The 138,718-nt window shown below is 50.3% G+C and overlaps 7 protein-coding genes and 2 long non-coding RNA genes across 16 annotated transcripts; 3 read left to right on the top strand and 6 right to left on the bottom strand.

Moving 5' to 3' along the window:
• Window positions 1-8,497: 8,497 nt before the first annotated feature.
• On the bottom strand, window positions 8,498-23,845 carry LOC128106754 (uncharacterized). Its single transcript, XR_008216816.1, has 3 exons — window positions 23,736-23,845; window positions 11,305-11,446; window positions 8,498-10,434 (listed from the first exon to the last, which is right to left on the bottom strand). It is a non-coding gene; the product is annotated as an uncharacterized LOC128106754 (long non-coding RNA).
• Window positions 23,846-23,902: 57 nt separating this feature from the next.
• On the top strand, window positions 23,903-36,625 carry Bcan (brevican). The gene is given in 15 exon segments (XM_052732316.1): window positions 23,903-24,008; window positions 26,307-26,405; window positions 26,797-27,168; window positions 27,427-27,601; window positions 27,796-27,923; window positions 28,307-28,600; window positions 29,802-30,023; window positions 30,515-31,102; window positions 33,338-33,423; window positions 33,425-33,446; window positions 33,800-33,958; window positions 34,919-35,001; window positions 35,303-35,447; window positions 35,671-35,861; window positions 36,170-36,625. Coding segments are annotated over 14 exon segments (2,652 nt in total). The 5' UTR covers window positions 23,903-24,008; window positions 26,307-26,314; the 3' UTR covers window positions 36,266-36,625.
• A 6,819-nt stretch (window positions 36,626-43,444) lies between these two features.
• Window positions 43,445-53,975, bottom strand: Nes (nestin). The gene is given in 5 exon segments (XM_052731339.1): window positions 43,445-44,976; window positions 44,979-48,250; window positions 48,477-48,550; window positions 50,349-50,473; window positions 51,457-53,975. Coding segments are annotated over 5 exon segments (5,346 nt in total). The 5' UTR covers window positions 52,243-53,975; the 3' UTR covers window positions 43,445-43,887.
• Window positions 53,976-67,812: 13,837 nt separating this feature from the next.
• On the bottom strand, window positions 67,813-72,507 carry Crabp2 (cellular retinoic acid binding protein 2). The gene is made up of 4 exons (XM_052730031.1): window positions 72,311-72,507; window positions 68,895-69,073; window positions 68,588-68,704; window positions 67,813-68,215 (listed from the first exon to the last, which is right to left on the bottom strand). Exons 1-4 carry the CDS (start codon window positions 72,378-72,380, stop codon window positions 68,165-68,167), a joined length of 417 nt encoding a protein of 138 aa, XP_052585991.1. The 5' UTR covers window positions 72,381-72,507; the 3' UTR covers window positions 67,813-68,164.
• Window positions 72,508-84,420: 11,913 nt separating this feature from the next.
• Isg20l2 (interferon stimulated exonuclease gene 20 like 2) lies at window positions 84,421-94,853 on the bottom strand. Its single transcript, XM_052730028.1, has 4 exons — window positions 94,701-94,853; window positions 92,946-93,929; window positions 86,677-86,877; window positions 84,421-86,015 (listed from the first exon to the last, which is right to left on the bottom strand). Exons 2-4 carry the CDS (start codon window positions 93,810-93,812, stop codon window positions 85,902-85,904), a joined length of 1,182 nt encoding a protein of 393 aa, XP_052585988.1. The 5' UTR covers window positions 93,813-93,929; window positions 94,701-94,853; the 3' UTR covers window positions 84,421-85,901.
• A 143-nt stretch (window positions 94,854-94,996) lies between these two features.
• Window positions 94,997-105,284, top strand: Mettl25b (methyltransferase like 25B). 7 transcript variants are annotated; one of them, XM_052730024.1, is made up of 8 exons: window positions 94,997-95,163; window positions 99,962-100,086; window positions 100,256-100,448; window positions 100,796-100,954; window positions 101,147-101,290; window positions 102,044-102,528; window positions 103,720-103,904; window positions 104,997-105,284. In XM_052730024.1, exons 2-8 carry the CDS (start codon window positions 100,061-100,063, stop codon window positions 105,116-105,118), a joined length of 1,314 nt encoding a protein of 437 aa, XP_052585984.1. In that variant the 5' UTR covers window positions 94,997-95,163; window positions 99,962-100,060; the 3' UTR covers window positions 105,119-105,284. The 7 variants fall into 7 exon arrangements, with proteins under 7 accessions (XP_052585984.1, XP_052585983.1, XP_052585980.1 ...); XM_052730023.1 differs by having other exon boundaries at window positions 100,236-100,448; XM_052730020.1 differs by having other exon boundaries at window positions 95,000-95,449.
• Window positions 105,285-105,659: 375 nt separating this feature from the next.
• On the bottom strand, window positions 105,660-113,222 carry Mrpl24 (mitochondrial ribosomal protein L24). Of its 2 annotated transcripts, none has more exons than XM_052730030.1 (6): window positions 113,108-113,222; window positions 107,034-107,262; window positions 106,861-106,956; window positions 106,605-106,708; window positions 106,074-106,204; window positions 105,660-105,885 (listed from the first exon to the last, which is right to left on the bottom strand). In XM_052730030.1, exons 2-6 carry the CDS (start codon window positions 107,211-107,213, stop codon window positions 105,749-105,751), a joined length of 648 nt encoding a protein of 215 aa, XP_052585990.1. In that variant the 5' UTR covers window positions 107,214-107,262; window positions 113,108-113,222; the 3' UTR covers window positions 105,660-105,748. The 2 variants fall into 2 exon arrangements, with proteins under 2 accessions (XP_052585990.1, XP_052585989.1); XM_052730029.1 differs by lacking the exon at window positions 113,108-113,222 and adding an exon at window positions 112,972-113,101.
• Window positions 113,223-113,248: 26 nt separating this feature from the next.
• On the top strand, window positions 113,249-117,031 carry LOC128105136 (uncharacterized). The gene is made up of 3 exons (XR_008216271.1): window positions 113,249-113,359; window positions 114,184-114,257; window positions 114,361-117,031. It is a non-coding gene; the product is annotated as an uncharacterized LOC128105136 (long non-coding RNA).
• Window positions 117,032-117,957: 926 nt separating this feature from the next.
• Hdgf (heparin binding growth factor) lies at window positions 117,958-126,849 on the bottom strand. Its single transcript, XM_052731293.1, has 6 exons — window positions 126,523-126,849; window positions 120,805-120,881; window positions 120,531-120,669; window positions 119,773-119,958; window positions 119,321-119,559; window positions 117,958-119,152 (listed from the first exon to the last, which is right to left on the bottom strand). Exons 1-6 carry the CDS (start codon window positions 126,607-126,609, stop codon window positions 119,146-119,148), a joined length of 735 nt encoding a protein of 244 aa, XP_052587253.1. The 5' UTR covers window positions 126,610-126,849; the 3' UTR covers window positions 117,958-119,145.
• Between the last annotated feature and the right edge of the window lie 11,869 nt (window positions 126,850-138,718).

The raw sequence follows: 138,718 nt of genomic DNA, 5'->3' as shown, positions 1-138,718 counted from the left end.
GATGACACCTATAACTCAATGCTTAGATGAGTGTCCACAGTTGACCTGCTGTGCTGACTGGCCCTGTGGCAGAGCCTCTGTCTTAGTATTACATTATTTGAAACTCTCTGGGGACTTCTAACAGAATCAAGGAGTTTCCTGTCAGCTAAGAGGACAATTGAAAGCCAGGGTAGGAGGCATGGCCAATCCAACTAGCATGCAGGTCCCATCCCAGTCAGGTAGGAGGTTTAGGTACAAGCTTCCTCTGTCCACAGTACCTCACATACCAGTTTGGGAGACATTGAGAGCAGAGTAATTGCTGTTTGTCTCTCTGTTGCTGGAGACCTTTAGGATGTGAATGCAGACTCTGAGAACCTCTGCTGGGTGAGTGAACCCATCCTCCTGTCATGTGAGGCATGAAGAGTAGTTCATTTTCCCTACAGATAAGGAGGAAGGTTTCCAGGTCTGGCCTATTCAGCCAGAGACGAGAGCAGCAGACTTCCAGTGAGTATCACACTTCTCCTCTAATGGGGCTAGCATGCAATTTACTCTGCTGGGGTCTGTGTCCCATCCAAGGAAAAGGGTATTACTTGAGTCTAGGGATGTTCTGCTGTGCAAGCATATTTGGATTTTAACCCATTTTAATCAAGCATTCATTTTCATAACCAATTTTTAAAATATACATGATTTTGAGTATTAGTTTATATTAAAGAAACTTTGCATTTACTTTAAACTTGTTTTGAGTTACATGTTTTAGGCTTAACTGACCACATACACAGAAGACTATATATATAATGGAAGATATAAATTCTCCTTCCACACTTGTCTCTGTGAGTGAATTACCTTTGTGCTTAGCTGGACTACAAACACAAATCGGGACACACTAAAGATATTTGGTCATTTATAATATCATTATCTTTTGGGAGGGTTTCTCTGTGTAGCCCTGGCTGTCCTGGAACTCTCTTGGTAGACCAGGCTGGTCTTTAACTCATATCCACCTGCCTCTGCCTCCCGAGTGCTGGGAGTAAAGGCTTGTGACACCATGCATGTCTTTTATGTCTTAAGTACCTTTAGCAATTTACAATAAATTAGTTATTCTTATAGGATAAGGATTTTATAACTTTATCCTCAAGATTTTTGAGCCTTAAACATTACAATTTTGAATTAAAGCTCACTCAGCAACAAAATACACTTTAAAACTCTGTGCAGAAACTGGGAACTTCATTTTCATAATCCTTGTATAGTGTACTTTTATAAAACATCACAGTTCTTTTATATGACTCAATTTCTTCAAAAAAACTAAAGCTAAATGAAGCTAGCAAAGACATGGTGATTAGACATACAGGCTGGCCTCAAACTCACAGAGATCTATTGTAGAATAATCTTCTTGTACACTGTGAAGATGTGTTGCTCTCCTTGGTTTAATAAAAAGCTAGATGGCCAATAGCTAGGCAGGAAGAGGTGAGGCAGGACTTGTGGATAGGGAGAGATCTCTAGAAGGAAGAAGGGCAGAGTCGCCATATGAGGGGAGAAGCAAGATGAACATGCCATGCTGAGGAAAGGTACTGAGCCATGTGGTAGGACATAGATAAGAAATATGGATTAATTTAAGTTGTAAGAGCTAGTTAGTAACAAGCCTAAGCTATTGGCCGAGCATTTATAGTTAATAATAAGTCTCTGTGTGGTTATTAGGGAGCTCATAGGCAGGACAGAAAATTTCACCTACAGAAATCTGCCTACCTCTGCCTCCTGAGTGCTGGGACTAAAGTTATGTGCCACCACTGCTCTGGGGGCTGGAGAGATGGCTCATCGGTTAAGAGCACTGGCTGTTCTTCCAGAAGTCCTGGGTTCAATCCCCAGCAACCATGTGGTGATTCACAGCTCTCTATAATGAGATCTGGTGCCCTCTTCTGGCATGCAGACATACATGCAGACAGAACACTGTATATGTAATAAATAAATAAATCAATAAATAAATCTTAAAAAAAGATTTATTTATTATGTATATATACAGTGTTCTGTCTGCATGTACCCCTGCCCTCCAGAAGAGAGCACCAGATCTTATTACAGATGGTTGAGAGCCAACATGTGGTTGCCAGGAATTGAACTCAGGACCTCTGGAAGAACAGACCTCTTAACCTCTGAGCCATCTCTGCAGTCTGAGTTTATGAATCTTTTTTTTTTTTTTTTTTTTTTTTTTTGGTTTTTCGAGACAGGGTTTCTCTGTGTAGCTTTGCGCCTCTCCTGGAACTCACTTGGTAGCCCAGGCTGGCCTCGAACTCACAGAGATCCGCCTGGCTCTGCCTCCCGAGTGCTGGGATTAAAGGCGTGAGCCACCACCGCCCGGCCCTGAGTTTATGAATCTTAATCACCAAACATATCTAAATTAAGTCTTACCCTCGATAAACCTTGTATAATTTACTCAGACCCTTTGTGATTTGACTTTAAGCATTCATGGTTTTGTACTCATCTATTATTTTTTATTCTTAGGGTAAAATTTCATTTCATCATACAAAATCTATTTTTATCCAAAATATTTAAACCTTTTTATAAAAAAAAAAAAAAACTGTCAAGCTCAGCATGGAGGCGCATGCATTTAATTCCAGCATTGGAGAGGCAGAGGTAGTTGTATCTCTAAGTTTGAGATCAGCTTTGTCTACAGAGTGAGTTCCAGGACAGCTAGGGCTACACAGAGAAATCCTGCCTCAAAAAAGAAATACACACGCCGGGCGGTGGTGGTGCACTCCTTTAATCCCAGCACTCGGGAGGCAGAGCCAGGCAGATCTCTGTGAGTTCGAGGCCAGCCTAGGCTACAGAGTGAGTTCCAGGACAGGCTTCAAAGCTACACAGAGAAACCTTGTCTCGGAAAAAAAAGAAAATTCACTAAGGTAAGTCTTAGGCAATGTCTATTTTTATTAGGACCTTTACCCAGTATATATAATAGCTTTCCCATTGCTGCATTCGTGGACTCTCTGCCTGTTCTTGGTTTTTACCCTATGTCCTCTAACTTATCCAAAAAAACCCTTAAGGCCTCATTCAATTAAGGCCTAGCTGGGAGGAGAGCTGGACACTCAGGTGAAGGTTCGATGACATTGCCTACCTCCTCCTTTCTTCCAAGAATATTAACTTTTAACCAGTCTAGCCCAGTTGTAATTATTTCAAGCTGGCTCAGCTGGAATTCTTATTGAAATTTTAGACAAGGATTTGTTTTGTTTTGTTTTTCTATAACCAGTTTGTATCAGCAAATGGGGAAAACAACATGAAAAGCTTAATAAGTATTCTGCATCTTTTTTTTTGTTTTTTCGAGACAGGGTTTCTCTGTGTAGCTTTGTGCCTTTCCTGGAACTCACTTGGTAGCCCAGGCTGGCCTCGAACTCACAGAGATCCGCCTGGCTCTGCCTCCCGAGTGCTGGGATTAAAGGCGTGCGCCACCACCGCCCGGCAATATTCTGCATCTTATAAAGACACCAAGTTGCAGAATAGCATAAAAACCAGACATCTAAGAGAACTCAGAAAATGTTGGCTTTGGGTTGTTCTTTGCTTAATTTATCCATGTCTATAACTGAAAAGAAATAAGTAGAAATGAAAGCAATGTTAATCCCAAAGATGAACGGAGGAAGACCATTGGCCACAAATGATGCCCAGACCAAATCAAGGTTCATTATGTACACAGCAGAGCCAGCCAGCAGCTGTCCCCCCCTAAGGCGGGCCTCAAGAGATCAGCCCTGAGCCAGTTTCTCAAGTTTACTTTTTCTAAAAAGATTTATTTATTTTATGTGCCTTGGTGTCCTACATGCTTGTATGTCTGTGTGAGGGTGTTGTATCCTCTGCAACCAGGGTTACAGACAGTTGTGAGCTGCCATGTGGGTGCTGGGAATTGAACCTGGGTCCTGTGGAAGAGCAGCCACTTCTGCCAACTGTTGTGCCATCTCTCCAGCCCTCTCAAGTTCCTTTTATAGGGCAGAACCATAGGATGGGGGGTTCTGCAAGCAAGTGTGGTTACAGAAGCAGGACCAGGCAGTTAGGATTTTACAAAGCAGCTAAGGAAATCTTCCTGGAGCTTTTGTTACAGAATGTTTCATGGTTATGGGATGGGGCATAGCACATTTCTGAGAAACAGAGACTTAAGTTTTACAGTAAGGAGACTTAATTTAGCTACAGACTCCAAATGGCTCCTGATTACAAAATGGAGTCCAGCTGGTTTCTTATTCCCCCTTGTCTTGGGCGTCCCTGTCAAATCCTTGAGGGGAAACTTCCATTTCTAGTTGTTGCAAGGGCCGATAATGCCAACACAGGGCGGGTATTCTATTATTTTCTGTCCGGCAGGACCAGTCATGAGGAACACTCTCAGGAGGATTAGGGAACCTGCGGTGGCTGAGACAGGAGTTGCTACCCAAGGGGACCAGCTGCACAGTGACTAGTACCAATGGTTTCCCTTCTGTTCATCTAAGCATTTGGCTTTAAGATTGTTTCTTACCATGGCTAGGATTTCCCTGATTATACCTGATTGGTTAGCATAGAAACAAATTTCTCATAGGGACATATATAATTTTTCTTTATCTGCATAGAGCAGGTTGAGTGCCCTAGCATATTGTCGAACTACTTTAGCTAACAAATCTACCTATTGATAGATCTTGGTCTACTTGGTTTTAACAGGTACCTTTTTTATAACGAGGGAGCCTGGAGGCCAGTATATGTCCAGCTATGCCAATGGGCATTATGCATAACCATTTCATGCCCTTTGCCAGAGTTTCCTTTGAATCTAATAGTCCAGCCCTTTGTTGAGGGTAAGGGATGACACTCTTCTGCTTCTCAGCTGAAATTAAGATGCAATGGTCAGGGCCCAGGAAGGCTAGCATGTTAGTCAAAGGCCAGGAGGAGATTAGGGCAAGGGGGTATTCATTAGAAGCATCTGGTTCGCTGACGCAGCTAAAGAGACAAAGAGCAATCACATTGACTGGGCTGGTTTATACCAGCTTTCAACAATTCCAGGGCTCTCTGGCTTTGCAGGACTACCTGGGGCTGGTGTGGTGTAGATGAACTTGGGAACAGGTTGTAGTCTGAAGCTGATTCCTTGATGGTGTTTGTCAGCCAAGTGGGACAGATGTGCTGGGGCAGATGTAGACTAGGGACAGAAGTTAAGGTTAAGGAACTTAAAGAACCTGAAGCTTACCTAAATTATTTTAAGTTATAAAAGAATTCGGTAAGTTGTTGAAGTAGATTCATATCTTTGAGTCATAGTCAAAGCTTGGGGACCCAAAAATGATTTTGAGTTAAAAAATATTAACATTCTTTTCTTTGTCCAGAGGACTGGATGGATGGATAAATAGATAGATGGATGGACGATATATGGATGGATGGATGGATGGATGGATGGATGGATGGATGGATGGATAAATAGGTAGATAGATAGAGATAAGATAAATGATAGATTGGACAGAGATATTTTCAGCATGATGAAAAGTATTTTCAAGTATCAGAACCCCATTGAATCATGTTAAAATTCTGAATTTTTACCAGCACTCAGGAGGCAGAGGCAGGCTGATCTCTGTGAGTTCAAGGCCAGCCTAGTCTACAGAGCAAGTTCTAGGACAGCCAGGTTAGTTATACAAAAAAACCTGTTCTCAAAAAAAATCTGAATTTTTGAAGTCTTGACATCATGTATTATCTTTTTTATCATGTATTATCTTTAAGTTTATTGTTATATCCTAAGTTATTTCTCAGACCCATACAAATTGCATTATTTTTTAGATTTTTATAATTTATTTAAGCTTCCATATCTTCAGACCTCCCTCTTTCTTCTTCTTTTTTTTTCTTTTTTCTTTTTTGTTTTGTTTTTCAAGACATGGTTTCTCTGTGTAACAGTCCTGGCTGTCCTGAAATTTACTTTTAGACCAGGCTGGTCTTGAACTCACAGAGATCCGCCTGCCTCTGCCTCCCAAGTGCTGGGATTAAAGGTGTGTGCCACCACCACCTGGCCACCAATGCCCGGCTGCTTCTTCTTCTTCTTCTTCTTCTTCTTCTTCTTCTTCTTCTTCTTCTTCTTCTTCTTCTTCTTCTTCTTCTTTATCCCATCATTTATCATGAAACATAAGCAGGTGATTACTGAGAGCCATCATTGCAAAGCAAGGTCCTCTAAATAAAAGAATAGTAAAAAAAAAAAAAAAAAATCCCACTGAAACCCGTTGCTGCGATTTTTTTTTTCTTTCTCATCAGGAGACCTAATAGCTAAAAAAAAAAAAAAAAAAAAAAAAAAAAAAAAAAAAGACCTGGTTTTCAGATATGAAATGCATTGACCAGGCGGCTCTTGTTAAACTGATAAAGCTAGAGTTAGCCATCAACATCAGAGATCTGAGAAGGATAAATTATAGCAGGAATTATAAACCAAATCACCTCTGTACCAAGCAGACACAAAATGGAATCAGGTCAGGGTGTCCTTACCTTAGTCACTTTACATACATACATGCAGGCAAAATACTCATTCACATAAAATAAAACAAACAACTCCCCCCCAAAAAATACAGTAAAGTCTGTTGCTATGGTAGCTCACTCCTGTTTCTGTGATCTCAGCACTTGGGGACAGTCTTCCTAAGGAAGGACTATTTCACGGTCAGGCTAGCCTGTTCTACATTGCAAAGTTCAGGGCCAGCTCCAGCTATATAGGAAGACCTTGCCAAAAAACAAACAATGCAAAACCTCAGATCTGACAGGTAATTAATCCTGTGGAAAGAGGAAAACACCACTGAGGAGTGACTGAACTATAACATTCTAAGTGTATAGCTATCCAGGCATGGTGGTACATGCCTTTAATCCCAGCACTCTGGAGGCAGAGGCAGGAAGATCTATCAGTTCAAGACTAGCCTGGTCTCCAGCCTGGGCTACATAGAGACCATATCTCATAACAAAACAGGACTAGGGCTACAGGAAATATACTAGTGGCCCAAAAGACAAGACTGCAGTGGTATTACTTATTCATAGATATTTGTAGATTTTATACACACAGTGAGTTGCTGAACAGGGCCAATATGCTTGAGAAATGTCTCAGGTGATTTTCTTTCTTCATGAACATGGCAGGATATATTTCCACAGCCCAGCTGATACAGTCTCTCACACAGAGCTACATGGGATAGCCTGGTGCTCCTAGGCTGTGAGCCGGACAGCACTATACTCACTACTACAGGCTCTGGGGACACTATGACATTTGTCTCTAAATGCTACAGTGCAAACCTGGCCCATCTGTTCAGGACTCTCACTATGGATGGAACATCCAGGGACGGGAACTGTTCAGGACTCTCGCTATGAACAGAACATCCAGGGACGGGAATTGTCCTTAGTGAACCAGTGGGTGAGCAAGGAAGGGCTGGGAAGGCCCAGGACTCACTCTAGGACTCTACCCAGGCTACACTAAGTTGATAAAAATGGTGCCTTTGGCAGCTGAGATGGCCCTTCAGGTAAAGGCCCTTGCTGAGGACCCGAGTGTGATCTCTGGGACCTACATGGAAGGAGAGTGCCTCATCCCCTAAGTTTTCCTCTGACCTCCACACGAGTGCTATTCATGGTACATCAACCCACACATGAATAAATATAACGAGAAAATTTTGTTTTGTTTTTGCTTTTCAGGTTTTCTGAGACAGGGTTTCACTGTGTAGCCTTGACTGTCCTGGAACTCACGCTGTAGACCAGGCTGGTCTTGAACCCATAGATCTACTAACCTCTGCTTCCCGAGTGCTGGGATTGAGGCATATGACACTACCGCCTGGCGAAAGAAAATTTTAAATATTTTCTTTCAATAATAAATGAACCTTAGCTTACTACCCCCCTCTTTTCTTTTCTTTTTCTTTATCTTTTTTTTTTTTTTTTTTTTCCGATAGACTCTCACCGAGTAGCCCTGGCTGGACTGGAACTCACTATTGAGATCAGGCTGGCCTAAAGGTATGCATCACAATGCCTTTTTACACCTTCATAACGCTTGGGTTACAACACAAATGCATGATATAGCTGTACAAGAATATTTTATATCCTGTTCTATTTTATTTATTTGTATTTAATATATATTACTATATAAATATTTACTTCCTTTTGATGTTGTTATTCTTTAAACTTTTTGTTTAAGAGTAAGACATAATTACGTATTAGCCAGGGCCCACCTGGGGTCAAGTTCATCTCCATCCTTGCCTACATTTGTCCCTGGGAAGGTCCTAGGGGGCGATCGGGCAGCGTGCATCTCCTGTGGTCACAGCGCCCTCTTCTGGAGGCCCTGAGGATTAACTGAGGTTTATTTATTTTAATTAGCTTTTTGCTTTGCTTTGTTTTTTGTTCTTGGTTTTTGTTTTTTGGGTTTTTTTGTTTTGTTTGTTTGTTTGGTTTTGAGACAGAGTCTCACTGTGTAGCCTTGGCTGGCCTGGGGCTCCCTATGTAGACTAGGCTGGCCTCAAACTCAGAGGTTCATCTGCCTCTGCCTCCCGAGTGACTGAGGCTCTTCTTAAGGAGAGCAGCTGTTTTTTTTTTTTTTTTTTTTTTTTTTTTGGTTTTTCAAGACAGGGTTTCTCTGTGTAGCTTTGCGCCTTTCCTGGAACTCACTTGGTAGCCCAGGCTGGCCTCGAACTCACACCTCCCGAGTGCTGGGATTAAAGGCGCGCGCCACCACCGCCCGGCGAGAGCAGCTGTTTTCAGAAATGCTCTCATGATCTTTTTTTGGCCCCCATTTCTCTTTCTCATCATAAATTTGGCTGTGGCCAGGTACAATGCCTAGGCCTGTAATCCCAGAATTTGAAAGACTGAGGCAGGATGCGGAGGCCAGCCTACTAGTGAGACCTTGGTGTGAGACTTCCTGCAGATAATTGAACAAACCCTTCTTCATCCCAGATGGTCACCAAGAACAGACCAGTACCAACCTTCCACTAAGGCCTCCTGGGCAAGCCAATGAACAGGTTGTGGTTACTTACAGGAGTAGGGCCAGCCAACGGCGGGTGCATCATCGAAAAGCCCGTCCCAGGATGTGTGGCAAGTCACAGAGGCTGCATCCCTGGAGCCCTCTGCCCCAGCCTGCAGCAGCTCTGTCCGTGAGCCTCCTCCTCCTCTTCCCAGGCTTCTTCACCGTTACTGTAACCTGGGGAGGGGCCTTGTGAAGGGTTTATGAGCTGTGTTTACTGCCTGTGTCTCAGGAACCTCAGAATATCTTAGTTCAGACTTCTCAAAACAAAACTAAACAAATGAACAGACAATGCACCAGTCACATTTCTCCCTGTTAGGGCCCAGGCTTGGTGGTGCATGCCTTTAATCTCCTTTAATCTCCGCAGAAGCAGGTCAGTCAGGGCTACATAGTGAGACCCTGTCTCAAACAAAACAAAACCCAACAAAAATCAAAACCCTTTTCTATTAGGGAGACCCTTCTGTGTTAGAAAAAATATTTTCAATATTTTTTAGACAAGTTGTTTGCTTGTTTTGTTTTCTTTTTTGTTTGTTTTTTTTGTTTTGTTTTGCTTTTTTGTCGGCCAGGCTGTCCTCAAACTGACTGTATAGCTGAAGCCGGCCTTGAACTCCTGTCTCACCTCCTGAGTGCTGGGTTGCAAATGTGTGTTGCTGTACCTGTGCCTAATCAGTGTTTTTAGCTTCTGTGCATTGTTTGTCGAAATGTACCATGATGTGGTAGTGATGGAAACAGCAAGGCAGTCCCTTTAGAAATGAAAAAGAGATAGGTTTGGAGGTGTAGCTCAATTGGTAGAATGTTTCCCTAACATGCATGAAACCCTGGGTTGGAGACCCAGCACCATAGAAATCAGGCAGTGTGGTACTCAACTGTAGTTCCAAATGGTGGAAATGTAGACGGGGGACCGGAAGTTGGAGGCCATCCTTGACTATGTAGCTGGTGTGAAGCCAGCATGGGTTACCCGAGGCCCTAGTTCCAGTTTGACTGATGTGTTGGTGTTATATTTGTGCTTGGCCAGTTTCTTCTCCTCTGCACTTATATTCTACCAAAAAGTTTTCTGTTGCACCGAATCCTGCCATTTCTGAGCTCTGAGAGCCGAGTGAAGGAGCTTGCTGAGGTCTGCAAACTTCTGCTGAGTGCTTCTTGGATTTTCTTTTTCTTCTGTAGATTCTGATTCTCTTCAGCTCCAGCAGAATCTTATGAGACTATTGCATTTACGGTATGCATGGCCTGTCACTGATGAAAACGTTGCTCTGTGGTCCAAGAATGCACTTGCTGTTCAAGCAGTGACGCTCCACCACAGGCACCTGGCTGGAGAAAGGTACTGGGTAAGGCAAGTGAGGGGAGGTCTCTAAAGGTGCTTGAGATGTCTTGTAAAATTGCTGTGTGGATGAAGAGATGGCTTGGAGGTTAGGAGCGCTTGCTGTCTTTGCAAAGGACCTGAGTTTGGCTCCCAACATCCACAATGGCAGCTTCCAACTGTCCTTGACTCCAGTTTCAGGGGATCTGGTGCCCTCTTCTGGCCCCTGAGGACACCAGACACACACAAAGTACACATATATACATATGGGCAAAACATGCATACACATAAAATACAAATGATAAATAAATCATTTAAAATTGCTTTTCAAGGCTATAACTGCTAAATCATTTTGCTATAATTACTAAAAAGAATTCATCCTGCAGGTAGTGGTGGCACAAGCCTTTAATCCCAGCACTTGGGAGGCAGAAGCAGACAAATCTCTGTGAGTTTGAGGCCAGCCTGGTCTACAAAGCAAGTTCCAGGACAGCCAGGGCTACACAGAGAAACTCTGTCTAGAAAAAAAAAAAATCGGGGCTTGAGAGATGGCTCAGCAGTTAAGAACACTGACTGTTCTTCCAGAGAGGTCCTGAATTCAATTCCCAGCAACCACTTGGTGGTTCACAACCATCTGTAATGAGATCTGGCGCCCTCTTCTGGCCTGCAGGCAGAACACTGTATACATAATAAATAAATCTTTAAAAAAAAATTCATCCCATGGGACATCGTGTAGGGACAGGGAGTGAGCAGATAGACAGTACCTCCAATAGTCGTCATACAGCAAATTGGACACTTGGGCTCAATGGCCAGGCTTTGGTCTCCTGGACATGTGGGTCTCGAGACATTGCACGCCCTGGGTAGTAAGGGCCTGGTGCACATAATCGCCTGTAGCAATTAATGACTACTGACAATAGCACACCAACAATCCTCCTCATCATCATTTTTCAGGTTCTGAGCCATGCCCATCAGCATCAGCTAGACCACCCAGGACTTAAATCCCAAAGGTAATCCTCCAACCCAGGCTTTCAGCTTCCTCATGAGTGATGCATCTCACTTTAGCCATTCAGGGCCTCAGGCTGTTATGGAAGTTACTTACCATCTCAAATGTAATTGATGGTGTTTTGGCTCAGCCTAGAATCCCAACATTCTGGAGTCTGAAGAGGAAGATTTCCTGGAGTCGGAGTCCAGCCTAAGCTGCATAATTAGTTCTGGGCTAGCCTGGGCTACAATGTCAGGTGCTGTCTCAGGGGGTAAAAAAGATAATCAAATGTCATCAGTCATCCAGGCAGAAGAAAGGAAAGGGCACTGGGGGGTGTGGGGGTGTTCTTCCACCCATGTCTCCCTGAGGTTCTCCTGGCCACTAGGGGGCAGGAGAGAACAACCTTACTTTGGCTGGAGATCCCTCCCAAACACTTTGATAAACAGCACCAGCGCCCAGGCCAGCATTCAGCACCAGGGAGGGTAGTCTGGATTCTGGGACACACTAAAAGCCTCCCCTTTACGTAACCTGAGCTTCCAAAATTCTGGTCTATGGTGAAGTTTTACCCCAGAAAGCCAAGATCCTGGACTCTAGCATTGAACCACTTTCCTTCAGGGCAACAGCATCAGTACGGGTCAAGAGATCTCATCAAGCACTGGGTGTGGTGGCAAAGACAGATACAGGCAGATCTCTGTCCCAGGCCAGCCAGCACCTCTTCTTCGTTTTTGCTTTTTTCAAAAATTTATTTTATGTACATTGATGTTTTGTCTGCATATATATCTGTGTGAAGTTACAGACAGTTGTTAATTGCCATGTAGGTGCTGGGAATTGAACCCGGGTCCTCTGGAAGAGCAGTCAGTGCTTTTAACCACTGAGCCATCTCTCCAGCCCCAGCCAGTGCTTCTTAATGAGACCCTATATTTCTGTTTTGTTTTGGTTTGATTTTTGTTTTTTTTGGGGACAGGGTTTCTTTGCTAGCCTTGGCTGTCCTAGAACTCACTCTGTAGACCAGGCTGACCTCAAACTCAAGTTTTGAGGCCTCCCAAGTACTGGGATTAAAGGTGTGTGGCACCACTACCTGACCCTATATTAAAATTTTAATTTAATTTTCTAAAAAGGAGGAGGAGAAAAGAAAAGTTGAATGTGGTGCACCCTTGTAATCCAGCACTTGGGAGAAAAGGCAGGATCAGAACCCAAGGTCACCCTTGGACACAGAGCAAGTTCAAAGCCAGGATGGACTATAGACAACCCTATAAAGAGGCAGCAGGAATTGGTGGAGATGGCTCAGAGGACCCAAGTCTTGATCTCTAACACCCACATGAAAGCTGAGTGTGCTGTGTGGGATGTCGTTTTGTATGTTGTGCACATGTGTTGTTCTGACTGTGTGGTATTGTATTCCCCCAAATATTGTGCATGCTAATAAACTTATCTGGGGTCAGAGACAGAGCAGCCACAATATTAAACATGAGGGTAGGCAGTGGTAGCACACGCCTTCAATCCTAGCATTCCAGAGGCAGAAATCCATGTGTTCAAGGATACAGCCAGGCATGGTGACTCACGCCTTTAATCCCAGGGAGTGAGTCTTTAATCCCAGGGAGTGATGGCAGAAGACAGAAAGATATATAAGGCGTGAGGACCAGAAACTAGAAGCATTTGGCTGGTTAAGATTTCAGGCTTTGGAGCAACACAGTTCAGCTGAGATTCATTCTGGATGAGGACTCAGAGGCTTCCAGTCTGAGAAACAAAACCAGCTGAGGAATTGGCAAGGTGAGATAGATGTGGCTTGTTCTGTCTCTCTGATCTACCAGCATTGACCCCAATAACTGGCCCCGGGTTTGATTTTATTAATAAGAATTTTTAAGATTCATGCTACATGACTGGTTGATAAATAAAACTGCAGCAGACTTGAGCTACTGTATGGCGTTCTGATCCACAGCGTATGGGCTTGAGTGCAGCCTGGCGGATTCCTGCCACTGTACACAGTGGCATCTGCAAGCTACATAGCATGGTGCGTGGTGGATATAGCTTTGGCTAGTACAGACAAAAACAGAAATAAGAAAAGAAAAGAAGAGAGAGAAAGGTTTGGGGCTATATGCTGCTAGATGGAAGCATAGACCCACTGCTTCCCAGAGTCTGTGGTGAGCATGGTTCCCAGAGCTGGAGGTAAACACAGTTCCACCATGTTGGAAAGCTGAGGTGGGTGGAGCCAGCAGCCAAAGCTGCCGTTTCAGTCCTAGTCATTCTGCAGTTTAAAACAATAGATTCACAAAAAGACAGATTAAGATTAAATAAACCCCTAAATGGTTTACATTATATGTAAAAATGCACATAGGCTTGGAAGAGAGAGGAAAAGATAGACAGTTATATAAAGAAATAGAAAGTTTTAAAAAATAAAGTCTTTAAAGAAACAGTAAAAGTAATATAAAAATAAGCCACATAAAGATGGATATTACACAGAGAATCTGGGTTGTATTGTCTTTGGGATTTTTAGCTGCAGAAAGATATTTGATTGTAAAGGCTGCTGAGTTAAATATATATATATATATTTATATTTATATTTATATATATATTTTTTAAATGTATCTTGACTTCAAAACTTGGATCTAAGGATATGTTGCTTTGGAAAGGAGGCTCTGCTTTTGTTTCCACAGGAAGCAAGAGACTATGGATTTGTTCCAGGTTAAGATGGATCAGATTTGATCAAGCCAGATCTCCTGAACTTTAACAGATGGTACCTATCAACAAAGGTTATAGTCAATCTTCCCAGGACTTGACCATTATCTAAAATTTTCTCAGGATCCCTATAAGACTACCAGCATCCACAATGAGCAGGAAGTAGCCTAAAACACTACACCCACATTCCCAAAAAATGGATTATAGATATTTGTCTTTGTTAGAGATTGGTACAAATTGTTATTGGTCATAGTCAATATCTTTCTAAAAGAAAAAAGGAGGACATGATATAGATATAATAGAATGAAAGGGTAAATTATTGAATCGACTTTTAAAGAGCAACTTGTTTTAAATTGCTATAGATTTTAGTTTATTGATACAAATTTAAAGTTAATTTTGTTATACTGTATGTATATTTCTACTCTTGTTTAAGGTATTATGTTTGTGCAGCTCAGTTGAAATTGTAATAGATAATTAAGAAATACAGATTAACAATTAGTCTTCTATGATATTCAAACTTATAGTCATGTTAAGCTTTCGAGGTACACACAGATATAATTCAATTAGGTAGGTAATCTTCAAACACTTCAAAGACCTACAGAATATGGCATTTAAAATGTTTTTTTAATTTTATAATTAATTTAATTTTACATATCAGCCACGGATTCCTTAAAATGTTTTAAAAACTTAGACTTTTCTGGACAATGAGACATGTCTGCTCCTGGCAGCACCAATTACTTCAAGGAAGATGATGGGCACCAAAGACACTACATATGGAGTTTATCTTCATGGCAAAAGTTAGCCATTTGGGCAAGAAACTGTTCTTGCCTGGACTGCTTGACAAAAATGTTGTATAAACTGGACATACAAGACCCATAGGAAGGTGACCACTGAACTTTGCAAGGTGAGATGGTCCTTCAGTTCCCTGCTTCGCAGAAGAAACTACCAGACATTCTGCAGAACACAGAGAGAGGCTGGCCTATAGGCTGAAGATGGATGCCCCAACGTTGCAGAAGAACTTTGGAAGACTGTCCAGGCAGACAACGGTCTCTGTCATTCTAGATTTTTGGAAGTTGCTTACAATGCCCTGTTTACTTAGGTAATATTATATCTTTCTGAGGTCTTTGATGTAGTTGAAGACTAAAGAGTCATAATTTTCCTTGGTTATGATAAAAGATAAATTAGATATGAAACTTTAGACTCACAAAAATATAGGATAGATGATAGAATATTTTCTTTAATTTTACAAAATACAAATAGACTAATTGTATTGGCCATGCTGATTGGTCAGTAGCCAGGCAGGAAATACAGGTGGGGTGAGCAGAAGAGGAAAATTCTAAAAAGAGGAAGGCTGAGTCAGGAGTCACCAGCCAGACACAGAGGAAGCAAGATGACAAGGCAGAACTGAGAAAAGGTACCAAGCCACGTGGCTAAACATAGATAAGAATTATGGGTTAATTTAAGTGTAAGAGCTAGTCAGTAATAAGCCTGAGCAAATGGCCAAGCAGTTATTATTAATATAAGCTTCTGAGTGATTATTCTATAAGCGGGCCACAGGACTGCAGGGGCTTGGTGGGACTGGAGAAACCTCCCTAGTATATGAATGTGATGGTACAAATCTGTGGGAGTGGGGACATGATGGTCCCTGGGGCTCCCCGCGGCCAGTCAGGCCAAACTGGTGGCTCCAGTTTAATGAGAGGCCCTGTCTCAAAGAAATAAGGTGGGGAGCAATAGAGGAAGATGCCCCACATGGAACTCTGGCCCCTACATGCATTCATGAGTGCATACACACATGTGTACACACAAGTACACAGCACACCAGAGATGAAAGGGAAGAAAAAAAAAACAGAACAAAACTGGGCCATTTCCCCCTCAAGTTTCCACCTTCTAGATTTAGCCGAGTGTCCTTACACTGTCATGTAACTATATTTAGACGTTTGATTAAATCCCATTCTCTTTTTTCCCCAGGAATAATCTATAAATGACACTGTGAACTTCTCTTTTGCCGCACTGGGAGGCATACTATGGTAGCTGTTCTCTGTGATTCTGTGACCGACCAGTAACGCTGGGGATGGTGTCTGACCTATTCTTTATGAAGTGCCCCATTGAAAGTCTCTTATGGCTTCTCAAATGACCACAGACTTGGCTTAGAACCACAGAAGTCAGACTCCAAATGAGCAGAGGTACCTCTCTGGGGCAGCGTCGCCTCCTCCTCTGTGGTCACCATGCCTCCTCCTCTGTGTGTGGTAGCTGCCTCTTCCTTCTCTGTCCCTCAAAAGGATACCCTGAGATTTTTCCCACTTTGCTATCCCAAGACCCTTAGCTGAAATGAAACATGTTTTGTGGGGCTAGAAAGAGAGTGTGCTCAGAGAGAGTGTTTCTCAACCTGTGGGTCATGACCCTTTCGTGGGGTCACATATCAGATATCCTGAATATCAGATATTTACATTACAATTCATAACAGGAGCAAAATTACAGTTATGAAGTAGCAATGAAATAATTTTAGGGTTGGGGTCACCACAACATGAGGAACTGTATTAAAGGGTCGCAGCACTAGGAAGGCTGGGAACCACTGCCTTAGATTTTTAAGAATGATAGCTGCTCTTTCAGAGGACATGGGTTTTAGTCCAAGCACCCACAAGGTGACTCAAAACCATATGTACCTCCAGTTGCAGGGGTTCTGCCGCCCTCTTCTGGCCTTGGAAGTTACTACACATGGTGCATGAAGGCAAAGCACCCGTACACATTAAAATATATGTATATATATTTGTGCAAGAAATGACATTAAGTGCCAGGCGTGGTGGGACACATCTTTAATCCCAGTACTCAGGAGGCAGAGGCAGAGGCAGGTGGATCTTTGTGAGTTTGAGTTGAGGCCAGCCTGGTTGTTACCCAGAGAAACCCTGTACCAAAAAACGGGGGCAGGGGTGGGGGAGAGAAAAGAAAGAAATGACCACCAAAAAGACCTCTCCTCTAAGTCAGTCACAGGTTCCAGGAATTAGGAAAGGCCACCATGAAAAGCCAGCACCCACGCTTTCCCTGTGACAACACAGCTTATGCCGCTCTCCTGCCGCCTCACTCACAACACACCTCCCTCCCTGAAGTGTCGCTGTCCTGAATACAAGCATTCAGATCAGTGCTTGCCCTCTGCCCGTGTCCTGGGTAGGGCTCCGCTGAAGCAGGTCTTGAGTTGGCAACAAGTGAGTAGCCCACTGGGGAAGAGAAGCAATGAAAGCCAGCTGGAGCGTGTGTGCCGCAGAGCAGAAAGGCATGGGGTTCGCTGGAGAACTCAGGGAGACTGGATAATTCCACTGAAATTCCTTTCTCCACAGCAAAGGAAGTCAGCTATGACCTGGCAGCCCCCCCCCCCCCCCCCCCCCCCCCCCCCCCCGTGGATGGCAGCCACCTTCCTGGAGTGTTAATCTAGCAGTTCTGCCTTGCCCTTGACCCAGACAGGTACGCAGACCAGAGCAAAGCCTCCCAGATGGCATCAAGGGACTTCTCATGAGAGTAAGTGCTGAAGGACATGGGTCATAGCCCTGCTGGATCCTTCATGCCTCATGCTGACTCCATCTGTCTTGGCCCTGATGCTTCAAGGTGGTGGCCTGATGCAATTTCTTATTTATTCATTTTTGAGACAGAGTCTCTCTACGCAGCCCAAGCTGGTCTGGGACTGTCTGTGCAAACCAGGCCCACCCCAAACTCATAGGGATCCATCTGGGTGGGTTACACGGCGAGGAACTCCTGCCTCAAAAGGGAAAAGCAGGAAAGGAAGGAGAAAGGCCTGGAGAGATGGAAGGGAGGGAGGGTTGGTGTGGGGAGGTGACTCGGTCAGTAAAGTGGTCACACACAAGCATGGGGACGTGAGTTCGAATCTTCAGCACCTATATAAAAGCCAGGCGTTAGCCGGGCGGTGGTGGCGTACGCCTTTAATCCCAGCACTCGGGAGGCAGAGCCAGGCGGATCTCTGTGAGTTCGAGGCCAGCCTGGGCTACCAAGTGAGTCCCAGGAAAGGCGCAAAGCTACACAGAGAAACCCTGTTTCGAAAAAAACCAAAAAAAAATAAATAAATAAAAAATAAAAAAATAAAATAAAAGCCAGGCGTAGCCGTGAGCTTCTGCGATCCTGTCAACGAGGAGATGACAGGGAAAGTCCTTGGGGCTCACGGGCAGCCGGCCTAGCTCTGGGTTAAGTGACAAAGCCTAAGTCACTCTCTTTTGTTTGTTCGTTTTGTTTTGTTTCTGAGACAGGCGCTCTCCGTTATGTATAGCTCTGACTGTCCTGGAACTCCCAGGCTGGCCTCCAATTCACAGAGACATACTTGCCTCTGCCCACCCCTGCCCCCAAGTGCTGGAATTAAAGGCGTGTGCCACCCTGACTGGCCCAACAAAGCCTATCTGAAAAATAAGGTGGCGGGAAGTAGAGGAAGACACTCAACCCTGACCTCTCACTTCCACGCATGCACACATATGCACCCATATACGTAAACATGCATGCACACTGCTGCATATGACTGTCCTCTGAGCCAAACAACATCTTCAGGGGGTCAGCTGTGCCCACTTGCAAAAGATCACCCCAGCTGGGCTTGTTGACTCTTTACATCCCCATGTAAGTGGGGGAGTGTGAGGGTTGGAAGACCCTCACCTGACTACCAGCCACTCCACACCACCTATTGTATGCCATTTTGTCTTAACTGTGTTGCAAGTGGCCTGGAAGGGGCCAGAGGGGATGAGGCTCACCGATCCCTGCAGCTACAGGAAAGCCACCACCCCTGCTGATTAACGACTTTCTAGCCTGCTCTTTGGTAGGGAGGAAGCACCCATACTCCCATAAGTTGCCCCTCAATTGTATTCTATAAGTAAACCCAATGAACTCATTGGCTCCCCAAGAATGAATTTCGATAGAATTGAACCTCGGGTTGTCATTGGGCCCTTATGAGGAGGGCTAGGTATTGTATATGTCTCCCCTGGGAAAGAACTTTAGCAACACACACATGAACATGTACACACATGAAAGAGAGGGCAGAGGGAGGGAGGGAGGGAGAGAGAGAAAGAGAAAGAAAAAGACTACAGGTGTGCTGGGCTGGCAGCTCCGGGTGCTAGAAGGGCCAGTGGCCCTGTGGGCATCTCCTTCACTGTAAAGTTAATTCCCTTGTGTTGCTGGAGAGCTTCTCTCCAGGTCCCACCAAGCCCTGCAGTCCCACAACCCACGTATAAAATAATCACTCAGACGCTTATATTACTTATAAACTGTGTGGCCGTGGCAGGCTTCTTGATAACTGTTCTTATATTTTAAATTAACCCATTTCTTTTTTTTATTTTTTATTTTTTTTCTTTTTTAGGGGAGAGCGCGAACGCAGTCCCCCATTTCTATAAATCTATACCTTGCCACGTGGCTCCTGGCTGACTGGCATCTTTACATGCTGCTTGTCCTGGTGGTGGCTGGCAGTTTCTCTCCCTCCTTTTTCCTGTTCCCTCAATTTTCCTCTGTTAGTCCCGCCTATACTTCCTGCCTGGCCACTGGCCAATCAGTGTTTATTTATACAGAGCGATATCCACAGCACCCTTGCTCAGAGGCCACGATCTAACGGAGCTGGCAGGGGCACATCGTTTCCTCTGTGCCCTGGACACACCGGTACTGGCCAAGGTACTTGGTCAGGACAGGCAAAGGTAGCTCAAGATATGCACTGGTGAGTGCACACTGTTCCCTTCCGGGTCAAGAAGCCCATATTAATCAGCGTGCCCCAAAGCAGCTGGTAGGTCTCAAGGACTGGCATTCTGGAGGGCCAAACTTTGAACATGGAGCACAGAAGCAGCCTGTGGGGGCACAGTACTGCTGAGGAGTTCCATCAGGGTCTCCAGAACCAGAACCGCCACCATTGGTGACTCTGTTCATGGGTCCAAACTGCAGGCCCTGACGTGGGCACAAAGGTTGGCTGTTTCTTCCCTCCTACTCAGTGAGTGTTCTGAAATGGGACTGATGTGACCGTCACATAAGAATGTGACATCCTGTCTGCAGTCAAGTGTAGGGCTATGTAGCATGAATCTTAAAAGGTTTTATTAGTAAAAACAAACCCGGAGCCAGGTATTGGGGTGAACGCTGAAAGATCAGAGAAGCAGAACAAGCCACATCCAACCTCACCTTGCTAATTCCTCAGCTGATCTTGTTTCTTCAAACTGGAAGCCTCTGAGTCCTCATCCGAATGGATCTCAGCTGAACTGCTGCTAAAAGCTAAAAGCTTAAAAAGGCTCCAATTCCTGGTTTTCATGCCTTATATACCTTTCTGCTTCCTGCCATCACTTCCTGAGATTAAAGGTGTGATCCACCATGCCTGGCTGTTTCCAGTGTGGCTTTGAAATCACATGGATCCAAATGGATCTCTGGTCCAGAATGCTAGGATTAAAGGTGTGTGTGCCACCATTTTCTGGCCTCTATGTCTATCTAGTGGCTGTTCTATTCTCTGACCCCAGATAAGTTTATTAGGGTGCACAATATATTGAGGGACACAATATTACCACACGTGCATGCTCCAATGTTGCAGAGTAGAATATTGTTTAACTTTGTAAAGATATGTTGCATTTTTTATGCTGTGTTTAACTATGTAAAAATGTGTTGCATCTGTTTATGCTGCATTTGTTTATGTAAAGATGGGTTACATTTGTTTATGCTGCATTTGTTTAATTATATAAAGATGTGCTGTATTTGTTTTACATTGCCTACCTAATGCACCTGATTGGGCTAATAAAAAGCTGAATGGCCAATAGCTAGGCAGTAGAGGAATAGGCAGGGCTGTCGGGCAGAAAGCATAAGTAGGAGGAGAGAGAATGAGAGAAAGAGAGAGAGAGAGAGAGAGACCGAGAGACCAAGAGACCGAGAGACCGAGAGACCGAGAGACCAGGGGCCAGCCAGCTAGGCAGCCACGGAGAAAGCAGGAAAGTAGGACACACAGAATGAAAGGTTAAAAAATAAATAAATAAACCCAAGGCAAAGCATAGGTGAAGAGAAACAGTTAAATTAAGTTATAAGAGCTGGTGGGACAAACACAAGGCTGAGCATTTAACTAGTAATGAGTCTTCTCCATGATTTGGGGACTGGCAGTCCAAGAAAGCTTGCTACACTCCAACATCAAGACCACTCGACAAGGTGTGGGCACCATCTCACATGTGGAGAAGGTGCATGCCCCAGCATCACTCGGGAGTGGCGCAGCAGGGAAAGTGTCTCCGGTGGTTATATCTGAGCCTGCCCCTGGTGCTAGATGCTCGGCTGCAGATCCAACCCCCGGCTCCAGCTCCCCCACAGCTGCAGCATCTCTCAGAGTCATTCCCTGGCGTTTCTAAGCTGGTCCTGTACTTCCTGACCCCCTTCTGAGGCTATCAAAGCCCCCATTCTCTGTGCACAGCTGTGCCAGTACTCAGCCCCTCCCAGCCAAGAAGCCAGGTGTCTGGGCCCTGGGGGGGGGGGCTGCCTGAATGCAAGAGAGGAGACAAGTCTCTACAGCCCTCCCAGTGGCCACTTCAGATGGGCACCCAGTAAGAGCCAGCACTGAAGAGGGTGCTTGGAAGGCAGGAGCTTTGGGGGCAGCTTGGGTTCGCACCTCGGGCCACAGCTTTGGCCTCTATGGGGGCTGTTGGAGTGTGGAAGTGGAAGGAGATCACAGGTTCTTCAAGAGAGCCTGGAAAATCTCCAGGGCAGGCTGGGAGACAGCCAGCTGCACCATGTGGGGACAGAGAGGCCTGGTCGTCTCTTAGCTTGCCTCTCCTCCTCCCTCTTTGCCCGAGCCTTTGGTGAAGTAAGTAGTCCAGGGCCAGAAGCTTCTGGTTCAAGCAGCCAACCCCTGTGACATTGCATGTAACCATTTCTCATCCAGAAGACCCTTGAGGCTGTGTGAACCATCGCACCCTGTTGCTAGGACACAAGTTTGTGCAGGAACGCTGGCTCTGCTGGGTTCCAGTGCCAGGATCCATGTCTAAGATCTAAAGGGCCTGCACAGAGCAGGCATGAGTCCAGTTGCCCCTCGGATGGAGGATAGAAATGGACACCGTCCTTTGGCTATGAGTCAAGATACCAGACTTCAAAATTGGAGGGAAGGTACTTATGGGCAGTGGTTAGAGTCGAGTCTGCATAGACCTCAGTGTAAATATCCCCAGCTGGCAACAAAGGCCTTCAGAATGCCCGCTTTCTGGAAAGGGCTCCCTCACAAAGGCCCAGGCCACAGTGGGCTTCTGAGCCCCTAGTCAGAACGGTTGGGACAGACCTGCGTCAGGGTGTGGGTGATGTAGAAAAGATCCCACATGTGTGCTGGAGCCCTGCTGGGTGTGGGTGGGCTTGCAGCCCAGAAGCAGAAGAGCGAGGTCAGAGGCCAGGGTGTCCCTAACAGTTGGCTCTCTGCTCCCCTGGCTTCCCCAGGCCCCAGGAATCTGCCTACAGCAGTCTCCCCAGGCACCAAGATGTGTGCACTGGTAACTGTGAACGTTGAGGGGTGGCTCTTTCTCTGTCTCCCCTGGTCACAGTCAGGATTTCCCAGGCGAAGACTGTGTTATATCTGAGACACCAACTGGACTGAACTGCAGTCCCTTGGTTTCCTAGCCTCGCCCCCCTCCACCCACCCCATCGCACCCCCTCACCCCCACCCCCACCCCCGTGGACCTGCAGCCCTATGTAGCCATTGTGTTGATGAGTCACGCAGATGTCACCCTGGCCCCCAAAGCCTCGGAGTCCTTCCGGACTGGTGACTCCACCCGTCTTAGAACCCCAAACAGGGCCAGGTCCATAGCTGGCTTTGGAATGAATAAACGAAGACCTCCTGCCCAGCTTCTTCAGGACCCCCACTCTGTCGCCTTCCTTTTGGGTGCCACTGCTTGGCATTTGTCTCCCTGCGTGATTCTGCTCTGGTTCCAAGGTCCTTCTGTCCTGTCCCTACAGTGGGCGGCATGAGCTGGAATCCTCTCTTTAAACTTTTAAGGGTTTGGAGAGGACTTTGTTTTTTTAGAGGTTCTGAAGGCGTTTTGGACCTAAGTCCACAGCATGGGGGTGGGGCATGGTTGGGAAACTGTCCCGACGTTCCCTGGGTTAGGGGGTTAAGGTGTCGCAGGTGCACAGGGTGCATTTGGGGATCTGGAGATGATGAGGCCAAGGCCCCCACCCTGGCCTTGCTGGCGTCCAGAGGACTGAGGGGCAGGGATCTGGCTGAGTCGCCTCAAGTTGGTGCCAAGGCTTTGCCTGGAGTCCCAGGCGGGAGAGGAGAAAGTGGCGAGCCTGGGAAAGCAGGGAGAAGCAGCGGGCAAAGTGGGGGCGGGCGGGCAGCTGGCAGTCCTCAAGGCCCACCCCCCGGGCACCAGGCTACACACTGGGCAGCCCAACCGGGGCTAGCAGGCTCTCCCCTGCACATGGGTTTTTGCAGCCTATGATGCCTGCTCCATCAGGAGCGTCCACTCACTGTGCCACTGACGCCCCAGACTTCCTTGACTTACGCTGGCTAACCCGTCGTTCTGCTGTCCCACCTCCGCCCAGCCAACGACTGCAAAGCCAGCTCCTCCTCTGTGCTGGGAGAGGGAGCACGGAGGGAGCCCAGTCCAACCAAAGCTTCCTCAAGGGGGGAGGCTGTGGTGGTCAGCACCTTCTCTGGCCTCAGCAAACGGCTTGCCAGGTTCACCCGGCGGGGCCCTCTTTCCCGAGTCAAAGCTCCCATCAGCCCTCCATCCTCTGCGCTACGAAGTTTGAGTCGGTCCTCCTCCTCCCTTGGCCCCCTGGTTAGTCCCTCCGGCGTTCTCACTCGCCTCCTGGCGTCGCCACCGTGCCCTCCGTCGCTCCCTCCCCGCCCCTTCTGCCCTCCCCGCCGCAAGTCCTGGGCTCCCGTCCGCGGAACCTTGTCCTACTTCGCTTGTCCTCGCTCTGGCCGCGGCCGCCCGGAACCGGCGCAGAGAAGGCGGCGGGTCCCGTGACCGCGCAGAGCCCCCCGCGGGGGCGGCTGGAGTCGGGGACGGCGCGGAAGGCGGGGCGCGTGGGAAGAAAGGGGGTTTTGTGCGGCGCCCGGCGGGCTGGCGCCCCCTTCTGCGTCCCGCGCGCCCGGCCCTGCTCGCGCCCGCGCACTGCGCCGCAGTCTCGGCGGCGGCTGCGGGACGCGCGGTGTGCCGAGGGGACCTCGCAAGGTGAGTGCGGAGGCCCGGCCCCCGCCGGCCGCTTACTTGCTGTGTGACCTTGGGCAAGTTTCTTGACCTCTCTGAGCCTGAGGATCCGGGCGTGGGCGAGGGCGGGCCGCGGGCCTGACTGCTGTGGGCGACGGGGAGGGTCGCCCGTCTCAGCTTCCTGGGGTCCCCCCCCGCGCACCCGAGGGCGCGGTCGGGGGCGCCTCTCCTAGGGCAGGCGTACAGGGCGATGTACCGGCTTCGGTGCCCCAAGCCACGCGGCCCCTCGTTCCCTGCCTCCGCCGCGCAGCCTGCAGGAGCCAGTGGGCGAGCTGCGCAGCAGCCCAGGATGCCCCGGCCGGAGGCAGGGGGCTGCTGAGCTAGCGTAGCGTCTCTGTCGTCTTCCTCCGGGAAGGGTCAGAGCGCTCGAGCTCCGAACAGGAGCCGCTCTTGGCCACTCGGGTCGGAAACCCATGTCCCAAGGCAGTCGGATCCTCTGACCTCGGGCTTCCTCTCTCGTCCCCTGCTGTCCCAACACAGGTAAAAGGGGTGGCCACGGGGCCGGGCGTGTGAGCAGCTCCTGCTCCCACCGAAGAGTGGACCGGCCCGGCCTCTCCAGCAACCCCCCTCCTCTGAACGCCCCGGCACCTGGCTCCCTTCTTGCTTCCCAGCGATAACCCTAGTTACAGCTCGTACAGCCCAACCAAGAGTGAGGACCACAGCGGTGGTTAGCAGGGGAGTCTGGCCTGGGAAGACCTGGGAGGACCTGAGGGGAGGAAATTTCCCATCACTTAGGCAGAGCGAGGGAGGGCTAGGAGAGAGGCAGCCAGTGCAGATAAGTATAATCCGTAGGACATCTTGCCTGACCTCTTAACTTGGATCCCTGCTGTATCATCAGCCATGCAGACCTGGGTCCTCGTGTTCTCCCAACTCTGGCTCTTAAAGACCGTGTTCCTGTCCTTCCTGAGGGCACAGTGGCTCCAGCTTTGACTCTGCTGGTGGCCCAGAGTTAGCCCTAGCCCTCTCTGGGCATCCACCTCCCTTTTTCCCTGAGAGTGTAAGTGCACTGAGATCCTCAGAAAGAGAAGCTGCTTCCAGAGCTGGTGGCCAGGGCGGCGGGGGGGGGGGGGGGGGGGGGGGGGGGGGGGGGGGGGTTGGCCTCTCCCTGTACCCTTCTCCAGTACACTCCAAGTTGTAGGCTTTCACAAAAGATGGGTGGGGGAAGGAGCCACTGGAGAGAGGCCAGACTGGCAGGGACAGGGTCTTTGTCCCAGCTGGCTTCTGAGCCAGGAGATCCGGTGGGAAAGTCCGTGCCAGGCAGAGGGGAATGACTGGGAGCAGAGCAGGAGGGATGGAGGGGGCAGAGGATGTTGGGCACCAGGGAAGCTTCCTTACAAGTCCTTGTGGGGAGGAAGCAGGAGAGGCTGCAGTGTCTGGGTTCAGTCTAGGAGGCCCTCCTGGAGGAGGAATGGCGGGGCAGGGGAGTCTGGGCTTTACCGTTGGGGAAGGAGGCTTAGGGTCGGCTCCTGAGGGCAGGGGAAAGTGGGACCACAGCTGTGCTCCCAACCCCACCCCATGGATCTGTGGGTTTGACTCGCCAGCCCCCAGGGGCTGCCTGAACCTGCAGGTATTCTATGCATTCACATAGAATGCCATCTTTGCACCCCACCTACGCACGCCTTTCACACACAGGAACCCGTCTCTAGGTGGCTTATAATTTCTAAGTGTATATATGCTGTTTAGGGAACAGTGACAAAGAATCTGTATGTGTTCAGGACAGACTCTTTTTTTCTGAATGTTTGACGGGTGGCTGGTTGGATGCACAGGTCTGGAACACAAGTGTACGGAGAGTCAGTTGCACAGTGCCACTCAACATTGTGTTATTAGCGTTCACTGGGCATCTACTCTGTGTCTGGTGCTGGCATGTGCACAGGGTGCTTGCTGCTGTAGATTATAGTTGGGTAAGTAGATAATAGATAACGATAACTATGTATAAATGGCAGCTAGATAGGCAGATAGAAAGACAGGCAGACAGATCACTCAAAGCACATGGCCACATCAAAATGCATAAGGTAGTAATGATGGTGCTTTTTTCCCCCTTTATAATTAAGAAAACAGAGGCTCAGCAATGTAAGGACCTTGGCTTAGGTCACACAATGAGTTGACTGGGGACACCTCTGGGTACTGAGGAGATGGGATCAGAAACAGAGTTAGTGGTGATTCTGGTATACGCTGCCCATATGGGGTGACAGAGAGCCAGAGGAAGTCCATCCCGAAGTCTAACCGCACCTTTCCTTTTTCCTCCTCAACTTCTTCCATCAGTTTGCAGCATGATCCCACTGCTTCTGTCCCTGCTGGCAGCCCTGGTACTGACCCAGGCCCCTGCAGCCCTAGCTGAGGATCTGAAAGAGGACAGCTCAGGTAAGCAACCCTCCAGAGGACCTTTGTCTCTCTGCAGCATCTCCCCTAGGACAGAAAGCCGTCTCAGTTCAACCCCAGCCACCTGCTTCCAGCCCGGGTACCGGGAAGGAGACAGACCTGGAAGCTCTGTGGGCAAGGGTTGGCGCCAACAGGGATAATGAGGTGGGGACCCTAGAAGGTGGGGGAGTCTTGGAGTCAGGGCTGCAAAGGGCCGGAAGGCAAGAGGCTAAGGGTGGAGGATCCGATTCAGGACCCTGGGCAGGGCTCAGCATCCTGAGCTGGGCGAAGACACCCTGAGCGGGTTGGTCCTGGGGGGCGGGGCTTGGAGCCACGCGCACAGGCGCACTGCGTCCTGCGTCTGGCTGCAGCGGGCTTTGACCCCTGTCCACAGAGGACCGAGCCTTCCGCGTGCGCATTGGCACCGCGCAGCTGCGGGGCGTGCTGGGCGGCGCCCTGACCATCCCATGCCACGTCCACCACCTGCGGCCGCTGACCAGCCGCCGGGCCGCGCCGGGCTTTCCCCGGGTCAAGTGGACCTTTCTGTCTGGGGACCGGGAGGCGGAGGTGCTGGTGGCGCGCGGTCTGCGGGTTAAGGTAAACGAAGCCTACAGGTTCAGAGTGGCGCTGCCCGCCTACCCCGCATCGCTCACTGATGTGTCTCTGGTGCTGAGCGAGCTGCGGCCCAATGACTCCGGGGTCTATCGCTGCGAGGTCCAGCACGGTATCGACGACAGCAGTGACGCTGTGGAGGTCAAGGTCAAAGGTGAGAAGACAGAGTGGAGTGAGGACCCTACAGAGAGGGAGGAAAGGACTCTGGCCCCCGCAGGGAGCAGAGTGTGAGAAGGCTTAGCAAACCTTGCCCGTGAGAGGCAGAAGCTGAATTGGAAAAGGAGGGCGGGAAACAGTCCCGCAAGCCCTAGAGTGAGCACAATGGGACTTTGTCTTGTGTGGGCAGGGAGTGACGGGGAGGGAGGTCAGTGTGCTGGTGATGTCAGGCTCAGGAGTCCTCTCTACTCCTCAGGGGTCGTCTTCCTCTACCGAGAGGGCTCTGCCCGTTATGCCTTCTCCTTCGCGGGAGCCCAGGAAGCCTGTGCCCGCATAGGTGCCCAGATCGCCACCCCTGAGCAGCTCTATGCTGCCTACCTCGGCGGCTATGAGCAGTGTGATGCCGGCTGGCTGTCCGACCAGACTGTGAGGTGGGCTGGGGGTGTGGACCGGGGGCCCTTGGTCATATCCGGGTGCGGCCCGAGGAAAGTGGATGAAGCCCTGCCTGGGGCGTACTTCCCTGCATCCTGACATCCCCCTCCCCACTTGTCACACAGCAGTAGAGTTGATATGGAACAGCCTCCTGGGGGAAGACACCAGTCCTTAGGCTCTTCCTCTCTCTTAGGTACCCCATCCAGAACCCACGGGAGGCCTGCTATGGAGACATGGACGGCTACCCTGGAGTCCGGAACTACGGAGTGGTGGGTCCTGAGGACCTCTACGATGTCTACTGTTATGCTGAAGACCTAAATGGTGATTGAGAGTGAGAAGCCCTTCTGCAACAAGGCCCCTGGTTTCTTCTGGGGCCTCCAGTAGACTTCGTGTGTCTAAGGGCAGAATAGGCGGGCAGTTGATGTACTCCTCCAAACACTGTCTCAGAAGCAAGCCATGAGCCAACCCGACAGGTAGCTGCCAACTGGGGGTGAGTGGCAGCGGTGCCAAACCCTAGATAGAGTGAGGAGTTGGGGTCAGGCTCCTCTACACACTCGTTTTCATCTTGGGTTTCATGCAGACCTTAATACTGTCAGGTGGGCAAGGTGACCCCCATGTCAGGAATGAGCTTGCTTGGGGACCTGTAAGAGTCCAGGGTGAAGGACTGCCGACTGCCTGATGACCCAGCTCCTCTTCTCACTCAGGAGAACTGTTTCTGGGCGCCCCTCCCGGCAAGCTGACATGGGAGGAGGCTCGGGACTACTGTCTGGAACGGGGCGCACAGATTGCCAGCACAGGCCAGCTGTATGCAGCCTGGAATGGTGGCCTGGACCGATGCAGCCCCGGCTGGCTGGCTGATGGCAGCGTGCGCTACCCCATCGTCACTCCCAGCCAACGCTGTGGTGGGGGTCTGCCGGGAGTCAAGACCCTCTTCCTCTTCCCCAACCAGACCGGCTTCCCCAGCAAGCAGAACCGCTTCAATGTCTACTGCTTCCGAGGTGAGTGGCCTGGAAGTCTAGCCTCGCCTTCACCATCTTCTTGGTCATTTGCCCACAGGGGTCTTAATGGTGCTCAGCTTGTCATCTAGGGTCTGGGCATCTTCCCTGTGTCCTCTGCGTCATTTCACCTGCCTCCCCCTCAGTGGCCTGTACCCGTTGCCACCAGTTCCAAAGTTGCCTCAGTCCCCACATCTCTGTCAGCATATTGGCCAGCACAGGTGGCTGACACTCTTTCCCACCCACAAACCAACTGTCCCAGTTCTTCAGTGAGCCACAAGCCCCCAGGAGCTCCTGAGTGTGCCCCAGACCCTACAGCTTACAGGTGTCAGGTCTTTCAACATCGAATGCTGATGAGTGGACAGAGGGTGGTACCTGGAAGTCAGCTGGGTGTAGGTTCTGAGCTAAGCACTCTGTCCTGAAAGAGACAGTAAGAGACATTAGTGGGGAGAGGTGGGGAGAGAAGATGGAGGTCGGGCAGAGGAGATGCAGGTTTGCTGGTCTGGAGTGGGATGGAGCAAGACTCACTGGAACAGGTCAGGGGGCCAGGGACATACAGTTCTGTCTGTCCTGGCCGGAGACAGCCCTCTGGGGTCCTCTTAGCCCAATTCTACTTTGGAGACATTGGCTCTGTCCTGTGTTCCTTCCCCAGGGGACAAGGCAGTTCATCCCAAGCCACTGAGCAGAGCACGCAGAAGGTGCTCCCTCCCTTTTTCTCTGTTGCCTTAGTGAGCTCCAACTTCCCCAGTCAGTGATGTGCCTGGGGGATGGAGTCTGTACCCTTCTCAACCCAGACTCAGAGACTGCTCCATCCACCCACTCTGTGTTCCCTCACTTCAGGGAGCAGCTCGTTCAGATGTTCCAGACCCCTCTGAAGGAAAATGAGCCCCCACTTTGTCTTATAACTTCTCAAGTGTTCCTTTCATTGTGTATTTAATGTGTTTATTGCCTATGTCTGTTTTCTCAGGATGCTTTCCCCAGCATTCTCTATACCATACCCAGAAAATGCTTGGCTGAAAACTAGTGGGCACCCCATTAGTACTTGAGGGAGGAGTGATGACTTCCAGGATGCCCTTGGGCTCCCTGTGAGAAGCTGCGGAAGGATGAAGCACATTCCAGGGCCTGTTGTCTCAAATGCAGGCCATGCCCTAGAAGGACTCAGCTGCCTACTTAGCTCTCCATTGGCCTTTTCCTCTTGCCACAGACTCTGCCCAGCCCTCTGCCTTCTCTGAGGCCTCCAGCCCAGCCTCTGATGGACTAGAGGCCATTGTCACAGTGACAGAGAAACTGGAGGAACTGCAGTTACCTCGGGAAGCTATGGAGAGCGAGTCTCGTGGGGCCATCTACTCCATTCCCATCATGGAGGATGGGGGAGGAGGCAGCTCCTCCCCAGAAGACCCATCAGAGGCCCCTAGGATTCTTCTAGGTAACTTTAAGCCCATACCTTGGATTCTAACACCTGAGAGGAGTTGGGGCAGAAGGGCAAGCCCAGGTGGATGCCGGGGTCACAGCTGCCATAATTCTGGCCTGACCAGCAGCTCCACCACACAAGGCATCTTTCCTGTCCCTCTCACAAACGTGGTATTCAAGTAAATTCCACCTCCAGTTCTCTGCAGCTAGAGAAGCATGTGTTTAGAGGGTGCTCTCTGGGAAGGAAATCCATTCTTTACCTACCCCCAGATAGATAAGACTGGGAAATGCAACATCCTTGTCTGCCCGAGCTAGAGGCAGCTTGCAGAACCCTCCAGAGTGTTGCCTCACAATGTAGCCCGGGGTCAGAGTTCTTCCCGACAGACAGTGCACCAAGGACACCCCTCTCCCAGGTCTCCCAGGTGCCCTCCCTCCCCCAGACCCCACCCTTCCCCAGCTTGCTCTGGGGGTGCTGTCCCTGGTGCTGAACTGTTTTGCTGTGGTCAGAATCGGAAACCCAATCCAGTGCACCACCTACCGCGTCCTCAGAAGAGGAAGCCGCAGCCCTGGAGGAAGAAGAAAGACACAAAGACACCGAGGCTCTGGAGAAAGAGAAGGAGCAGGAGGACCTGTGGGTGTGGCCCAGGGAGCTCAGCAGCCCTCTCCCCACTGGCTTGGAAACAGAGCAGTCACTCTCCCAGGTGTCCCCACCAGCCGGGGACGTTCTGCAGCTGGGTGCATCACCTTCTCCCAGGCCTCCCAGGGTCCATGGACCACCTGCAGAGACTTTACTCCCCCCAAGAGAGGGAAGTCTCACATCCACTCCAGATGGGGCAAGAGAAGTAGTGGGGGAAACTGGGAGCCCCGAGCTCTCCGGGGTCCCTCGAGAGAGTGAGGAGGCAGGGAGCTCCAGCTCGGAGGATGGCCCTTCCCTGCTTCCAGCCACGTGGGCCCCTGAGGGTGCCAGGGAGCTGGAGACCCCCTCAGGAGAGAAGTCTGGAAGAACTGTTTTGGCAGGGACCTCAGTGCAGGCCCAGCCAGTACTGCCCACCGACAGTGCCAGCCGAGGTGGAGTGGCTGTGGCTCCCTCATCAGGTAATTCTGCTGAAGGGTCAATGCCCGCATTCTTCCTTTTTCTCCTTCTCCAGCTCTGGGCCACCTGACATGTCGGCCTTTAATCCGCCTTCTCCCCGGACCCTCTGGTCCTTTGCTCTCATCCCCTTCCCTATCGTTCCTTGTGGCTCTCCAGTCTTGGGTGTCCCATCTTGCACTTCCACCCCGTTCTCTGTTCCTCTCTGCTACCCAAGCCCCACTACTGACCCTTGGGCCCTCTGCGGTAGCTCACATCTCACTGGCCACACAGAATGTCCTCATGCCTCTTCCTGGTGCCCTCACCACCCATCACACCCTCTGAAGCCAGGCCTGTCATCTGCTGCACCCCCTTCCCCCCCCCCCCGCCCCGTACCCTTTGCTCTATCCCTTTAATCACCTCTCAGCGATTCCGGGGAAGCCTGAGAGACCATACCTGCCCCTCACCTCTGGGGACCAGAATATTCAGCCCAAAGAGCCTTAAGCCACTACTTCTGTGAAGTATTTTTTTGACTGTTTCGTGGAAAACAAGCCTTGGAAATAAATCTCTATTAAAGTGCTTTGTACCCACTGTTGACACCCTGTCCATTTCCAGCTGTCTTCTCTGCTCATAACTGAGTCTGAATCGGGAATCTCTCGTCCCATGTGCCCTCTCCATCCCTCTGTGTCTCTCCACGTGTCTCTTTGCCACTCTTCTTCAGCCAACATCCTCGCTCTTCCAACAGGGCAGCGGCCCCTTGCTGTTCCCCTCTGTCTCTCCTCGGGCATCTACACTTCCCCTCATACTACTGAGACCCCAGACTTGACTGTACACATCACCCAAGGGAGTCCTCTGTCACCTACAGAAGAAACCCACACAGCCAGGGTGTGGGGTGTTACCTACCCAGGCAGGTCCTGCATGGGGCCAGTTCTCTGGCTTCCCAAGGTTTACGCACACCATCTTCCTTCGTGTGTCCACTAAGAGACAGTACTACTGCCCCCTGTGCCCAGTGTCGCCCTCCTGCACTAACCCTGCACTAATGACCACCCCCAACCCCAGGAGAAGTGGATTTATGCTCTTCAACACCAAGGATCTGTCTCACGTGGAGCAGGGGTGGGGGGATGGGAGGAAAGGAGCTGGCTTCCACGATCTGAGAGGAGCCTTCTGGCCCAGAAGCCGACGGTTCCCTCAGCCAAGGCTGAGTCCTCCCCGCTTCTCACCGCTCCTCCATGGCCCAAGTGGAGGAGCACCCCCATGTCATCAGCTCACCCATTTCAGCTGCTACCTTTTCTGCCCCCTGGCCTTGGAGGGGGTGTAGTGAGAAGGGGCTTACTACAGTATCAGCCCACCCATAGAGGGAGCCAGAGGCCCCACGCCCACTATGTTGGAGGTGGGAAAGAAATACTTTCTGGCTCAGTGGGGTGCAAAAGGAGGAAGGAGACCCCAAAAGGAGTCCCTTCACCCCACACTGCCCAGCCAAGGTCCAGGCCCTGTAGCCCACAGCCAGGTTTGGGACTTATGCCTTAGTGAGCAGGGGGACCGAGGACCGAGCTTAGGAGTGTATCTCCCAAGGTTAGAGGGCTGCCCAGGAAGTGGAGGAGACTGGGGAAACAGAGACTCTCACCTTCATCACCTGACACCAGGCTTCACCTCACTGGGGAGACTGTTGGTGGAGAGAGAAGTGAGGAAGGGATGCTGATCGGTCCAGCCTATCCTACAGCTAGGTCATCCAGCAAATTAACTCAGCTTCTCCTTCCCCCACCCCTGCCCGTGCCGGCATGAAGCATCCCGGGCCTTTGGCTGCTGGTGGGAATAGTTCGGAGGGAGCTGGTCTACACTGCTGGTTAAAGAAGCCACTTTCTCTGGTCTTCTCGACCAGAATGGAGTAGATGCGGGCAGCTCCTCCAGCACCTCGGCAGGGCCCAGAGAGAAGGCTGGGGAAGGCGGGTAGCCCGGCCTGAGACTGGCAGGAATCCAGGCCTCATAACTGACAGCCCAGGGCTTCTCCCCTTTCTTCTTCCCGTCAGCTGATCAGGGCTCACACTGGTGGGAGCATGATGGCCTTCTGCAAGGATGAGCCAGTTATAGTGAGGAGAGAAGCCCAGAACTAGGGGGTGGGCTCCAGCAAGGGCCCGCTCTAGGCAGGACTGTTACCTCCCTGGTCTGGAAGGTGTCTGGGCTGGGGGACCCTGAACCCCCCTCTGCAGACCCCTGCACAGCATCCCCCTCATGCTCCTGCACTTCACTTCTCTCCCCGTCAGGTGACTGTATCCCCAGCCCCTGCCACAATGGTGGGACATGCTTGGAGGAGAAGGAGGGTTTCCGCTGCCTATGTTTGCCAGGCTATGGGGGGGGACCTGTGCGATGTTGGTGAGTGTGTTCGAGGGGCAAGGAGGCAGGTCGAAAGACTGGACCCTACCCCAATATACTAGTTCCCAAGGGGGAGGGAGGTCACTGGTTTGGGCCTTGTTACGTAGCTGGTCCTAACTTCACTCTCACTGTCCTGCCTCCGGGGCAGGGAGAGGGTAGACTCTTCTCCAGCATGGAGGGCTGCACAGGCCAGGGCTGATGAGCCAGCTGACCGAGCCACTGCCCAAGCGCCGCCGAGGGCTCCTGGGACGCACTGGAGTGGCTCTAAGCCCTCCCTCCTGCTGCTAGCCGGCCAGTTGAAGAAGCCAATCTGAGACCTGGCAGCCTAAAACGTTCCCTCTCCTGTGCTCCAGGCCTCCACTTCTGCAGCCCTGGCTGGGAAGCCTTCCAGGGTGCCTGCTACAAGCACTTTTCCACACGGAGGAGCTGGGAGGAGGCAGAAAGTCAGTGCCGAGCACTAGGTGCGCATCTGACCAGCATCTGCACCCCAGAGGAGCAGGACTTCGTCAACGGTGGGTGGAGCCTGGCTTCCTGCGCATGCTCTGCACCAAGCCCACTCCTCACTCCTTCCTCCCTCCACTCCTTTCTTACTCTGTACTCACTCCTCTCTCTCTCTCTCTCTCTCTCTCTCTCTCTCTCTCTCTCTCTCTCTCTCTCTCTTCTCTCTCTTTTTCTCTCTCTCTCTTTTTCTCTCTCTCTTCCTCTCTCTCTCTCTCTCTCTCTCTCTCTCTCTCTCTCTCTCTCTCTCTCTCTCTCTCTCTCTCTCTCTCTTCTCCCTCCCTTCCCTCACTCCTTCTGCCTCTCACTCATTGGGAGGCGTGCTGTGGGATGATTGGGCAACATGTCCTACATTTGCAGGGCTACCTAGGCTGCCGGGCTCCCTGTTTCCCAGTGCGTCTGCTTCCCTAACTCTGTGGTAACAAGGTTTGCTCTTCCTCTTTCCCTCCCCAAGTGCTATTCTCCACCTGCATGCCCTGGCCTCCATGGGGTGTGGAGGTTACTTAAGAAAACAGGGAGACAGGCTAGAGAGGTTAAGAGCCCTGGCTGCTTTCCTGAAGGATCCAGGGTTCGATTCCCAGCACTCACAGGACAGCTCACAACCATCTAGTTCCTGGGAATCTGAAGCCCTCTGGCCTCTGAAGACACTGTACACAAGTGATACACAGACATTTATGCAGATGAAATACCCATATACATAAAATAAAAAATTAAAAACTTTCAAAAGAAAAGAATTTAGGGAGTCTTTATGGCATTCAATATAATTATCTTACCTGGGGAAAAAGAGAGAAAAGAGGGATGGAGACAGTCCATTGGTGGTGCTGCTCTCCTGGTAGAGGAGCCTGTTCCTGAGCCAGCAGCCACAAGCCAGCGAGACTTAGGGAGCAGGTTTTTGGATGGACTCCCTACAAGGTCAGTCACTGCCCAGGCACACAGGGCTTACTGCCCACTGCACCTCTGGTTCTTCTCCCCAGATCGCTACCGGGAGTACCAGTGGATTGGGCTCAATGACCGGACCATCGAGGGTGACTTCTTGTGGTCCGATGGTGCCCCTCTGGTGAGGACTCTTACTGCAATGTCGGCTAGGTCACTTCCAGGATGCCCTTCTGCCCTCAGTAACTGTCACGGTCTCTCCCTCCCTTCCTGCCCTCCTCTGCTCCCGTCTTTCCCCTGGACCCCTTCTTTCCTTGTCTCCGTCTCCTCTTTCCTGCAAAGCCCCTGTCCCAGTCACCAGACCCCTGCCCTTCCACATCCCCGGGTACCCCCAAGCCCTCCCTCTAGTTCTCGGAGGCCATCCATTCCTCCTGGTACTTAGGGGGTTTAAGCTTCTCACCACCTCCTCCACTTCCCCTTCCCAGCTCTATGAAAACTGGAACCCTGGGCAGCCTGACAGCTACTTCCTGTCTGGGGAGAACTGTGTGGTCATGGTGTGGCATGACCAGGGACAGTGGAGTGACGTGCCTTGCAACTACCACCTATCCTACACCTGCAAGACGGGGCTTGGTGAGGGCCGACAAGGGGAGGGGTGGCTGGGACTGCCACTTACAAAAGGAGAGCAAAGCTACCCAGAAGAGCCCAGACTGCGGGGGGGCGACACATTACATTGGCCCGCTCAGAACCCCTACTTTTTCTCGTCAGTTGTGTCCACTCCTTTCCTCCCCATCAGGTTTCTGGGAACCATCATCCACAAGCCAGGCTCTCACTTCTAACTGTGTGCCCCTTGCAGTGTCCTGTGGGCCTCCACCACAGCTGCCCCTGGCTCAAATATTTGGTCGTCCTCTGCTGCGCTATGCGGTGGACACCGTACTACGATACCGGTGCCGAGAGGGGCTGGCCCAGCGCAACCTGCCTTTGATCCGCTGCCAGGAGAACGGACTCTGGGAGGCCCCTCAGATTTCCTGTGTGCCCCGAAGGCCTGTGAGTGACAAGAGGGAGCAGGTGGGGGCCACCAGCTACTTGCAAGCCCTGGGCTCAAGACCCGTTCTGCCTGTCGTTCACCGACTGTGAGCTTGGAGTGACCACTGCCTCTCTCTGAGGCCAATAGGAGGAAGTGGGCTGGAGCTCTGGAGACCCCTTGGGTGCAGATGGCTGAGAACATGCAACCACTCTTGGGCCCCTAAGGGCAGGGCAAGTATTTTGATTAGGTCAGGAGTTAAATCAAGGACTCAGGGTACTGAGGAGACTAAGGGAGAACCCAGTGTGGAGGGTATGTGTGTCTTCCCCAGGCCCGTGCTCTGCGCTCAGCGGACACCCCAGAAGGACCACAAGGACGTCTCCCAAGGCACAGGAAGTCACTGTTGTCACCTCCATCCAGTCTTTAGGGAGCTGGCCTGGAATATTGCTGCCCCCAGCACTGCCCTATCTCTTCAGCTGCCTGTGCACTTCCTATAACAGGGAGTGGCATGAGAGGGGTGGGGCTGGAGTGCCAGAAGGGGTTTCTGGGAAACACTTGGATGGCTCCACCCAGCCTAGGCCCTCTCTCTTACACCTGGCCCTCAGGTTTTACCCTCAGGACAATGGGTAAGTCCCTAAGTGCCTCAACTTCTCTCTTATGTCAGCTGCCTCCTTGTCCCTCAGTTTCTCTAGGGGACACTGTGCTACTCATTCTTAATTTTCAAAGGGTTTGCAGGGTGGAGTGCCAGCAAAACCATATGGAAATAAAGTTGTTTGAACCCAAACAAGTTTGATGCTTCTGTGTGAGTGTGGACAGACAGTGCTGGGCAGAACCTCCAAGGGTAGGTGTGAGTAGGGCCGCGGCAATTACTAGCTTGCAAAAGGGTCAGAGAAGTCACCAAGAAGTTGGTGGATAGAGCAGTGCCTGGTGCAAAAGAGTTGCCCAGTCGGTTGAGGATTCATCACTGCCTGTATGGGGACATCAGCAGAATGAAGAGTCCGGTTTGGGGAGAGGGGGGCTCCTGGTGGCTTCATTCTGAGCTTCAGAGAGTGCCTCCAGGAACTGCAGTGATGAAGGGAAGGCTGGGTGATGGACGGAGAAGCAGGAGGATGCAAATTTAAAAAAACAAGGCAAGAAGGACCAGTGTCCTCCGCCACGCCAAGGGTCTCACAGGCTGTGACCAGTAGAGGGCGCAGCTGATACAGGTATGTGATTCTAGACGACGTGATGGACCGAGACCAGAGAGGCCAAAAGGCCACCAGGCGGCGGCGTGGCCTCTCTGTCTTGCGGGGACTGTTAGAAGTGAGGAGCAGTTAAGTGGGGGGAGAGCAGGACTTCCGGCCGGCCAGACTGGGCTGGCCCGGGCTGAGTCAGCGGAGGCTGAAGTGATGAGGTCACTGCAGGCTAGGAAGTAGATGACCGGTGGTGTCTGAACCAGCCAGAGCTCCGGGGACTCCTCAGTGTGCAGCCTTGCCTTGGCTGGAGTGCCCGTCCTGATGAAGACAAGTTATGGCTGCAGATCCTCACACCTGGCTCACTCAGCATTGAGTGTCATGTGGACACAATCCTTATGCCCATTAATCTACCTGGCGACTCTTGGTTCTTTCCTAAGGGGCTTGGGAAGGTAGTGCTGAGGACCTGGGGCTCTCCTGGCCCTTCTTTGAGAAAGCACTGATTTCTCAGAGCTTATCACCTTCCTTTCTCCTGGCCTGGTCTTATCTGCCTACCCACACAGCCAGCCCAGAATGCCCAAGAGTACAAAATGGTTCTTAAGGCCCTATAAGGGAGAGAATGAGGCTGGGGTTGGAGTGGACCCTGCTCTATCCTGTATTGGCCTGTGGTTGCACATGCAATGTCTGATGGAGGCTGGCGAGGCATTTAGCTGGAACTGTGAATGGATGACCTCGGTGACCTTGGAGGATGGATCCTGAAAAGGAGCAGGCTGGAGAGGAGGCAGTGTCTGTCTGTCCTTCGGGTTCAGAACTCACTGAGGCAAAGTCTAGTACTACGGTGGATTTGTGGCACCCTGGGCTTCCCAACTCTCTCCCCAAGGTGCTTCTCAAGTCTCCCATGGCACGGGTCCACCATCTTCTCTGCTCTGTGGACGAGGAGAGTTCCAGAAGTAGATAGCGGACTAGAACAAGAATTCTCCACCACCTGCCGGGCTTCTCTGGCAGAGCAGCAAACAGGAAGCTCGGGCCTCGCTAAGCTGTGCTTCCTGGGGAAGGGGGAGAAAGGGGGGGTGTCCTGGGATGACTCAGCAGTGCCCTGCACAGAAGGTAGCTAGCCTGAGCCTCAGAAAGAGGCCCCATATGGAGCACCCGCGTACCTCTTTGGAGAGATGGAGTAGGGCCACACCCTATCAGGACCCTGACTGCGTGGTCCAGCACTCAGCCTCCTTCACATGAGTAGAGTGGGGTTCCCAACAGGGTGTCCTGTCCCGGGGTTTAGGAGGCATTGGAAAAGAGAGACCCACCCTGGATAACAGGTAGGGGCTTGAGCATTGCCCAGGGCCTTGGAGCCTGTGATTTGGCTTTCTGCCAGGTTCCTGCTGCCCCTGGAGGCTCCGACACACTCTGACCCTATTGCTCACCATACCCTTGCCTCCTACAGGACTGTCTCAGCCTCACTGGGGGCCTTTGTCTGTGGGCCTGACTCCTGCATGGGGAGAGAAAGGGTCCCATTGTCCTGGTGTCCACAGTGACTTAGCAGTTCCAGAAGACTTCTAAAAATGCCCAGCCTGTCAGAGATCTTTTTCAGGCACTGTAGTCAGATCCTGACCCACAGTGCCTGCCTGCCAGGTGCCCCCTCTCTCAGGGCATGATGCAAGCAGCTCTCCCTTCCCCAGATGGAGGTCTTTTCTGAGGTCTGATTTCTATTTGGCTTGCTGCAAAATAGCTAGCTTCCTCCTGGGCAGAGCCTGAGGAAAGGCGGGAAAGAGAAGCTGGTAGGATATGGGGACACCGACCCACTAAGCCAATGGCTCAGGTGACAGGCTAAGTGGGTGAACCCCTGAGCCTCTGGGTACCCAGTTGGTTCTGTCTTGGTGTTTAAGTTGATTGTTAATAGAGAGAAGACTGTTGGCCACTTAAGACTGGAATTAAATTCTACTCATATTTAATACTCAATGTGAGGCAGCCCAAAGCTCCCTGGCCCAAGTTCTGCTGACCCCAAGTGGCATCTGGAGACACTACATCATTGACAAGATGTATCACTCTATACCTCAGTTTCCCCATTACAGCTGAAGTTCCCTAAGGTGCCTGGAACTCAGAGCAATCCTGGAGAGACAGAGCGACTCTGGAGGGCTGAGGAAGAGGGGGAAGGTTGAAGGGACCCCTGAGTGGTGAGGGAGGCGTTCATTAATGAGGACAAAGGGCCCAGAGAACCCAGGAGGAGCCCAGGGCTAGCCCAGATCTCCTGAGGAGGCACCCTTCCTGGGGCCCAGGGCCAACGGATTATGAGCAGCTGAGCCCACAGCTGAAGGGAGGGGGTTCCTCGACAGAGGCCTCCTGGCACCTGCCTTAGTTTATTTCTGGAGCCACAGCTGAGTCCTAAGGGTCGGGAGGGAGGATGGAGCTGGGGGAGGGGAGTTCATCAGGACTGAAGGAGGAGACTCTAAGAGGGAAGAAGAGGGTGCCAGGACCTGGGGTTCAGACACCTGGGGCCTATCCTTTTGGGGCAGGGCATGCAGAAAGGCAGTTAAGCTACAAGAGGCACACTGACATTGGAGCACCTGGGCACCAGGCCTGGAGAGGGCTGGGACAAGAGGCAGGTCTGCCACCCCTGAGATGCAGCCAGGGGCTGGATTGTGGAGTCAGAAGGTGGGGTGAGGGGGTGAGGGGTGAAGGAAGCAGGGACCCTAGAAGAAGAAACACCTTTCCCTCTTCCTGACAATGCAGACGGCTGAGGTCCTCGGCCCCTGAGCCAGGCTGTGTCCATGGTTGTACAGCAGCGTGCTCTAGTGTGGTCCTAAGGTGGCCTGTGGGCTCGGGGACCTGTACTAGGAGAGAAATCACTCTTCCTCCTCCTCCCAGGAGGACTCAAGTCTAACTTCCAATCATCCTGTGGCAGTACCCATCCTAGAATTTAGGTGAGAGGTGGGATGGGGTACAACAGGAACTCACTAGGGAGCCTGCCTGTCCCTGAGCCAGAGTCTAATCGGGTTTTCTGGGCTGGGTGGGCTTGCCTTCCCGGGGAAGTACAGACAGCACATTCCAGACAAAATGAAATCACATTCCTTCATCCCCCACCAGAGAGGATGGCATGATTGACAGCAGCTGCCGGAGCACAGGTCGGGGCAGCAGCTGGTGGCCCAGGGCGAGGCTGGGGTGTGGGCTGTGGGCAGCACAGGAATGAAGAGGGGGATTTCTTTCAGACAATGAATGAATGCCGATTCTTTGACCCGGAGGCTGAGCACTGGAGGTCGAGGGTGATGTCATTCATGTCAGAACGATCTGGATGGAGCCTCAAGGAAGGATTCGGTTCACCCAGTACCTTCCAGGTGAAAAGCCCAGACTCTGAGGGTCCAGGGGCTCAAGATCACCTTCCGAGAGCCCCACCCAGGATGGGTGCTCACAGTGGGCAGGCGGAGGGAGCGCTTCAAGAGGCCCACACTCAGAGCGCCTTTGGCTGGAACACAAAGCCTGGACTTTGATTTCCTTTGAGACTCCCGCAGCTCCAGGGACAGCATCAGGCTGGGCTGGAGGGAGCCTCTGCCCCTGACCTCACCCTTGGAGGCACCTCAGCCTGCACAGCCTTATAAGGAAGTGCCCCAAACAAACTGAGGAAGCCACCTCCGCCCGACACCCCCCCCCCAAGCCTGTCTCCGGCTAGCTCAGAGGCTATATTTACCAGAGGAGGCCCCAGAATAACCTCCCCCTGTCTCATGCTGTGTGTGTGTTGGGGAATGTTTCATCTCTTGCCCCACTCCTCATTCCCTTCTGTGGGGACTCCACCCTTAGAAGTGTGTCCTGCTGCCACTCATTCACTCTGTCCTCAAGGACTTCCGGCACCAACCAGTCCTTGCCCCCTGAAGCACTATAAGGTTGTTTTCGTCCTCTTGGGCTACTTGGTCGGCCTTCTGCAGGGTCCCCCTCTCCTCTGGGAGTTCCCAGGGTCTCTGTGGGCCTCTCCTCACTCTATACAAGCTCTGCTGAGATTCCAACTCTGGTCCCTACTTGGTCCTCTCTCCTGAGTCCTGGGTCCCAAGCATACCCTCTGCCCTGTCCCAAGCTTCTCTGTCTTGGAGAGTGGCAGCACACGTCCAGTGCTTGCCCACAGCCCTGGGTCATGCTGTCCTGTGCTCCTAGTCTCCCCCACAGCTCCTGAGACTTCACTCTGCCCCCCCCCATCTCTCCCTTGGCCCCTCCTGCACCTTGGCCTGCACCTGCACCAGGGCAGACTCCCTCCTGTTCCTGCTCAGCCTGTTCTCAGGAAACAGAAGTCCTGGCGGTGGTTCCTGTGCACAAACCTTCAGAAGCATCCATTTCTCTGAGGAAGAGTCCATGCCTCCTGGCTTCTTGGTGAGGACTTTGCCCACAGCCAGGGCTACCTGCAGTCCCCCCAAGCCTTCTCCCCAGCCTCTTCCCTGCCCACCACTCCGCCTGCTTTCTGTCTCCCAGTGCCCCAGATCTCTTCTGTCCTAGGTACTACCGCACACCCCAGTGTTCTCTCCAGCACTCAGGGTAGCCTGCCCTGCCCTGCTCTGTGCCCTACCCAGCACGCATCTGTCTCCAGAGACAGTTTCAACCTGGCAGCCTTTGCTCAGGAGCTGCTAAAGCTTCCTCTGCCTGGAGCTGTGCTGTATGTTGTTGGTATTTTCAGAGTCTGCACTTCGTAGAAGGTCAGTAAAATGACAACCACGCTGATGATCACAACCAGGGCGTCCCTGTCACTGTCCAGCTCTTGCCCTTCCTGTTGCTTGGACACAGGACCATTTCCACACAGCCCACGCCTCCTGCTGTAGAGATACCTGCTTAGGGAAGTCCTCGCTTCTCACTTACATCCTGACCCCTGTGTCGAGTTACCAGCATCAGTGGGAAGCTGGGATAACTGCAGAGGACCACACGCTGGTGAGGGTACGGGATGGGGATCTGGTACAGGGCAGGGCTAGTTGGCTCAGCTCTGTCCTTGGGGTTAACCCAAGCCGTGGTACCCAAGGGCCTGGAGAGAAAGCACAGGATGTCTTGTCCCATTAGAGGGGCAGGCTCTGCCTGCCCTGATGCCAACACGCTGGCCTCTGCCTGTCAGCTGGCAGACCAGACAGGAGAACCTTGTTATGAGTGTACAGGAAAGAGAGAGCGGAGGCTTGGGCTGCCAGGAGGGTGGGGTAGGAGAATCGGGATCCTGGACCCCTGGGGGGCAAGGGTGTGGATGAAACGGCCCCGGAACCAGAACATAGATTTGAAGGAAGGGTGTGCACAGAGGAGGCCACAGTGCCAGCTGGCTAGGACAGCCTTTGTCTACCCTCCTTGGGAACTCTCCATCCCAAGGAGAGGAGCCTGCTCTGGGCTTGTGATGGCGTTCGTGTGGGGCAGCCAGTGCCATCCCTGTCATGGTATCTAGACCTGGGCACCGGTCTTCCTCCCCACCGGTGGAGCATCACCCACCGGCAGATACTTTCTTTTTTTTTTTTTTTTTTTAAAGATTTATTTATTTATTATATATACAGAAGAGGGCGCCAGATCTCATTACAGATGGTTGTGAGCCACCATGTGGTTGCTGGGACTTGAACTCAGGACCTCTGGAGGAGCAGTCAGTGCTCTTAACCTCTGAGCCATCTCTCCAGCCCGGCAGATACTTTCTATCTGGGTATCCCAACTTGGAGGCCTGTGGGTGCCTCCCTGCCCTGCACAGATGTTGAGAGAGAAGCCTACAGGCAGAACCTGCCACTCCTGGTATCACATAGTGCGTTACACACTCCACGCTCTCACCTGGATAGTGCGTTACACACTCCACGCTCTCACCTGGATAGTGCGTTACACACTCCACGCTCTCACCTGGATAGTGCGTTACACACTCCACGCTCTCACCTGGATAGTGCGTTACACACTCCACGCTCTCACCTGGATAGTGCGTTACACACTCCACGCTCTCACCTGGAGAGCTCCCTCACATTCCCCTGACCCTGCTCCTTTCTTCCCCGTCTCCTGCTTCATCAGGTGAGGAAAACGCCACGAGAGACCTCCGCTGAGGACTGCGGAGGCTTCCCCTGGTCTCTCTCCTCTTCCCCCAGCCCCGGGAGGCCACCCAGGGCATAGGGCAATCCAGCTTCCCCTCATGGGTGGATGGGTCTGAACTTCGGAGAAACTGTTGACCTGAGGCTGCACAGCCCGATTAAAGTGGCCAGGCCTCTCTCCTCCCTCCCCAACTCCAACCCAGCCAGTCATCACAGGCGAGACAACTGTTTAGATTTGGGGACCAGGGGGCTAATTATGCTGGAGACACTGAGGGGCTAGTTAGGAGGACATCCAGTGGGGAGGGCCCTGTAATCAGTGCTGTGGGTGGAGATGACAACCTGGCCTTCCCCACAGGCAGCCCCTCCGCTCCATTGCTTCTCAACCAGGAGGACTCCCGGAAAGCTAGAAGGAAGCAGCCAGACTTTGTAGGGAGGGATACAACTTTATTCAAACAAGGAGGAGCAGAACAAGATCTCAGCAGGCTGAGATGAGGGGAGGGGTGAGCCATAACTGCTGCCCTCACCTTCTCTGGGCATAGGCCAGACCTAGGGATGGTACTGCTGCAGACAGGCAGGACTAGCAAGACCTGGCCAGAGCAGCCCCACGGGAAAGCTCTGAACCCAGGCTTCTTCCAGCCGGTGAGACGCAGAAGAAAGGGGACCTAGAACTACAGGGGCTCAACTGACTTGAGCCTTCAGGACAGTCCAAGCGGATGGCCCCGACAGGACCTCATCTCCCTCAGCCAGCCACACCTCTCCAGGACAGACACCACAGATCGAGCTATCAAAGCTGAGGATGCTGGCCCAGATCAAGAAGGGACCCCCCCCACACACACACACACCACTAGTCCTCAGTGCCACAGGAACGCCCTCTAGTCTTCCCCTGAGGACCAGGAATCTCCATCTACTCCACTCCGAGGGAACTCCAGGGACTGGCTTGGGTCTAGGTGCACAGGGGACCCCACCAAAGGAGCCTTTAGAGTACGCGCTTCCTGTTCCTGTAAAAGGTGTTCTTGATCCTGACCCCCATCCACGTCTCCCTGCTCCTCAGACTGCTCTAACCCATTCTCCATCCTCCCATTCACATGCTCTGACTCCAAGCTGGGGCCCTGGCCACCAATGCCAAAGGTATCTCCTGCCCCTGGGACCATGCTAGTCACCTCTTGGGGTGCATCCAAATGGCCAGGGACTTGATCCTCCCCCTCTGAGGAAACAGACTCAGACCCCTCTGACCCAGAAGGCTCAGCACTGTCCTGAGACTCAGTTTCCAGGGCAGCCACAGAGATATTAGCTGTAGCACCTCTCAGGCCATCGTCCCAGGGACCACTGACACCCACAGACTCATGTTCCAGGAGGTCCCCTCTTTGGGTGGCATCCTGGACCTTGAAGCCTCCACCAGAGGGCCCTGGCCCCCACCACTGAGCACCTGACTCAGCCCCTCCCTCATGCTCTCCTTCCTCTCCCTCCTCCCCACTCTCTTCCTCATCGGCAAACCCATCAGACTCCCCCCCCTGACCCCAGCATTCAGGGTCCAGTACTGGGGGCACCTGGCCCAGATGATCGGCCGCCTCCTGGGGAACCCCTGGGAGAAGAGAGGCCTCGGTCCCCAGGTCCTCAAACTCCTCAGACGACAGGTCAGAGTCTCGGCCTTGCTCCTCTTCCCCTGGTGGGCTGCTGAGGCCCTGGGAAGCCAGGACGGCAGGACCCCAGCCTTCCTTCCTGGCCTCCCCTTGAGGGGAGAGCCTCTGCTCTCCATCCAGGTCCCACTCTGGGGAGGTAGGGGACCTCAGGTAGAGGCCCAGGGGAGTAGAGTCAGGGAGAGTTTCCCCTAACACATCAGCCTCGCTTTCCTCTCTGCTGTCCTCCCAATCCTGGAGGCCCTCAGGGGTCTCCCCAAGACCAAACTCTTGCTCATCTTCTACCTTTCCCAGTACTTCTGACACACCTTCCAGCTGCCACCCCCCGCTTCCTGGATCCCCTCAGCCTGGGGCTGCAGCTCACAGGCATCTTCCAGAGCTGGAAGCGAGGAACAGGGTTCCACGAGCTTGGGACCAGGGGGTGCCAGTGTTGCCTGTGTACCCTCATCTTCCTCTGTCTCTGAGGGCCTGGGCTGAGGGGCGTCACTGCCCTCGTGGTCTGAGGTCCCCACCGAGGCCTCCTCTACTCCCCAGCCCACCACAGGCTCTGACTCCTGGCAGCCCTTGGATTCCAGAGCGTCACTGGTCTTGGGCAATTCAAAGATCTCTGACTCCACAGCACCCGCCTCCTTTGGTTCTTTTTCAGGCCCTTCCAAGTCCTGAGCTACCTTTGCCTCCACACTTTCCTCCCCCAGGGATGGGTGAATGGCCTCCCCGCTGGCCAGATGCCTTGGCTCCTCTAACCCTACCACATCCTGCTCTAGCCCCAGTGCCGCTCCGGTAGCCACCTCTGAGCCCAGGGTAGCCTCCACGGAGTCTTGTCCACCTGCTTGGGCTCCATCCTCTTCTTGCAGCAGGGGCTCTGTCGCCTCTGGCATTCCCTGAGCTACCGGGACCTCTAGGGCCCCTATCTGCTCTGGCTGTCTCTCCAGGTCCTGGAGGGCCTCAGCACTCCCTTTTCTGCTACCTTCCTCACTAGGGACCCTCTGCTCTGTGGGCGCAGAGCTCCCCAGGCTCCAGGCCTCGCCCGTGACATCTAACTGCCGCTCCCTCTCCTCATCAGCATCTTCTTTCCCACCTTCTGTCCGGGGCAGCTCTGCCTCATCCTCACTTCCCACTCCTGTCCTCCCTAAGGGTGGGTCCTGCTCGACTGCTCCGTTCTCCACCACCACCACCGTATCCTCCCACCTCTGTGGATTTCCAGACCCAGGCAGCTCCTGCCCCACCTCTTCCAGAGACCTCAGTGACTCTTGGTGCTCCTCCATCTCTAGGCACGCTTCCACTTCCAGCTGTTGCCTACCCTCCGCCATCCCTTCTGGAGATTCCACAGCCTCTAGGTCCCACTTGCCCGGAGAGCTCAGTTCTTGAGTCTCCCCTTCAAGGGGTCTCAGGGTCTTTTGGTTCCCATCCACATACTCGAGTGGTTCTTGAATTTCATTTTCTAGAGGTTTCGTTGTCTCTCTAGTCACTTCTGCAGACCACAATGACTCTTGAGTGTCTATAGAGCTCATTGTTTCCAGGTCCCCTGTTGCGTTCTTCAGTGGGTCTATGTTCTCTGTTTCTGAAGACGTCACTGCCTCCACACTTCTTTCTTCCAGTGACACCAGGGACTCTTGGTTCTGGTTTTCAAGAGCTCTAACTACTTCCTGGTCAAACTCTGGACCCACCTTTTCTGGTGGTCTCGCTGCCATCTGGTCATCCCCTACAGACCTCAGTGCCTGTTGAGTCTCTTGTTGGAGAGATCTCTGTATCTCTTGGTCTTGTTCTTCAAGAGGTTGCAGGGTCTCTGGATTCTCTTTTTTCAGGGCTCTGAAAGTCTCGTGGTTCTCATCTTCAAGAGACTTCCCTGAGTCCTGACTTCCTTGGTCTAGCAGGCTCTCAGTCATCCAGTCCTTTTTTTCTACACAACTCAGTGGTTCATGGTTCTCTCTTCCTAGAGATCTCTTGACCACCTGCTCTTCTTCTTCTAGAGACCCCAGGAACTCCTGGTTGTCTTTTTCTAGATGATTCATAATCCTCTGGTCCTCCTCTTCTAGAGACCTCTGTGGATCCTGGGTCTCCTGGTTTCTATCTTCAGGAAACCACAAGGACTCCTGAGTCTCTTCTTTTAACAGGCCCTCAGTCATCTGGTCATTGTCTTCTAGAGACCTCAGGAGCTCTACATTCTCTTTTTCTAGAGACCCCATGGAGCCCTGGCTCACTTTTTCTAGAGGTTTCACAATTCTCTGCTCCTCTTCTGCTTCTAGAGATTTCAGTAACTTCTGGTTCTCGCTTTCTAGTGGTACAATGGTCTCCTGGTTTTCATCAAAGGACCTCAGAGATTCCTGATTCTCTCTTTCTAGAGGTTTTACAGTCCTCTGGTCCTCCTCATCTAGAGACCTCAGGGACTCCAGACACTCCTTTTCTATCAGCCTCTCAACCCTCTGGTCCTCTTCTTCTACAGACTTGAGCGGCTCCTGATTCTCTTTCTCCAGAGGTTTATATGTCTCCTGGTCCTCCTCATCTAGAGACCTCAGGGACTCCAGACACTCCTTTTCTACCAGCCTCTCAACCCTCTGGTCCTCTTCTTCTGGACATCCCAGTGGATGCTGGCTCTCCTTTTCCAAAGCTGTCAATGACTCTAAGTTCTCCTCGTCTGAGGACCTCACCGCTTCGTAATTTTCCTTTCCTGTAAATGAAACTGTCTCTAGTGTACCTTCAGGAGACATTAACTCTTGCTCCTCGACTCTTGGGTCTTCTTTTCCTAAAGGCTTAGGCAGTTCAGGAACCTCCTTTTCTAGAGTTTTCTCTGCCTCTACATCCTTTTCCTCTAAAGACTTCAGTAATGTTTGTTTTTCTTTTTCTGGGTTTTTTAGTGTTCCGAGGTTCGCGTCTATAGACCTCAGAGAACTGCTATTCTCCTTCCCTGGTGTCTCATGGCTCTGGATTTTCAGAGATATCAGTGTCTCCTCTCCTAGAGCCTCCAGGGTTTCCTTTTGCAAAGGACCCTGGGAATCCTGGATTTCTTCCATGTCCAGACCATCTTCTTGTGTTTCCTGCTCCAAGCTGCTCTCTAATTTTACTTCTATGGCAGCTTCTTTCTCTACTAGCTCCCAGATTTGCCCTTCATCTTCCTGGAATATGCTAGATACTCTAGACTCACTGGATTCTCCATCTTTAGCCTCTAAAACAGGGTGATGAGGATTGAGAGATGGGGCTGAGGAGGTTGGATCCTCGGGGAAGCGGCCAGGCTGCTTGCCCCCAGGTTCCTCTAGTTCTGGGAGGACACCAGTGGAAACAGACCCTGTGGCTTCAGCCCAGAGAGGCTCTGGACCCTGTTGCCTCCCACCCTGTGTCTGGAGCAGGGAAAGAGGGGCATCCTGGGCTCTGACCTCTGCTTTTGTAGGACAGGGAGCCTCAGCCATGGCTGGGATGGGGGTGCTGGCCAAGGTGGGGGTTCGGGCTTGAAGGAATTCCTGGGTCTTCAGAAAGGTTGTCACGGGCGTCTCAAGGGTACTGGGCAAGGGGGAAGGCAGGGGTGTTGGGCTGAGGACAGGGAGCACAGATCCCAGGTGCTGGTCCTCTGGTATCCCAAGGAAATGCAGCTTCAGCTTGGCGTCTGGAAAAGCAGAGTAAGAAACACTGTAAGTATGTCCTGACCTCACCATAGAGCAGCCCTCGCACTGGCCAGAGTACACCAGCCATTTTGTCTGACCCCACTGGCTAGACTGAGCACATCAGTTCAGTTGGAGCCATGCAGCGAAGACTTAGATTGGTGCTGCTTAGGAAACATCTTCCAAGAGTAAAGGGTGGAGCTTCCAGGAGCAGCTGGCTCCTCCTCTTACCATGAAAGCCAAGGGAAGCCTGAGAACTTCGGCCAGGTGTCTGCAACCGGGAATTCTCAGCCTCCAGCAGAGTCCTGGTGGGGAGGGGGAGAAAGGGGGTCAGCCCCAGATGAGGTGGCACGTCCTGACCCTGCAGGCTCATTCTCTTCTGTGACCATTGTCATACAAAAGCCTCACAGCCATATACCCACAGATATTATATACTTGGTCACACCCATATTTGAGACACGGGGAGACCCCACATGCAGATTCCCACAGTCAGACACTGGGCCAAGTGAATTGCTAAGGCTTAGATCGGCCTCCTCAGATCAGTCCCCGCCTCCCCACCCAAGGCCAAGGCCGATGACCTCATCCTCTGGGAGGGAGGCTGATTCTCATGCTAATTATTGCCTTTTGTCCACACCACCATCTGGAGGGCTTGAGAAGGGGGGCTCCTAAGGGGAAGTGGGAATTCTCAGGCTGTTCCCATGGGATGGCTCCCTCCTCTGTCCCCAGAGCGGGTGACAGACAAAAGCAAATGAATTCTGCTCCCCCTCTGCAAACCCTTTTCAGACCCCCAACACTAGTGGTTACATTCCTGAGCTGCCCGGAACCCTTCTCCTCAGAAGGCTGACTGGGGCTAAGACCCTCGTCTTAGGATCTCAGACTCCTCAGGGCAGAGGTCTTTAGAGTCATGCCCCTGCCTCGGTGGCCTGTGGAGCTGACTGGAGGAGAAATCAATTCCCAAGAGATCCCGAGCTAGTGTCCATGACGTCAGAGCAGCCTCTCCTGTCCTGCAGCATCCTGCCTTGTGCCTCCAGCCCTTCTTACTCACTGGCTTTCCATTGCTGGGTCCTACCTCCACCACCTCTCCTAGACCTGTCTCACCCCTGCCACTCTGCCAATGGGTTCTGGAGAAGGGAGACGTCCTGCCCTGGCCCCGTAGTCTGGAGTGATAGCCCCAGCCCTCAGCAGCGGGGCTCCCAGATGGGGTCTTTTCCCACAAGAGACACATACAGAGGCTATACTGACAGCGCTGTTGCCCTCAGCCTTCCCAAGGCAATCTAAAAAGGGGGGGGGGGCAGGAAGTGGGGTGGGGCCAGGGACTCTTTCAAGCCAGGGGCTTGAAAGGAAGCCAAAGGCTAGGAGCCCAGCTCTTACCCTAGATGCAGCTGAGGCTAGGCCAGATGACAGGTCGGCATGATCAGGCACACCTGCCAGGTCTCTTTCCTGAGACTGCCCAGGTATCCCCAGCACAGAAACTGTAGCTATTGCTTGTCTTGGAGAGAGGGCGGATGCAGATGCCTGTGCCCTCCAGTTTCCTCCCTGAAGACTGAGCTGTCTCTTTAAACATCGCTACCTCTTCTGGTCCTGAGCTCCAGGGGCAGCAGGTGGGCTCAGGTGGAAGTCTAGGTGTGACGGTGACAGCTGAGGTGGCTGGTGAGATGGCTCAGTGGGCAAGGTACCCATCATCAAGCCTGGCAACAGCCTGTTTGATCCCTGGGACTCATAAGCCTCCATTACAGATAGATAGATAGATAGATAGATAGATAGATAGATAGATAGATGTAATTTAAAAAGTTCAAGTGAATCTGAGGGCTGGACAGATGGTTCAGCAGTAAGAGTGCTTGACTGTCTTACAAAGAACAGGAGGTTGGTTCACAGCATCAGTGTGGAGCTGCTCACAACCACCTGTAACTCCAGCTCCAGGGGACCCAATGCCTGCCCACTTCTGGCCTCTTAGGACACCTGCGCACATGTTGCATATACACAAACACACATACATAAATATTTTTATAAAGCAATAGCTGAGGGTCACAGAGAAAGAACAAAGCCAAGTTCCCGAACCCTTCATTCAGGCAAGGACTCAGCCCTGGGTGTGCATCTGTGTACCTGTATGTAGCCACCTCCAGACTAAGGGACATCTTGAGGTGTGCCAGTTGCTGCCCACCTTCCAGGATCTGAGCGATCTGGCTCTGTAGGCCCCGCTTCTCCTGCTCCAGGGCTTCCACAGCCAGCTGCAAAGCAAGCCAGAGGCGTGAGTAGAGGGGCCTCCCCTCTGGGCCCTGACCCCCCTTTCTGCAATGAGGACTTCTCTGTAGGGCAGATTCCTGTTCCTCTACCTACATCCTCCCGGCCCAGAGCACTGGACTGGATCCCCAGAGAAGCACAGGGACGGACGCTCTAGCCTCTCCTAGACCAGGCTTCTCCTGAGGATGGTGACCAAATGGTAGCACATGTTGTTGACAATCCGGCTCCCGTGGGAGGAGATGGGGTAAAGTCGAGGAGATGGGTTACAGAGAGGAGGAGAGGGGTAAAGCGGAAACAAGGAAAAAAACAATTTTTCAAGAGTCGGCTTGGAAGGAAAGCAGCTGGGTCCTCCCTGTCCCCCCGCTCCTCATAGCAAGCCTGGTTCCTCCACTTCCCACGTGTTCTGGAATCTCTCTCCTCCAAGAGGAGTGGGAAGGTGGCCATGTTGGGACTTCTGTCTGGGCCAGGCAAGAGGCTGTTTTCTCAGCTGTTGGTCACATCTGTGCAGTATGAGGGGGAGGGTGGCCTCGGGCCTCTGGAATGTGTTCCAGGGAGCTGAGAAGTCACGACACCGAGAGAGGCTGGTGGTCAGTGGTGGCTCACCCCGCCTTCTTTCACCTTGGTTGCTAGGGACCTTCTGGCGCTTGAGGGAGCATGTGCTTGGAACCCTCTGATTGACAATAGCATAGGGAAGGACGCAGGGAGCCATCCTAAAGGGAAGTTGCCATTCAAAGAGTGATGAGCTGCTACAGTGGGTCTTGGCCTGCCAGCCTTACAAGTGAGCTGTGTGCCATGAGGTCTCAGAATTCCATCCTCCCTGCCTGGACGGGAAAGTCTAGGGCTGCGTGTTCTGGGCAGGGGCTCCAGAATACAGCTGCCCTTGCCCTTGTCCCACTCCCTTCCCGAAGGTCTCTTGGCATCCTAAGCACTTTCTAGAGTCTGGTCTCACTCGGGTCGGTGGCCACCTCACCTGGAACTTTTCAGTGGCCTGCAGCCGGTCCTGCCAGCGGCCCTCCAGCCTCTGTTCCAGCGCCTCTCTGCGCTCCTGGAGGCCGTCGCGTTCAGCCTGCAGCTGCTGCAGCTCTAGGCGACCCTCCCGAGCGCCCCGCACGGCTCGGCCCAGCCGCTCGCGGGCCTGGCCCAGCGAGCTCTCCATGTGAGCCACGCGCTCCTGGTAGTCGCGCACCGCCCCGCGCCACGCTTCGCCGAGCCGTCGGGCCAGCTCCTCCACCTCGGGGGCCCGCGCCGGGGGTCCACGGGGAGGCGCGGGGAGCCGGCGTGGCGCACAGGCCGCCTGCGCGTTCAGATGCGCTCGCTCCTCCTCGTGCGCCGCCCGCAGAGCCTCTAACTCGCGCTCCAGCTCGGCCGCCCGGCTGCTCAGCCAGCCCTGCGCACTCTGCTCCGCCTCGAGCGCGCGCCGGCTGCAGGCCGCCTCCTCGCTGGTCCGCTCCCGGGCGAGCCGCAGCTGCTGGCACCGGCCCGCCACGCCCTCCAGCTCTTCAGCAAGGTTGTCGCGCTGCACCTCGGCCTCGTGCTTCTCCCGCCAGCGCTGGTCGACGAGGACACGCAGGGCTGCCAGCTCGTCGTCGGCTCGGGCCCGCCAGGAGGCATCCCCGGACTGCGCCCGGAGTCCCCCAAGCTCGGCGCTGAGCAGCTGGTTCTGCTCCTCCAGCGTCTTGACCCGGGTCAGGTAAGCCTCCAGGCGTCGATTGAGCTCCCACAGCTGGAAAGATTCCTCCCCGACGCAACCCTCCATGTCGCTGGTCTGGCCCACCGAGGGCGGGAGGACGTGCAGCACGGGAGAAGGGAGCGGCCTTCGGAGCTTTAAAGGGAGAGGAAAAGTAGCGGCGGCGACAGTGACCCAGCGGAAGCGGACGACTCCAGCAGGGAGCTGGGGCGAGGGTATTCATACTCCCGCCAGCCGGGCGGGAAAAGGGGCGGCACCCAGGCCTTAACCCTTTAGGGATCAGTGCAACATGCAGCCCGAGTCCCTGATTCATTGGGGTGCAGGAGAGTGGAACCAAAGAGGCAGTCCGACCCGGAGAGATCCTGTCCGACGCCAGTGATTTTCTGAGGAGGCTTGAGGAACAGCCAGACCCCCCCCCCCTTGAACACCCTAAGATGCACAGAACTGGGCTTGCGGACCTCCTTTCTCTACACACCCATTGCTCAAGTCCTCTGAGACGCAGCTTCTCATCTACAAAAAGACTTAGTGTTGGAAACCTCGTGAACTGTTGAAAAATAAACAGACAATGCAGTGTTTTGTGTAAAACAGTGAATACTCACCCCCGAGGGAAGCCGCATTGCAGAGAGACACACCCCAGAGCAGGAAGAACCCCCTGGTTCTAGAAGCCTCCCAGTGCTCCGGGGGGCTAGAGGAGGATTGAGGCCAGCCCGGGCCACAAACACACACACCCCATTTCTTTTTTTCTTAAGATGATCGGTCTATGTGGATGAGGCTGGTCTGGAAATCGTGGAGATCCTCCTGCCTTAGCCTCCCCAGCTGCCTGCGCCAGCACCCACTGCCCAGCCAGCCCCGCTGATGTTAACAGACACAATGCCCGGTTCGTACCCACACAGGGACGTTCTATTGCCTCCCCCTGCATCAGGAAAAGGGGAATGGCGAGAGACATCATAGGTTCAAGAAAGTTTTTTGTCGTTTGTCGTTCCTATAATTGTCATTTACTCAGGAAGTTACGAAGCTCTCAGGGGTGCCCCCTGGTGGCTAACAATGAAGTCTGGAGAAGAAGGGAATGAAGGTAATGAATGAACTTAATTACAAGCGACCCTTAGGCTCCAATGTTTGAACGCTTGGTCCCCAGTTGGTGGACCTGTTTGAGAAGGATTAGGAGGTGTGGTCTTGTTGGAGGAGGTGTGTCACTGGGGGCAGGCTTTGAGAGAGATTGAGGTTAGCTGCCTCTCTCTGCCTTGTGCCTGTGGATTGAGATGTGTGCCCTCAGCTACTGCTCCAGTGCCATGCCAGCCTGCTGCCATGTCCCCTGCCACGATGTTCAGGACCTGTGGGTGAGGAGAGTGAGAAGAGACCTGACTCCCACAAGTTGTCCTCTGGCCTTCACATGCATACTGTGGCATGTATGTTCCTGTACATACACACACAAAGTAAGAAATGTAAATATTTAAAAAAATAGCTGTTTGAGTTATTGAAGTTATTGACTTGAGTTTCATCAAAACTCATTCAATGAGGCCAGTTTGGTGGCACATACCTTTAATCTCAGCACTTACACAGAAGCAGGCAGATCTCTGAGTTTGAGGGCAGCCTGATCTACATAGCGAGATCATACTTGTTGCTCTTCCAGAGGACTCAAATTCAGTTCCCAGCACCTACATCCAGTTTCAAGGGTGCCAAAGGCCTCTGACTTCTGCATGCATTCACACAAACGTGTACATACCCATGCATAGACATATACACTTATGAAATAATAATAAGGGACTGGAGAGATGGCTTAGAAGTTAAGAGCACTGACTGTTCTTCCAGAGGGCCTGAGTTCAATTCCCAGCACCCACATGGTGGCTCACAACCATCTACAATGAGATCTGATTCCCTCTTTTGCCGTGCAAGAATGTTGTATACAACATTAAATAAATATTTAAAATAATAATAATAAATATTTTTTAAATCAAAGTATGGATCAACTCTGAAAATGCTGAAGATGTTCCACACGGTCCTGAAGTATCAAATGTTCAGCCAAGACTTAACTCTTTATGTAGCAGGCTTTCTTTTGGACCACTAACCAGCTCCCAAATCATGACACGGAGATTTATTATTAGTTATGAATGCTCGGCTTTAGCTTATGTTTGTTTCTGGCTAGCTTTTTTTTCTTTAACTTAAATTAACCTGTTTTCTTCATCTACGTTTTGCCTTGGGTTGTTTTTTTTTTTTTTAACCATTCTTTCATTCTGTATATCCTACTCTGACCGCTGGCTGCCCGGCTGGCTGGCCCAGGGCATCTCCCTCTCTTGCTCTCTCTCTTTCTTTTCAAGCCTAGATTCCTCCTCCTACTTATTCTCTCTGCCCACCAGACCTGCCTCTCCCTTCTCTGCCTAGCTATTGGACATTCAGCTTTTTAAAAAAATATATACATTGCTGTTATGCCTACATGTATGTCTGGGTGAGGGTGTTAGGTACCTGGAACTGTTGTTACAGACTGCGGTGAGCTGCCATGTGGGTGCTGGGAATTGAACCTGGGTCCTCTGGTCGAGCAGTCAGTGCTCTTAACTGCTGAGCCATCTCTCCAGCCCCACCCCCCTATTCAGCTTTTTATTAGACCAATCAGGTGCTTTAGGCAGGTAAGGTAAAACAGATGCAACACACCTTTACATTGTTAAACAAATGCATCATAAACAAATGTAACACACTTTTACATAGTTAAAGAAATATTCCACAACATCTTTACATAAAAATAAGCAAGCAATCTTTTCCATTAGCAGGAAAATCTGCTTTCACCTTTAAAAAATGGAAAAATCATCTACATAACAAAGATTTGCTTTAACATAGATGTCTTCATGGTTATCAGTAAGTGTTTGGTTTATATGACTGTTACCTGTTACTCAGGTCATGTAAAGTTTTCTCAGGCACAAAGAAGTCTCCAGTGGAAAGCGTGTAAGAGGCCCTCCTGTTCTGCTGTTCTCAACAGAGTTCTGTGAGCACCTGCCATGTTCTAAAGAGACTTCAAGTACTCAGACTTGGCCCTTGTGTTGTGGAATATTAGTTGAAGATGTGTTACATTCGTTTATGCTGTGGAATATTTGTTTAATGCTGCAAAAATGTGTTGCATTCTTTTAGGTTGCATTTGTTTAACTCTGTAAAGCTGTGTTACTTTGCCTGTCTGAAACACCTGATTGGTTTAATAAAGAGCTGAATGGCCAATAGAGAGAAATAGGTGGGGCTGGCAGGCAGAGAGAATAAATAGGAGGACAGCCTGATCTAAGGAAAAGAGTAAGAAGCAAAAAATGAGGGAGGAGCAAGAAAAGGAGAAGGCGAGGAGGACGCCAGGGGCCAGCCACGCAGCCACGCAGCCACGCAGCCAGCCACGGAATAAGAAGTAAAGAAAGATATGTAGAATAAAGAAAGTTAAAAGCCCCAAGGCAAAACATAGTTAAAGAGAAATGAGATAATTTAAGTTAGAAAAGCTGGCTAGAAACAAGCCAAGCTAAGGTCAGGCATTCATAAGTAAGAATAAGTCTCCATGTATTTATTTGGGAGCTGGGTGGTGGGCTCCCAAAGAGTTAAAAACAAACCAAGTACACTTCATGGTACTGTGCCTTGTGCAGGCCTATAGCTCAGACTTTGCCCCTTCTCGCTGGACAGCCTGGAACAAGTTATATCCTGTCTCAAAGGGAACCTGTGGGCCTGTTTGGTAAAGAGGGTCACCATGACCTCATAGGTTTGTTCTAAGAGTCAGATAATACATGGTATGGGAATATCTTGTCTCAGAACACACGTGAGGGCCTAAGTGGGCCAGGGGGCTTCCTCTCTGCCTCTGGAGGCTGCATTGCTTACAGGATTGTTGTGGTGCTGTGGGTGGAACCCACTAAGCAAGTGTCCTGCCTCTGAGCCACACTCTTCTTGGCTTCGAGGAATCTGTGAGGCCTTCAGCGGCAGTGTTTAATATTCCCTGAGACTGCAGCATAGAGACCACATACCTCTACAGTGGGGAAATACAAAACAGGTCAGCAGCCACTGAGAGAGAGAGAGGGAGGCAGAGACTACAGAGAGAAATAGAGACTGAGAGAGGCAAAGAACCTGAGAGAGAGAGAGAGAGAGAGAGAGAGAGAGAGAGAGAGAGAGAGAGAGAAGCAGGGGCAGAGAAAGGCAGCAATCCATAGAGACAAGACAGGCAAACAGTGACAGAGATTCCAAAGCAAGCCAAGGGCTCTATGGGCAACCCAGAAAGGGGCCTGCTCTTGTTCCTGACTACTGAAAGTGGGCAGGGGAGGGGTTTTCATTTTGCGGTGCTGGGGCCTAAACCAGTGCTTCATGCATGCTGGGCAAGCAGTCGCCCGTGCTGTTTTTATTTCAGCCTCGAGTCAAGTAGAAACCGTGTTTATCAGATCTACATATCATGAAAAAACTGTGAGATCTTGACAGAGTAGGAGGGAAACGAGCTAGGCCTGGGAATACATCTGTAATCCCAGTCCACAAAGGGTTCAGTAGGAGGTCAGGAGGTCAAAACCATGGCTGGAGAGATGGCTCGGCAGTTAAGAGCATTGGCTACTCTTCCAGAGGACCCAGGTACAGTTCCCAGAACCCAGTTCCAGAGGATCCAGCACCCTTTTCTGACCTCCAAGAGGACCAGACATGTACATGGTGCATATACATATATACAAGCAAGACACTTATAAAATAAATACACCAAATGCAGTAAAATCCCACACTTTCAGCCAGGCATGGTGGTGCACACCTTTAATCCCAGCACTCAGACAGAGGCAGGTGGATCTCTCTGAATTTGAGGTCATCCTGGTCTATAGAGCAAGTTCTACAACAACCAGGGCTACACAGAGAAACCCTATCTTGAAAAACCATAAAAAGAAAATAATAATTCAAGGACAGCCTGGGCTGCATAGTGACAACCCAGAGCCAACCCAGGCCACTAGGGAGACAAGCGATAGATAAATAGCAATAGATGGTACTTAAAGTTCATATTACATTTTAGTTTATCTTGTGGATGTGTGTGCAGGTGTGCACACATGTGTTACACTGTGCATATGGAGGTCAGAGGACAATTTGCAGGGTGGGCACTCCTCCCACCCTGCGGGTTCCAGAGCTTAAACTCAGGTCATCCAGCTTGGCAGCAAGCTCCTGTACTCAACTGAGCCATCTTGAAGACTCCCAGACGGTATTTAATTGAGACAAATGTAAAATTTTGCTTTAGTTTTTAAAAGTCAACAGCAAAAGACAGGAAAAGCAAAGAGGAGAAGAGAGATGAGAAGCTCTAGGGAAGAGCTGGAGGTTGTAGGAGACACAAGCTTGATCCCATCTTACACAGGAAGAAAGAGTATACATTATATAAGATACCCACATAGAGATGCTGACATTCTCTTCACTCTGAGTGTTGTTGTGGACACTGTAAGGAAGGGTCTGAATGGGTTGGTTTCATCCCAGCTGAAGATGAGCAGGAGGGGACTTGGAATAATGCTGAATGACTCTGAATCCAGTGTGTCTCAGGGCTGTGGCTAAGCTCCAGACCTAATATAGTGGCCCCAAGTACCATAGAGACTGTCTTGGGTACATTGTTTGTTTGTTTGAGGGTTTTTGTTTGTTGTTTTTGTTGTTTGGGTTTGGTTTGGTTAAACTGACACAAGCTAAGGGTCATTTTAGGATTGAGGAATTGCCTCCATTGGATTGGATTGGCCTGTAGGCAAGTCTGTGGGGGCAATTTCTCTTCCTTGTTTTGTTTTTGAGACAGGATCTTGCTATATAGCCTTGGTTGAGCTGGAACTCCTTATATAGACCAGGATCCAACTGCCTCTATCTCCCGAGTGCTAGGATTTAAAGTGTGTGCCACCATGCCCATCCACATTTTCTTGGTTAATGGTTGATGTGGGAGGAGCCAGCCCACAGAGGGCAGTGCCACCCCTGGACAAAGGGACCGTAGTAGTGGCTCTGGAGCCCAGAGTGATTGCTGGGGCTAAGACAGGCCAGATGTTGCTTTCCACACCTTCCCAGAGGGTGATGCCTCCCTCCAAAGAGAGTAGGCAATCTCTGGGGCAGGCCTGTCTGGAGGACTCAAGGGCACAGGCTTGTTTCCCTGCCCCCCTGGGCCTCACCGAACAGGGAAGGCATCCCAGGAGAGAGGACTGTGGAGCATGGGGCCCCACCCCAGGAGGACTGCAATCCCTCTGCAGGAAAAAGGCAGTGGGGACAAGGAACCCAGCATTCACTCTGCCGTCTCTTCTTTCCCTGGGTCCAAGCCTTGGCTAGCAAATAAAGAAGAACTTTCTTTTGTTTGTTTTATTTTTCAGACAAACTCACCGTCCTCCTGCCTCAGCCTTCCTAGTGCTGGAATTACAAGTGTGCACACCACACCTGGCTCTGAAAGTGCTTCTGCATGGAACTGGAGAGTGAGGGTGTTTGTTCTTTATGTTTGTAGCTCTAGGACTGTCACATGCTAAACCACTCAACATTACTTTTCTATATCCCGAAGTGTCCAGAAAGTTCTGAAATGTGCAAAGGATGGCATCATGGGGCAGGAGAAAACAAAACAGCAGAGCATTACTGCAGGCAGTGGGCAGAGAAATCTGAACCCAGTATGAGTTTATCTTGTCCTCAGTGCTCCGACCTCTTCACCTCAAAATATAGGGCTGGGGGCCTGGAGAGGAGGCTGGCTGGTAAGAGCACTTACTGCTCGCCTAGACAACCTGAATTTGGTTTTCAGCACCCACGTGGCAGCTCACAACCACCTGTAACTCCAGTTCCAGGGGATCTGACCCTTCTGTCTTCCTGGATGTCAGAAGAGGGTGTCAGAGCTCCTGGGATTTGAGTTGTAGAAATTTGTGAGCCAACCACCATATGGGGTGCTGGGAATAGAACCCAGGAAGAGCAGCCGGGGCTCTTAATTGCCCTACCCAGTTGGCCTTTTTTAATTTGTTAGTATACAAAGAAACAGGTTTCGTTGTGAGATTTTGGCAAACTTTGTTCTTATTTGTCATGTACACACACACACACACACACACACACACACACACACACACACACACACACACTGCTCTCCTCTCTCTTACCAGTCCTCTTCCTTAACTTCATTAGCTTGAGAGATGCCTGGGAGTTCACTAAAGCACTCTTCCAGGTGTGTCTGGGAGGAGGCATCATACAAGAAAGAGGCTTGGGGCTAGATGGGACAAAATGGGAGGGAGAAGGAAGCTGACTGAGCACGAAACTCCATCCTTCCTGTGTGGGTGCCCTGGCTACAGCTGTCACTCAAGTACCTCAGCCTGCTCCTTCTACTATTCAGCCTGGACTGGACCTATATCATTGTGTGTGTGTGAGTGTAATTTTTTTTTATGTGCATAAGTGTTTTTCCTGCATGTATGTCTGTGAACTATAAGCATGCCTGGTGTCTGAAGAGGCCAGAAGAAGGCATTCGATCGCCTGGAACTGGAGTTACAGATGGTTCTGAGTCGCCATGTGGATGCTGAGAATCCAGCCCAGGTCTTCTGGAAGAGTAGCAACTGCTCTTAACCAAGGAGGCATTGATACAGCCCTCTCTAGCTGGTTTTTGTTTGTTGTTGGGTTTGTTGGTTTGTTTGTTGTTTGTATTTTGAGACAGGTTCTCTGTGAGTTCCAAGACAGCCAGGGCTACATCTAGCCCCGGCTGTTTGGATGGCGCCTCCTCCTAGACACACCTGGAAGAGTGCTTTAGTGAACTCCCAGGCATCTCTCAAGCTAATGAAGTTAAGGAAGAGGACTGGGAAGAGGAAGGAGAGCAGTGGGGGTCGGGGGACAAATAAGAACAAAGCATAGCCATATATACGTGTCAAAAATCTCACAGTGAAACCTACTTCTTTGTATTCTAACAAAAAAAAAATCAACTGTGCTTTAGAAAGCTGCCACCAGAGGGAGGGAGAAGCCTGTTTGGAGGTCGGTTCAGGGAGCACGCAGCGGTCTCGCCAGGAGACTGGAGATCCCCGATTCTCTGTCCTGCTCCCGCCCTGGGCAATGCTCAGAGCGAGCTTTAGACCCCAGCAAGAGTGGGAGCTGCGGAAAGACGCCGGCGATTAGCGGGGATGAGCCGAGGGCTCTGGGCCTGCAGCCCGGGGCCCCGCCCACCCCAGCCCGCTGGCTCGTTCTGCCGGCCTGCAGCCTAGCTCAACCAGCTAGGAGACGGGAGGGACGGGACGCTGGGTGGCGAGCAGCTGCGAGAGGGGGCGTTCTAGTTACCGCCCGAGCTAATGGCATTCGGAATAAGTGGGGCCCTGAGAAACCCAAACTCTCAACTTTCCAGGCCCGGGCGGGGCCAGCAGTGGGGACTGTGCCCTAACCCTCCGGGGCTGCTGTGGGTCCCCACCGCGGGGTGGGAAGGAGGAGGGAAGACCAGAGGCCGCAGGAACAATGCTGGCTCCCTGCCAGGAGCAGTGAATTGAATGGGGGATTAAGTAAAGAGTAGGGCTGGGAAAGAGAAGACAAAGAGAAAAGTGGTGGAGAAAATATCTGCCTGGCTGCACGCCTTTCTTCCCGGTCCTCCGCGTCTCATCCCGCCGAGGAGCTGAACCTTTGAGCTGAAGTTAGCCTTTAGGAAGGACTTTAAATTTTTTGGATATTCCAGAAATTTTGGAAGGCTGTGGGAAGTCCTAGGCATCGGCTGAGTTGGGGGACTTGTCCTTGCCCCAAGATGGGGCGCTGGGCCTGACTGGCCTTTCCATCTCTTTGCACAGTTCAGTTCTTGCTGAGCTCGGAGAGTCGGGGTCTGGGCTGACAAAGATGACGGAGGGTCGGTCTCATTGAAAGATTTAGCCTCTATCCGCCTCTGTGAAGAAGGGGCAGGACAGGAGTCAGGGAAGCATGGCACCAGGAGCCCAGCAGAGGCTGGCAGAGTAGAGACGGGGCTCTCCGTTCAACAGCACCACGGTGCAGGCCCATCAAGGCCCCTGGGAGAGGGGAAGGCAGGAACTTGCGTGAATGTCTTTACCAGGCCCTCGGGAGCCATTGCTTCGCAGGAAGAGGGGAAAGTCGAGCCAGCAGATGTCCACTTTGCCCACAGAGCATCAAGGCTAGTCTTCCCCAGTGGTCCTTCCCAGGCAAGGCCAGGGAAAGGTGGTTTTTGCCTCACCAAATCCCTCCTGAATCGTCAGCTTGGTGATTCCCACTTGAGCTTGGAAGGACTATGAGGTATGGCAGCCAGTGAGGGACTTGCTGAGAGTGGAAGGGACCTGGGGATGACCAACATGCCCTTCCACCCCCAAAAAAGCCTTCCCCTTGTTGAAGATGGGGGGGGAGGGTGTCATTGCCATCTTTGGAACCAAGCTGATTTGTCCTGAACCATGTAATATCACCCATGTGACCCAGGCTCCCCCTGACATCTGAGTGACCCCACACACTGGCTGTGTTCTTACTTTTGGTTTTCTCTCACATAAAGGAAAGGCACAATCCTGGGACCCCTTTCCTCTGGGACTCTGTTCTCTGGTTCTGTGACCCCACTGCTGGGAACAGGATCAGCCCAGGGACAGCTCAGCTGTGGGCTGCTGGGGCCTGAGTCACCAGCTGGATTCCCAGCCTAGCCTGACACACTGGCTTACCTCAAGGGGTGGAGATGGGACCAGGCTAGTCACTGCTCAACACCTACACCCCCAGGTGCCTCCAGAGCAATTCTCTATCTGCGGCTCTAGCACACACACACACCCCCTCCAATATGGCCAGACTCCTAAGGGAAGTTGGGAGAGGAACAAGGAGGGACCTGAGGTTTCAGGGTGTGCCTGACAAGAGTCAGGGGTTGGGAAAACTGTGATGAGGAAGAAGAAACTAGAGTTGACCTTTCAGTCTTTTCCCTGAGGAGTGAGAGGCTGCTGTTCCAAAGGATAAGAAAGAGGCCAGGGTGTCATGAGAAATGAATGATGGCTCAGAGGAGCCCAGGAGGGCTGGGGTTAAGTGAGGTCAACCCTTCAGGCCGGTGACTGTGTGAGGGGCTCCCTGCCTGCTAAGGGGGGGCACTTGATTAGAGCACCTATGGGGAGCTGGGGGAGGGATTAAGGGGTTCAGGCAGCTGAGGAACGGGGCTAGCCAGAAGCAGTGCCTGGCTTCTGGGCACTCAAGGAAAGGCCAAGGAAGGGCTCTGCCTTTTTCCACCTGCTCTGAAGAGCAGATGGGTTCCAGGAAGAGACCGGGTAGACAGCAGGAGGTACTTCCGGGGCATGGAGTTAGAGACGAGGACTTACCCTGAAGCAGGGCACTAAGGGAAAGTGAAGTAGGTGGGACAGGGCTTGGGTGGAGGTGTGGTGGGAGTTCTCACAGCTGTGGGGTGCTGTCACAGGTGCTGTTGACCTGACAGGTCTCTGCAGTGGCCTGGAAAGAGCCTGCTAAGATCCTTATCCAGGCAGGAACAGAACTGGTTTCTCGACTAGCAGCGCCAACAGGGAACAGCAGGAGGAAGCCGAGAGGTCAGGAGGGCAGAGCCAGGCCCGAAGGAGGGCGAGAAGACCTGTCCAGGGCACCCTCGCTGGTCCCTAGGACATTTTCAGTAGCCTCTGCAGGGGCCTCTCTGCCGTGTTCGCCCCTCCTCGCCTATAACTGAATCACTTTCTCTGGTCACACCCTCTACCCCGTCCCCTGTCCTGCTCAGGCAGGACAGCTGGCCCAGCCTGGAGAAACACCTGGTTGGACTCAGCCCATTCCCCAATTCTCACCAACACTGAAGCTCCTTCAGGGAAGGAGAGGGTCTGGGACACCCCCACCCCCACCCCACCCCTCCAAGGACCTCCTTAGAGCAGCTTCCTTTCTTCCCGACCACAAAGGCCCTGGCATCCAGGCCCATCCATCTTGACCAGTAAGGGCCATAAGCTCTTTGTTAGGCCCTGGGGTCACAGGGCCTGGCCCTTTCTTCCCTTGCCTGCCCCTCTGGAAAATCTCAGCCCTCTGGGGTCCCGCCTGACTTACCCTCAGCTCCCTGCCCAGTTTCCTCTCTTATTCTTTGTCTTTTTCTTCCTCTTTGTTTCCTGCCTCTCTTTCTAGGGTGTGTGTGTGTGTGTGTGTGTGTGTGTGTGTGTGTGTGTGTGTGTGTGTGTACGGTGCACTATTCTCCCCGTACTTTCCGCACCCTGCCACTTTTTCTTTCTCGTGACTCCCTGACTCTAGTTCTCCTACCTGCAGGCTCCTCTACCTTGGCCATCAACACCACACACGCAGCACGGCATTGGTGTCTGGTGCTGTCCGGTGCTGGGGCCTCAGAGGTCTGGAGCTTCTCTGGTCTCCTCATCTGTGTCCACGCTCTCTACGTTTTGTCATTTAACGGGCCTTTCCCTGACTCCAAGCTCCTGTCTCTTGGAGGGCAGAGATAAGGGTTGTCTCTACTTCTCGCCTAAGGTGTAGATAGAGACTCCGCCAGTGCCTGGCAGCACCCCCACCATCTCTTCACACAGGCCCCTTTCCCTTGTCTCTGCTGTTTCTCTTCCTGGCTTCCTGGCCGCCGTTTTGTTTGAGGCACTCTGCTGTCTTGGAGGCTTGGGCCTCCTGTGGCTAACCTCTTGGAAATTTGGGTTCCAGAGAGAAAGGGCTCTATCTCCAGAGAATCTCAGGGATGTGGGGGGGTGGGGACCTTCGAGGCCCTTGCTCCCGCAGCACTGTGGAGTAAGGAAGGCTTACTCAGGTAAGGTGGGAAAGAGGCTCCGCCGGGCGGCCCCAGCTGCTGCAGGGCGGGAAGCTGGAGCAACCCTCTCACAGTTGAGTCAGGTGGGAACACCCTGCTCCCATCACCCTAAGCAGGACTACAACTTCCCTGTCACCCTGGCTGTGAACAGAGGGACAAACCTCACAGCTCCCAGCAAGTCTGTGACTCTGAGGAGCTCAAATCCACTGAGCTCCAGACCCCAGGACCAGGGGCAGGCAGAGTAGAGGCCATGTTGAAGGCTGGGGACAGACAAGGTAGGAAGGAAGGAAGAAAGAAACCAAGGCTTGGAGCTGAGTCGTGGACGCAGCAAGAAACCAGTGGGAGAAAGACCCTATTTATTATTTGTTTGTGTTTTTCGAGATAAGGTTTCTCTGTAAAGCTCTGGCTGTCCTGGAACTCGAGCTATAGACCAGGCTGGCTTCGAACTCACAGAGATCCCCTGCCTCTGCCTCCTGAGTGCTGAGAAAGACCCTTTTTTCAGCCAGTCCTCAACAGAATTTTTTTTTCCATTTGTGAAAAAAACAAAGTCAGGTGTCCCAAGGCCCTCCTCAACACACCCCCTCCCAATTCCTCCCATCTGCAGAGAGAATCCACAGTCTCTGCCATACTTTTTCTACCTTGGATGCAGACATTGTACCAGCCTCCTGCCTGCTCTTCAATTACTCCTCCATTTCTCTAACCCAGTTCTTCTGAGGAGCCCAATAAAACACCCCAAACCCCTTTGGTGACCTCAAATCACCCTGACCTTCTAGGAAAGGAAGTAATGGAGCATTCCAATGGCAACACTGACTGAGGAAAAGGCTGTTGCACTACCCAGAGCCAAGCCAGAGAGACTCACTGAGGGCTTACGGATGGATAAGACTGCAAGCCTTCTTGAAGGAGCTAAATGCAGAAAGGGTAGGGGCCACTTGAAGGTCATCTAATACCAGTTTACATTTCATTTTGGACATGAAGAGGTAGCTAAGGTAATTTTTGTTTTATCTGGTTTTGTTTCTGTGCTGGCAATGGAAACCTGGGCTTTGTACATGCTGAACATGAATGTCACTGGCCTACATCCATCCATCCCCTTGCTAATTTTTCACACACAGTACTGAAATAACAGGTTTTGAAGGTTTCCCTAGAACTGTGTAGTGAATTAGAGAAGTAGAAACCAACTCAGCGGGGTGGTGGTGGCGCACGCCTTTAATCCCAGCACTCGGAAGGCAGAGGCAGGTGGACCTCCTGTGAGTTTGAGGCCAGCCTGGGCTACAGAGTGAGATCCAGGACAGGCACCAAAACTACACAGAGAAACCCTGTCTCGGAAAAAAAGAAGAAAAAGAAAAGAAAAAGAAACCCCCAATTCTTTTGGTGTTCTGAAAAGTACGGTATGCTTCATTACAGTTTTGGCACTGGTTTTGGTTTATTTATTATTATGGCGTGTGATGTGTGAGTGAGGGTTTGTACATGCCATGGCACACACGTGAAGGTCAGAGGACAGCATTCAGGAGTTGGTTCTTCCACTGTAGGTTCCAGGGACCAAACTCCGGTTGTTGAGTTTTCACAGCAATTGCCGCTTTACCTGCTGAGCTATCTATCTCAAAAGCCCTCCTTTGTTCTGGAAAGTGTTCTCGTTGTTTTGAGACGAGGCCTTTCTATGTCACTCTGGAACTCCCTATGTAGACTGCTGGCCTTGAACTCACAGAGGTCAACCTGCCTCTGCCTCCCAAGCATTGAGATTAAAAGGTGTAGACCAACACGCCTGGCTCCCCTGACCCCTCACCCCAACCCCGGTGTTTTTGAGCCAAGTTTCCCTATGTAGAGCAGGGTGGCCTCGGTCTTGGAGTCATCCCTTCTGCCTTAGTGCCCCACATGCCGGGAACTCAGGTGTGCATCATTAAGCTCAGCGGAACTCATCATTTGTGGTTTAGTTTTGTTGAGGCAGAGTCTCATGTCGCCTAGGCTGGCTCCAAACTCCCCATCTTCCTGCCTCCCCTTCCAGCACCGCCAAGCTCAGCTCTAAACCATCATTTCTTTTTTTTTTTTGAAAGCTTCCTATTGCTAAGTGCTATGTGCATAATGAGGTTTTCTTTACCTCTAACACCTTGAGAGGTTTATAAACACTGCTTTGTGGATTAGAAACTGGGATCATAGTGACCTTCTTCATTGAAAACACTTCCTTACCACCTTTGGGTTTCTGAGGAATGGTCAGTGTCCCCCTGTTCTTTGGCCACGTGTGACTCAAGATCCAGCTTTGATCCATCACTAGACCCTGTGCCCTGTTGCTATCGACTAGTCCCAGGATGGTCCTACAGTCTAATCAGAACCTAATCACGGCTTGGGCTGTGGAGAGGTGGGCCCAGGGAGAGCGTGTCTCCTGTCCGTGTGTCCCAGGCTGTAACTTTGTGAGCATGGCTGCCTCGGAAGCTCCTTTTGACTGGGAAGAAGTATCTGTGTGACAAAGTTGAATGTGGACAGTGCAAAAACTCAAGAGAGGGACAAGGAGAGACAGTGACCATCTTTGGGACTTTGGACCCAGCTACACCTGAAGCTAGACCCAGGGAGAATTTACTAGTACGTAAGCAAAACATTGTGTGAGTTTGTGGGGTTGGTTTAGGGGTTTTTTTTTGTGTGTGGTGGTAGGATGGAACTCCAGGCCTTGTACATACCAGACAAGTGGTCTGCCACTAAAGTACAGCCCCAGCCTGAACTTTGTGATTATTTTACCCCCAGTACTGGGGACTGAACCCGGGGCCTTGTACATACTAGGCAAGCACTCATAGCACTAGGCAAGCTATGTCCAGTCCGAAGCTGTTCTCGTCTTTGTTGTTGTTGTTGTTGGTGGTGGTGGTGGTGCTGGTGGTAGTGTGTGTGTGTGTGTGTGTGTGTGTGTGTGTGTGTATGTGTGTGTGTGAAGATAGACGCAAGTGCCAGGTCCTGCCTTCCACTTTGTTTGAAGCAGGTTCTCTTGTTGTTCATCACTCTGTCCACAAGACTAGCCCACAAGCCTCCAGGGACTCTTTGTCTCTGCCTCCTACCTCCCTGGAAGACTGCTACCACATCCAGCTATACCGTGTGAGTTCTAAGGATCCAAACCTGGGCACTCAATCTTGCATAGCAAACACTTATCCACTGAGCCATCTCCGAAGCCCTGTTATTGTAGTGGATATATATATATATAATTCTACCTATGACCTTGAAGTACAGCCCGATTCTCTTATTCTGTTTAGTGAGTTTTCTTTCCTAATAAATTCCTTTTACCCTTTAAGCAGACTCCCATGGATTTCTCGTTATACCTGGCATCCAACATGGGGCTCGAACTCATGACCCTGAGGTTAAGCGTCTCATGGTCTACCAACTGAGCTAGCCAGGCTCAGTCCTGTCTTTTGAGACAGGAGTCACACTGTAGCAAGGCTGGCTTTGAACTCACTGACTGCTTCAGCATCCCACATGCTAGGATTAAAGGTATCAACTGCCATGCTTTAAAACAGTTTTGTGTTTTAAAAACAGAAAAGGCCCAAAGATGTTTGAGTAACTTGCCTGCGGTCACACCTTGGAACACCTGAGTATGTACTCTGCAGCTCAGGAGGGACACCTAAGGAGCTTGGGAGGTGGTGAAGCAGGGAGCAGAAAGGGCGTGTGGGAGATCTGGAGGTATGGAGGACAGACAATGACAGATGTAGGTGCTGACTGGCAGGAGAACTTTCTCTGAGAGACCTGGGCAGGAGCAAGGTCAGCCTGTGGGTGTTACTGGGCTCACCTGGAACCATGTGGGAAGCCATGTCGACACGATGGTAAACAGGTGGAGAGAGTGGGAGTCAGCTCCCTAGAACCCAGCACTCTGATTAGGGAACCCGGGCTGGGGAAGAGCGTAGAGGAGATACCCACGGCAAGCAAAGGAGGCACCCTGGACATGGCTGACCTGCGGGGACAGGACCGTCTCCCATTGCACTTCAGACGAGGCTAAACAGGGCCACTTGTCTACCACTGCCCAGGGAGCCACAGGAGCTTACTTGTTTTTTTTCAAACATTTTAATAAAATTAACAAATAAATATTCTAAATCATACAGACTACAAGGATAAAGAGTAGAGGCCAGAGAGACAGTCTCCTCCGGGAAGAAGGACTCTGGTATGGAGCTGAGACTGCTGACCTGGGGAGGGGCACGAGATGATGGCGTGAGGGGTTCTGGGCTGTTGTAGTCTGTTCCTCTCTGGCATAGAGGAGGCAAAGAACAAAAGGCCCTGGAGGAAGCAGCGATCCTCAGGAGTAAGGGGAGAGCTAGCTTGTAGATAGACAGGGGAGGGGGCTTAGCGGCTGTGGGGGGAGGGGAAGAAGTCTGTGGCAGTTCTTGGGCCCATAGGCACTCACTCTCGGACGTAGACCCTGGTGCACACAACGTCATCTGCTGTCATGGTCTGGAAGGAGAGAAGTAGTTAGTTGGTGAGGCACCGGGCACCTTGGTCTTAAAAGGGAGGGTTGAGAGGTAGACTGCTTTACTTCTAAGCCCAAACAGGCAAGAGCAAATGCAAGAATGCCTGGGCATCATTGCTAGGGGTCAAGCAGAAACCCACTTCCTCCTGGAGTCCGGAGGCAGTCAGGGATAGCCCACTGGAAAACTGTGGGCTCCTCTGGGCACAACTTTGTTGCACAAAAAGGGTTAGCATCTCCAACAGCCCCATCAGGGGGCTGAGGAGAATGGCCCCCGCTGCTTTTGAACCTGCTGGAGCCTGGCAGAGAAGGCTGAAGGAGCAGGGGTCTTCCAGGGGACTGGATGGGGCAGGGCTCACCAGGATCAGCTCTCCATCATTGGTCAGTTCTCTGGTCCAGGAGGTCTTGGGGCCCTCTCCCTTCAGAAGCCTCTGCTCACACACCATTTTGTTTTCACTCTCCCATTTTACCAAACTCTGCAAGAGCCAGAGGCGAAACGAGTTGAGCTCACAGTAAGGGCCAACGCAAACGAAAGGGAGACGAGTTAGACCCCTTTCCAGCACCTTCCTAGGGACTCCTTCACGAGAGTAGAGAGTCTAGGGCAACTGGACACAGAAGCATGGCAAGGAGGTGCTGTGACAGGAAGGGACCCTCCCTGTTCCTCACCTTACAGGGTCTCCCATCCACAGTCTGCTCCTCAAATTCCTCCCCAATCTTGAAGTTAATCTCCGTGGTTCGAACAGTGGTGGAGGTTTTGATGTAGAAAGAGTCATCCTCCTGTTTGATCTCTACTGTTGGCTTGGATGCTGCAGCCACAGCGATCTTCCTCAGCATCACATTCACCCCTGCAGGGAGAGAGGATTGGCCCTGTCACCCCCTGCCACCGGACAGCTGGAGCAGCCTCACTGGAGCCCAGTTGGTGTGTGTGTGTGTGGGGGGGGTAGGTGATGGGGGTGGGGATGGTGATAAGGGTGAAACAGACTATAGGTTGAGGGAGAAGAGACAGAGAGATGGGGGAGAGGCAGAGAATACTACCTGGGCTATGGCCAGCAGTGGACAGGACTCACCAGGTCCCAGAAACCCACTCCTAGCATCCTTAGAGGAAGCTTCCCCCATGGGCTACCTGGCCAGCATTCAGTTTACCTCACTGTGGCCCTTTCACCACTGGGCTCGAGACCTGCTGAGGTAGGCTTCTCAGAGCTTTTCCCACTTGTAGGGGAGACCAGGTTATTGTCCTCTCTGACCCAGCTATCTACCCTGTTTGGCATGAGGTTAGGTCCTCATTTGTACAATCTCTGCCCCTCCCAAAAGTGAGGAGCAGATGCTCAGCTGAGGAAGATGCTTCTCTCTACAGAGAGCCAGAGGCTCGGGGAGTGAGTTCCAGAAGCTGGGATACTCCCCGCTCCAGGCTGAGTGACCCTGAGCAGACAGCTTAACCTTTTCCAGCTTCCGACTCCTCAAACGGAGAGAGTAGAGCTTCCTCAAAGCGTCCTATGGCTCCGTGTCTAAGAACTTAAGATACACAAGGTCAAGTACACCTTCGTGTTTTCTGAAAACGTTATTGTAGATAAAAGCAAATCAAATGAAAAAGCCAAGACAAAGGCGTGATGGGGCACACCTTTGATCCCAGCACTTGGGAGGCAGAGGAAGGAGGATCTCGGAGGTTTTTTGTTTTTGGTTTTTCTCCGAGACAGGGTTTCTCTGTGTAGTTTTGGTGCCTGTCCTGGATCTCTCTCTCTCTCTGTAGAGCAGGCTAGCCTCAAACTCACAGAGATCCTCCTGGCTCTGCCTCCCGAGTACTGGGATTAAAGGTGTGCGCCACCACCGCCAGGCCTGATCTTGGAGTTTTGAGGCCAGCCTGGTCTCCAGAGCAAGAGGACAGCCAAGGCTATATAGAGAAACTCTGTCTCAAGAAAAATGAGGAAGGAAGGAAGGAAGGAAGGAAAGGAAGGAAGGAAGGAAGGAAGGAAGGAAGGAAGGAAGGAAGGAAGGAAGGGCAAGAACATAGTGAAGTCCATTATTTCATGCACATAACATATGCAAACGAAAAAGAAAAAGCCAAGACTAGGTTTGGACAAAGTTCCCTGCGCCAAACTGCCCTCTGGTGTTCCTGTAATATCCCCAGGTCTCCTTCAGAGGAATTCTCTGCTGTCCTGAGAAGAGGAAAGGGGAAGAAAAGGGTATTGTCTCCTCCCTCACTCTGATGTCTCAAGCTCCAAGATCCTCTAGGCCTTCCCACCTCACCTCTGTGTATTCAGAGTCTCTGTGTCCTCATATACTTTCCCTTCCCTGCCCCCAGTTATAAAGAGGCCCATGTGGATGGAGAACACCCTTCTGCTGGCACAACCAGAAGGTAGGGGTACCAACATGAGGCCCTCCCCCTACCTCTCACAAGCCTGTTAGTGAAGGAGAACCGACCCTCTAAGGGCACACCAGGGGGCAAGACACTCAAACTGCCCCACCCCACCCCCACCCCTGCCCCACACATGCATCCCATAGCTCTGAGATAGCTCCTGGGAAGAAAACTGACTCTACACTCAGGCCCAAGGCTGACTCACCCAGTCTCAACAAAAAGACCTGCTCTGTTGGCCCTGACTATCATGGCGAGCCTGGAGCCTCCTCAACATGGACCCTTGAACAGGACTGAGAAGTCTGCAGAGGCTGGGTTCAGAAGAAGACTCCCTCCACCTAGTCCTGGGTGCCTGCAGAGCTGGGGGCCTGGCTCAGATGACCTTGGCTGACACAGGTCTGTTTTCAATCTGCCCCCTAGCAAGTCGCGTGGCTCTAAGAGACCCTGCAGGGAAGACAAACATTCTGAGGACAGATAATAGGGTTGGGCCTTTCGCTCCAGTTGGAACCTGGGGGTGATGCCAGGCTCCCACATCCACCAGGGAAGTGTCCAGAATTCAGAGCAAATGGGGAGGAAATGGCAATAGATTTTCAGAAAAGAAATTTTCTATCCTTTGATCTTTAATTTCAGCAAGGGAGGAGCGAGAAAAATGGGTATGACTCTAAGAATCATTGCGGTTAGCTGACACAAAGAACTAACAGCACGGAAAGATGAGAACGGAGGCCCCACTGCCCTCACAACATTCCTTTCCCTTCCAGACTCACTCTCGCATAGTCCCTAGCTCTTCAGAGGGTATCCCCTGCTTCCCAGCCCAACCGGGGTTCCTCTCCAGTCCAGAAATGGAAGGCATGCTGACCCTTAGGTGCTGGAGCTGTTCCCACTCCCTGGGGTGGCTAACTCCATCTCTCCTCAGATGTCTCTCCTATACCTTTAGCCCAGTCCCACCCTGGAGGGCAGCAGAAGGTAGACAGGGAAGGTCCGCAGGGCGTCTGGGTGGATTCTGTGTTCCCACCCTTGGCTAACAGCCCAGCTGGGCGGGCTGGGTGCAGCTGGTCCCTGACTAGGAGGGACTTTCGGAAATGGGGATTGGTGTTTCACATGAGGACATTTGTTGAAATCTAAGAAAGTGGTAATTGTCCAGAGCGATTTTAGGGCTTTGGAGCCGCTTGCTGTAGGAAAATATTTGTCTCACAGGCAGGGGTAGGGTGGGGAGAACAGACTGGAAAGCGTAAGTGGGGGAGGGTCCGGGAGCTAAAGCGGTGGACCACCTGGTGGGCGGAGCCAAGTGTTGGGGGTAATGGACCTGTCGCAGGGATTGGGTTACTGTTAGGGTACGTGGAAAGAGCTTGGAATGTCTCCTAGGGCTTGGATACTGGATTCTCAGAGCTGAGCCAGGTGCCCTCCCTGGTCAGCAGGTCAAGGCGCCGAGGCTAGCCACCACCCCCCACCCTCCAGACTAACCTTGTGCTTCTGGTTTCTACTTGATTCACAGGCTCTGAGTCACCGTTGAAGCTGGCACTGGTGGGCGCCCAGCCTCAAAAAGTAGGATTTAAGAGTCCCGGGCCTGATGCCCCAGGACCCAGGGAATCTGGCACGCCCCTTTTCTGGGATGCAGACTCCCAGGCACCTACCCCCTGATTCGGCCTCCTTTTCTTTATGGCCTTCACTCCCTCGGCTCCAAGGACTCCAGCGTCCTTCTTGCCCCCTCCCCAGCACTCGAAAACTTCCTTACCCAGAGCTTTGAGCAATTCCTCAAAGTTTTCCGATCGGATGATCTTCCAGTTGCCAGAAAAGTTAGGCATGGTGGCAGCAAGGTGGCTTTCTGTTTAGATCCTCAGCTGGAGCACTGGACGCTGCGCCCTTTGCAGAATTAATCCTCCCACCCGGGTCCGAGCCGCGTGGAGGACAATTGCAAAGCCGCTGGGCGCCGGCGCTCTTGGCTTTTATACCCAGCTGGTGCATGAGGCGGCCCCGCCCCCGCCCCGCCTTCTACCCCACCTGGGGGCCCTGCTCTGTGGCCACCTCACCCCGATCCATTCCGAATCCCGCCTGTTTCTAGAACTGTGGGTGGGTCTAGGGTTCTCTAAGGGCCAAGATACCCTTCTCCCGCATCAGTAGGCGGACGGGGAAGCGTCAAGAGACAAGCACAGGGTTTGTGCCTCTGGCAAGAACAGGGCACGCCTTGCCTGGTCATGGATGCTCCGGTCTCACGGCCTACAGAGCGAACACAGGTCCCGTCTCGCCAGTTCCTACTAGCCCTCTACCAAACGGTGCTCTGGACAGCTCGGCGCCAGACAGGCATCTGGAGACCCCACTCGAGCAGGATCTGGGGCCCAGCAACTGGCAGTCGAACTCAGACCCCACTGGATCCTTGGAATTCAGGCGTTCCTTTGGGTGACTGGGAGGTGCCGCTCCGTCCTCCACCCCCTGACTCAGCTCTGGGTTCGAGCAGTACCTGGGGACGCCTTAAGTGAGCACAAGGCAACTCATTCATTCCTCCCCAAGCACTGGACGGACAACGAAGGGTTAAGCTGGAGCCCCCGAGCGCGAGGCTAGGAGGGCAGAGGTCACAGCCAATCACTTGACACGACTCTCTTTATTAAGGAGCTTTCTCTGTGGCTCCGCTTCCCAGGCCCCCTGGGCCACAAGGAGGCGGAGGCTGACGTGGAGCCCCCTGTGCGCCACGATGCCATTGGGGTTGGGGGAAGGCTGGCTGCGCGGGGAGGGGGTGGGTCTGGATGTGAGATATCCCCATCCCGAGCTGAAAGTGAGGCGGGCCTGGCCCCTCTGAGGGTGGTTATTAAGTGGGTGAAGCCCTAGTGGAAGGACCTAGAAGAGATCAGGAAGCAAAAAGGGCATGCAGGGCCTGGAGGCACGCGGGTAACCCGAGGCCAGAGACAACGCCGCTCGGTGCGGGAGCGGGAAATGCTCACCCTTGCTTCGGAGTCCTCCACCAGCCTCCCGGATCCTCCCTGTATCCCTCACAGGACCTCAAACCAGGTCCCTGCCTGGCCCCTCCTTGTCAGCGTGGCCAAGGTTAGACCCGGTGGGTGAACCGGGACTGGCAGGCTTTGGTGGGAATCCAGTTGAGCTGTGGACAGGCCTGGAGGATTAACCTCAGGGCCAGGCCCTCAGTGTCATGCGAGTCAGGCCTAGGTCGAGGCAATCCCCAATAATGGGGTGTGGAAAACTTGAGAGGTTGAGGGAGGGAGGTTGCCTCTCCTAAGCGCTCCTGGACCGCCCCCATCCCCCACCCCACCCCACCCCCCGCGCATCCATCACCACCCGGAAGGGAGTGAAACACTTCGGCCTGAGTCTAAGACTCCAGATTTGAAAAGGGAGAGCTCACTGGGGGTGGAGGGGACGACACAGGGGGTATAGGCTTCTGGAAGAAAGGGCACCAGTTTCACCGCAGACTGCTGCAGAGGTGGGGAGAAAAGGGGACCCTGGGTAACGCTCTGAGTACAGGTTGGAGCGCCCCCACTCTCCGCCCCGGCGTCGCCTTGCTGTGGGTACAATGAGGGGATTTTAGATTCTGACAGTGAAATCCAGCTTATAGCTCAAGAAATGAGGAAAGGCCTGAGGAGAGAACAAGGCAGAAAACAGGCGCCTGCCGTCCTCTTTAGTGTCCCTGCCTCTTCTGCCGGTCATTGTGTCCATCTCCACTGCTCCAGAGCCCTGGAGCCCATTCTCTTACTCGGGTGGCATTCTCCCTCGGGCAAGAGAAAAGGGCAAGGCAAGCCCTCTTTCCAGGAGCCTTGGGGACCTCACAGCCGGTCACCAGGATGAAGACACCTAGCCTAGGGAGGAGGCCTGGGACGGCAGTTCTGAGGAACACAGGGCAGGTGGACAGTCCCACAGAGGCTAGAGCCTGGGAGTGGAGCCCTGGGCCTACTCCCCACTCTGCATCTCCACCACCCCCTCCCCTAGCAACTGGCTGGGATTTCCAGAGACAGAAGTAAGACAAAGGGAAGTGGGACTGGGCGGGGAATTCTTTCCAGATGTGTTTGTGGTTTGGCAGCTTAGGGCCAGAGCTCCAGGCACCCCGACTTTGCCGAAGGAGAGGGAGGGTGGTGGCAATATACCGACTGACTCGGGCTAGGGGTTTCAGCCTGCAGCAACCCTTTTATTCCAGGGGAATAGCCGGGGTGTTTAGGTGAGCAGCTGGGAAGAGGAGACAGAGGGACGAGGAGGCCTGGAAAGCACTAGGAGGGCTAGCAGATGTGGATGGGGGATGCAACCCGCAAGGGGCAGGGGCTAGGGCCCCAGAGCTCTTCCATGTGAGGAGCTGCAGCCAATAAGCGTTCCATGCCCAACTACTGGCTTTAATTTCCCACTGGGATCAATAAGGAAAGGAATTTCCCGGTGCCTCTGGCCTTTCAATTAGAACCAAATCTGCTGCAGCTCTGCCCCATGACCCTATTTCATGATCACACCCCTCTTGGGGCTCCCTGTCCCACAGGAGTTTGGAGACACAACAGGGAAGCAGAGGCAAGCTGAGGGTGGAGTGGGGAAGAGACAGACACGCTCAGGAGAGCGGAGGAACATTCTGGTGCTTTGTTCTTCCATTGTGCTCCTAGAAGGAAGGTGGTCTCAGGCTTAGAGCAGAGGACAGGGATGGGCTGAGATGGTGGCAAGGAACAAGTGTAGGTAGGGTAGACTGTGTGTGCCGGAGGGCTGCAGTATGGGACTTGGAAAAGGAGACACTTCTGCCCTCTACATCCCTTCCCAGAGGCTGTGTGGAAGATAAGGAACCACCCAGTCCATCATGGAAGAGGCCAGGGTTGACTGGGGGATAGGAAAGCCACAAAATGCCCACACTCACCCCCAACCAGGACTAGAAGATTCTGTGCCAAGGTCAGTCCTGGTGGACTGCACTCAGGGCAGTGTTACTGCCTCTACTGGGTCAGTGTTTGTCGACCTGGGCTTCCAAAGTGAAAGTCAGCCAGGCTGGCCTGGACACTTGTCCAGAGGTGGTGGTGGGGTTCTGCGCCGGAAGAGGAGCTGTGCTTGGCTAGCCTCGTGTCTCCTGAGCCCTTGCACCCTCGGTTCCATGCAAAAGGGACTCTTGTGCCTTCTGTCTCCCTGGCTTAGGGACCCAGCCTGTCATTGTAGCAGAATGGAGGGCAGTAGAGCCTCAGAGCTGAAAGACAGGGTCAGGGACCTAGGAAGGAAGCAACTCACCTCTCAGAAACTTTTGGGGGCAGGAGGGGACTCTGAGAACTAGGAGAGGAGGAGAGAGGGCCCTGAGAAACCAGATGTTAAGGGGAGGCTCCACCCAAAGGCAGAGGATGCAATGACCCGCAGGACCAGCCTGGGGTCTGGCAAAGGGAGGCAAGGAGGGCCAGGGGGCCAGCATAGGAGCCCACAAGAGGAAACAACAGCAAGGGCCCAGGCAGGAGGAGCGGCTACCCCAAGCCAGAAGAGGGTCTGTGCAGCATCTAGGCGGGGCCTCTGTTGTTCTTGGCTCTGCCATGCTTTTCCCAGCTCCAGCTGCCAACGCTCTCCTCAGGGCTGGGCTGGGCTGGGCTGGCTGAGCCAGGAAGACAGGAGGGTGGGGTAGGGATGCACTGGCTGAGGACGTGTCCAGACTGAGTCTCAGTCCCCTGCATGGAGACTGACCTGCAGTTACACTTGGGTTGGCTCTATGGTCTGGTTCCTAGTACAGTATCCATCCGCCACTAACACTGTCCTGCAGCCAGGGTAGGAAGGATAGGGCTACAGCCACGGGCAAGTCCAAGAGGCAGAGCAAGTGGGTTTTATGGCACCTGGGGAAAGTGGCCTGTTCTGAAAAGGACACACAGCTCTGGACGGCCCAGCCTCCTCCAACTCTGCCACTTTGCCCAGGGCACTGGGCCTAGAGAACCCCAATCCAGTCACTTCCCTGGTGCTGCCTTTGCTGCCCCCCCCCCCAAAGTAGGAGACAGAAAAAGAGCTGGGATCTACACACACCCACCCCGCTGATTCCCCCCATACCTCTGAGATAATCTGGTTCCTGGAGGAAGAGATGGAGGCAAGCAGCTTGGATGCTGGGCTCCGCCTCCCACCCTTGCCCTCTTGAACCAGCAGATAAGCAGGGTCACAGGGCTTTAGTCTGGGCATGGAGATGGTTCAGTGGGTAAGAGGACTTGTCCTGTTCTTCCGGATGACCTGGATTTGATTCCTAGCGCCCACGTGGTGGCTCACAATCCTTTCTAACTCTAGTTCCAGTGGATCTGATGCCCTCTTGTGGTCTTCCTGGGTCTTCCCAGGCATTTATGCAGTGCACAATAGACATGAAGTCAATCACATACACATAAATGAAAAAGACGTATGAAGTGGCAAGTTCTGATTTCCTCCCTGTGGGTACCAGCTTTGGAAATGCCAGCTGTCAGAGAAAAACTGCCTGGAACCACCTCAAACCCCTACCTCACCTGTCTGTCAGCCCCAGGCTGCCTCACTCCCCGAGGGCATTGGCCTGAGGCCTGTGAACCTGTTAGCCCAGCAGCTGTCCAAATGATATACCCAACTTTCTCCTGCCTGCCACTCCCCTACTAACCTGGGCCCTCTAAGTGGGAGCTTTGGAACTTGGGGATTGGCAAGAACATGTCCCTGGGGAGTCAACGAGGCCAGTATTCCCTGGATTTCCTAGCTGCCAGTCTCCCTGTTAACTGTCTCATGGCCTTGGTCTCACACCTCCCCAACCCTGGTAGCTCGGGTTTCCCAATGACCTGGGCTGTCAGTGGTGGGTCTTCCCTACTACACTAGCAGCTGGCTCAGAGCCGGAGATGTCCTAGGGCCAGGGTTCGCAGGGACACCTTGCTACCTACTCTGCCAGCCAGCCCAGTACAGGGCAGCCAGGCTGGATTCTCTGGGTGTGGGCTCCAGTTCCCTCCCCAGCAGCCAGATCACGGCATTCCTGCCTTCTGCCTCTTTTGAGTTACCATCTGGTGCCTCTATTTACAAATAAGTAACCAACTGTCCAGGCTAGTTTTATGTCAACTTGACACAGGCTGGAGTCACCGGAGAGGAGCGAGCCCCAATTGAGAAGACTGGGCTGTAGGCTAGCCCTTAGAGCATTTTCTTCATTAGTGATTGATAGGGGAGGGCCCGGCCCATTGTGAGTGGGGCCAGGCCTGGGCTGGGGGCCCTGGGTTCTATTAAAAAGCAGGCTGTGGCCAGGCAGTGGTGGCAAATGCCTTTGATCCAAGCATTTGGAAGGCAGAAGCAGGCAGATTTCCAAGTTCAAGGCCAGTCTAGTCTACAGAGGGAGTTTCAGGACAGTCAGGACTACAGAGAAATCCTGTCTCGAAAAACAGAACAAAACAAAATAAGCAGCCTGAGCAAGCCATGGAGAGCAAGCCAGTAAATAGCACCCCTCCATGGCTTCTGCATCAGCTCCTGCTTCCAGGTTCCTGTCCTGTTTGAGTTCCTGTCCTTCAGTGATGGACTATGTGCTGTGGGATGGTCTGTATGGCAAATGTTTTGCTAATTAGTCAATAAATAAAACACTGATTGGCCATTGGCTAGGCAGGAAGTGTAGGCGGGACAAGGAGGAGAATAAAGCTGGGAAGTGGAAGGCTGAGTCAGAGAGACACTGCCAGCCGCCACGATGACAAACAGCATGTGAAGATGCCGGTAAGCCATGAACCGTGTGGCAAGGTATAGATTAATGGAAATGGATTAATTTAAGGTGAGAACAGTTAGCAAGAAGCCTGCCACGGCCATCAGTCTGTAACCAATATAAGTCTCTGTGTTTACTTGGTCGGGTCTGAGTGGCTGTGGGACTGGCAGGTGATAGAGATTTGTCCTGACTATGGGCCAGGCAGGAAAACTCAAGCTACAACTATGGACATAGCAGTGTAAGCCAAATAAACCCTTTTCTCCCCAATTTGATTTTGGCCATGGAGTTTCATCATAGCAGTAATAAACCGAGACACCAACTGAGCAGAATTCTGTTGTGGAATATTTGTTTAACTAGGCAAAGACATGCTATATTTGTTTATGCTGCATTTGTTTAACTATGTAAAGACGTGTTGCATTGTGTTAATTAAATAAAATTAACCTGGGCTCAGAGAGGCAGGGTTAACTAGTTGACACGAAGTAGCAGAGAAGAGCACAGGTGGGTTTATTAGTTGGGGTGGTTTTGAAGGAGAGGCTTCCGGGACAGCAGCAGAGAGAGAAAGCTAGCCAGTTGCTACTCCAACTCTCTGAACTCACAGGTTTACACCCTAGTCTTTGAATCTCGAGTTTTATTAGAACCATAGAGATTTAGGTAAAGCTACCATTGGTGGCAGCAACAGAGCAGTTGTCTGGGGGAACAGAATTCCCTCTAGACTACGGCCTGAGCAGCCGGTCTGCCAGTAGTTTAAAGTGCATCACTGAGATGAAGGTAAAACAGCATTTTGGTACTCCAACGTTGGCACAACCACACAGATGGAGGGGTCAACCCCAGCTGGCTCTGACAGGCGCAGGCAGTCTGGGCCTTTCTGTAAGAGCATTCACAGCAGGTGGCTACCACTTGCCAGGACTCTTAGGACTCAGCAGATTTGGTGAGATACCTGGGAAATCCTTTAGGACAGATCTTTCCCAAGAATGGGGAACATCACAATGCAGGGTGCTAGGACCCTGTATAGTGCTACTATGGATGGTGTGGTGGAAAGTGTGAACAAGGGGATAAATGACTGAGCTGGGACTGACATAATGTCTACTGTAATTACTATCAGTTTGGTAATTAATATTTTCTCCTTAAAAAAGTAGTTTGCTAACTGCCAAATATGATAATTTGATAAGAAACAAGCCTTAGGGCTGCAGAGGTGGCTCAGCAGCTAAGAGCACTGGCTGCTCTTCCAAAGGTCCAGTTCAATTCCCAGCAACCACATGGCTCACAACCATCTGTCATGAGATCTGGTGCCCTCTTCTGGCCTGTAGGCATACAAGCAGGCAGAACACTATACTTAATAAATGAATAAATCTTTAAAAAAAGATACAAGCCTTAGAAAGACCTACTAATGAAAATCAGAAAAATATTCACACACAGAGGAATTTAGAGTAGAACCTACTGCAACATTACATTATGAAATTGAAGAGTAGTGGCCTAAGGTTATTAGAACACCAACCTTAATATATCCAGTTATCATACAAGAACCACCACCAGATGATAGGAACCCTCAAGATTATGTAAAAGTTAATTGGAGTCCTGTAAAAATGTTAAGATTTGAGAAGATTTAAGGAAGCAGTTGTTTCATATGGAATGCAAAATGAAATTCAGAAAATGTATTGCATTGGGGGAGAGATTTTTTTGTTTCCACAGGAAATGAAAGGCTGTCTTTCTTCAAGGTTAGAGATCAGGTCTGACTGATGGGGGAGACCTCCTGAAAATCTTGGCTATAGACATGAAGAAATAAAGCAAGAAAAACTACAGGACAGGTGACATATACTGATCCCTCTGCATGGGAACAGCTCTGAGACTGGATGGGGTTGACAATGTCTCTAATAAGATGGGCTGTCATGCCGGGCGGTGGTGGCGCACGCCTTTAATCCCAGCACTCGGGAGGCAGAGCCAGGCGGATCTCTTTGAGTTCGAGGCCAGCCTGGTCTCCAAAGCGAGTTCCAAGAAAGGCGCAAAGCTACACAGAGAAACCCTGTCTCAAAAAACCAAAAAAAAAAAAAAAAAAAAAAAAAAAAAAGATGGGCTGTCATACATAAAAAGAAAAAGAGAAAACCCGGAAGCCCCCAGCATGGCTAAGCGATAGGAGGGTAAGAGGTGGGGGTTGCTCTAAAACCCGTGCGGTTCTTCAGGCCTGGGTCACTGTGACAGTGAGTGAGTCTGGATCCGCAGCACCCATGTAAATGCTCAGCTTTTCCTAGCAGTGCCACTAGATCTCACTTGCCCATTTATTCTCTATCCTGATGACTGCCCAGAGTGTCTGTAGTCAGCCTCTAACCTTGACCATACCTGCTTGGGTCCAGCACTCTCTGAGCAGAGGCACTCAGTGTTCATTGGCAGAACAGGATCAGGGGCCTGAAGGGGGTTGAAAAGCCAGAGATGTAAGCCTCGAATTAAACAGCCGCTCACCATCCATCACACTGATGTTCAACACTTGCCTAAAGTTGAACTTACCCAAATTTGCCCACCTCTCAGCAACTCCACTGCCATGGGACCAGATGTCTCTCCTAGTTATAGCAAAAGCTTCTACACTGGTTCTGTTCTCATCCTCTCCCTCACAGCGGCTACGGTAACACTACACTAATTTGTATCATTCCTCTGCTCTAGATCCTACCGTGGTTTCCCATTTGATGCGGTGTAAAACTTCAAATCCTCCTAATGTACAGCAAGGCCCTGCTATCTGCTTATGACCTCCCCCCTTCGGACCACCTACCCTTTCCTTCCTAGCCGATTCTGCTCCAGGATGCAAGTTCCCTAGACTGCTCCTTAAACACTCAAGCACTCATCTGCTCCGAGGCCTCCACACCTATCACTTACCTTGCAGTCTTCCTTTGGATCTACATAACGGGCTCCCTCTTACTTTTCAGGTCTGCATAAATGCCACCATCTCCAAAAGCTCTTCCTACGACAAGTGCATGTAGCATTGTGTGGTGCACACATCCATATCTCTTGTCTTCATACCATTTACCCCCTTCGACTACAAGTACTTCAGGATCTTCTGACCCACAAACAGGATTCTCATGTGCTCACCTTGGCTGGAGTCTGGATTTCTCTTCCTCTCTCCTCTCTAGCTCATTCCCCGTAGCCAGGCAAACCTTGGAATAGTTGTGACTACAGGTCTGTGTTAAAACGGTACAGTTCAGCATCTGCCATTCTCAGTCTGAGTACTAGAGTGCTCAGAACTGAGGTAACCAAACTGCTACAAATGACAGATGCTTCCCTGCCCCCAGGCGTTTATGTGTGCATCTATCTGTATGTGATGCATGTGTGTGCAGGTGCTTAAAGAGGGTGCTGGATTCCCTGCACTAGTTACTGAAGACTGAGCTGCCAGATATGGGTGCTAGGAACCGAACTCGAGTCCTCTGTAAGAGCAGCAAGTACCTGTAACTGCCAAGTCATCTCACACGTCACCCCAAACACACACACACACACACACACACACACACACACAGAGAGAGAGAGAGAGAGAGAGAGAGAGAGAGAGAGAGAGAGAGAGAGAGAGAGAGAAATTATATATTTGTTTTTAAAGATGGGGGTCTATGTAACCCTGGGCTAGCCTGGAACTATGTAGACCATGCTGGTCTTGAACTCACAGGGACCTGCCTGCATCTGCCTCCCAAGTGCTGAGATTGTATGTGCATGTGTATTATGTACATACAAGTTCTATATAGATCCAAAGGAAGACTGCCAGATAAGTGGTCAGTGCAGAGGCCTTGGAGCTGATGTGTTTGTGCTTAAGAAGCAAGCAAGGCATGTGCCACCACACCTGGCTTTTTGTTTTGTTTTTTTGGTTTTTTTTAGATTTCCTTTTGGGAGGCCAGGAGCCTTTAATCCCAGCAGAGGCATCCTCTTAAGAGTTTTAAGCCAGCTAAGTCTACTGAGTTCCAGTCAAGCCAGGACTACACAGTGAGACCTGTCTCAAAACCTCAAATCTTGCAATCTTCCCATCTCTGCCTCATGAGTGCTGGGATTACAGATAGGAGTCACCAAAACAGTTTTGCAGAGTTGGCTCCAAACTTTAGTTTTTAGCTGCAGCTCTCTAATCTCCTGAACCTCTGTCTGATCTAACCACCTGCCTCTTTAAGCCGCTCAGGGAGCCAGGGAATGTGCACCTCATTTCCCTCAAGCCTACTTCCTCACATCCTCCACTGGTCACTGCACCTTGGTTCATCTGTCCCCCTCCTGCCCCAGTCGCCTGGCCCTGTTGCTGTCACCTACTGTGGCACTCACATGATCCTCTCTCCACAGACACTCCCCTCTTGGCCCTTCCCCAACCCAGCTTCCATACAGCAGCCAGCGCTGTCACCCAGAACCACAGACCTTTCTTATTACTAACCTGCATTCAGTCTTGGCTCTGGACAGCAAGTGTGTGGTGCACTGAGATTTCCTGGCTCTTTTCAGCCAAAGACAATACCATTTCCAGTGTCTAGCACACTGCCTGGTACAGAACAGACCCTGGGCAAGGATCTGAGTGGTAGAACTTATGTCCTGCCAGATACCACTCAGATGCTAATGCAGGGCAGGGCCTTGAGGCCTAGTCAGCAAATCTGGGTGCCAATGCTGCCAAACTTTAACACTTGGCCAAAGAAAGATTTCTTACCTTCTTGGTTAACCTCATTCTCAACTGTTAGAATACCACCTTGAAGGGCTGGAGCAATGACCCAGCAGTTAAGAGCACTGGCTGTTCTTGCAGAGGACCTGTGTTTGATTCCCAGCATCCACATGACAACTCACATCTGTAAACCCAGTTCCAGAGGATCTGATACACTCTAATGGCCTCCGTGGGCACCAGGCACACAAGTAGTGCACAGACATACATGTAGGCAAAACACACATACACATAAACAACTAACCAAAAACCCCCATCCAGCTTAAGAGTGACATGGTGTACATCAAGGGCTCAGTATAGTCCATGGCACAGTGAAGCTCTCATTGAAAACTACAGTCTTACTGTATCTACAAATACCACCCCTTAAAAAAAATCAAGATTAGAACTCAAGATTTGGGGCAAAAACTGTTAAAACTCTAAGAATCAAAGTAATTTCACTGCCACAAATAATTCAATGGCAAAATGAACTGATGGCTCTGCAGAGTGGGGACAGTACAGGACAGACCCATGACTCACCTTTTGGAGAAGAGGGTGTGTACCACTAAGAGCTGTCGGCAGCTGCCAGGGCAGCATCACCGAGCACCTTCCTCCCCAACTCTGTCCCTCCCTTATGCCCACAGACTCACTCCACCTCACTCCCCTGGTCACACACCTTCTATCTGAGGGTGCCCGCATGGCTGAGGGTGTCACTTCAGATGTGATTGTTGAATTGTGATAGGAAAGACAAAAAGGTGTTTGTGTCACAAAGGCTTACCAAAGCTTCAGATCATCCAACAAATAAGGTCTCCAGCGAGAGCCATCCAGAGAGCCTGGAAATCCTCTACAGCCCTTGTGTAGTTAACACCCTATAATGTTATTTAATATGAAGCCAAAAAGAATCCACCACATGAGCTGGAAAGATGGCTCTTTCCACAGGATCCCAGCTTGATTTCCAGCAGCCGTTTTCCAGAAACTTACAATGCTTATAACTTCAGTTCCAGAGGATCTGTTTGTTTTTGAGACAGGTCTCACTATGTAGCTCTGACACCCTCTCCCAGCCCCAGAAAGCACGAACATACATCTTGTGGAATAGAGTATTTGTTTAGCTAAGTAAAGATGTGTTACATTTGTTAGTGTTGCAGAGTAATTAACTATGTAAAGATGTGTTACATTTGTTTATGCTGCAATTGTTTAACTATGTAAAGATGTGTTGTTTTACCTTGCCTGCCCAAGGCACCTGATTGGTCTAATAAAAAGCTGAGGCCGGGCGGTGGTGGCGCACGCCTTTAATCCCAGCACTCGGGAGGCAGAGCCAGGTGGATCTCTGTGAGTTCGAGGCCAGCCTGGTCTCCAAAGCGAGTTCCAGGAAAGGCGCAAAGCTACACAGAGAAACCCTGTCTCGAAAAACAAAACAAAAAAAAAAAAAGCTGAATGGCCAATAGCTAGGCAGAGGAGGAAAGGCATGGCTGGTGGGCAGAGAAAGAGAGAATGAGGGAGAAAGAGAGGGTGACATCCAGGGCCAGCCAGCCAGGCAGCCACCAGCAAGCCAGACATGGAAAGCAGGACATACAGAATGAAAGGTTAAAAAAAAGCCCTGAGGCACCAGGCAGTGGTGGCATATGCCTTTAATCCCAGAATTCAGGAGGCAGAGACAGGTGGATCTCTGTGAGTTCGAGGCCAGTCTGGTCCACAGAGCGAGATCCAGGACAGGCACCAAAACTACACAGAGAAAACACTGTCTCAAAAAAACAAAACAAAACAAAAACAAACAAACAAAAAAAAAAAGGCAAAACAAAGACGAAGAGAAACAGGTTAAATTAAGTTATAAGAGCTACTGGGACAAGTATAAACTAAGGCTGACCATTGATAATCTAATAAGTCTCTCTCTGTGTCTTGATTTGGGAGCTGGTTGGCAGTCCAAGAAAGCCTGCAACACATATACATAAATAAAATAAAAATAATCTTTATGGAAAAAAAAACACTAGTTTTCAATTATAAAAATTCATAAAAAGAATCATTTGAATTTTTAAAAGGCTTCATTTGCAAGGTAAAAAATTGAAAGACTATTAAAACAATGTAAATTCTTTGTAAACTAAACAGAACGAAAATGAAGTAAACTCTTATTCTGTGCTATATAATGTGGCTATACAATTCAGCAACCAGCCACACAATCCGTCCCTTCTCTTTTCTACTTCTATGAGCCAGAGACTCTCTATGTATTCAGACTGGCCTTGAACTTTTGATTTCCCTGCCCTGAACTCCAGAGTCCTGGATTTACAGATCACCATGCCTACCTCCAATCAGGACACTTCTGAAAGTGAAAGGATACTATTAATTACTTTATAATAAAAAACATAAAATTCAAAGAACCAGGCACAGTGGTGAACACACACCAGTAGTCCCAGTTACTCATGGGGCTGAGGAAGAAGTCGTTTGAGCACAAGTGTTTTGAGGCCAAGCTTGGCAATACAACAACTCCTTTACCCCAAGCCCCACCAAAGGGAGACACATCTATGTTATGTGTCCCACTGATAAGGTAATGTGGGACTCTGTATTTCCTGGTGTGCCTTGCTTCCTCAAAGTCCAGAAAGCTGACTGGCACAAGCACCCTGGGACATGTGGTTAGCACTATTAAAAAGTAAACAGTCTCTAATTCATGTTGTGTTCCATTCTTTCCATCCCCCCCACCCCACTTCTGGACACTGAACCTAAGGGCTTGTGCATGCTAGGTAAGTGCTTTAGCACTGAGCTCTACTCCTGGCCCTCTTTTTTATGTTAGGACAGGGTCTCACTGGCCTTGAACTAATTCTGTAGCCCAGGCCAACCTTAAATTTGTAACCTGTCTCAACCTCCCAAGTACCTGGGAGTACAGACCTGGGCCACCTGCCTGGCCTAGAGGTGGGGTTTAACATAAGGCTTTCTTCCCCTTCCATGGGACACTTAACCACACAGCGACCACAAGAGCTGAGATGAAAATTCAATGGGTATCGAGTCTCTGGTCAAGGCCCTCTCCAACAATGCCAGCCTCTACAGGCGTGCAGCTGGCAGAGTTGTGCAATGGTCTACTGCAGTGTCTCCCTGGGACAGCTAATTTTCTGAAGGATTCTGGGCCAGGTGCTGTTCCCATTCAACTTCAACCAACTTGTACAGCTCCATGGTAGCCTGGGCATCTTCCACCGAGGAATGTCCACTTTGTCCAGCCTAAAGGGGAAAAGAACATGAAGAAAACAAGAACTATTTCTTCTTTTCCCAGCCAACTCCGGAACCCCATAACCTGCTGGCCACTCCATATTTTCTTCTATAGTTTGAGTTGTACTCTGCTGGGCCCTACTGCTTATCACATCTGAGGTCCAACTCTCAGCCAGCCTGGTACTGTCCAATACACTCATTTCTTTCTTTTTGTTCTGTTTTGTTTTGTTGAGACTGGGTTTCTCTGTGTAACAGTCCTGGCTGTCCTGGAACTCACTTTGTAGACCAGGCTGGCTTCGAACAGAGATCCGCCTGCCTCTGCCTCCATAATGCTGGGATCAAATGTGTGCGCCACCACGCCCCTGCTAATACACTCACTTCTGAGGCAATGTATATGTATCATATATTTCTTAAGTTCTGCAGAGACAGGAATTTCAGGTCAAAGACAGGCCTTTTGAGTCTTGGTTCTTAAATGTTCTCTATGTAACATGTATACTGTATTCTGTGGCCACTGTCCTTGAGTGCTGAACATGTGAAATGCTTGGGTGGTCTTCTTTTCCACTGTACCATCTGGTACAGTCTATCAAGTACACAGGAATTATTATTTCTCCTTACAGACAGACTATTGGGTCCTGAACTGTGTGTGTGGTGGGGGCACTTGGAGAGAAGTTACCTGGATGTCCCGACTCAGCAGCTTCTTGGTGAGATGCTTCAGTGACAGAGTGACATTCTCTGGGCACTCAGCCTTCCGGTTGAGGAGCGGTATTTGGGAAGTGTCTCGGGTGAGAGACTTGGGATGAAAGTACTGTAGGGCTTTGTAGTCATTGTGGATGGCATGCCCTACCACTATCTTCCCTGAGAGTATCTTCAAGATCTGGAATGAGCACAGAAGGGGGTGATGAGAAGGACATTTAAAGGTGGAGCTCCTTATACCCCGAAGGCCCAACATGGCCATCATCAACATACCACCCCACCCCCACCCCAGCCACATTCTTGAAATGCCCTCTTCCGCAAGTGCTCCTCCTTCAGAAATCCACCTCCTTTCCCTAGAGAACTGCTCTGTGTAATCATGTTTGGATCTACATCACCAGAGGTTCCTTACATGTTTATTAATTTCCATCCCAACAATGGTCTTCAGTATTCTTTGCTCCCGCCCCCCGAACCTGAGGCTTTGTATACGCCAGGCAAATGCTCTACCACTGACTTATATCCCGAGTTGCTTCCGTCAGCCTTCGATGGCACACACATTAAAGATGCTGCCATAGGCTGAAGAGATGACCAAGCAGGTAAGAGTGTGCACTCGTCCAAAAGGACCAGTGTCTGGCTCCTGGTACCCACGGAGGGTGACTCACAACTGCCTGTGATCCCAGTTTCAGAAGATTTGACACCCTCTTCTGGTCTCTGAAGGCACTGCACTCATGTATAAAATCATATACACATAATTACAAATAAAAAATTAATCACTAGGCAAGGTTGCATAAAGCTACAATCCCAACACACAGAAAGCTGAGGCAGGTGAACTACAAGTTACAAAGTTACAGCACAGCCTGAGCTCCGTGAGATCCCTTCTCAAAAAAAAGGGTTGGATCTGGGGATGTGGCTCAGAGTGCTTGCCTAGCATATGTGCAAGCCTGGGTTGGAACCCCAGCACTACGTTAACTGGGCATGTTGGCACAGGCCTGTAATCCCTATACTTGGAAGGTGAAGGTAGGAAGAACTGAAGCTTAAAGGTCATCCTTGGCTCTGTAGTGAGCTTGAGGCTAGCCTGGGACATATGAGACCCTGCCTCAAGGGGGGAGAAAGGCCAATGAGATGGCTCAGAAGGTAAAGGTTCTTGTCACCGAGCTTGATCTGAGTTTGATTCCTGAAACCTACATGGGAGTGAGAACGCAACTCCCACAAGTCACCCTCTGACCCTACATGCACGTCATGACACACTTCTATCTTCACAAAATAAATCAGAAAAAAAAAAATAAACAGAACAATAACCACTTAGAGTAAAGCTGCAGATGGGGTTTTCTGCATACTTGCCTTAAAATTAACTAATGTCTCAGCATTTAAAATCTTAAAGTATGCCTTTAATCCCAGCACTCAGGGAGGCAGAGACAGGCAGATTTCTCTGAGTTTAAGGCCAGCCTGGTCTACAAAGCAAGTTCCAGGACAGCCAAGGTTGTTATACAGAGAAATCCTGTGTCAAAAAACCCACAAAAACAAAGTAACAAAAAACGGAAAAGTATGAGGGCATGGGTTCTGAAGGCCACACTCAAAATGAAAACAGTGGCAATCGGTTTGCAAGGGGAACCCACTCAGTGAGACATCTAGACTCATCCTGGACTCCGATAGTCCTGCGGTTTGCAAGGGGAACCCACTCAGTGAGACATCTAGACTCATCTTGGACTCCTAACCCCAGCTTAGGCAAGTGAAATGCTTTATGATGAAAACCACATAGTATGTCTTCACCCTGGTGCTGTTTGTGACTATACCCACAGCCTACTACCCTTCATCCTGTCCACTCCTCATCTGCCCTTAGTGAAACTGGGACCATTTGCAGTCAGACCCACCCAAACATCTCCCACATGTCTGCCCAACTGTAGACAGGATGTGTATCAGCTTTCCTTATTTTCTTTCTTTTTTTTTTTTTTTTTTTGGTTTTTCGAGACAGGGTTTCTCTGTGTAGCTTTGCGCCTCTCCTGGAACTCACTTGGTAGCCCAGGCTGGCCTCGAACTCACAGAGATCCGCCTGGCTCTGCCTCCCGAGTGCTGGGATTAAAGGCGTGCGCCACCACCGCCCGGCTATTTTCTTTCATTTTTGAGAAAGGTTCTCAACTGTGTACACCAGGCTGGCCTCAAGTTTAGAGATCTACCTGCCCTTGCCTTCTGAGTGCTGGGATTTGCCTGGCACTACCTGCCTTTTTAAAAAACACCTAGCTATTTCATCTTTGATAAACGTCCTTCAGTGCACTGTCTGGCATTATAAAGAATCACTGGAGGGGTTGGGGATAGGGTTCAGCTGGTAGAGTGCTTGCCTAGCATGTATATAGCCTTGCGTTCTATTCCCAACACTGTGTAAACCAGGTGTGGTAGCACGTGCCCATCATCATAGCACTCAAGAGGTAGACGCAGGATCAGAAGATCAAGGTTGTCCTTGACTATAAAGCCAGTTTGAGGCCAGCCTGGGCTACATGAAACCCTGTCCAAAAATGAATCATTAGAACTGTGTCTAGAGAAAGTAAAGAGTAAAGCTTTCAAACTGCAAAGTGGATCAAGAGTGCCCTCTGGTGGCCGCCCAGGACCAGCTAGCTCTTCTCACTTTCTCCATTTATTTCTGACACCCTACCCTCCACTCCTGTTCATTATTGGTTGTGCTCTAGCTCAAGCTAGAGAGAGAGGTCTGCTAAGGGAGGGATGGGACCCCCCTTACAAGTCTTTTATGTCTTTTACTGCAGGCCACCTGGATGCCCCTCAACCAATACAACTATGCTCTAGTTCAGCTTTTAAAAAGTTGTTTTTGTTTTTAATTTGTATGTATGTGCACCATGTGTGTGCTTGATGCCCAAGGAGGCCAGAAGAGCATCCCTGGAACTGGAGGTACACTTAAAGATGAATGGCCACAGAGGTACTGGAAATGGAACCCAGGTCCTCTGCAAGAGCAGCAAGTGCTCTGAACTTCAGAGCCAGCTCTCCAGCCCATTTTTATTTTGTTTTTGTAAAAGTTCTGCTCCTGCTACCTACACTTTTAGCACTTGCTCCAAGCAACTCCACACCTGCTGTCTGCCCACTTCTATCACCCGGTGGCTGTTCATTCTTGAGGTCAACTCCACCACACACTTAAAGTGGATCTCAACTAGTAAAATGACTTCTACCACCTACTTGCAACTTCCTGACTTCAGCATTCCTATGACAGTTAATCTAGACAAGATCTAGAATCATGGAGAGACACACTTCTGGGCGTGTCTGTGAGGGAGGGGGTTTCTAGACTGAGTTAATGGAGGCAAAACCCACCCGAAAGGTAGTAACTAGCTGCTTCACACTCCTCTGCCATGATGTACTGAACCTTCAAACTATTGGCCAGAATAAACCCTTTCTTCCTTAAACTGATTATGTCACAGCAATAAGCAACTACTATAGAAGAATCGCTGTGGGCTGTCTTTCTGGACACTGTGAATATATGTTGTTCCCAATGGTTAATAAATAAGCTGTTTGGTCTACGGCAAGGAAGCTCAGAGGCAGGCAGGAAATCTGAGAGACAGGAAAAAGAAAGGCGGAGTCTGGTGAACTCTTCTGGCTAGTACTTCCCCAAAGTCCGCACACAGAAGCTGTGTTCCAGAGTGGGCCAAGGCTGCATCTCATGTGGGCAGTCAAACCTGCTAGTAAGAGTCACCATGTGGCACTGCTTCTGAAGTCACGATGGGATCAGGGAGAGGCATTGGCGAAGGTGCAGCTTGAGCTGCAGTACGAGGCCCAAGATTGAAGGGATCATGGGCAGAAGTTGTGGCCTGGCACCATGTGGCAGGGTCACAGTCTCTGAAGAAAGCCCAGGAGAGGTTACTGGTGAAGGTGCTCAGTTGAAGTGGAGACTCCAGCATTTTGGAGATGCTAGTACCATGGGATGACCACCAAGGAGAGCAGCAATGATGGGGTACCAGCCTGAGCTAGGAGAAAAGCTGTGTGTGTGCTGTGGCAAGCCTTTTTGCTGTGAATTATGCTCATTGTTAAAAACAACAACAACAACAAAAAAAAACTGATTGGCCGAGAGCAGGGCAAGAAGAGATTGGGTGAGAGAACCTGACACAGAATGATGGGAAGAAGGGCGGAGTCAGTAGAGTCAAGAGATGCCAGCCAGCCAGCTGCGCAGGAAGCTAGACAGGTAAAGCCACAAGTCACATGGCCATACATAGGTTAATAGAAATGGGTTAATTTTAAAGTAACAGTTAGCTAGTAACAAACCTGAGGTATCAGCCAAGCATTTATAATCCATATTCAGCCTCTGAGTCGGTTATTTGGGACCAGGTGGTCAGGACAGGAAACATCTGTTTACACCTTTTGGAGCCTAGAAGACTGTGAGTCTCACAATAGACACTTAAGCTTTATATCACTGGATTTCAGCTTTGTTTTCCTTTGATTGTGACTGTCATGGCTCTCTCCTCTTGAAATAAAGTAAACTTGTTTTTGATTTTTCAGGAACCCATAGTTATGAGACCTTAGAGAAACTTCGGAATTCTAAAGAGACTTTAAATATTTTAAAGAGACTGAAGTTTGTTTTTTTAGTTTTTGGAGACAAGGTTTCTCTGTACAGCTTTGGAGCCTGTCCTGGATCTCACTCTGTAGCCCAGGCTGGCCTCGAACTCACAGAGATCCGCCTGCCTCTGCCTCCCAAGTGCTGGGATTAAAGGCATGCACCACCACTGCCCAGCAAGAGACTGAACTTTTAAAGTTTGGGGCTTTTAAAGTTTGGGATATGTTTTATATTGTGACGTTGATATTAATATGACATCTTGGGGACAACAATAAAGGGAAGGTTTTGATTTAACAATGATGTGTTTGTGTGTCAAGTTGACAAGGTCGATTGTGCCAACTAGTTTTATGTCAACTTGTATCTGGGAAGAGGGAATCTTTTTTTTTTTTTTAAAGATTTATTTATTTATTATGTATACTGTGTTCTGCCTACATGTATGCCTGCAGAAAGAGGGCGCCAGATCTCATTACAGATGGTTGTAAGCCACCATGTGGTTGCTGGGAATTGAACTCAGGACCTCTGGAAGAACAGCCAGTGAATCTTATTTGAGAAAATGCCTCCACAAGATGTAGGCAAGTCTGTGGTGCGTTTCCTTTATGGTGACTGCTGGGGGTGGTGCCACCCCAGGCAGGTGACCCTGGATGTTATAAGAAAGCAGGCTGAGCAAACCAGGCGGGGGTAAGCTAGTAAGTAGCATTCCTCTACGGAATATGCTTCAGTTCCTGCCTTGAGTTCCAGCTCTAACTTTCCTCATGACAGACTCTAACTTTAAGATGAAATCTTCAAGTTCCTTTGGTCATGGTCTTTTAATCACAAGAAACCCTACACTCAGTCCTTATGCCTGTGCAGCAAGCACTGTACACAACAAGCTGTCTCTCCAGCTCTAAATTTGTTTTTGAGACAGGGTCTCACCATGTAACTAACTGGTCCGGTGGAACATACTAAGATCCACCTATCTGTCTCGTAAGTGTTGGGAATAAAGGTGTGCTCCGTCATGCTCAGCCTTTGTTTTTGGATGTGATGGGGCTCACAGTTAAGAGCCTGCCTAAGTTTCAGAGAGACTCTGTCCTTCTATTTTTGAATAGTGTTTGGACAGTTACAGACTATCTAGACTTTGAAGTTGAACTAAATCCATTTTGTATTATGAGATGGCTATGAGCCTATGAGGCCCGAGGATGGGAGGTTATGGCTAATAAGGGTCATGTTTGGGCACCAAATTGACAAGGGGTGAACTCATGATAGAACTGTCTACTTGAAAGGACCTAGAATTATCTAGAAGACAACTTTCTGAGTGTGTCTGTGAGCTTTTAGGTTGGGTTAACTGACATGGGAAGACCCATAGTAAAGCAAAACAAAACAAAAATAACCTATTCATTCCTTTAGCCAGAGTCCTAGGCTGAATAAAAAAAATCAGAGAACCAGCATTCATTTCTCTCTGCTTCCTGACTGCTCAGTAGCCACATCCCGCTCTTGCTGCCTCGATTTCTGTACATGATGGAATGTATCCTTAAACTGGCAAACACATCTACCTGTTAAATTCCTCTGGTCACAACAACCAGAAAAACAATTCCTTACTCCAACAGGTACCCTTCTTACTCATGTGACATTATTCTCCCTCCCTTCACAATCCTTGACACCTCCCCAGAATATCCCTTGCTGAAAGTCCTCTCCCGACCCCTCTCTACTGTCTTGTACCATGCTCTCACCTGACTCCGAGCAATCTTAAAGGGTGTAGCATTCACCATGTGGCTCTTTCGGATGCCACTCCATCTGGTCCGGTAGTCCACAATATGGCAGGGGGGGCGGACGTACTCATCGTAAAGCACATCTCCATTGTAGTTCACAATGCTGCATCGAGCCAAGGAACTAACACGCCCCTTGGGTCCTGTGCCCACCATTTCACAGTCCAGGGCCACCATCTTCCCCGGCAAGTTCTGGGAGACTTTAAGGCACTTGTCCTCTGAACGAGCTTGGGTGGAGCTTTGTGCAGCATTTTTCTTCAAGGACTTCTTCTTGGAGCCTTTATTCTCGGAATGAGCTTGAGTGGAGTTCTGCCCAGCACTCTTCTGTGAGGGCTTCTTGGAGTCCTTACTCTCCGAATGAGCTTGGGTGGAGTTCTCTGTAGCATTTTTCTTCAAGAGCTTCTTGGAGCTCTTGTTCTGGGTGTGAGGTGGGTGGCTCTTAATCTTTGGAAGGGCACTCTGAAACTCCCCTAGCAAATCTATTTTAGCCACAACAGAATCAGTTTTCTTTGAAGGAGCAGGGGTCAGCCAAGACAACGATGCTTTCTTGTCTGTGGACTGCTCTGACTCCCTCTTGGAGGCAGCTGCTTCCTTCTTCTTTGGGCATGGAAGGATCTTCAAAATGCCATCTACTCTTGAAGAAGTTTCCCCTTTCTTTGGAGGTTCTGAGTGCAACTTAGACACCTTGCTAGGAGGTTGGTTCTTTTTATTCAGAAATCCTCTCTGCTCTAAGAACCGTCGCTTCTTGACAAAACGTTGGTGCTTGGCATTTCCTCCAAATGCCTTTTTTGGAGGTTCCCCAAAATCCAAATTCAGGAGTATGGTGGACATGAGGGCAGTGGACGGTGGGAGAGCAGCGGGGAAGACTGGCTTACTAATGGAAGAAGGACGAGAAGCTCATTCTCCGTGGAATCCCATAGTCCAACATGTGGAGGTCTGCAATTAGCCCTGGGGACAAAAGTAATCCTGATACCTGTACCATAGGCCTGGTGGGGGGTTGGGGGCGGGAATAAGATAAGACCAATCCTGGAAAGCTTAAGCTATATACTGCAAGCACAAAGCCCAGATACTAATGAAGCCCTACAATTCAACTTCGGGTGGATCTTAAGAGGGATATTTCCACTCTCCAGAGGCCCAGGGTTCAGTTCCCAGCACGCATGTGGTAGCTCACAACATCCGTAACTCCAGCTTCAGGGGGATCAGATGCCTTCTGATCTCTGCAGATCCCAGGCCCTTACATGGTGCATATATACACACGCAGGCAAAGCACTCACACAAATAATAAATCTAGTAACATAAAGTGAAGATGCTGAGGCTGGGGATAAAAAGGGGGTTGTGGAGCCCACGGACTTCGAACTCTGCCAAGTCTATGAAGTCAAAACAGGGGGGGTTGTGAAAACAGCAGAGAAGGAAAACTCCTCAGTATGTTTGCCATCGGTGACAGGATTACCCAGAGGCATCCTCAGAAATGAAGGATGGCACCAGAAAGGAAGAGCAAATCCAGGCACTGCTCTTCTTCAGCTCCACGTGGGGGCGATCTTCTCACGCACCTCATGTGTGTCGTCCCCTTCCCGCCTCCCCGCGACCCCCATAGCAAGGACCTGTGACACCACACATCACCAAAGGATCTGAGGGGAGGAGACTCAAGAATCGAGGCGGACCACCTTGTCCCGCACACTCTGACGGTGCAGGCCATCCCCGAACACCCCACACACCTACCTCCAGGTTGGGTCCCACTAAGATCGCAAGCGTCCGGAGCCGGATGCGGACGCAGGCGCGCGCCGACGTACACCGGGACGGCAGGAGCGCGGGTGGCAGCGCGAAGGCGGCCGGCGCACACGCGCCCGCAGCGCCCCCGCCTCAGGCAGCGAGGCCAGCGACTCGGAGTGTGTGAGCAGCGGCAGCGGCGGCGGCGGCGGCGGCGGCGTGGGCGGGGGCGGGGGCGGGATGCGCTCCCCGGCCCCTCGGGCCCCGTGGAGGAACAACTCGAAGGTGGTGGGCCGCGGAAAGCGGAACAGCGCGCGCCGGAACCGTGGCCCCACTTCCGGGAAGGAGGGCGGGACCTGCACAGCGGGGCGCCGGGCGGGAAGCGCGTGCTGGGCGCGCCTCTGTGACGTCACCGGGGCCCCTCGCGTCTCCAGCGCGAATGGCCTTGCCCCGTGGAGGCCGTGACATTTGACAAGTGAGCCTTATGCTTTCAACCTGGACGCGACTGCGGGAAGAGGTGTTGTCGGGCGAGCTCGGAGTACTTGCTTCGCGTTGGGCCTGCCCAGTCCAGCCCGGGTCTCACGCCCTCGCGGTACCGGCCGCGGACCTTCTCACCTCCTCCCTCCTTGCACCGCCAATCGGCCCCCAAGATGCCGGGCGTTTCGGCCCGTGGCCTCTCGCATGAGGAGAGAAGGCAACTGGCTGTGAACCTCACCCGCGTCCTAGCGCTCTACCGTTCCATCCTGGACGCCTACATCATTGTGAGGCCCCTGGGCTGAGGACCGGGTGCTTCTGGTGGTGGGGGTGGTTAGAAGGCTGCTACAGAGGAAATCTGGAGACAGCTTTCATCTCTTCTGAATTTCAGCCTGTCCAGGAAAGCTGAAGACTAGATAATTCCTCCCCCAGCCTTCTCTCTAATAATCAAGTTGTTGGGCTGTGATGCAATTGCGTGGACCTTAACTGGAAACATACGAGATGTTCCAGAGCATACACGTTCTGGCTTTGAGTACATTTCTGGTTTTGTGGCATAGCGAGCAGTTGAGCTTTGATATTAGACGGAACTGAACTAGAGTGTTGTCTGCACTGTGAACATTGAATTTTTTCTTTCCCCTTTCATTCCAATCCCGGTTTTCTAGACTATAAAATTGATCTCTATCTGGAGGATATTGTGGGGGAAATGAGATAACATGTCAATGTCACCATCTTCAGATTAGAATTTCTCAAGCCACCATTCATTCATTCATTCCTAGTCTTGCCTCTACCTCCCCAGTGCATCCGAAATTCATCCCCTTTCTCCTCCCTCTCTTTTATTTTGGAGACAGGGTTTCGCTCTTTTTCAGGCTAGTCTGAACCCTTAGTGATCCTCCTGCTTCAGCCTTCTAACTACTGAGATTACAAGAATGAGGCACCACAACTGTATTTTATGAGCACTGGTATGATGTCAGGTGTCAGATCCCCTGGAACTGGAGTTACAGACTCCAGTGAGCTATCATGTGGTGCTGGGAATTGAACCTGGGTCCTGTGGAATAGCAGCCAGTGTGTGTCACCACCGCAAGTCACAACCTTGCTTTTTAAATTTATTTTTTTGTTTTGTTTTGTTTGTTTGTTTCGAGACAGGGTTTCTCAGTGTAGCTTTGGTGCCTGTCCTGGATCTCACTCTGTAGACCAGGCTGGCCTCGAACTCACAGAGATCCACCTGGCTTTGCCTTCCAAGTGCCAGGATTACAGGCATGCGCCACCACTGCCCGGCGCTTTTTAATTTTTTTTTAATTTTATTTTTATTGATGTGCACATATGTGTGGGTGCCCAGTGAGGCCAGAATAGGATGTTGGGTCTGGAGCTTGGGTTATAAGCCCTGGTCCTCAGCAAGAGCAGCAAGTGCTCTTAATTCCCGAGCTCTTTCTCCAGCCCCTCTTGCTTCTTGGGTGCTTTAATGGAATACTAATTCTTTAACTATTAGCTACATGATCTAGTGTCTGCTGCCCTTCTGTCTCCATCGGGTTTTGTTGTTGTCCCACTTCGATTACTCTGCAGTCATTGAGCTGTCTGGAATGTCCCTCCACTAAATGGCAATAAGTAGTGTACTGATGAAAGGAAGTGCTTGGCCAGATGTGGTACCCACTTGTAATCCTAGCACCTGAGAACTAGATTCAGGAGAATCAGGAGGCCAGGTTCCCTTGGGCTACAAAACTGTTGTTCGAATCTTAGACGGTCTTTTAATAAAAAACCTAGAGCCAGATATCAGGATGAAAGCTGAAAGATCAGAGAAGCAGAACAGCCAGCCACTAGTTCTTCCCTCTACGAAATCCTCAGCCTAAAGAGAGTGAGTTCCTGTTTTCTCATGCCTTATATATCTTTCTCTCCCCTGGGATTAAAGGCATGTGTGCTTCCCGAGCAAAGGCATGAGATCTCAAGTGCTGGGATTAAAGGTGTGTGCCACAACTGCCTGGCTCTGTTTCTCTCCTATACTGGATCAATCTCAAGAAGCCCAGTGTGGCCTTGAATCCACAGTGATCCAGATGGATCTCTGCCTCGGGAGTAATAGGATTAAAGGTGTGTGCCACCACTGCCTGACTTCTATGTCTAATCTAGTGGCTGGCTCTTTTCCTCTGGCAAGTTTATTAGGGTACACAATATATCACCACACAAAAGAAGTACCAGACCAGCCTGGACTGGACTATATTACTTAAAAAAAAAAAAAAGGCAGGCCAGGCCTTGGTGATGGTACCTGCCTGTAATCCTACCCCTCAAAAGACAGAGGCAGGTGAATTGCCTTGATTTGCAGCCAGCTGGAACTAGTGTTAAGACTCCTCTCATTCTGCCCCACACATCCATCCATCCATACACACAGAGAAAAACACCTACAAGGCTTGTTGGCGGGGAGCTGTAACTTTACAACAGTGGTTCTCAACCTTCCTAATGCTGCGACCCTTTCATACAGTTCCTCGTGTTGTGGTGACCCCCCAACCATGAAATTATTTTATTGCTACTTTATAACTAATTTTGCTACTGTTAGGAATCGTAATGTAAATACCTGATATGCAAGATATCTAATATGCCACCCCCAAAGAGGTCTCAACCCACAGGTTGAGAACTGCTGCTTTTGAGTAAATGCTTGTCTAGGGCTAGAGAAATGGCGATGTAGTTAAAAGCATGTACTGTGCTGATCTGCGAGCCTTTAATCCCAGCACTTGGGAAGTAGAGGCAAGTAGATCTCTGAGTTTGAGGTCAGCCTGGCCTACAAAGTGAGTTCCAGGACAGCCAGGACTGTTACACAGAGAAGCTCTGTCTTGAAACTCCCCACCCAAATAAAAGAAAAAGAAAAAAAGACATGTACTGCTTTTTCAGAGGACCAGTTCTATACCCAGCACCCACACAACTGGTGGCTCACAGGCATCTTTAACCCCACTTCCAGGGGATTTGATAACTCTGATTTCCATGGACACCTGCATTTATCAATAAAAATTGAGAGTCAAATATTGGGGTAAGAACCTGAAAGATCAGAGACGCAAGAAGCGGCTGCCAGTCCCCTCCTGCCTCTTCCGTCCAAGATCCTCTCAACCTTGCCTTACCACTTACGTCTCCTGTCTGTAGTCCTCCAAACCTCTATGATCAGCTAGTGGCTAGCTCTGCCCTCTTATTCCAAGCAAGCTTTATTAGTCAGAAGACAATCAAAATATCACACACAACACATAATTAATAATAAAAGTACTTTTGAAATTGAAGGGGGTTGTGGTGGTGCACCACTTTGAGCCCCAGGCTAGTGAGGGCTACGTAGTAAAATCTGTCTCAAAAAATCCTCTGAAGTAAATAAATAAATGCTTGCTTAAGTGTTTTCAGAATAGTGAAAATATATGTGTGAGTGTTTACTTTTGCTTGTATTTTCTTTACTTGACAACTCTGAAGTGTTAGCGCACACATTTATTTTTTCTCTATGGCGTTTACAGTAGTTGTCCATTAAGCTCTCTGTTAAAGTTTACATGAATGTTTTGTCGAATGTTGTATTTATGCTAGCTGAAATCATTATTTGCATTAGTTTGCAATTCTGGAGATGGAACCCAAGATCCCGTGCATGCTCATCAAGCACTCTTTGTTGTTGTTTTATTTTTTGTTCGTTCGTCTTTTCTTTTTTTGGTTTGGTTTGGTTTTTCAAGACAGGATTTCTCTCTTTAACAGCCCTAGCTGTCCTGGAACTAACCTTGTAGATCAGGCTGGCCTGATCTGGTTGTCCCAGAACACTATATAGACTAGGCTGAGCTTGAGCTCACAGAGATCTTCCCGCCTCTGCCTCCTGCGTGCTAGGAAAAGGTGTGTGCCATTATGCCAGGCTGCAAACCATTTTCTGGAGGCTGTTTGCCAGAAGACAGGGTAGGTGTTCTTGCCATCAGGTTGTGGAGACCAGAGTCTGATTCACTGGCAGGTAACTTCTCTAACAACTAAGGCTTTTTAATTAGTTGATTATTTTCAGAAGGAGTCTCACTATGTAGAACAGGATGACCTTAAACTCACAGAGGTATTCCTGCCTCTGCCACCTGAGTGCTGGGGTTCTTTGGTGTTCACCACCACGCCTGGTCCCCAAAGCCCCAGAGTTTAAAAAGAACAAATGAATGAGTTAAAATACACAGCTGTCTGTATCATAAAATAGCAGGTTACTTAATGGTTATTTGTTAATGCTGTGTTGTCAGTCACTGATCATACTAGGGATACAGATGTGAAAAAAATTGGTCAAGCCAGGCATTGTGGTATATGCCTTGGGGTAGAGGCAGATCTTGGATTCTAGGCCAGCCTTCTACACAGTTCAGTTTCAGGACAACCAGGGCTACATAGAAAGACCCTGTCTAAAAAAAAAAAAAAAACAAAACAAAAAAAAAAACAAGTTAGGTATGGTGGCATACACCTTTAATCCCAAGGAGGCAGAGGCATAGGCCAACCTGGTCTATAGAACAAGTTCCAGGACACCCATGGCTACACAGAGAAACTCTGTCTCAAAAAAAAAGAACCAACAAACCAAAAAAGAAACTGAATGGAGAAAGCACACACAAATAAATGGGGACATTAAGAGAATGAGAAGTGTGTTCAGAATGCAGTCTCTGTACCACCTGGGCACTAGTGGAGGCTGGGGGCAGATGTAGATGAACAGGACAGACCTGGTGGCATCTGGCTGTCTTGGGCACTAGTGCCAGAGAAGGAAGGTGATGGGGCGGAGAGTTGAGATGGGCTGAGAAAATGTGAACGGTAGTAGAATTCTTCTGACTGCTTGGCTCCTCCTGCAGGAATTTTTCACCGACAGCCTGTGGAACACACTCCCCAGCTCATGGCAAGAGGCGCTGGATGGACTAAACCCACCACAGCTGGCCACCCTGCTGCTGGGGATGCCCAGGGAAGGGGAAGAGATCAGGTATGTGCAAGCAGAGGAGCCTTGTGCTGGGGAAGGAGAGCACTGAGCCGTGTATTGAGCCCTGTGTAGACAGTCTCATTGGATCTTCCTGGGCTGCCAGGTCATAAGCTTGTACACTCACAATGTGATTGTGGGCTATTCACCGGCAGCCTGGGCTGGACTATCTCAGGTACAGGTCCGTGTGGCCACTCACCCTGCTGGCCCTGAAGTCCACAGCCTGTGCCCTTGCCTTTACCCGGACACCTGGCTTTCAGACCCCATCAGAGTTCCTGGAGAACCCCAGCCAAAGCTCCCGACTAACAGCACCTTTTCGGAAACATGTCAAGCCCAAGAAGCAGCATGAGATCCGGAGGCTAGGAGAGGTGAGGAGACTGCTAGAGGCTAGACTGTCTGAGAACCTGTGGGTGAGGAAGGCATGTGGCTCTTACTGCATGTGCAGGAACCAGCAACTGCAGAAGCCCCCCTCCTTCCAGACATGCTAGGATCCTATCTTGTTGGTGCTGGGAGGCTTTCCTATCTGTTTTCTGAGTTGGTTGGCAGCTGTGGGGGTGATGGTTTTACCCCTGTTCACTGCAGTCAGTTTTCGGTTTCACAGCCCACAGGGTTCTTGCTCTTGAGTCATTGACTTAAGGAGCAAGCAGACTAGGCTAGACACTTACCATCATCCTCAATTCTGGTTTGACATATCGTGTCTCTGTGGCACCCTCAGTGTTTCCTTCGGTCACCTTGGCTCATCTTCCATCCTTATGGCTTCAGGAGTCAGGAGCCAGTGCCAAGAAGAGACTTTTGTTTCCTCCTCTTTCAGTTGGTGAAGAAGCTGAGTGATCTCACTGGCTGCACCCAGGTTGTGGATGTGGGCTCGGGCCAGGTGAGCCAGACTCTGAACATATTGTCTATTTGAGGAGGCAGATTAGCAGGCCGAATGCCCATGAAAGTAGGTGCTGAGAAGTGGTGGGGGACAGGAAGCCTTTGGTGGGGCCTGGGACCCAGTTGTCTACACCACTGCTAGGGTGACAGTCTACAGGGCACTGGACAATGCGATTCTCCCTCGTGACTCCAGGGCCATCTCTCCCGTTTCATGTCTCTCGGGCTGGGGCTGATGGTTAAGAGCCTTGAAGGAAATCAGAGGCTGGTAGAGAGAGCCCAGCACCTAGACCAGGAGCTTCTGCAGGCTCTAGACAAAATGGAGAAGAAGCACCCACAGGTAAGCTGCCCTTCTTGCAACCTGCACTACAGGAGCCCTGTGCTTGGGGGAACTGCACATTAAAACTCATTGTCTACTTCCAAGTTTCAGTTCGAGATGGTCGTTATTTATCTCTGCTACTTTTTGTCCCTTCCCCAAAGCATCCGCATATCTCCACGGCATTTCTAGTCTGTATAAGTGATTTCCACACCAGTATGTTCTCATGGTAAACTATGATGTGGCCAGATGGGTATTATTAGTTGCTGTGCTAGGGATGGAACCCAGTGCCACTAGCTATATCACTAACCCACACGTGGGTGTTAGACTCATTACCAACAAGAAATAGAAGAGCTGGGATACAGCTCAGTGGTAGGACAGTTGCCTAAGCATTCATCCGGCCCTGAGTTCCATTCTCAGTACCACCAAAAGAAAAAGGGAAGCTGAGCTAGGTATGGTGGTACATGCCTGTAATCCCAGCACTGGGAAGGCAGGGACAGGATCCATGCAGATTTGCTGGCTTGTTCAACATAATGAGCTCCAGGTCAGAAAGAGCTGCAAAGACCTTGTGTCACCCCTACCCTACCCAAAAGAAAAAGAAAAATGATAGGCGAAATGAAAAGGTCTTCAGTCTGAAATGATGGTCTCAAGTGGTTCACAGTCTAGCTCTCTAGTGCCCAGCTTCTCTCCCATATAACTCAGAAAACAGGGTCACTCCTGTGGCCTAAGGATAGCCACCCAACTTTGCATCTGCCTTTTTTTTTCCTCTCCCCACAGGTGGTGCAAAGAGGCCCCCGCCACTCCCCCCGCCACGTGGTTCAGTGGGTCAGCTCCACAGCCCTGTGTGAGGAGCTTCTGCTTCCTCTGGAGACACCAGGCCAGGGTAGTACCCGCCTGCTACTCACGGGCCTCCATGCTTGTGGGGATCTGAGTGTTGCCTTGCTGAGACACTTCTGCTGCTGTTCTGAAGTGGTGGCCCTGGCCTCAGTGGGCTGCTGCTACATGAAACTCAGTGACCCTGGCAGCTACCCGCTGAGTCAGTGGGTGGCTGGGCTGCCTGGCCATGAACTCCCCTACAGGCTCCGGGAGGGGGCCTGCCATGCCCTGGAGGACTATGCGGAGAGGCTACAGAAAGCAGGCCCTGGGCTGCAAACACACTGCTTCCGTGCGGCACTAGAGACAGTCATCCGACATGTCTGCCCTGAGCTTCGGAGGCCTGGCGTGCAAGGAATCCCCAGGGCCCACGAACTCAAGATTGAAGAGTGAGGTCTGGGGAGGCTCCCCACTTATCCCCACTTGCTAGCACAGCCAAAGAAAATGTGTGAGCCCAGAGGAATGGCATGAACTTCTCTAACCAGGGACACTGCTCCAAATTCCTCTGAAAGAAATTGTCCTCCTAGGACTAGGGATGCACCTCAGTTGGTAGAATACTTGTCTAGCATGCATGAGCCTAGGTTCAATTCCCAGCACTGTATAAATTGAGGGTGATGACGTCCACCTGTAACCCTAGCACTGGGGACATGGCAGGAGAATCAGAAGGTCAAGGTTATCCCAAGTTCTTTTCTTTGTTTTGTTTTTTGAGACAGGGTTTCACTGTAACATCCTTGGCTGTCCTGGAAACTAACTCTGTAGACCAGGCTGGCCTCTAACTCACAGAGGTCCTCCTGCCTCTGCCTCCCGAGTGCTGGGATTAAAGGTGTGCGCCACCACCGCCTGTTGCACAGTTCTTTTTTTTTTTTAAGCTCTGGAAATCATCAAATCCAGGACTTTGTACATGCTAGGTAATCAAGTACTTCTACCACTAAGCTATTACATCAGTCCAACAGTTTATAACTACTAAAAATATGGCTAACTTGTAAAAGACTAGATGAAAATAAATTTGGGGACTGTTGCTATTGAACAGGTAACTCACAGCCTGAGAAACATTATTTAAGTGAGTATAGTGGCATGTGTCTGTGACCACAGCACTCTGGCTCTCGAGTCAAGGATGAGGACTGCTTCCATTTTATTTTGAAGGCAGCCTGGACTACAGAGTGAGACTATGTCTAAAAAACACAAAACAGGGCCGGGCGGTGGTGGCGCACGCCTTTAATCCCAGCACTCGGGAGGCAGAGCCAGGCGGATCTCTGTGAGTTCGAGGCCAGCCTGGGCTACCAAGTGAGTTCCAGGAAAGGCGCAAAGCTACACAGAGAAACCCTGTCTCGAAAAACCAAAAAAAAAAAACACAAAACAGGCAGGCATAGTAGCTCATGCCTTTAATTCCAGTACTTGGGAAGCAGAGGCAGGTTCCAGGACAGCTAGACTACACAGAGAAACCCTGTCTGGAAAAACCAAAAATAAAAATAAATAAAATGCCTATTTAAGCAAATCAAAGTAGGAATCAGCTTCGAGACAAAAGTTTGAATGGGGGATGGAAGTTTCTAGAGCTAACTGTATTATGGCTGGTCCCACAGATACGTGCAACAAGGGTTACAGCGAGTAGGTCTGGACCCTCAGCTGCCACTGGATCTGGCTGCCCTTCGGGCCCAGCAGGCCCAAGAGAATCGTGTGGTAGCCTTCTTCAGCTTGGCCCTCCTGCTGGCCCCACTGGTGGAGACACTGATTCTACTAGACCGGCTGCTCTATCTCCAAGAGCAAGGTGAGTCCTTATCCAGTTTGCTGGGCCTGGCCACCACCTAATGAGGGGGGCATTTGTTAGCAAATGAAGATTCCCAGCAGCACCTTCCCCCAGACTGTTTTGTGTTGTTCGAATCGTAGATGGTCCTTTATTTTTTTTTTTTTATTTATTTTTTTTTTTGGTTTTTTCGAGACAGGGTTTCTCTGTGTAGCTTTGCGCCTTTCCTGGAACTCACTTGGTAGTCCAGGCTGGCCTCGAACTCACAGAGATCCGCCTGGCTCTGCCTCCCGAGTGCTGGGATTAAAGGCGTGCGCCACCACCGCCCGGCAAGATGGTCCTTTATTAAAAACCCAGAGCCAGATATCAGGGTGAGAGCTGAAAGATCAGAGAAGCAGAACAGCCAGCCACTAGTTCTCACCTCTACAAAATCCTCAGCCTAAAGAGAGTGAGTTCCTGTTTCCTCATGCCTTATATACCTTTCTCTGCCCTGCCATATTACTTGCTGGGATTAAAGGCATGTGTGCTTCCCAAGCAAAGGCATGAGATCTCAAGTGCTGGGATTAAAGGCGTGTGCCACCACTGCCTGGCTCTGTTTCTCTCCTATAATGGATCAATCTCATATAGCCCAGTGTGGCCTTGAACTCACAGAGATCCAAATGGATTTCTTCCTTCCTGAGTGATTCGATTAAAGGTGTGTGCCACCACTGCCTGACTTCTATGTCTAATCTAGTGGCTGGCTCTTTTCCTCTGATCTTCAGGCAAGTTTATTAGGGTACACAATGTATCACCACAGGTTTTGGTTTTAAGATTTGTGTGTGTGTACACACACCTCATGCTTTGGGGTGTTCAATCCCCTGGACTGGAGTGGCAAGTAGTTGTGCGCCATCCAATGTGGGTATTAGGAACCAAACTTAAGTATAGTGGAAGAGCAGCAAGCATTCTTAACCACTGAACCCCGTCCAGCACCAGTGAGGTGGACTTTAAACAAGTGTCCCAGGCATTGAGAAAGCACATGAGCTACCTCTCTTTGGAATAAGGAGCGGTGCTATTGGACAGACAGGAAGGGTCTGGGTTGACTTGTTTCCCTTCTAATTAACTCTCACTTTCTCCTAGGCTTCTATGCTGAGCTCTTGCCCATCTTCAGCCCTGAACTCTCACCCAGAAATCTGGTTCTGGTGGCTACCAAGACACCCCTAGGTCAGGCCTTCTCTGTTCTTGAGACGGAAGACAGCTAGCTGACAGTCCAAAACCACAGAGTGCCAATGCGGTCAATACATCTTACTGTTTAGAGTGCCTTCATCTTGCGGGATTCTGGCTCTCTGCAAACTTCAGGTGTATACCCTTTCTCCCTTCATATGTAATGTACTGTGTAATTTTTATTTATTAAAACTTTTAAAGCCAGGCAGTGGTGGCATATGCCTTTAATTCCAGCACTTGGGAGGCAGAGACAGGCAGATCTCTGAGTTCGAGGCCAGCCTGGTCTACAGAGTGAATTCCAGGACAGCCAGGGCTGTTATACAGAGAAACCCTGTCTCGAAAAACCAAAACAAACAAACAAAACAAAACAAAACAAAAAAAACTTTTAAGATTTAACTCCTGGTTCTGTAAATAGGGAAAAGGACAAGGGGTCTCCCTGTTTCTACCCCAAACATCGCAGGACCCGTCCTGGGAAGGCTACCATCTACCCAGTCTGTCCTGACAAGAAGAAAAGCTGCACCATGCCTGGGCTCCCCAAAATGCGAGCACTTGGGAAAGGAAGAGGGGCAGGACAGCAGCTGCACTCAGGGCTCTTTATTGGTGTTGGAGGAGGAGGATTCCCCACCCTCAAGGTGAAGACTGAGTAGGCAGAAGCAGCACTCTCGGGCTCAATACCAATAAACCTTCTTGTGTCTTCGAGTCTCCTGGATCCCCATGGCTTCCATCACCTCTTCTTCTAATGTCTTTAGCCGGGGCACATAGGTTCTTTCCAGAGCGTCTTCCACTGATGTGTCCTTGGGGCCATCTGTTGAGTCAGAAGGAAAGGATGAGTTTGCCAACTGTTTATTCCCTGCAGTGTTGGGGATAGAACCCATGACCTTGCACACTGCTAAGCAAGCGCTCTACCACCAAGCTACATTCCTAGCCCCACCAACTTCCCTTTTCCTCTCACACCTCACATCCCTGTCTCCTTCCTGCCCATCCCCAGCTTACCAGTCCATGTTTCTGGGACAATGCCATCCGCTCTAGGAAATTCAGGTTTGGGGATAATTCTCCCAGATCTTGTAGAGACTCGAACTCGCTCTCCTTCCTCAGTAAATCTCCACTGGATCTCAGTGGGTTTCCTGGTAAGTAGAAAAAAATGAGTCTAACTTAGAGCCAGATCCCTGTACCACCCTCCAACCCAAAACTGAAGGCAGTGGCTGAGAACACTGGATTACCACCTTTGTTTCTGTCAGGGTTACTGACAGAATTGTGTGCAAGAAACAGACCTCACTGAGCAGTGCTGGTGCACACTTTAATCCCAGCACTCAGGAGGCAGACAAATCTCTGAGTTCCAGGACAGCCAGACCTACATACACAGAGAAACCCTGCCTCAAAATCCCCACATACTGCCCAAAAAAGGAAACAGACCCCCTGAGCTCCAGCATATCCAACACACCATTCTCATGTGATAAATGGGTCTGCCCAACACCTGTGTGGACTCAAGTTAGAAGCCCCTTGACCAGAGGCCTCTGTGCTTGCCTGTCCACAGGGTCCACTAGCTTGACCTGGTTATGAGGCAAGGGAGCTTCACTGGGGATCATGGTCCCTCGGTGATCCTTGGTTCGGCCAATATAGCGGAAATGCTGTCCAAGAGAAGGCAGTATCAGAAAACAATGTGAGAAGGGAATTTACCTACTACTGCTAAGCATACTCAGCCAGTTTCCCGTCTCTGCATGCTGCTCTTAGGGGGACAGATGGGGAAGACGTCTCAGTTCTCCATCATCCTTCCACTCACCGTGTTCAGCCCCTCCAGGACAACACAGTTCTGCTCTCGAATGACCTGAACCACTTTGCCCTGCTTCCCAGCGTCCTTGCCTTCTAAGATCTCCACCTGTAGGAAGACGAGAGGACAAGGGCAGGACACTGTTGCCCACACACCTTCCTGTCACTCTGTCCTGAGGGTCTCACCATGTCTCCACAGAATAGGTGCCAGTCTTCCTCAGAGATGGGCTCTACCACCATTGGGCGCCGCCTGCTCCATTGGGGATTCCTCTTGTCTGATAGGGAGCCTGGTCGGTTCATCCCATAGCGGTGGTTGAGACCGGGAGTGGCTTTGGATGCCAAGGCCAGCAGGGCCGAAAGACGCATGGTTAGATGTGAGAAATCTCAGCAGTGAAAGACTCAAAAACTCCGTCAGCTATGAGTCAAGAGAAACAGAATGAAGATTCGAACTAAGGGAGAAACTTTTATTTTTTATTTATTTTTGTTTTATGTGCATTGGTGTTTTGACTGCATGTATTTCTGTGTGAAGATGTCGGGTTCCTTGGAACTGGAGTTAACAGTTGCAAGTCACCACATGGGTGCTGAGGAATGAACCCAGGTCCTCTGGAAGAGCAATCAATGCTCTTAACCACTCAGCCGTCTCTCCAGTCCCTCGTTTGTTTTTTGGGAGAGGGTCTCATGAGGTAGCTCTGGCTGACCTAGAACTCACTATGTAGACCAGGCTGGTCTTGAACTCTCAAATCCATCTGCTTCTGTCTCCTTTCCTAGTACCAGGACTAAAAGTATATACCACCACACACAACCCAGGAATGTTACTAAAGTATCGACTGTCCTGCGCAGTGGACTTCATCTCGCTGACTCTTCTCACAGGTTATCTTTACAAATGAGAAAACAGCCTGGCGGTGGTGGCGCACGCCTTTAATCCCAGCACTCGGGAGGCAGAGCCAGGCGGATCTCTGTGACTTCGAGGCCAGCCTGGGCTACCAAGTGAGTTCCAGGAAAGGCGCAAAGCTACACAGAGAAACCCTGTCTCGAAAAAAACAAAAAACAAAAAAAAACAAATGAGAAAAAAATGAGTTCATATATTATCCATGGTGACAAAGCTACTATGGGGTGGGGGGTCTCTATTCAAACCACATATATCTGACTTCACTGAGACCACCGGGCAGTGGTGGCACACGCCTTTAATCCCAGCACTGGGGAGGCAAAGGCAGGCGGATCTCTGAGTTCGAGGCCAGCCTGGTCTACAGAGCGAGTTCCAGGACAGCCAGGGCTATACAGAGAAACTTGTTTCAAAAAAAACAAAAAACAAAAAAGAAAAAAAAATCCACTGAGGCCAAGGGCCACACTATCTATCTAGCTCCTTGAATCGCTATCTCAGGAGAGCTTGGCACTTAAGATACTTAAGACAGTTATTAAATGAATGCATGAACAGCAGGGCAGGAGGGAAAATGGGCAATGGAGGAGAGCACCAGGACAGCCTGAAGGCAAGCAGCCACGAGGCAAGGCGAACAGAGTGGTAGCAGGGATAAGAACAGCTTACAGTGGGCCTATGTAACAGGCCCCAGACCTTCACACAATTGACTCCATGATAGAAGTACCATTCAGGCCATAAAACTCAGCACACAGACAGCACCACCAGCTGTCTGAAATGAAAACCAAGACCTAATCTATCAAAGTCCATAGTTCTGGGAAAGTCTCTAAATGTACCAACCTTGCTTTTTGGTTTTGTAGTTCTGCTTTTGGCTAATTGTTATTGTTAACTGAAGAATGTTAACCCAGGATATGTTTTTTGTGCTTAAAAACTAACCTTGAGCCAGGCGGTGGTGGCGCACGCCTTTAATCCCAGCACTCGGGAGGCAGAGCCAGGCGGATCTCTGTGAGTTCGAGGCCAGCCTGGGCTACCAAGTGAGTTCCAGGAAAGGCGCAAAGCTACACAGAGAAACCCTGTCTCGAAAAAAACAAAACAAAACAAAACAAAAAAACTAACCTTGAGAAATGCTTGGGGCTACACTGAGATCCCAAACATTCAGTGTAGTCACCAGCCAGCTAGTAAAGACTATTTGCTTGAACCTGTGTCTAAGCAGTCTTTTCTGGTGGTTTCCCCCAACACCTATCCCACTTATACCCTCACACAAGAAAGACTCACTCCTCCCTAAGGATAGCTTTTTCTCTAAGACTTAAGTCTTTAAAGACCCCAAGGCTACACTGTAAGGTTGTTGATTCCTGGGGCTGGAGAGATGGCTCAGAGGTTAAGAGCACTGCTTGCTCTTCCAAAGGTCCTGAGTTCAATTCCCAGCAACCACATGGTGGCTTACAACCATCTGTAATGAGATCTGGCGCCCTCTTCTGGCCTGCAGGGATACGTGGAGACAGAACACTGTACACATAATAAATAAATAAACCTTTAAAAAAAAAAAAAAAGGTTGTTGATTCCTAAGTTTCCTATCTAAGTATGTGCTAACAGACTCCCCAATTTGGGCAGTGGACTAAATTAACAGATGACTGAAATAACTGGTAAAAAGTGCTTTAAGCCAAGCCTTCCAGCTACTTGATGTAAAGGATCACAAGCTCAAGACCCCCTTGAATAATTTGGTGAGACCCTGTCTCAAAAAGTAAAAAAGGGCCGGGTGGTGGTGGCGCACGCCTTTAATCCCAGCACTTGGGAGGCAGAGCCAGGCGGATCTCTGTGAGTTCGAGGCCAGCCTGGGCTACAGCGCGAGATCCAGGAAAGGCGCAAGCTACACAGAGAAACCCTGTCTCGAAAAACCAAAAAAAAAAAAAAAAAAAAAAAAAAAGAAAGTTAAAAAAGGGAGCTAAAGAGACGGCTCAGCATTTAAGAACACTTGTTCCTGCTGTGGAATAATCCTTCTGTACACTGTGAATATGTATTGCTCTCATTGGTTAATAAAGAAGCTGATTGGCCTATAGCAAGGCAGGATAAAGTTAGGACAATCAAACTGAGGATGCTGGGATGAAGGGTGGAGTCAGAGGAGATGCCACTCAGCTGCTGAGGAAGCAGGACATGTAGAAAATGAGGTAACAAGCCATGAGCCACAAGACAAAGCATGGATAAGAAATATGGGTTAATTTAAATGTAAGAGTTGGCTAATAACATGCCTGAGCTATCAGCCACACATTTATAATGTATATTAAGCCTCTGAGTGATTATCTGAAAGCAGTTGTGGGACAGGAACATTCCACCTACATGTTCCTCTTCCAGAGGACCTGCATTTGATTCCCAGCAACCCACATGGTGTTTCATGACCACATATGACTCTAGTTCCAGAGGATCCAATGCCCTCTTCAGGCCTTTATAGGCATCAGGCATGCATGTAATGCATATACATACATGTAGGCAAAGCATGCATTTAAAAGAATGAATAAATCCAATTTTAAAAAATGGTAAAACGGGCCGGGCGGTGGTGGCGCACGCCTTTAATCCCAGCACTCGGGGGGCAGAGGCAGGTGGATCTCTGTGAGTTCGAGGCCAGCCTGGGCTACAGAGTGAGTTCCAGGACAGCCTCCAAAGCTACACAGAGAAACCCTGTCTCAAAAAACCAATAATAATAAAATTAAAAAAAAAAAATGGTAAAACGAAGCCAGGTGGTGGTGGCGCATGCCTTTAATCCCAGCACTTGGGAGGCAGACCCAGGCAGATCTCTGTGAGTTCAAGGCCAGTCTGGTCCGCAGAGCAAGATCCAGGACAGGCACCAAAACTACATGGAGAAACCCTGTCTCAAAAAACAAAACAAACAAACAAACAAACAAAAAAGGTAAAAAGAGCCAGATGTGGTAGTGCACACTTGTAATGGCAACACGTGGTAAGTAAGAACAAAAAGACCGTAAGTTTGAGGCTTGAGGCTAGGCTGGGCTACATAGAAAAACCTTGACTTTTAAATATTTTTAAAAATTTTTTTAAAGATTTATTTTATGTATCTGCATGTACACCTTTATGCCAGAAGAGGGCATCAAATCCCACTATACATGGTTGTGAGTCACCTTGTGGTTGCTGTGAATTGAACTCAGGACCTCTGAAAGAGCAGCCAGTGTTCTTAACCTCTGAACCATCTCTCCAGCCCCCAACTTTTAAATATTTTATTAGAATGGAGTGTTGTTTTTTTTAACTCTTCTTTCTTTGGCTGTTTGGGGGCCCCACCACCCAGCTCTCAAATAAATCACACGGAGGCTTATTCTTACTTATGAATGCCCAGCCTTATCTTGGTTTATTTCTAGCCAGCTTTCCTTAAATTATTTCATCCACCTTTTGCCTCTGGGATTTTTCTTTTTCTTACTTCTGTATGTCCTACTTTCACTCCTACTCCATGGCTGGCCGTGTGGCTGAGTGGCTGGGCCCTAGTGTTCTCCTCTCCTTCTCATGCTCCTTCCATTCTCCCAGATTTCTCCTCCTCCTTTATTCTCTCCCTGCCAGCCCTGCCTATCCTTTCTCCTGCCTTGCTATTGGCTGTTCAGCTCTTTATTAGACCAATCAGGTGTTTCAGACAAAGTAACATAGCTTCACAGAGTTAAACAAATGCAACATAAAAGAATGCAACATGCCAGGCAATGGTGGCACACTCCTTTAATCCCAGCACTCGGGAGGCAGAGGCAGGTGGACCTCCTATGAGTTTGAGGCCAGTCTGGGCTACAGAGTGAGTTCCAGGACAGCCAAGGTTATACAAAGAAACCCTGTCTCGAAAAACCAAAAAATAAATTAGTTAAAAATAAAGAATCGCCGGGCGGTGGTGGCGCACGCCTTTAATCCCAGCACTCGGGAGGCAGACCCAGGCGGATCTCTGTGACTTCGAGGCCAGCCTGGGCTACCAAGTGAGTTCCAGGAAAGGCGCAAAGCTACACAGAGAAACCCTGTCTCGAAAAACCAAAAAAATAAAAAAAAAAAAAAAAATAATCAATGAGTGCATTAGGACATACCTTTTATCCCAGCACTTGGGTGGCAGATCTTAGTGAGTTCAAGGCCAACCTGGTCTATATAATGAGTTCTGAGCCAGCCAAGACTACATAATGAGACCCTGTCTTAACAAACAAAAATAAAATAAAATGCTAAGTGTGATGACTCATGCATTGGGAGTCAGAAGCATAAGGATTACTATGCGTTCAAGGCCAGCCTGCCCTATACAGTACCTACAGACTAGTCTGAGCTACAAGGTGAGACCTATCTGAATCAAAACAACGAAGTAAAAAGGCTCAATGTAGAATGCTAACCTAGCATGCAGTGAGCTTTATAAATAGCTGCTGCTGCTAGCCTGGTACCATGCTAAGCAGCATCTCACAGAAGCCTAAGGGCAGCGATGAAATTGCTCTTGAGCTCATCACTGGGTTTTCTGTTTTTTATATTGTAATTTTTTTTTGGTTTTTTTTTTTTTTTTTTTTTTTTTTTTTTTTTTTTTTTTTTGGTTTTTCGAGACAGGGTTTCTCTGTGTAGCTTTGCGCCTTTTCCTGGAACTCACTTGGTAGTCCAGGCTGGCCTTGAACTCACAGAGATCCGCCTGGCTCTGCCACGGAGTGCTGGGATTAACGGCGTGTGCCACCACCGCCCGGCGGGTTTTCTGTTTTTGTGTGCTCTGTGTGTGTGTGTGTGTGTGTGTGGTCATTAAACTTGGGGACTCACATATGATGGACAAGTAATTTTGTGTAAGTGGGCTACTCCTCCCTTCTTTATACCCAGGATAGGAGAGGCAGGGAAAGCCCAGTGTTATCCACGATGCTAGAGGGGCACAAGGGCTTAAATATTTCTATTCAGATCCAACACACTGAATCTAAGGACCTGACAAGTTCAAAACTGACTGAGAATTTCAACGTATTTGGTCTTCCCAAGTACTCAGGAAGTGATACAAGTATCATTAAGATCCTGTTCACTAACACGAAAAACAGGCCTAAGGCAGCTTCACAGGAGTGTGTGTGTCTCTCAAAAAATCCTTAATACTGGTTCAGTCACTCCAGGCCTGAGGCTCTGGGAGGAGAAAGCAGGCCCGGACACGCCCCCCTCCATATTTCCCTTCGGTTCCCTACACCACCGGATGCTAGTGCCACTTCCGCGGTGGAGCTTTCTTCTCCATGCAAGCACTCGGGGCAGGGCCTCCAGGTCTTCCCCTGTCAGACTCACCCAGATCCAGGGATAGCTCCAACCTCCTAGTAAAGAGAAACCCAAGGAGGAGGACTGCGCCCCAATTTAAGGCTAGGAAAAGGAAGTCCCTTCGAGTATCCGCCTTCTGAGGACCACCGGCGCCGAGCGGGCTCACCTTTCCCAATCTTTCTTAGCACGTGGGTGCTGCTCTGGCAGTCTCCGCCCACTGGATTTCTGGGAGATGTAGTCTAATAGCAGAGCGGAAGCTCAATAACGCAGCGAGTCTCTCAGCTTGCTGGGAACTGTATTCCGTCGCTACAAAATGACCTGAAAACGGGAAATTTGGCCAAAAGTAGGAAATTTCGAGGGTGAGAGGCACGTCGGGAATTGAAGGCGAAAGATAGGCGGATTCACAGGGTACTTTCCGGTAAGTGCTCTGCGTGGTGGCCACTGGGAGATGTAGTTCACAGAGAACATGACTCCATTTTCTAGGTGGTTAGGGCTTCCTAGTCAAAGCAAAGGGATCCATTTCTAGGTGGGATTACAGCCATTATGTCCTGGCTCTTCTCTGCTTGAGGGACCAGGGCAGATTAAAAAACTGCCCCACCTTTATAGAGGAAGGGATAATCGTGGGTCCTTCCGATACTAGATGAGCTAATCATTCTACTAAAGTAGAGCATACCGGGAGGTTACCACCGTGTCCACCTCCCACCTACCTGCCCACCCACCATCAGTGAGTGGACTGGCAGGCATCCCTAGCAAAGCCTAGCATTGAGACCAGATGTCCTGATTAGCTCGCTCTTTGACCACTCACCTGCCTGCCCTGATCAGATCAAGTATGTTTTTCATTACTGTGAATCTGATGGTGATTGAGAGCTTTGGATGGGCTATCCCCCTAACCTGTCCAGTTTGTAATGTCAGGAACTTCGTTAGTGAACTAATCAGTGACTAGAAGAGCCTGAAGAAATGGCCTTTGTTCTTAGGATGTGTATAACTAGGAAAGGATTCCTGAGGCCATCAGCATCAGGTGTGTGTCATTAACCTCACACCTCCACCTCATCTCTGAGAAGGCACCCCTACTATCATTCTGTGCCCGAGACTTATGAAGGCAGGCTGGCCTGTCCTATCCATAAACCAGCCTCTCAGCAAGATAGAGTTGGAGTCTTGTCTTCTCAACTGTTGTTTCTGAGATAGTGTCTCATGTAGCCCGGGCTCACTTCAAACTTGCTAGTTTCTGCCCTCTCTTCTCAGCTGCTGGAGTTAGCATCAAGCCTGGTTTATGTGGTGCTCCAGACTAAATCCACCTAGGGCTTACTGCATATTCAGTAAGTATTCTTATCAGCTACATCTCCACCCCCACTCCCCAGTTATTCTTTCTTCTAAATATTTATTTTTTATGCATATGTGCCTTCATTTTTTTTTTTTTAGACGGGGTTTCTGTGTATCCTTGGCTGTTCTGAACTCTGTAGACCAGGCTGGTTTTGAACTCAGAAACCCGCCAGGCGTTCCCCACCACCAAATGCCTTCATAATTTTATGTGTACCAAATGTGTGCTGGTAGTGCCTATGAAGGCCAGAAGATGAAGGTATTGGGAGCCCTGAAACTGGAATTCCAGGTGGTTGTGAGCTGCCTGATGTGAGTGCTGGGAATCCTCTGCAACTGCCAAGCCATCTGTAGATCTTCAAGTGAACTTTGAAATCAAGTCATGGGCTAGAGAACAGGCTCAGCCGTTAAGAGCACTGGCTGCCCTTCCAGAGATCCTGAGTTCAATTCCCAGCAACCACATGGTGGCTCACAACCATCTGTAATGGGATCTGATACCCTCTTCTGGCATAAAGTCAATGGAGCACTCTTACACATAAAATAAATATTTTTTTAAAGCCATAATTATTGCCTTATTATTTATTGAGACAGAGTCTTATTATGTAGCTCTGGCTGTCCTAGGACTAAATACATAGTGACACGTAGTACATGTAGGCTGGCCTTGAGCTCAGAGATCACATGTGCTCCAGTGCTGTGTACTACCATGCCTTAGCTAAAACAAGCTGACATGTGGCTAGCAACCTAACTAGCATTAAATGTTTCACTTCTCCCTAAACTTTGACATGCTCTTGAAGGTCCAAGATATTTCTAGAACCACACCAAACACTCAGTTCTTCCCAGCACTAAATTTAGAGACTAAGGCAAAAGGACCATGAGTTTGAGACCAATAGGGAGACCCTATATCAAAAGCAAAAACCAGGGATGGCTATGCAGACCTGAAATCTCAACACTTGGGAGATCAGTTTAAGGTCATCCTCAGCTGTATAGTTAGTATGTATCCTGGGTTACATGAGACTGTCTCAGACAAGTCACACACTTTCCATGACCACTTGTGAAACGTCCTCACACTCCATCTCTTTCTCTTTTTTGAAGCACTGGGAAGGTATTGAACCTAGGTCCTCAAGCATCTGTATACATCTGATCTCATGTATTATACCTCAGGCTGGTCTAGAGCTTGCTGCACACCTGCAGGTGACTTTATTGGGCTGGTCAGATAGCTCAATGGGTAAAGGCACCTACCTGCCTGATGATCTGGGCTCAATCCTGGGTCCCACATGGTGGAAAGAAAACCTGATTCCTGCAAATTGTCCTTTGATCTTCACAGAGGCACACAAAGTAAAATGTAATAAAAACTTAGATGTATGTTATGAATATTCTGCCTCCATGTATATGTACCACATGTGTGCCTGGTACCCAGGGAGGTCAGCAAAGGGTGTAGGATCCCTTGGAGCTGAAGTTATGGATGGTTCTGAGCCAGTGTAGGTGCTGGCAACTGAACCCAGGTCCTCTGCAAGAACAAGTGCTCTGTAACTGCTAAACCAGCTCTCCAATTACCATATACTGTGCTTTTGGCTTGTTTTCTTACAAACTGTCTTTTTTTTTTTTTATTTTTTGGTTTTTTCAAGACAGGGTTTCTCTGTGTAGCTTTGCGCCTTTCCTGGTACTCGCTCTGGAGACCAGGCTGGCCTCGAACTCACAGAGATCCACCTGCCTCTGCCTCCCGAGTGCTGGGATTAAAGGCGTGCGCCACCACCGCCCGGCCACAGACTGTCTTTTAAACATTTATTTACTTAGTGGGATTAGGAATTAACTCAGTAAAGGCCCTGGTTTTTAGTCCTCAGCTCTGAAAGAAAAATAATTTGTATAGGCATGAGTGCAGGCACTTCGGCCACCACATACCTACGAAGTTAGAAGATATCTTCCAGAAATCAGTTCTCTTTCACATTGTGAGGCAGGTGATAGACGAACAGACCAGTTTACTCTCTGCCCAGGAGTACATCCAGCTTTCTGGGTCTCTGGCAGAAAATTCATATCATCTGGCTTGTGTGGCAAGTATAAACTGATCCTCCTGCCTCCATCTCCAGTGTTTTAGGAATTACAGGAATGTATCCATCACACCTTTTTGCTTGGGGACCAAATCCAGGACTTCTGATTTATGCACACTAGGCAATCAGTCTACCAAATGGGGTGTGTGTGTGTGTGTTTTTTGGTTTTTCGAGACAGGGTTTCTCTGTGTAGCTTTGCGCCTTTTCCTGGAACTCACTTGGTAGCCCAGGCTGGCCTTGAACTCACAGAGATCCGCCTGGGTCTGCCTCCCGAGTGCTGGGATTAAAGGCGTGCGCCACCACCGCCCAGCCCGTGTGTGTGTGTGTGTGTGTGTGTGTGTGTGTGTGTGTGTCTTTATGTATATATCCTTAGCCACTTAAACCCCATTTCTTTCCTCTTTGGTTTTTTAGAGACAGGGTTCCTCTGTAGCTTTGGAGCCTGTCCTGGAACTCACTCTGTAGACCTAGCTGGTCTGGAACTCAGAGATCTGCCTGCCTCTGCCTCCCCACTGCTGGGATTAAAGGTGTGTTCCACCACTGGGCTTTAAAATCTATTTCTTTTTTTTTTTTTTTTTGATTTATTTATTATGTATACAGCATGTACACATGCAGGCCAGAAGAGGGTATCAGATCTTACTACAGATAGATGGTTGTGAGCCACCATGTGGCTGCTGAGAATTGAACTCAGGACCTCTGGAAGAGCAGTCAGTGCTCTTAACCTCTGAGCCATCTCTCCAGCCCCTCTTTTAAAAAAAAAAAAAAAAATTTATTAAATAGTACACAGAAAGGGCACCAGATTTCATTACAGATGGTTGTGAGCCACCATGTGGGTGCTGAGAATTGAACTCAGAACCTCTGGAAGAGCAGTCGGTGCTCTTAACCTCTGAGCCATCTCTCCAGCCCCTCTTTTTAAAAAAAAAAAAAAAAAATTTATTAAATAGTACACAGAAAAGGGCACCAGATTTCATTACAGATGGTTGTGAGCCACCATGTGGGTGCTGAGAATTGAACTCAGAACCTCTGGAAGAGCAGTCGGTGCTCTTAACCTCTGAGCCATCTCTCCAGCCCTAAAACCTATTTCTTATGTCAGTTTGTGTGTGTGTACATGGCTGGGGGGCAGGGTGGGGTGGGGTGTCAGACACAGTCTTTTTCATAAAGCCCAGGCTGGCACTGACCGTGTGATCCTCCTGCCTTCCCACTGCTGAGAATACAGATTTGTGCTACCACACCTGGCTCAAAAATATGTTAGACCAGTTGCTGAAGAAAAGGCTCAACAAGCAGTTGCTGTTCTTGCTCTTGCACAGGACTTGGGTTTGGTTGCCAGAAGAACCCACATAGTGACTCACAACCACCCTTAATTCCAGTTCCAGAGACCCAATGGCCTCTTCTGACCTCCTCGGGTACCAGGCTTGCAGGTGGTGCACATATATGTGGGCAAAACATTCATAAAATATACCTAACAAAATTCATGAAAATGTTTTGGACCCTCCCAGATGCTTGCAAGGGTAGACTGGATGGTATGGTTTCTGTAGCCTTCCTTATGTGGGAATGGAGATGAGGTCCCTCCTTTAACCCGAGGAGGAGGAGATAGAGATCACTTGTTTCCCTTCCCTCTTCAGTTACCCAGACACTCCAAAGAATCAGTCGGAATCCAGGATAGTAATCAACGGCTTTATTTTCCTAGAACTCAAATTGTCTATGGTTCTCAGAGCTACACTTCCAAAGCGACAGTCAGCAATTTTTCTTCAGAGCCCAAGGGAGGGATAGGAGTAAAGACAAGAGAAGGAGGGGGGCATAAGCCCCGAAGAGGCTGGGAGAGCACTTTTCCCTGTATTCAGTGGGCTACAAACTGGACGTGTGACACCACCAGAGGACCAACTCTGGAAGAACAGCAAGCCCCAGCTCCAAAGAGTCATCAACTCCAACACAAGGGGAACCTCCCAGTGCACCTCGGAACCGGGTCAGTAGTGGGGGGCACACAAAGGGTTGGGATTAACAGGCTGGTTGTTTTTTTTTTCCTTTTTTGCAATTTTCTTTTATTAAAAACATTTCCTAAAAAATGTGTCTTTTCCTTTATGTCTGGGTGATATATCTGACTAGAGGCTGGCCTTGAGCATTGTGGGAAGAGGGAAGAAGGCAGCAGGGTCTCCCCACGTTACCCCATCCTCTGACCTGAGATCTAAAGAGAGACATTTACTCAATGCAAATGATGAGTCAACCCTTCAGATTATAAGCTCTCTCCAGGTCCTTGGCCCTAACAACGTAGAAACTCCAAAGTCTTGATGTTAAACTACAATTCCTTGAACCCTGGGGTCAGGGGGGAAAAATGCTCTCAAAATCACCAAGGATTCATGGACGGGAGCCTCTCTCCCACAGTGTCCCCTTAGCTTGAATTTAGGCAGATGGGAAAATAGGCGTGGAAGCGAGAGACAGGATCTCAGGAGACGCCCCCCAGGAACCCACACTCAAGTTCATAGTCCATCAGCCCACTCCTGCCCCAACCCAGCCCAAAGGTCTAGAATGCCTGCAGGAGGGCAGAGGCGTCAAGAGGTGGAAGTAGCAGCCCAGGCCCCAACACAAGCCCGAGGAGACAAGTCTAAGGAGATAGAATGGCCCCCTCTCATCCCAGGGCCCAGGGCCCAGACTCAGGTCCTAGGGTACAGGGACCTGGAGGAGAGGGTCAAGCCAATCTCCAGAGGTGGGCTTAAAAACGAGAAAGTGAGTGAAGGAGGAGAGTGGGGTGGGTGGGAAAAGTGTTCCCAGTTTGCAGGCCATGGCCAGTTTCCCCAGTAGCACCCAGACAGCAGCAGGAACGGGGCAGGGGCTCCTCTTGAAACATTGGTGGCTACAGGCTGCAGGGGAGGGTTGGAGGGAGAAGGGTTAATGGTGTGGCCTTGGCCTGCTCTTACCCCAGCCAGCCTCCAGAAAGGCTGACTACTGCAGGCCCTCCTCTGCACCCTCCTCCTCCTCTCCGTCAGTGGCTGAGCCCTCCAGGCCCACTGCCAAGGCAGCTCACTCACCTCTCATCATCTCTGACGCCCTGGGCTTCGGCCGCTTCCTTGGCAGCCTCCTCCTCCTCCTCCTCCTCCTCTTCCTCCTCCTCCTCTTCCTCTGGAGGAGGCCCCCGGCCAGAGTCTGGCTCAGAGGGGGTGCTGTTCTTCTCCATCTCTACTGGTAGGGGCCTCTCCCCCTCCAAGGTAGCCATCTCCTTCTCCTCCTCTTCATGGTCTCCTGACTCCTTGGGACGTTTAGGGGAGTCCTGGGCAGAGGATCAGAGGACCTCACTGAGGCTAGTAACAGGAGGTCAACAGCTAACCTCCCTGTGCCTACATGCCTCTCTCCAGGGTGATACTGTCCCGCTACTCTCTGCTACCCAGAAGGCCTGTGTCCCATTCTCAGTTGGATTCCCAGAAACTGCGGACTGGATTTATACCTCAGACTCAGGGAAATGCCGCGGGCACCTGGCAGTTACCTCGAGCATGTCCCCCGCTCTCCGCTTCAGCATCCCCTTCTCGTTCTTCTCCTTGGTTGGCTCGTCGATGACCAGTTTCCCCTCCTCGTCACTGCTACCCTCGGCATTGCCCTTCTTATCACCATCGCCCTCGGGGACTTCCGGCTCCAACTCGGGCTCTTCCACACAACTCTTTTTCTGGGAGGACTGTGGCGGAGACATCAGAGGCTGAGTGGCACCAGAGACTAGCCCCCCCAACCACCCCCTTGGACACTCGCTCCTTCTTTGCCCGCCTCTCCCCCACCCCCACCCAGGTGCCCAGTCTCACAGGTGTTCTGAGACCCACCTCTGTTGGATTAGCCCTGGGGTTAACCCACAGGCCGGGCAGGCAGGGCTCTGTGCAGGAGGGGGGAGGGCTGGAGCAGGAGGCAAAACCTCGGGTCAGCTTCTCCCAAGGGGTCTGGGGCCCGTTCCCCACGACCCCCGCTCCCCCGCCCTCCCGCCTTGTCCTGCCCGGCTCACGAGAGCCTTCTCTCGGAAGCCTATGTCCTCGTACTGATGAGGGCCCAACAAAGGCTTACCCTACTTACCGCCTCCGTCCTATGTCCTATTCTTGCCCCAGTCACCCCGCGCCCCCCAGCTCCCTCTGGCAAGAAGTCCCGTCTCCACCACCCCAAAGGCCCTGAGATTCTCAAGACTAGGCGTTGCCTGTGGGCAAGGTTCCTGAAGCCCACAATACACCTGCTTTCCAGGGCTTGGAGGGGCAACTAACTGCTCACCTGGTAGCCAGAGGCCTTGACTGTAGGGTTGTTCTCGATCTCCCACAGTCCCTCGCTGAACCCTTTCCTCTTGTTGGGCTTGCCAAACTTCTCCTTGGATTCCTCGTAAGGGAAGAGGTCTTTGGGGCCCAGGAATGCCCTGGTGAGAAATAGGAGACTGTGCTCTCAAGCCCCAAGCTGTTCCCAATTAAACGCCAGACACGGACAAGTACCCCCCTTTCCCAAAATGGTGTTCCCACAGTGTTCCACCTGCCCCCACTGGCCCCTCACTCACGTCTCGTGGGTCCCAAAGAAAAAGACTTGGTATTTGTTGGCTGTTGATTTCACGGCAGCCTCAGGCATCTCATCAATCTAGGGCAAGGAAGGGAGAGAAAATATGAACTGGAGTCCCAAGGCCTTTATTCTGGGGCAAGGTGACATCTGTATAAAGCCAGGCACACCAGGACTCCAGAGATTACCCAATTTGCAAAACATTCTTAGTAGTACAACTTGTCCAAATGAAATTAGACAGGAAAGCCTAACCCAGGCCGACTTCACTCCCCTTCACCAAAGAACATCTTCTCCAATATCCAATCCTGGCCAAAGTGCCATTACCTCTGCCACCCTCAAGCCCAATACTGTCACTTTTTTTATTTTGACACAGTGCCTTGCTATGTAGCCCAGGCTGGCCTCCAACTCAAGATCCTCCTACCTCGCCTCCTGACATGCCAGCATACCCACCTCCAATTATGAAATGTCAATCAAAGCATCTCAGCTCTTCCAATGCTTTCTCATGATCACAGCCCACCTCTCTCAATGACAAAGTCGGAACCCCCCCTTCCTCCAGGGCCGTTACGTAACTGACTCTGTAGACCAAGCTGGCCTTGAAAGCCAGCTAAAATAAGTCTGAAAACTTTGAAAGCTAATAAAGTAAGTCAAACCTTTTTCACAGATGGGGAGACTGAGTGCAGAAAAGAATGCCCTTCCCAAGAAAAACATGGCACATTATAATAAGGACCAGAATTCAAGCCCAATTACTTTCCTTTTTTTGGTTTTTGTTTTGTTTTTGAGACAGTTTCTTTGTGTAGCCAGGCTGTCCTGGAACTAGCTCTGTATAGATCAGGCTGGCCTCGCACTAACAGAGATCCACCTGCCTCTGCCTCCAGAATGCTGGAATTAAAATTCTGTGCCACCACCATCCAGCTCTAAATTTCTTAAAAAAAAAAAAAAAAATCATTTATTGCCCAGCAGTGGTGGCACACTCCTTTAATGCCAGCACTTGGGAGATGGAGGCAGGCGGATCTCAGTGAGTTTGAGGCCAACCTGGTCTACAAAGTGAGTTCCAGGACAGAGAAACCCTGTCTCAAAAAACCAATGTGTGTGTGTGTGTGTGTGTGTGTGTGTGTGTGTGTGTGTATGTGTATCATATATATGTATTTATTTTTTTGTGTATTGATGTTTTCTCCAAATGTTGTTTCTGTGTACCTCATGAATACCTAAGGACACCAGAAGAGGGTGTCAGATCCCCTGAGACTGGAGCACAGGTTTTTGTGAGCTACCATGTAGATGGGAATAGAAGCCCGGGTCCTTATGGAAGAGCAGCCAGTGCTCTTAATCAGCAAGACATCTTTTCAATCTCAGCCTAATTTCTTGAGGAAATCCCTTGCCCTATGACCCTGGAGGCATTCTGCAGTAAAGGCAGTAAGTGCTGAAGTCTAAGGTCAAGTTTGACAACAAGCGAGGACAGTTGGCCAGTCTCAGGTTAAGTCTTGGAAGCCCAGGCCAAGCCAAGCTGTTGGCACAGGGGACTACAACTCCCAGCAATCCTTGCAACAACCCCAGATGCCCGCCCTCCTCCCAGAGGCCAGGTGGCCATGTTGACTGGGCTGCAGACCCAAACCCAAGAGACAGGACAAGGCAGTGATTAGAGAAGAGGGTGCATCTCGGAGACTAGGGAGACAGGGAGGCTGAGTGACTAGAATGAGCCGAGTGGGCACGCCTCGGAAGAGCGTCTTGCCCTAGACTTGGAAGTCTTTAGGCCGCTAGGCCCCTCCCCCTTGCCCCGTGGCCTCTGGGGACTTCGGTCCAGCCCCTCCCCCTAGGAAGGCACAACTCAAACTAGGCCCAGCCCAACAATCAGGAGATGCTGGGGTGTGGGAACCTGGTGGAAAGGCATGCAGTTCCCCCACAACCGTGATCCCCATCACTATGACAACTCAACCCCTCCCCCCGGGGCCACTCAGCAACCAGGAATGTGACCACCCCTCCCCCCAGGCCTTCCATCCAGGATTGGGGAGGAGGGGATACTAAACACGCACCCCACCCCCCAGGCCCGTAATCTGGCACGCAGGTTTTAGGCTGTATGTGAAACCAAACTAGGACTGGGGGGTGGAGGGGAAGGCAAGGCGGGGCGCATGTTCTAAGGGGTGGGGACAGGGGAGGAGCTGGACAGGATACCTGCCTCTGGATATCAGTCCCCCTCCCTCTTCTCAGAGGGGGTTAGCAACAACAAAAAAGAGAGAGACCGAGGAGACAGAGAGACAGACTGTCTCCAGGGCTTAAGAGATCCCAGGAGACTAGCAAAGGATGACGGTAGCAAAGGCTCTCTCAAAGGCCTGACACCTATGCCCGGAAGGGGTCCGGGGTGTCCAAGCTGAAGTGCTGGAGAAGTACCTATACCCAAGCCAGGGCATTACTGTGCTTCCAGTCTGGTAACTCACGTTTAATGAACGGGAAGAGAGGAGACTCCAAAAGAAAGAGGGGTAGAGGAAGGGTTAGGAGGGTCGGGGCTCTCCAAGAACGGACTGAAACTGGACACCCCAGCTTCCCAAGGAGAGCAAACAACAGGCAGAGTCTAAATCGTGTGCCAGGGGACCCAGGAAGCCTCTAGCTGCCCAGTCCCAGAAACAAGACTGGATGGAATGAGACATACCAACTCCATCAGTCCTGCCAACTCCCAGCTACATAAAGGTTGGGTGTGGAGGAATGAGAACAGATGGGCCTCTTCCTTAAGAGGCTCATTCCCCAACCTTAACCCTAACCATTTTATGTAGGTGTAACAGGTAGGGTTGGGGGATGGGAGTGCTTTCTGCTCAACAGCATTTCCAGCCCCTCCCCCCACAAAAGAGGAGAAATCACTTCAGTGGCAGCACCCCCACCCCTCCAGCTACAAAGGAACTCTTTCCTGGAACTTGGATGTGATGGGCGGTTCTTCCACAGTGAGTGAGGCTATTGAGTCTGTCCTGAATCTGTCTCCCAGGTGGTGACTTTATATCCACACTGTGACTAAAGTCAGTGAGTCAAAGGAAAGTAAGTCAGGGTGGGGCCAGACATGTTGGGGACCCTACCACACTTCCTCCTCTAGCCAACTGGAAGGATTCTGAAACTTCTTAACCATTGCGGCCCACTCCTCTGCATTTGCCCGCCTCCATCAGACAGGCCCCAAGCATCAGAAATCCCACTCAGTCCAGGCCAGAGGCCTTTGAAGTCATTTGCAGGGTTCAGAGGAGCAGAGAGAACTGAACACTATGCCCACGGCCCTCAGAGCACAAGCAGGTCCAAGATCCTCGGGCATTTAGGAAGGCTGAGCATAGCTAAGAACATACTAGCTGACCACCACACCCAGGGCCTGGCTGACTTGACCTAGGGGAACCAGAATGTCCAGGACAGCAGGCATCTCAGACAACTGGGCTGGGAAGTGTGGCAAGCCCAAGTCAGAAAAGGAAAAAGAAACAGGAGAAATGGAGGGAGACTCTAGGCTACTCAGGAGCTTCTCCAGGACTGGGAGAGAGGAGAAAGGCACTCAGGGTGAGGGTGGGGGATCTCAGGGCTTGGGTGGTTCCTTGTTAAGTGCCTGCAGATCCTCCAGGAAGTTAGGCAGGAAGAGGGAAGAAGGGAAGATGGGATCCTAACACATTCTTCCAGCCAGGCCCTGCTACCATGTGACCCCTATGACTTCAATCTCAAACTCTGGGCCCTTTCAGTCTTTTCTCAGTCACCCATGTCCCCAGAAGTAGCAACTGAGGAAACAAGGTGCACGTGGTGGCCTGCATCGTGACCGAAGATTCTGGTTACACCCTGGAGCAGTCAGCCATCAGGCAGGCTTCAGACTCCAACTCAGGAAGAGCTAAGACAGGTTCTATGGGGTTGGGGGTGGGGAGGACAAAGACTCAGTTCTGTCCTTTGGGAGCCAAGGGGAATGTCTTGGAGAGGTGATAGCCCTGGGTGTACCCCTCCCCTAAGTGTCACAACCAAGCCAGGCCAAGTGTTGGGGTGCATATCTCTTTGAGACCCATTCACAACTGTATCTCAAAGATCCAGGCCTCAATAGAGAAAGAAAATGACTCTCTGTGCTCCCCTTCTGTCCTGGAAGTTCATAATGAAAAGAAATGGATGGTATCCCTGCTCCAAGGTGTCTTCTATCCAAAGGCCACCAGAAATCAGAGGGGCTCTCTCATGGGGCAATAGGTCTCAGGGAATAAGATACCAGAAGATCCCAAAATCCCTGTTTCATAACTATTTCTCCTTCTTCGGACATAGCTTACCATTGAACTTTGTCTCATCCCCACCAAGGAGAAGCAGTAGAGACCTGGGTTCAATACTTGCCCTGACCATTAATGCCTCGGCATCTGGACCAAGAACCCAGTGGATCCGAGGGTGCAGGGTAAAGTACATGAGCGTTCACATGACACACACACTGCCTAGCTTCAGTCAGGCCCTTGAGGCCCTTCTAAGGCTCTGGAGAGTCTGGCTTCTCTCTGCACTCCACTCCCAAGCCAGAGGCCAGGCCTCATTTGACCCAATTGAAAGCTTCAGAGAGCAAGAAGCTGGGGCAAGTGGGATTGGACACACTCCTTGGGAGGGAGGAGACAGTATGGAGGGCTACTTGGGTTTTCTCAATGATCCATTTGGCCCGAAACCCTGAAGAGCAACCAAGAGAGCATGGAGGAACTTCCCAGGCTCAGAGTAGTACTGAGCCAGATGAACAGTCAGCCATACTGGAAAAGCCAAAGCCTTAAGGCAATCCTGCTCGGGACCCCTCCTTCAGGTCTTTCTGCCCTAGATTTCACTTTACACAAGTCCCACACCCTAAGGGGCTGAGTCATGCCCTCACCCAGTACCAAGGGCCCCTCTACACTCACTGTGAAAAGTTGCCAGAAGCACCCACACACTCACTTAACCTTTTCCTTGGAGGAAAGATGACAAACACATCCAGGCTTTCGGCCCCACCCTCCCACCTGGCCAGGTGCTGGAATGGGAAGGCCCTTCTGTTGGCGGGTTACAACAACCACATGGCTGACACGGGCCCTCTTGGCCGAAGAGGCTCACTGGTGGGATGCCGAGGCAACTCCGTCTCCCAACAATCCCCCGCCTCACTAAGGTGATCTGTACTGCATTTCCCAAGCACACGGGGCCCTGCTGCCTCCAGTTCCAAATCTGAGCTGGTGGCATATGGAGGGATGTCCTCGTAGAGCTGAGGGCTAACGGGTTGTGGCAGAGTTACCCCAGCCAGGCAGACCATCTTAAGTCTCCCCCCCCCAATCCCTCCACGACCCTCCCAACTTCAGACTTCCTACAAAATACTCTCCCAAGAAAGTTTGCTAGACGCCAGCTCTACCCCCCACTTAACCCTCTGTGGACTGAGACCCTTCACAACCGTTTGTCCAGCCAGAGGAATCTGAACTGGAGGCAACTATCAATGGAGACTCGGTGCTCAAACGGGGCTCCCGGAAGGGGTTGGGAGGCGCGGCAGAAGCAGCGACCCATCACCGGGCCGCTCCCCGACCGTGCGCCCAAAGCCTCGGCCGGTAGGGAGGGTTGCGGGCCGACCGGGCACGCGGCGCCGCCCGCCGGGGGCCGGCCCCCGCCGCCTCCGTTATGTAAGCGGCGGTGGGCTCCGACAAGGCGAGCAGGCCCCGATGCCCCTGCCGCTGCGCCCGCTCCGCGCCCGGCGACCGTGCTCTCCCGAGCGTTATGCAACCGCACCAGGGCCCGCGATGGCCCGACTGCTCACCCGGGCCGGCCAGTGTGGGTATCCCTTCATCTTCGCGAACACCAGGTCCCCGCATTTGTACTCCTTCTGCCGGTTGGATCGCGACATGGCGGGGCCGCGGGCGCCCCGGGCTCCGCGCCGGGCCGGGAAGCGCGAGCCCAAGTTTGCGCGTGCGGCGGTTGTGGCGCCGCTGCGCTCCGGCCCTCGCGCGGCCCCCGCCTCGATGGTGGCCCCCGGCGCGAGCTCCGGAGCCGCCACGGCGTCTGCGCCCGCTCGCCGCTCGGACGGGGCGGGCGCGGTGGGCAACGCTCGGCTCGGGGCGCGCTCGTGCGGTTGTTTGTGTTTGAAATTCAATTGCTCCCTCCTCAGCGCGAGGCCGCTTCCTCCACCCCCCCTCCCCGCGGCCCACTCCTCCCCTTCGCGCTCCCGCCCGCGGCGGTTCGATGCGCTCCGCCGCTCGACGCCTGCTGCCTGCCCCGGCCTGGCGCCCAACCTGGACGCCGCGGGCGGAGCGCAGCCGCACAGGCCTGAGGAGCCGAGCGCCGAGCTCGCCAAGCGGGCTTTGTGTGCGGGCGGGTGGTGAGTGCCAGGCGGCGAGGAGCGGGCGCCTGCTGGACAAGCTGCACGTGCCCCTCCCCTGGCTCCGCGGGGTGCTTCCAGCCGGGGGCCGGGCGGGGCCTACTGTAGCCCTGGTTGCGCAGTGTCCCCCGACCCAGTGCCGTGTCCCAACCCACGTATCTGCTCAGCGCCGTTGGCTTCTAGACGGCCAAGGCGAGAGGCGTGGGTACCGCTCAGCGGTGTAGGGTCCATCCTGGGCTTCCACGTGCTTCTGTTGGCGGGGGTGTAAGAGTTCGAATCCTACTAGGTCAGCCTACGCAGTAGAGGAGAGGTTTGAAATTGGCAGTCCAGTCCCATGGTGTGCAAGAGATTGTGGCCATTTTCGGGGTGCAGTAAATGCTAATAATCAAAGCGGCTGCCTAGTAAAAGATCTGGACTTCACCAGTTAAACTCACCAAAATGAGGAGGTCCTAAAGGGTAAAGAAAGTGGAATACCACTAAATCCAGTTTGGAAATGTATAATCCTGGTAATCTGAGAGGGCTTTGCCAAAGCAGTGTCTTTGAGAATGAATATGACTTTGTCAAATTCTGGGATACTGTCCTGGATTATATTTTTTTTTTGGGGGGGGGGGAATGCTCGAGGCAGGGTTTCTCCGAGTAGCCCTGGCTGTCCTGGAACTCACTCTGTAGACTAGGCTGGCCTTGAACTCAGACCGCATGCCTCCCGAGTGCTAAAGGCCTGAGCCACCACTGCTTGGCCTGGGACGTCTTCTTAGATTGTGATGGGAACGATGGGCCCAAAATGTGTTCTCAGATCTCAACCCAAAAAAGATTTTTGTTGTAATTACATTTCTATTTGTGGAATGGCTTCTTTGTTGTTGTTTGGTTTTGTTTTTTCTGAGACAGTCTTACTATGTAGCCCTGGTTTGCCTGGAACTCACAGAGATCAGCTTTTCTCTGCTTCCTGAGTGCTGGGATTAAAGATATACATCACATCCTACTGTCCAATTTAAAGAGATTTTAAGTTTTTATTTGTGTTTGTGAGTGTACGCCACATGTATGCAGAAGAGGGCTTCAGATCTCCTGGAGCTGGAGTTGCAGGCTATTGTGATCCCATTAACAAGGGTGCTGGGAACTGAACTTGTATCTCCTGGAAGAGCAGCAAGCGTTCTTAGCCATCTATCTAGCCCTAATCACAAATTCTTAAACAAGTTCCATGAGCCTGGCGGTGGTGCATACCTTTAATCCCAGCACTCAGGAGGCAGAGGCAGGAGGATCTCTGTGAGTCCAAGGCCAGCCTGGTCTACAGAGTGAGTTCCAGAACAGGCTCTAACACTACACAGAGAAACCCAGGGTTGGAAAAAAAAAATTTCATGAGTGAGTCCAGTGTCAACAGGTTTCTGTACCAGGCTTTATCTTTTGGGCCACCAACGAGCTCCCAAATCACGACACAGAGACTTATTACTAGTTTTCAATGCTCGGCCTTGCTTAAAAGGCCATTTCTGGCTAGCTCTTTTAACTTAAATTAACCCGTTTCTCTTCATCTACCTTTTGCATCAGGGCTTTTTACCTTTTCTTACTTTCTTGCTGTCTCTATGGCTGGCTGGCTGGCAGCTGCTTGACTTCTTGCCCTGGGCCTGTCCTTCTTTCTCCTCTTTCTCCTGTAGCCTAGATTTCTCTTCCTATTTATTCTCTGCCTAGCTATTGGCTGTTCAGCTTTTTCTTAGCCCAAGCAGGTGCCTTCGGCAGGCAGGCAAGGTGAAACGGCAACACATCTTTACATTGTTAAACAAATGCAGCATAAACAAATGTAACACGCCTTTACACAGTTAAAGTAATAGTCTGCAGCATAAACAAATGTAACACATCTTTGCCCAGTTAAAATAATATTCCATGGGGGCTGGAGAGATGATGCAGTGATTAAGAGCCCTGGCTGCTCTTCCAGAGGACCTGGGTTCAATTCCCAGCACCCACGTGGCAGCTCGCTGCTGTCTGTAATCCTCTTGCAGGGGATCCGACACCCTCACACAGACAAATGTACACACACAAGTAAATATAAAATAAATAATATTCCACAGTTTCCTTCGTGTCCTACTAGTATGACGTTCTACATGTTCTTAAACTTTCCAAATCATGCACGTTCCAACTGAGTTAAAAGTCGGGGTCCTGCCCTTTCCTCCACTTTGTTGAAAGGTGTCAATAAGACTTCTAAATTCTTGGTGGGGTTGAGAATAGAGCTCAGTGGTAGAACGAGAAGTCTTGGGCATGATCCCCAGCACCACACATGGAAACAAAGAAAAAATTGTCATGGCGTCAGCCCCTTGGCCTCTCCCTCGGGAGACAGCAGGCCCCAAGCAATGTCCCCTTTGTTGCAGTAACCTTCCCTGCTTTGGCTGCAATTTAATATCCGAGTTCTGAGATCAACCCCTCCAGCTGCCCAACCTACCGCAAGCCATGAACCTCAGCTCGGTTACAACATGAGCAGAAGCCTGGACCCTTGGGGATTCAGGCTTTCTGTTGTTCTTTGAGACTGGGAATTTTCTTAAAGAGCAGCTTTGAACTTGTCAGGTTTGGGATGTGTGTGCATTTCTAACAAGCTCTAATACACAGCCACACCTGCATTCTGCCACCATTGGCGCAGTGAGGCCCTCAGACGGGGTATCCAGCCTTTTGGTTTCTCCGGCCTTCAGTTAAGACCTCTATAAATAAACAAACCTGTGACAAAGACCATCACAGGTGAGAAAAAAGTCCTCACATACTAATTCTAACTGTACAGATCCTGTTCACAGCCTCCTTAAAGTGACAGCATGTCCAAAGTTTATGACCACTAATAAGGAAAATGAACATATCTAAGTAATAAAACTTCCTTTATTTCTTGGGTTTTTTTAATTTTAATTTTTTAGTATAAAAGTAAAAGAGGCCTGGGGATGTAGTCCGGCTGGTAGAGTGTGTGCATAGCATACCTGAGGCCCTGGGTTTGATCCCCAGAACCTCATAAACCTGGAATGGTATAGAATACCCATGGTAGAGGTCAGAGGATCAGAAGTTCCAGGCCATCCTCCAAGACTTTTTGAGGCCAGCCTGAGAGGCATGAGACCCTGACTTGAAGAAACAAAAGGGGCTGGAAAAAACGGGTCAGCAATCAAAAACTGGTCTTGCTCTTGCCGAAGAGTTCAGTTCCCAGTACCTGTGCTCTCTTCTGACTTCTGCAGGCACGGCACATACATGTGCACACACACATACACAACCACATAAGTAAAATATAAATCCTAAAAACAGGGCTGGAGAGATGGCTCGGTGGTTAAGAGCACTGGCTGCTCTTCCAGAGGACCCAGGTTCAATTCCCAGCAACCACATGGTGGTTCACAACTGTCTGTAACTCAGGTTCCAGGGGACTTGACACCCTCACAAAAATGTACTTGCAGGCAAAATAAAATATGTGCAAAATGCACATAAAATAAAAATGAATGAATAAAATAAATAAAATCCTAAAAGCAAAACAAAAAAGGTATCAGAAAAGATGGCAATATAGACCAGGGAGATGTTTGAGCTTTGGGAAACTAACGCATCAACATCTGCTTCAATGGAAGAAGCTGAACTTCTCAGTGAATTCTCAGGGAGAGTCTAAGGTATTTTGTGTTTCTAAGAAGATAGACCTGCAGGGAAGTGGTGGCACATGCCTTTAATCCCAGCACTAGGGAGGCAGAGCCAGGTGGATCTCTGTGAGTTCAAGACCAGCCTGGTCTACAGAGCAAGATCCAGGAAAGGCACCAAAACTACACGGAGAAAACCTGTCTCAAAAAACCAAAAAAAAAAAAAGAAAGAAAGAAGAAGATAGACCCTATAAAAGTCTAACAAAGGGCTGGAGAGATGGTTCAGTGGTTAAGAGCATCGTCTGCTCTTTCAGAGGACCTGAGTTCAGTTACCAACACCCACGTGGCAGCTCATGACCATCTGTAACTCTAGTTCCAGGAAATCTAAAGCCCTCTTCTAGACTCCTAGGGCACTACACATATGTGGTGCACAGACAAAACACGTGTATACATTAAAAAAAAAAATCTTAGCCAGGCAGTGGTGGTGTATGTCTTTAATCCCAGCACTTGGGAGGCAGAGGCAGGAGGATCTCTGTGAGTTCCAGGACAGCCATGGCTACAGAGAGAAACCCTGTCTTGAAAAACAAAACAACAACAAAAAACCAAATAACAACAAAAAAACAAACAACAACAACAAAAAAATTTTAAATATCTAATAAAGAAATATGAGGCCAGGCGGTGGTGGCACATGCCTTTATTCCCAGCACTTGGGAGGCACAGGCAGGCAGATCTGTGAGTTAGAGGCCAGCCTGGGCTACAGAGTGAGTTCCAGGATAGGCTTCAACTACACAGAGAAACTTTGTCTCAAAAAACAAAAACAAAAAAATAAATAAAATAAATGATATCACCATAGTCATCACCAATAGTTTCAAGGAATCCTTGGATTAGGTGATGACTTCATTCTTGGCCCAAGCCAGGCATTGTGGTCATACCTTTAATCCCAGCACTGGGGCAGCAAAGGCAAGTGGATTTCTGTACATTTAAGGTTATTCTGGTTTACAGAGCAAGTTCCAGGCCAGCAGAGCTATATAGTGTAAGACCTTGTCTCAAAAATAAATAAATAAATAAATAAATAAATAAATAAATAAATAAATAAATAAAAGGCTTTGGTCATGGTAGAATCTACTGTCTTGATGTCAGTTTGTATGATGTTATCCATTCGTAACACCCATTTTGTTGTTGTTCTTGTTGTTGTTTGTTTTTCAAGACAGGGTTTCTCTGTGTAGTTTTGGTGCCTGTCCTGGAGCTCACTTTGTAGACCAGGCTGGCCTTGAACTCACAGAGATTCACCTGGCTCTGCCTCCTGAGTGCTGGAATTAAAGGCTTGCGCCACTACTGCCAGCCCATTCATAACACTCTTGCACATACATTTTCGTGTGTGTGTGTGTGTGTGTGTGTGTGTGTGTGTGTGTGTGTGTGTGTGTGTGATACATGCATGTGCTTTACTGAGGACCTGAGATCAATCCCCAGAACCCACGTGGTGGCATATCCCTGTAATCCCGGGGCTAGGCAGGCAGAGACAGGCCGACCCCTGGGGCACACTGTCCAGTTGGTTTAGGCTACTTTGTAAGCTCCAAACCAGTGAGAAACCCTGCCTCAAGGGAGGTGGATGGTACTTCTGAAAACGATACCCCAAGTTCCATCTGAACTCTATATTGTGCACACACATACACATGCACCAGAACAGGCACAGAGAGAGACAGATTAAAAAACAACAATGCTTATTTGTCTTCTAACTAACATTACATGCCTAATGTTACTATGGTAGATTAAAACAGTAGTGATATCCCTGACTCACCAAGTCACCACAAGCACTAATACTGCCTGATGGTGCCAGTTCAACCCTCTGCACTTTGCACATGGTAAGCAAGCACTCTACCAACTGAGCTATAACCACAGGCATGTGATGCTCACTGATTCCAACATGTGTAGCCTTTTGTGGTAACCTTGCTACTTAATTCTCAAGAAAATAAATACATATATGTATATTTCTTTTTTTATTTTGTTTTTTGTTTTTGTTTTTTCGAGACATGGTTTCTCTGTGTAGATTTGGAGCCTGTCCTGGATCTTGCTCTGTAGCCCAGGCTGGCCTCGAACTCACAGAGATCCGCTTGTCTCTGCCTCCCGAGTGCTGGGATTAAAGGTGTGCGCTACCACCACCAGCATGTGTGTGTGTGTGTGTGTGTGTGTGTGTGTGTGTGTGTGTTTCTTTTGCAAATTTGTTCTTGTTTGTTTGTGTGGTTTTTTTTTTCTTTTGTTTTTGAGACAAGGTTTCTCTGTGTAGCTCTGGCTGTCCTGGAACTTGCTCTGTAGACCAGGCTGGCCTCGAACTCTTTTGCACAATTTTTACTACAGCACATTCATTGCATTCTCTCTTTTCTTCTTAGCAGTGCATATGAGCTTCCTTCCTGTGATGACATGAAGGCCATCCGTTCACTTGGTAGCAGTGGTTCACACCATGTCTCTGTTGTAGGTTATTCCCCAGCCGCACTTGACTGGGACTCAATGGTTTACCTTCTTTAGATAACATCAGTTCTGTAGATGTGAATATTACCATCCATCTTCTCCCCTTCAGGAGTGAGACTTCCTGCCACTTTTCTTTCTACTTTGAAGCTAGAAAAGGTTTGAGGTCATTCCTATAGGCAGGCAGAGAGAATAAATAGGAGGAGGAAGCTAGGCTCTTGAGGAAAGAGATCTAGAAGGGGAGCAAGGGGGGAGGAGAGGGAGATAGATGCCTGTTGGTGGCCAGGCAGCCACCAACCAGCCAGACGCTGAGTAGGACATATAGAGTGAAAGAAAGGTAAAAAGCCCTGAGGCAGATGTAGATGAAGAAAAACAAGTTAATTTAAGTTGTAAGAGCTAGTGGGACAAGCACAAGTTAAGGCTGAGCATTCATAACTAGTAATAAGTCTCCATGTCACGACTTGGGAGCTGGTTGGTGGCCCAAAAGACAGCCTGCTACAGGGTGTTGCTGCAGAGATCCTGGGGACGGGAAGTGAGAGGCACAGGGACTGTGTCTCCCCTTCTGGGTGATAAAGTGAGCCCTGGTGGGTTCTCCTCCTCCCTCTCCAGGAAGATAACCTCTTCGGACACCAGGCCAAAAGTCTGGTGTTGCTGCGGAAGGCTGATAAGTAGTTTCTGTTGAAGACATGTGGAGTGCTGGGTATTGAAAGGCCATTTCTGTTACCACATTTTGCCCGTGGGCTCAAGGGCTTTATTCATTCACTTGTTCATTCATTCATTCCTCCCACAATTATTTTTGGCCTGATGGAAGCAGGCCCTGGGTCAGTGCTGGAGCATGGTATCCCATGGAAGGGGACAGCAGGGTGTGGTGGTGCACACCTTTAATACCAGCACCTGAGAGGCAGAAGCAGGTAGATCTTCCTGAGTTCTAGGCCAGCCTGGTCTACAATGTGAGTTTCAGGCCAGCCAGAGCTTCATAGTGAGAACTTTGTCTCAAACAAACAAACAAAGGATGAAAGGGATATAGTTGGCTTCCAGAACTATAAAGAGCACGAATAGAATGCTCTTCAGTTCCATTCTGCTAGTCACCTGGGCACACTCTGTCCTTACCCTGACCTCAGTGGGCCAGTTTGGAAGCTCCTGATTTTCTTCAAATATCATCTTTTACCCATGACTGTAGCTCAAATCCTAATTAGTGTCAATAAAAACCCGGAGACAGATATCAGGGTAAATGCTGAAAGATCAGAGAGACAAAGGAACAAGCCACAGCCATCTCTCACCTCACCAACTCCTTAGCCGAAAAAGACTGAGCTCCTGTCCCCTCCCACCTTATACTCCTTTCTCTGCCCAGCCATATCACTTCCTGTCTCAATCTCCTAGTGCTGGGATTAAAGGTGTGTGATCCCAAGTGCTGGGATTAAAGGTGTGTGCCTCCCAAGTACTGGGATTAAAGGTGTGTGCCTCCCAAGTACTGGGAGCAAAGGCTTGAGATCCTAAGTACGGGAATTAAAGGTGTGTGCCATTACCACCTGGCCTCTGTGGTTGACAAGTGGCTGGCTTTGCCCTCTGATCTTCAGGCAAGCTTTATTTGTTAGAGCATACATAAAATATGACCACACATGACAGTTGCCTACACACACACACACACACACACACACACATATATGTTGTTTGTTTGTTTTTGTTTTTTGGAGACAGGGTTTCTCTGTGGAGCCTGTCCTGGATCTCACTCTCTAGACCAGGCTGGTCTCAAACTCACAGAGATCCACCTGCTTCTGCCTCCCAAGTGCTGGGATTAAAGGCATGTGCCACCACTGCCCGGCATTTTTAAAAGTTTATATTACTTGTTCTTGCATTTATTTATTTATTTGTTTGTTTATTTATTTATTTATTTATGTCACTAGAGATGAAACCCAGGACCTTTAATTTAAAAAGAGAAAGAAATAGAAAACTGGTGGTATACAAGGACAAAGAAGGTAGTTATAGACATGAAGACATTATTTGTTTTTTTGTTTGTTTGTTTGTATTTTGAGACAGGGTTTCTCTGTGTAGCCTTGGCTAGCCTGGTCTTGAATTCATGATTCTCCTGTCTCAGTCTCCTGAGTGCACAGCCATTCCTGGTCCTGTGGTGGTATTGTGTTCCCCCAAATATTTTGCACCCTAATAAGCTTATCTGGGGTCAGAGAACGGAACAGTCACTAGATACAGAGGCTAGAAAATGGTGGCACTCACACCTTTAATCCTAGCCTTCTGGCACGAGGACACAGAAGCTTCCAGTCTGAGGAAACAGGATCAGCTGAGGAACTGTTGAGGTGAGGAAGCTGTGGCTTGTTCTGCTTCTCTGGTCTTCCAGCATTCACCCCAATACCTGGCTCCAGGTTTGATTTTATTAATAAGACTCTTTAAGATTCATGCTAGGAAGGATGAGAGAGGAATCTGTGGTTGGTATGTAAAATGAATAAAAAAATTTTTTAAGTAAAAAATGTGCTTAAAAAAAAAAAGATTCGGGGATGGAGAGATGGCTCAGAGGTTAAGAGCACTGGCTGTTCTTCCAGAGGTCCTGAGTTCAATTCCCAGCAACCACATGGTGGCTCACAACCATCTGTAATGAGATCTGACGCCCTCTTCTGGCCTGCAGGTATACATGCAAACAGAGCATTATATATACAATAAATAAATAAATCTTAAAAAAAAAATTCATGCTGCATGGTCCTTTATATACATTTTGTTTTTCCAGAGCCTTTTCGTCTCCTTTTGCTCACTTTTCCAGGCTCTGATCCATTTCAATCCAGAAACGCTTAGACAGACCAGATACCCGCCTGCTTTAGTTCTTGTAGATATCCTTTCTGAAGCCACTGACCTATTCGAATCTACTTAAACTGCGTTTGAACTAGCTGTCCTCCAGCCTCCCTCCCCATTGCCCTGGAGATTCCCTTCGACTTCTTTTTTTTTTTTTTTTTTTTGGTTTTTCGAGACAGGGTTTCTCTGTGTAGCTTTGCGCCTTTCCTGGAACTCACTTGGTAGTCCAGGCTGGCCTCGAACTCACAGAGATCCGCCTGGCTCTGCCTCCCGAGTGCGCCACCACCGCCCGGCCCCCTTCGACTTCTTTATAGCATGTTGTAGCAGGCTTTCTCGGACTGCCAGCCCCCAAATCATGACACGGAGACTTATTAGTTATGAATGCTCAGCCTTATCTTATGCTTGTCCCACTGGCTTTTATAACTTAAATTAACCTGTTTCTCTTCCTCTATGTTTTGCCTCAGGGCCTTTTACTTTTCTTTCATTCTGTATGTCCTACTCCTTGTCTGTCTGTCTGTCTGTCCCCAGGTGTCTTCCTCTTTTTCTCCCTCATCTTTTCTCTCTCTTCCTCATTTTCTCTTCTTGAGCCTACTAGGTTCCTCCTTTTTATTCTCTCTGTCCACCAGCCCCGCCTATCCCTTTACTGCCTAGCTATTGGCTGTTCAGCTTTTTATTAGCCCAATCAGGTGCCTTAGGCAGGCAAAGCAATACATCTTTACATTATTATTACTATTATTATTATTATTATTATTGAGCTGAGGATCGAACCCAGGGCCTTGTGCTTGCTAGGCAAGCACTCTACCACTGAGCTAAATCCCCAACCCACATCTTTACATTATTAAACAAATGCAGCATAAACAAATGTAATACATCTTTGCCCAGTTAATGTAATATTCCCCAACAGCATGTGGACTGTATTCTCTACATTCTGGGTCTTTCTCTTTCATGGTTCAATTTTTTGGGGGGGGGGGGCTGGAACCCAGGATTTCCCATAGATTAGGTACTGTCTCTTATGCTAAGCTCCAGCCCAGCACTAAACCCTTTTCTAAGCGTATCTGTTAGTTGCTTCTTTAAAAATGATGCTTAGTAGGCCCTTTGCATAGGCAAGACAGTTGTGTAGTTTGATCTGCTTAAGAGGCCCCTGACAGTGGGATCAGGATCCATCCCTGGTGCATGATTGGGCTTTTTGGAGCCCACTACCTATGGTGGGATACCTTACATAGCCTTGGTGCAGGGGGAGAGGATTGGACCTGCCTCAACTGCGTGCATCAGGCTCTGCTGACTCTCCATGGGAGGCCTTGCCTTGGAGAAGGTGGGAATGGGGGGGGTGTTGGGGAGAGAAGGCTAAGGGGTGGGAGGAGGGAAGGGAGGGGGATCTGTGAAAATATTAAATAAACAAAATCTATTTTCTGTTGGTATAACTGAATATTTCAGGCTGGGTACTTTATAAAGAATTTAAGGTATTTTTAGGTCATGGTCCTAAGCCATGGTCAAGGGGCATGGGCTGGTGAAGGCCTTCCTGGTGATTCCAAAGCTCTCAAGATAAGGCATATCATCCTGCTTAAAAACAAGTATTCAAGGCCAGGTGGTGAGGGCACATTGCCTTTAATCCCAGCATTCAGGAGGCAGAGGCAGGCAGATCTCTGTGAGTTCGAGGCCAGCTTGGTCCACAGAGCAAATTCCAGGACATCCAGAGCTTTTACACAGAGAAACCTTGTCTTGAAAAGCCAAAAAAAATTGCCAACACAGGTTCCTGTCCCGCCCGAAAGGATTTCCAGTCCCTAGGATCTGCATAGTAAATGTCCAGTGGTGAATTGTCTTTATTTTGTTAATGAGTCTAGAGAGCCTAGACGTTGTGTTTCCTTGTGTCTGTATAATCAGGTAGCAATTAAGAAGTTTGTGTCAAAAAAAAAAAAAAAAAAGAAAGAAAAGAAAAAGCAAAACAAACAGAAAACCCAAACAAGTATTCAAGAGTTAGTACTAAAATGGTGTGTGTGTGCCCACACGCACATACATGAGGGACAAAGAGGACATCAGGTGACTCCATCTATTGCTCGCTCCTTAGTTTGTTGTTGGTGGTGATAGTTTTCATTATTAGATTTATTCATTTTTATTTTATATGTGAAGGTTTTGCCAGCATGTATGTGCCACATGTATGTGCAGCATATGCACGTTTGGTGCTCATGGAGGTCAGGAGAGGTTATCAGGTCCCCTAAAACTGAAATTACAGATGGTTGTGAACCATTATGTGGGTGCTGGGAATATAACCCGGATCCTCTTGAAGAGCAAGTGCTGTTACCCTCTGAGCTGTCCGCCTGTCTGGTCCCCTCCACCTTGGTTTGTTAATGTTCACTCTTATTTTGAATGCATCTGTCTTGCATGCATGCATGTCTGTGCCTGGATCTCCTGGAGGCAGAGTTAGAGACAATGGATGGTGAGAGCTGGACCTTCTCTCCAGGCCTTACCTTAAGTTTTCCAGACAGGGATTTACACTGAACCTGAAGCTTGCCATTTCCACTACCTAGGCTGGTTGGCTCTAGGGATCTTGGACCTGCCTGTCTCCACCCACCGACACTGGGGTAGCGGTAGCAGGCATCTGCAGCCATGCCTGGCTCTTTCTGTGGGTAGGGATGCAGGTTTCAGGTCCTCTTACTGTCACAGTGGGCACTTTTACCTGCTGAGGCACTTCCCTAGATGTCAAACTGGCTTTTATGACAAATTCACTCTCAAGATAACCCACTCAGTCTGTGAAGAGGCAGTGCCCTTACCCCAGTCACATCTTAGAAGGTCTCATTGGTCCTACC

The sequence above is a fragment of the Peromyscus californicus genome, unplaced genomic scaffold (genome assembly GCF_007827085.1).
Source record: "Peromyscus californicus insignis strain IS unplaced genomic scaffold, ASM782708v3 Scaffold_9__1_contigs__length_137607984, whole genome shotgun sequence".
In the NCBI taxonomy this organism is placed as follows: domain Eukaryota; kingdom Metazoa; phylum Chordata; class Mammalia; order Rodentia; family Cricetidae; genus Peromyscus; species Peromyscus californicus.
This window is presented reverse-complemented; position numbering and strand designations above follow the sequence as displayed.

Coding starts and splice junctions, on each gene's coding strand:
- Mrpl24 (XM_052730030.1), bottom strand. CDS start 107,213: ATGCGTCTTTCGGCCCTGCTGGCCTTGGCATCCAAAGCCACTCCCGGT. Junction 106,205..106,604: donor CTAGTGGACCCTGTGGACAG/GCAAGCACAGAG, acceptor TCTACTTACCAG/GAAACCCACTGAGATCCAGT. Junction 105,886..106,073: donor TGTCCCAGAAACATGGACTG/GTAAGCTGGGGA, acceptor CTGACTCAACAG/ATGGCCCCAAGGACACATCA.
- Hdgf (XM_052731293.1), bottom strand. CDS start 126,609: ATGTCGCGATCCAACCGGCAGAAGGAGTACAAATGCGGGGACCTGGTG. Junction 120,882..126,522: donor ACCCACACTGGCCGGCCCGG/GTGAGCAGTCGG, acceptor TCCTTGCCCTAG/ATTGATGAGATGCCTGAGGC. Junction 119,959..120,530: donor TCAAGGCCTCTGGCTACCAG/GTGAGCAGTTAG, acceptor TCTCCGCCACAG/TCCTCCCAGAAAAAGAGTTG.
- Isg20l2 (XM_052730028.1), bottom strand. CDS start 93,812: ATGTCCACCATACTCCTGAATTTGGATTTTGGGGAACCTCCAAAAAAG. Junction 86,878..92,945: donor TTAAGATTGCTCGGAGTCAG/GTGAGAGCATGG, acceptor TGCTCATTCCAG/ATCTTGAAGATACTCTCAGG. Junction 86,016..86,676: donor TGCTGAGTCGGGACATCCAG/GTAACTTCTCTC, acceptor TTTCCCCTTTAG/GCTGGACAAAGTGGACATTC.
- Mettl25b (XM_052730020.1), top strand. CDS start 95,339: ATGCCGGGCGTTTCGGCCCGTGGCCTCTCGCATGAGGAGAGAAGGCAA. Junction 100,449..100,795: donor AGATCCGGAGGCTAGGAGAG/GTGAGGAGACTG, acceptor TGGCACCCTCAG/TGTTTCCTTCGGTCACCTTG. Junction 101,291..102,043: donor TGGAGAAGAAGCACCCACAG/GTAAGCTGCCCT, acceptor CTCTCCCCACAG/GTGGTGCAAAGAGGCCCCCG.
- Crabp2 (XM_052730031.1), bottom strand. CDS start 72,380: ATGCCTAACTTTTCTGGCAACTGGAAGATCATCCGATCGGAAAACTTT. Junction 69,074..72,310: donor GGAATTGCTCAAAGCTCTGG/GTAAGGAAGTTT, acceptor CTCTCCCTGCAG/GGGTGAATGTGATGCTGAGG. Junction 68,216..68,587: donor ATGATGGAGAGCTGATCCTG/GTGAGCCCTGCC, acceptor CTCTCCTTCCAG/ACCATGACAGCAGATGACGT.